General features: G+C 42.7%; 2 protein-coding genes and 1 pseudogene across 9 annotated transcripts; 2 read left to right on the plus strand and 1 right to left on the minus strand.

The window, feature by feature from the left end:
- Window positions 1–2,601: 2,601 nt before the first annotated feature.
- ZC3H12B (zinc finger CCCH-type containing 12B) lies at window positions 2,602–85,683 on the plus strand. Of its 6 annotated transcripts, none has more exons than XM_053917529.2 (11): window positions 2,602–3,061; window positions 25,698–25,894; window positions 30,383–30,668; window positions 32,872–33,046; window positions 48,989–49,206; window positions 58,476–58,665; window positions 71,815–72,580; window positions 77,847–77,986; window positions 79,675–79,909; window positions 80,762–80,868; window positions 82,039–85,683. In XM_053917529.2, exons 7-11 carry the CDS (start codon window positions 71,970–71,972, stop codon window positions 83,457–83,459), a joined length of 2,514 nt encoding a protein of 837 aa, XP_053773504.1. In that variant the 5' UTR covers window positions 2,602–3,061; window positions 25,698–25,894; window positions 30,383–30,668; window positions 32,872–33,046; window positions 48,989–49,206; window positions 58,476–58,665; window positions 71,815–71,969; the 3' UTR covers window positions 83,460–85,683. The 6 variants fall into 6 exon arrangements, with proteins under 6 accessions (XP_053773504.1, XP_053773507.1, XP_053773505.1 ...); XM_053917532.2 differs by having other exon boundaries at window positions 49,082–49,206; XM_053917530.2 differs by having other exon boundaries at window positions 30,536–30,668.
- On the plus strand, window positions 43,151–44,741 carry LOC112300036 (lipid scramblase CLPTM1L pseudogene; annotated as a pseudogene).
- A 6,820-nt stretch (window positions 85,684–92,503) lies between the features above and the next one.
- On the minus strand, window positions 92,504–112,746 carry LAS1L (LAS1 like ribosome biogenesis factor). 3 transcript variants are annotated; one of them, XM_024555321.4, is made up of 14 exons: window positions 112,417–112,654; window positions 111,406–111,531; window positions 110,335–110,404; window positions 109,350–109,431; window positions 107,744–108,025; window positions 107,424–107,470; window positions 106,484–106,593; window positions 104,641–104,726; window positions 104,247–104,297; window positions 103,709–103,915; window positions 103,202–103,349; window positions 97,594–98,099; window positions 94,410–94,560; window positions 92,504–92,800 (listed from the first exon to the last, which is right to left on the minus strand). In XM_024555321.4, the coding sequence occupies exons 1-14, from the start codon at window positions 112,605–112,607 to the stop codon at window positions 92,677–92,679; spliced, it is 2,181 nt and encodes a 726-aa protein (XP_024411089.2). In that variant the 5' UTR covers window positions 112,608–112,654; the 3' UTR covers window positions 92,504–92,676. The 3 variants fall into 3 exon arrangements, with proteins under 3 accessions (XP_024411089.2, XP_024411086.2, XP_053773259.1); XM_024555318.3 differs by lacking the exon at window positions 104,247–104,297 and having other exon boundaries at window positions 112,417–112,746; XM_053917284.2 differs by lacking the exons at window positions 92,504–92,800; window positions 94,410–94,560; window positions 97,594–98,099 and adding an exon at window positions 100,212–100,386.
- Between the last annotated feature and the right edge of the window lie 31,433 nt (window positions 112,747–144,179).

A 144,179-nucleotide genomic window follows, 5' to 3' on the forward strand; every position in this document is an offset into this window, starting at 1 on the left:
GTTGGAGAGGAAGCAGGGCCTTGCAGGGGACTACGCTTGGCGTTCAGAGGGTCTTGGGCAGACCAGATGACAATAAGCGTGCACACGCTCGGGGACTCAGGATGGCAGCTAGAGAGGGGTGGTTTATTCTTTTGGAGAAAGTCAATTAACTAAACAAGTAGCCACCTCGATTCCCAAGTGCACTTTGACTTTGCTTTACTATATAACTTGCGTGGAATTTTATCCTGACTTTGCAGTCTGAGGGCTACCTATATGCATGTACTGTGTTGCGCTTACTCCATAATAAATGTTTTATTTCATTCCATATTGATGTGGATAGATCTCTCTTTGCTGATAGGGGTTTTTGCTTCACCAACACAGAGGCAGATAGGCTGATGTGTGCAAAAAGGGTCACATCTTATATTAAAACCCCATGAAAAATATTGAGGGAGTTTAAGTGCAGCAGTGACTAACAAAATTTAAATATTTATTCCTTTGTTTCACTGCAGACATAATAAATATCCACTGTAGAATGTAATAAGTTCAATCAATGTAGACTGTAGATCTTATATAATAACTAGATACAGATTTTAGAAGACCTAAGCAAATTCTGCTAGAGGTCTGTCCCTGTAGTCCTTGATGGTCCTTGAAAAAGGTTGAACACTAAGGAATATTCTTCCTTTGAACCCGAAAGGCATGTCTGAATCATACGGAAGAAAAGGTATAGTGCATGAGAATTGTATTCAAGCTCACTGCCATATTCACAGTTGTAATACATATTCCCTATGTTATGATCCTCTCTGTTGATTACAGTTTGTTGATTATTTCCATCTGGTACTTCTATTTAATTAGTCTTAGAGTGATTCATTCTTTTTCACCCTCTCAATTGTTCTTCACTTTTTTCAGTATTTTCTGGCTGTCTAGTCTTCATAAAATTTCATTTTAGTCTTATATTCCATTTGAGCTCACCACTAAATTTTCATTAGCAATTCTTCTTTGGCCTCTCAGACTTCTTACACATGGTACAGCTATTTCTACACTTCCTAAAATGTTTCAATCTTTTATTAACTAAACATCTAGCAGGGCACACGATGTTTGTAAATATGTTTATACATTGTATTAAGTTCAAAATTGTTGTCATGTTTTTATCATTACACATTGCAGAAACTGTAAGCATAACTTCAAAAAAGATCAAGTAAATGAGCCCCATAAAATCACACAATTTTTTAAAAATTTATTTATTTATTTTTAGAGAGAGGGGAAGGGAGGGTGAAAGAAATGAAGAGAAACATCCAATGTATGAGAGATACAGCGACCAGTGGCCTCTTGCATGCCCCCAACTGGGGACCCGACCCACAACCCAGGCATGTGTCCTGATTGGGAACCGGTGTCCAGCACTCAGTGCACTGAGCCACACCAGCCAGGGCAAAACCACACAATTTTTATAAGCCATTACTACCTACATGTCATTTCTCAGTGTCAATATTTTAAAATTAACATGTGTAGCTTGGGAAGGATCATTGGATACTTACATGCTCATTCATTGGAGAGTTTACACTGATTTGCTCCCCAGATGGACCTTGGGGAAATATATCTAAGTACTTTATAGATATAGATGCAGTTCAAAGACTGCAAGGACTGGTCTGTAGCTGGGTGCCCAAGGGGGAGTGGAAAGGAGTGAGGGCTAATTAAACAGAGGCAAGATCTTGAAGAATCTCTAATACTAAGCTCGGAAGTTTGTACTTCATCCTTTATTATAAGCAATAAGATTTATTGAAAAACAGCTGTAATTTTTTACTGAGTGCTTACTTTGTGCCAGAGTAAGTTATGTATGTTAAGTGCACTCTCTCATTTAATCCTCATAACTATTCTATGGATACTATAATTATTCCCATTTTACAGATGAAACAGATTAATGGAGGTTAAGCATCCTAGCTCAAGGAAACATCCTAGCTCAAGGAAATCGTCCCTTGGTGGGTGGAGCAGACATTCAAATTTGGCTGTAATTCAAAAGCCCATTCTCTAAACCAGAGGGAGATAAGAAGGAGATTTATGTTTCACAAAGATCACTCTGGTAGAAGTATGACAACAGATTGCATTGAGACAAGTCTAAAAGCAGGGAGACTATCGAGGATGCTGTTGTAGTAGTCAAGAACTGTTAGACCCTATTCAGTGGGTCTGTCCCTTGAATGTAGAACTTATGCAAATGAATAATATGGTCAGAGAAGTTATTTAGAACAGTTTTCTGCAAGCCCTTCTGAATGATGGATTGTAGTGGAGTAGGAGAAACTAAACAATATGTTGAGATTGTTGGGACTGTCACTCTCCACCACTGAGGTGCTGGTCGAGGGGTCAGGAGAAGGTCCCTAAGCCCTACGTCCTCTTCCGATGTACGAAGCATACTGTAGCTCTTCCCATGTCACCCTTAACTTAAGGATGTTTCAACCAGGCTGTAGGAAGGGGGCTTTTATGCACTTTCATAGGTAGAGGACTGAGCTCCCACAGCGGCGCCAGCGGTGGCGGCGGTCGCCAGCGGGGGTGGGGCGCATGCGCGCGGTTGCTAGGCGACGGCAGTCAGGGCGCCGCGGCTCTTTTGGCTCTAAAGGCGCCGGGGCTGTGTGTGTAGGCAGCGGCGCCAGAGGAGGAGGAGCACGAGGATGCAGCTGCGACCGCGGCCCAAGAGGGAGCCGCCGCTGCTCTGTGGCTGTGGGGGGCTGAGGGACGGGAATCAGGCCTGGGGGTCGCGTCGCTGAGGGGACCGGGGGCGGCGGTCCCACCGGAGCTGTGGCCTAGTATACCGGGAGGGTCCGTGCCGCTGGGCGAGGGCCTCCCCTCCATTACCTCCCCTCGCCCTTCCACGTCGATGGTGGTGAAGTTGGCGGCGCCAGGGAGCGCAGGGCACCAGATTGCCTCCCTTGCACCCAGCTCCTCTTGGGGCGCTTCACTGGCCCGCGCTCACGGACACCTGCGCCGCCGCCTCCTCTCGCCCGCTGAGACCACCCCTGGCGGCGGGCGGGGGAGGGGCTGCCCCTGCAGGGGCTGAGTCGAGGAGGGCCACGACGGGGACCATAGGAGAGTAGGGGTGAGTAGTGGCACCGCACTCGCCCGGTGCTGGAGCACGTTTCCGACCTCCGGGGCCCTGGGAGGCGACCGAAGCGCTGCTTTTTCCTGCAGAAGCTTCTGACGCCTCTCCTACATCTATCTGTTCGCTGCTCCCCATTCCAATTTGAGGTAGTGTTCCTTCTCAAAACCACTGCTCTCTGGTCTCAACCCTGGAGTCCAGCAATACGGGGTCCGTGCTTAAGGCCTGGCTCTGTTTGTTGGATGCTGTAGATGCTGATTATTCTACGTACAATCCTGTACCTGGTCCCTGATTCTGGGAAAGACTTTCCCAGTGCCGAGCTCGCCCCTTCTCCCTCCTCTTGCTCTCAGGAGGCTCAGTCTCACTACAGGCTTCTCAAGAGTAGATTCTCAGGCTGCTGTTGCTCCATGCCTCAAGGCTTGAACCGGCAGCTGGAGAGGCCCCTTACTTTCAGTTTTCCTGCTACTTGTGTGCTGAGAGCTTCTGAAAGCCATGTGCCTGGCTTCTGACTCCTGACATAGGAGTTAGGAAGACTACTTACATTAAATAATAACAATAACAACAAAACAATAATAATAAAACAAACTAGCAAATACTCCATCTGACTTCCAATGTGGCATCAAACTTGAAGTAGACAAAGACTGGCTGATTGGTGGTGACAAGGGAAACAGATTTTACCAATTAATTACTCTTCACCCAGAATGACACCTCTTTTTAAATAAATATGATGAAACCTAAAATGTTCCCACTAAAAGCCAGGATGTGTTATAATCTATCTGTTCTTCCTGAGATAGCCTGCAGTTGACAGTAGTTGCTTCCACAAAAACATTGGCATGAGGGACCTGAAGTTATATTATGGACCCGATGATTAGATGCAGATCTAAAGTTGTAAGGCGCTTTTTGAAAATTAGCAACATTATCTTTGAGGAGTAAAGCTGTTTCATTAAAACCAAATGCTTGCAAAACTTATAGTTCACAGTTGAGCCCCTTCAAAATTGGACTGAATTTGGATTAATTAGTAATTTGGGTTGCAAGGTAGTTCCGTGCACAGACCATGCAAGATGGGTTTCTTTTATTTGACTTTCTTTGCTTCATACTGATTTTTAAGCCATTTCAGTTTTTTTTTTTTCAAAAAAAAAAGTGGAAAAGAAGTTCAATATCGGAAAAGCTAAATTTAGTTTTGGGTAAATGCTTTTAAGCTAAAGATTTTTTAAAAAGGATATAGATGTTATTTGTGGTTAGATAACTTTATCTAGTGAGTAAGTCAAGACTGACAACTCCCTGATTGTTTTGAATAAAATGCTTTGCTTTGGCAGTTTTCATGATGTTTGATGTACTCCTCGGTTTAAAGCACAATGTAATTCTGGTATCACTTGCAAAATAATCTTGCACGTCAGCAAGTATTGTTTTGTGAACTGGCAAACTTACATGCTTCTAGTTGTTGGATTTCCAAAGTTAACGATTGTTTTGTTTTGTTTTGGAAAAGCTCTTGATGAATTCAAGTCTGAGTTATTTGAAATAGTAATGCACTATGTGGTACTCGCTGTTTATCTTCACATACTTTTAGAAGCAGGAAGTAATTTGGATCCAGTTTAGAATTCTGTTGTAATGACTATGGCTATGAAGGTGCCACATACTTAAGAGCATTTACCTAAATTGTCATAACCACATTATAAGACAGTTAATTTTGCAAGTGAAATCAAGGCACTTGACCAGTAAACTCTGGGATAAATTAGTTTTTCTTTTTTAAAATTGATTTCAACATGCTTTTATTTTCTGTCTTCACCAAGTGCCCATTACTATGCTAGGTAGGTACTGTGGAGAATAGAACAGAGCAGGAGCTGTTTAACTTCCCAGCAGTTAAATTGCTTACCCACTGGAGTAAGAAAATGCATATATGCAACATCATGGTCAACAATTGGAACAAGAGTAGTAAAGAATTAGAGGTAAAATAATTAAAAGATCTTTGAAGGCTGGTGTTCATTTGAAAACTTTATAGAGAAAGTTAGAGACTTGGTTTAGTTTTTGATAGAAATATAGACCTTGGTGGATGACAGGAGTTCAACTAAAGCAGTTGATTTTCTAATCTTTGTGAGTATTACTATCCTGGATAAACCTAAGAGGAAGGGGACTGTCAGTGGCAATGAACTCCTTTGCAGTGGGCATAGTTTTCTTTTAATGATAAATTATATATTAAACTAATAAATTCAATAGAAATAACTTTTCAAATGTACATATTATGGAAGTCAGAATTAAAATAATCATCCTGTTTCCTGAGGCAAGTGAGAATATTTTCTAAGCAGGTATAAAGTATTAAGTTCACATATTTCTACAACCTGTTCATTTTTTTACTGTTTCCTGAGATAGTTATAGTCTAAATGTTTTGTACAAGACTGATCTGTTTAGTACCACTTTAGACTATTAATATACTTTAAAGATTATTTCTTCACAAAGTACATTTGGGAAATGCTATGAGCAACATGAACTTTGGTCCATTAAAGTATATAACTTAGTTTTAGTACTACTAATTAGTACTACTATTTCTAATATTTTCTAAAAACAAAGGCATATATCAGAGTCCTGTAATTGATGTCTATCAAAGTTTTAATAATATTAGTAATAATGCATATACTATTAATTGACAACTAACATTAGTGTTTAATTTGTAATTACAAATCTCTGCAAAACTGATTTTCCTGCTCTTCTAATAGCTTTTTGCTGTCTTGACAATTAGTTACATGACCAATAAGTCTTCTGGGTTTTAGTCAACCATTGTAAGTTGATGTTTGTGCACAGAAAAAGAATAAGAAAATATACTATAATTATTACATCAAAAGAGGGGCATGCCCCCCCAATAGAAATTCACATATTGGAATTACAAATACTACATAAAGAAATCTTGATTTAATTCATAGACTTACACTAAGGGACAATATACCCAGATTTGAAATTTTTTGAGTGTTCTATATACCATCTTATACCTCTCGTTTGATATCTTTCGCTGCAAGCAATACTCTTGATTATAGTTACTACTAATAAACTTTAATTAACAGTAGGTAGTAGTTTCAACAAATAATTGTTCTTTTGAACATACTGTACTTAAGATATAAGCTGTGAGTTAAATAAAGAAGTTATTAGTTAGAGAACAGAATGGTCCACACAGATACAGTCAATGAATATTTGATCATTGTTGGACATTAACCAGCTAACTGAAAGCAAAATATATTCCAAAGGCATTGGGATTAGTCTCCTTTAGTAAGCAAGTATTGCACATTTCTGTTCTTAGCTGCTTCTGCTGGTATCAAAAGGGAAGATGTTTGGGAAAAGTTCTGGTGAATTCAAATAATGGGCAAACTGCTGAGAAAATTAAAATTACCTTATGTCAATGTCTAAATACTATGGTTGTTTAAGGCAAGTACAGACCTTAGGTAAATTGATAAATTTCAGTGGTGGCAGCATGTGAAATAGGGTAAGGGGTTATCAGTTTCTGTTACTATATAACAGATAATTCTAAGTATTTTTTACCATATTACTGAGTCTGGAGTTAGAACAGCATTACGCTGAATTCCAGTGATGTATCCATAAGTCATAATTTTCCTATTTTTTGATTTTTAATTTTAATTGAATTTATTGGATGACATTGGTTTGAAAACCATACAGGTCATGTGTACACTCAGTTATACATCATCTGCATCGTGTGCCCATTGCCCCAAGCAAAGTCTCTTTCTGTTCCCACCCCCTATGTTTTGCTTACCTTCACCTACCCCGACTTCCCTTTCCCTCTGGTTAGACTCTGTTGTCTACGTTTGTGTTATATATATATATTTGGGGGGGTGCTCAATACCTTCTCCTTCTTTCATCCAGTCCCCCAAACCCTCTCCCCAACACGTTAAAAACTATGTATAACTTTCTTTAAATATGTAATTTTAAAAGTGTTATCATATTCTTAAGTGTCATCTTTATTATGTGAGTGGATTGAAAAATATCCCAGCTGAGCACATCTCTAAATTTTATTATGGAAGCTTACGGGAAAAATGTCTTTGATCCAACAATTTTTGGAGTGTATTTTCCTGGAACATAACTTTTCATTAAGTGAAAAATACCCACAGCCAATTCCATGAAGGAATAAAAGTGGAGAGGAGAAACTCTTAAAGTTTAGTACCTACAAATGAAATAAAGTAAAACAAAACCTTCGTATATAAGTTGTAAACTAATATTCATAAGAACAATCTCACACATAGCTATCATTCTCTTAATATCGTCTTAGAGTATAAATTGTTAACTGTCTTTGGACTCTTAGCCCCCAAAAGTTTCCCTGTGATCTGATTCTTTCCCATTTTCCTAATAACATATGCACTTCAGGGATTTGGTGGTGAGATATTGTTTCTGAAATAGAAGCTTTTGGTAGCAATTTTTAACATGCAATAAATATTAACTGAAAACTTGCAATTGAATTTTGACATGATTAATAATGAGGAAAATGGTTGTTTTCTGACAGGCTTCATTAAAACTATTGTACATTAAGCAGTACTATCTATAACCTTTTGCAGCCCTGAATTACATAGCCCCTCATTATTATGTTCAATTTCTGTACCTCATTTCCACTTTTCCTAAGCACCGTGGATACTGGTTTGTTCTTACTGCCACTTCTGAGATACTTCTTGTGGCCCGTAAATGAGTTTTACAAAATAGATTTATATTTTTAAAAAGTTACTCAGGAAATATTTTCTGTCATAGTCTAACAAGCTGAATCCATATCAAATAAGCTGCATTTGAAACTGGGTGATTTGACTGGAAGTAGCAACACGAAGAAGACTAACCCAGGTTCTCTAACTCAGGCAATTTTTGAATCACTACATTTTTTACTTGAAAAATAATTATTTTCTTTATTGTAGGAAATATAATGTCAAAACTTAGGTACTTTTTGAATAAAAGTAGGGATCCTTTCATTCAGAGCAATTCACAGTTCTTCATTACGTTCTACCATATAAACCTTAAATATTTATACTTACTTTTAAAATTTTGGTTGTAATTTTGGTGTGCTTATGCAAGGAGGCGAGCCATTCTTAACTACACCTTCTTCTCGACCTGAAGTCCTCTTAAATTTTAGAGTAAAAAAGGTGTATCTTCTCTATTTTTCCATTCTGCCTTATTGCTCCATTTTATGTTTATACAACATCTTTCAACTGAGGAATTCAAAGTGTTCTTTTTACCTTCTGTGATATTTCCTATCATCTACCTGGAACTACGTTTATCTTTCAAATTGAAAACTAGTTGACATATGAGGTGTGACCTAAGTAAAAAATTTGATTCCACTGGTCATACATAAGCTGGTCTCATTACTTATTAGTTGTTCCTTGCTCTTTGTAGGGTCAGGCGTATATTATATACTAATTCATTTAATTGTTCTTGCTGAGTTTTAGTTTAATCTCTCAATGTGCTCACAGATGCTTATCTTGTTTCTTGTCCTGTGTACTTTCAAGGCTATCATTAACTGGGTTATTTTTGCTCATCATCAGTAGATTTAATGTATTGTATTACTGCCAAATTGGTACGCATTCCTGTGATTCTGTAGAAGATGAGAAAAAGTAGGGGTATAAGAAAAATAGGTGTTAGATCCTATACGTTTCAGTATTTTCTTTTTTAAATTATATTTTATTGATTATGCTATTACAGTTTTCCTGATTTTTCCCCTTGGTCCCTCTCCACTTAGCGCCCGCTACTCCCTCAGGCAATCCCCCCAGCTTTGTTCATGTCCATGGGCCATGTGTGTAAGTTCTTTGGCTACTCCCTTTCCTACACTGTACTTTACATCCCCATGGCTATTTTGTAACTACCTATGTTTACTTCTTTTTAAAAAAGATTTTACTTATTTATTTTTAGAGAGAGGGGAAGGGAGGGAGAGAAACATCAATGTGTGGTTGCCTCTCAAGTGCCTGCCACTGGAGACCCAGCCTGCAACCCAGGCATGTACCCTGACTGGGAATCAAACTGGCGACCCTTTGGTTCGCAGGCCTGTGCTTAATCCACTGAGTGACACCAGCCAGGGCTCCTATATTTACTTCTTAATCCCCTCACCTCTCACCCATTCTCCCATGCCCCCCTCCTCTCTCTTTATCTTTAACCGTTGGCATTTTATTATGTTTGGGGGTGAGCCTCTTTGCTCCATCTTGTTTGGGACTCTCTGTGCTTCCTGGACTTGCCTGTCTATTTCCTTCGTCAAATTAGGGAAGTTTTCTTTCATGATTTTTTCAAATAGATTTCCAATTTCTTGCTCTTTCTCTTCTCCTTCTCGCACCCCTATGATGTGAATGTTGGAACACTTGAAGTTGTCCCAAAGGCTGCTTACTCTATCCTTGTTTTTTTCGGATTCTCTTTTCTTATTCTGATTGGTTGTTTTTTGCTTCCCTATGTGCCAAATCACTGATTTGATTCTTGGTTTCATCCACTCTGTTGTTTCCCTATAAATTGTTCCTGTATTTCAATTAGTGTATCCTTCATTTCTGACTGGATGTTTTTTATGCTGCTGATGTCCTCATTAAGTCCCTTGAGCATCCTTACAACCAGTGTTTTGAGCTCGCATCTGATAGATGGCTTATCTCCATATTGTTTAATTCTTTTTCTGGATTTTTAAAAATCTGTTCTTTCAGTTGGGCCATGTTTCTTTGTGTCTTCATTTTGGCAGCCTCCGTGTGTTTGTTTCTATGAATAGACACAGGTGTTTTGACTCCGTGTTTTGGTAGTGTGGCCTAATGTAGTAGGTGTCCTGTAGGGTCCAGTGGTACAGCCATCCCTATCCGTAAAGCTGGGTACTCGAGGTGTGCCTTTCATGTGGGCTGAGTACACCCTCCTCATCAGTAATCAAGTTGAGCCTTGATTACCGTTGGCAGATCAATGGGAGGGATTTACCTAGGCCAGTCAGCTGCAAGGACTGGCTGTGACCACTGACCACCACCCTCCCCCTCCGTGGAGGATCAGCTGTGCAGGGGCAGGGTGGTGGTGCCCCAACGTGGTCTGTAGCTGTCCACTGGGTGCACTGGCACTGGGGTTTCTTGGGTGGTGCAGGCCAAGGTCAGCCCCCACTTTGCCCAGGGCCACCCTGCCTGAGCTATAAAGCAGTCTGAGATGGCTGCTACTTGTACTGGGCTTGGAGATTCCCAGGCGAAGCCAAGCTGTGAATCTAGGCTGGCTTCTGCTAGTGCTGGGCCTGTGGCCCCTTAGCAAGAGGTATGAGGTCTGGGGCTTCACTGAGGCTGGCTGTTACTTGTTTGAGAGGATGTAGGAAGTTGTGAAACATGAACCAAGACCATACATTCATGTGGAAAAGCAGCTTTGGTGGGCCAGTAAGCTGGGTGGGACCGAGTCTCTGGGGATCTCCAGGGCAGGGCAAACAGTGTTAGCCAGGTTGATGGAGTCTCAGATATGGCACCAGTCTGCTGGCTCTGTGGGGGGAAGGCCCAGAAGACGGACAATGGCCTCTGCTTGCCTTGATGCCAGTCACCTCAACGTCCCTCTGCATGCCACTGGTGCCCCTCAAGCCACCTCCCCGGCACTGGAGTCCAGAGGGGGTGAGTCTATGTGTGGGTTCTTTAAGAGGAACTGCTTGGGACTCTAGAAGTTTTTTCCACCGACTCAATCCCGGCTGTTTTTTGCAGCCAGAAGTTATGGGGGCTTATCTTCCTGGCACTGGAACCCTGGGCTGGGATTCTTTGCTCCCGAGATATCCCTCCTCAGTTTTTATCCACAACACATGGATGTGGGGCCAGTCTGTACCGTGACTGCACCCCTCCTACCAGTCTGGATGGATGTGGTTTCTTTAATTCCGTAGTTGTCTGACTTCCATTCAACCTGATTTCTGTCAATTCTAAGCGATGGTGGTTCTATAATTTAGTTGTAATTTTTGTTGTGGTTGTGCAAGAGGCGAGCCATGTCTGCCTGTGTTGCCATCTTGTCCAGAAATGAGTTTTTTCTTAATTTATAATAACTTTGGTAGAATAGTTCTAGAATGGTTAAAGTTTTCAACTTTAGAATAGTATTTTATGAACTGCAGTTTTCATGGCTTCCTTGTACATGCAGTAACTAGATCTAGGCAAACAAAATATTTCCCTTCAGGATCTTGGTTTAATAAATAAATGAAAATGATATGTAGTTAGTATATCAATGAACATATGTAAAAAGATCTAATGTATTTAAATGTGCTTGGAAGCATTTTTTCTTTTAAGTACTTTCAATATTTTCTGTACTATCTTGTTTACACTATTAATTTGCTTAGCAAACTTTTTTTTCCTAAATAATACTAAGGTCAATTTAATCTCAGCCCCTTTCTGAATTATCACATATTCTGAATCAGTGGTGCCCAAATTATAGTACAATAAAATGTCTTTAATTCAAACCCCACTAATCAAAAATTTATCACAGCCTGGATGTAGTATTTATGCCAAAAATACCTTCAGTAGGATGTCTAACCCATGCTGCTGATAGATTATACTGTACGAGAGGAGCAACCAGAGCCCTGCCAGAGGTTAGGGACATCAGAGCTTCTTTACTGGCTGTAAAAGCATTGATACTGAATTAAAATAAGTGCTAGGAGGGAAGAAAGTAGGAACCATCTAGGTGTTTAAAATGTCTTCTAAGTGCTCTGTTGAGTATATGAGAATTAAGATATTAAGTGCATTGGGCTGTTTACAAGAAAAGAGATTTGAACATCAGTTAAGAGTTTAAGCAAAATTGGGGCACTCGTTATGGTGTACTACTTTCAGATGTTTTTACAACTGCAGTAGTCATATTATTTGCGTGTAAATTCTGTACACTTACAAATTCTTCTTATCAGTTCATCAGAGTAAGAAAGTAAAATGTGCATTAAAAGTTATGCCTAGGACTCCTAATATGTTGATGATGTTGCAACAGCTCTGAAGCTAATAAAAGTTCAGGATGTCTGTCCCTCTTCTCCAGTTCTGAATTAATAATCATGTAATGCATGCATGCATGTTGCTACAGATTCATTCTACTTATATGATGCAGTAAGCTCTGAAAGCCAGCATTTCTGGTGTTTTGGAATGAAATTCTTCTAACAAACTGGAATGAATGTCAAAGTAAACCAGGATAGTGCACAACTACACCTAGTAACAGTGTTGCTAGAAGCTTCTTATTTACCTTTTGGGAGGGGAGAAAGGCTAGTTCTTTGTTTTATGCCTTCTATAGTAAAGATAATTTCCCTCTACTGTGTTAACTCATTGCTCTTTACTTATAGAACTTAGATTTTGGGAGTAAGAGCAGAGATCATGGGATCAACTAGAATAAAATTTTAGCCTTCTGGAATTTTTTTAACTAATTAGAACTCTCCATCTCCTACCCCTTTACCATTATGGGTGAGAGGAATAGAAACTAAGAATTTGTGTGACACTTTTCTTACCACTAAACATCTAGTGCAGCTTAGGAATTAGTGAAATCTATTTAATTTTTAGTAGTCTTCTCTAACAGAGGCAGGCAGAAGCTTAGGAAAAAAGTTTTTAATCACTTGATTTTGGAAGGGAATTTGTGTATTTTATTTGAAAATGAATGTTTCTAATCTTAGTCTCAGAGACTTAGTTAACTAAAGGCTATTGAATAAAATATCTTGGTTAATGATTTTTCTACTTAACTAAGGATCAATCTACGTATGTAGTGAAACTGGGTGAGGATGCTTTGCATAAGATGTCTAGGCAGGGGTGTCCAACCTGCAGCTCGCGAGCCGCATGCAGCCCAGGATGGCTGTGAATGCAGCCCAACACAAAATCATAAATTTACATAAAACATTATGAGATTGTTTTTTGTGATTACGTGTCCCTGTATAGTTAATGTGGGGCCCAAGACAACTGTTCTTCTTCCACTGTGGCCCAGAGACACCAAAAGGCTGGACACCCCTGGCTCTAGAGAATTAATTTGTGCATAATTTTCTTTGTTGACCACTGACCCATTTGTGTCTTTCTTGATTAAGGATTTTTGGTTGCAAATAATAAAGGTCTACTTCAAAGTAAATGGAAAAGAAAAGAATTTATGTTAAGGGTACAAGCAGTTCTTGTGGATCTCAAGGGCAGAAAGTACAGTGTAGGCACATGAGAAACTATAACTAGGAATCAAAGGCTGTCAATGGCTAAAGGAGGCTTTCCTTCTCCTTTATCTTCCTCCACCCCCAATCCCCAGGGTCAGAGAGTCTCCTGTTTATCTCTGTTCCTTTCAACTTGTGTGCTTTGTTCTTCTCGCTCCCTCAGCACAGAGCCAAACATGGCTTATCTTAGGGCTCCCAAGTTTACATATTGTAAATTTAGGCAATCAGCAGATAAACTAGCATTTCTGAATCCCAATTCCTGATTCTCATTGACTTAGTTTGGATCAGATATCAATCTAGTATCTGAGTATCTATGGCTGGGAAAGCAAGATCATTTGGCATAAATACGGCTATTAGGCCCCAGCCCTAAGTGTGGGGACATACAGTTCCTACAGAAAGGGAGGTGTAGGATGCATGGAATCTCAGATGGTATCTATCTACCATGGAGTATAATCAGAAATAGATCATATTTGCTTATTTTCATTCATAGAACAAGAATAAACATTAGCTATCATATTATGTAGTCTCCTTATATTAAAGAGAAATCTGAAGCCCAGAGATGACTTAAAAAATTATCTAAGGTCACATGAAAAGCTATAACTGCAATCCTAACCTTGTGGTTTCTAGTTTTTCCTAAATGCTGGCAGCCAAGTAACCCAAGTATCTATTAAAATGTTAACACATTTAAAAAAAACTTTTATTTATTCATTTTTAGAGAGAGAGTAAGGGAGGAAGAGAGGGAAAGAAACATCAATGTGTGGTTGCCTCTAGTGCATCCCCCCACCGGGGACCTGGCCCACAACCCAGGCATGCGCCCTGACTGAGAATCGAACTGGTGTCCCTTTGGTTTGCAGCCTGGCACTCAATCCACTGAGCCATACCAGCCAGGGCTGTTAACACACTTTAAAAGAGATCTTTAAAATATAAATTAATTTTTGAGGAATTTTTTTGTCTAAGCAAAGTATATATAGAAGAAAAGCAAAATTGCTCTCCCATATTAATACAATGAAGCAGAAAACATCAGAAGTCCATGTTTTCAAAGGTAACTTTAAAGAAGAAATATAAAGACAGAGGGTGATTTTGAAGAGCAGACAAATAATTGGACTATATGATTTAGTGTTGCTAGGCTTAAAGAAGGAATCCTATAAATATGACATTTTGACTACTGGGAAACCTAGATTATAAACCAAATCTGTTTTCTACCTTTTTAAAAATGATTTTATTTCTTTTTAGACAGGGGAAGGGAGGGAGAAAGAGAGAGAAACATCAATGTGTGGCTGCCTCCCATGCACCCTGCACCAGGGAACCTGGCCTGCAACCCAGGCATGTGCCCTAACTGGGAATCGAACCAGCAACCCTTTGGTTTACAGGCCGGCACTCAGTCCACTGAGCCACACCAGCCAGGGCTGTTTGCTCCCTTTTGTCCTATGCTTTCATTTACGACTAACATTTATTCATTGAGTGCTATGCACCCAGCCCTGCTTTAGGCACTGGGTATACAGTGGTGAACAGAACACAGTTCCTGCACTCATGGAGTTTGCATTTGAGAGGATTATTCAGGCAGGGAATAAACAAATAATGTATGATATATATTGCCAGATATTGATAAGGGATATGAAGCTGGTAAGCCAGAGAGAGGGTAAAGAATAACAAGTGGTGGTATTTTCTATTGCGGTGGTCAAGGAAGTTGTCTCTGATGAAATAACACTGAGCAGAGACCTGAATGAAGCAAGAGAGTGGGATGTATGAATTGTCCTGCTCTCTTGCGGGAAAGAGAAAGAGCATTTCAGGTTGAGAGAAGAGGATGTACAAAGGCCCTGAGGTGTGAAACCTGCTTGGTGTGTTCAAAAACAGCAAGGAGGCCAATGTAACTATAGAATGTAGAGAAGGAGGAAGACAGAAAGTGTCAAGAATTTATTCAGAGGCCAAATCATGTAGGACTTCTAGGACAAAATAGGAGTTTTGGGTTTTAATCTGTGTGATGAAAAGACACTGGGAGGATGGGAGAAAGGAACTTGACTTGATTTACATGTAAAGAGAATATTCTGGTTGCTGTGTGGAGAATAAACGTCAAGAGGGAAAGAGAAGAAGCAGGAAGACCAGTTAGGAGGATGTTACAGTAATCTAGGTGAGAGAAAAATGGATTAGAGTCATAGTAGTGGCGGAAATGAAAAGTAGATTCTGAATAGATAGAGAGATGGATAGATAGATGGATAGATCTGAAGTATATTCATATACATAAGTACATATACCTCATACATATATATATATAATTTTTGATTCATAGGAAGTTGTTATAAATATACAGGGAGATCATGTGTACCTTTCATCTGGTCTTCCCCAATATTATGGTGCATTACTGAAGTACAATATCAAAATCTGGAGAATTGATATGGATCTTATTCAGATTTCCCCACTTATATAAGCACTTGTGTGTGTAGCTTCATGTAATCACCACATCAAGATACTTAACTGTATCAATCACACGGCTCTCTCATTGTAACCCTTTATTATGCCATACTTACCGCCTTTGTCTCCTTCCCGAGCCCCTGACCTCTAATCTCTTCTCTGTTTTTATAATATATAATTTCATGAGTGTCGTATAACAGACCTCTTTATCCCTAGTCATTTTCTTTTCTCTGAAGTGTACTTTGTGTGAAAGTGGTTTTTTAAACATTCATTTTTCAATGTTAAATCTTTTTTCCCCATCCATTTATTTACTGGTACTTTCAATCTACACGTTTTTATGTTTGAAGTAAAATTTTTGTAGACAGCATATACTACACCATGTTTTTTAAAAATTTTAAGAGAGAGTGGCAAGATTTATTAGACTGAAAAGAGATAGTACACCCTCAGAAAGGCAGAGAGCCCACGCGCTGTAGTAGTGGCTGGGTGGACTCAGGAAAGGAAGTTAACATGGGCAAAAGGGAGAGTCCCCTGCTGCTGCTCACTGCTCCCCTGGTTATAATTCTCGTCGGGACCCTTAGAGTTTAGGAGAAAAGAGGGCAAAAAAGAACATGCCGGAGAGAGGATCAGGAGCATGCTCCAAGGAGGGTGAGCCTAAACCATGTGCTTTTAATCCATTCTGCCAAAGTCTGTATGTTAATTGGTGCATTTAGACTACTTATATATTAAAACAATGATTAATAGGTCAGGACTACACCTTCCATTTTTTACTATGGTAAAAAACCCATGTAACATGAGATCTAACCCCTTAAATTTTTAAGTGTTCTGTTCAGTAAAGCATTGTACAGCAAATCTCTAGAACTTTTTCATCTTGTATGACTGAAACTGTATACTCATTGAACAGCAGCTCCCCATTTCCCCTCCCCCCAGCCCTTGGCAACCACCATTATGCTTTATGCTTCTATGAGTTTGACTATTTTTAAAAATTTTATTCATTACTATTTTTTTAAAGAGAGGGGAAGGAAGGGAGAAAGAGAGGGAGAGAAACATTGACCTCATAGAGAAACATCGATCAGTTGCCTCTTGTACGTGCCCACAACCTAGGCATGACCAGGAATTGAACCAGCGACTATATGCTTTGTGGGATGGTGCTCCAACCAACTGAGCCACACCAGTCAGGGCATTTTTGACTACTTTAGATTCCTCATTTAAGTGGAATCATATAATATCTGTTGTCTGTGGCTGGCTCATTTCACTTAGCACAATGTCCTCAAAGTTTATTCATGTTGTAGCATGTAACAGGATTTCCTTCTGTTTTTTAAGACTGAATAATATTCTGTTGTATGTATCTACCACATTTTCCTTACCTACTCATCTTTCAATGTACATTTAGGTTGTTCCCTCCTCTTAGCTATTGTAAATAATGCTGCAATATACACGTGAGTGCAAATAATTCTTAGAGATCTTATTTTCAGTACTTTTCGATAAACACCCAGAACTGGTATTGATGGTATGTTTTTAAAAATGGTAGTTGAAATTTTTTTTTTGAGGAACCTCCATTCTGTTTTCCATAGCACCTGCACCATTTTACATTCACCAAACATGGCACAAGGTTTGTAGTTTCTGAATATTCCCACCAACATTTCTTTTCTGTTTGTTTTTTCTGTTTGTAATGGCCATCCTAACAGGTGTGAGGTAATATGTATTTGGTTTGGGATTACATTTCCCTGATAATTAGTAATGTTGAATATCTTTTCATATACTTGTTGGCCATTTGTATGTCTGGTTTGGAAAACTGTTTATGCAAGTTGTTTCCTTATTGTTGTTTTTTTAATCCAAACCCGACATGCTTATTGATTTCAGAGAGAGGGGAAGGGAGGGAGGGAGACAGAGGGAGAGAAATATGAATTAGTTGCCTCTCATATGCACCCTACGGGGCGTTGAACCCACAACCTAGGTATGTACCTTCACTGGGAATTGAACCCTCGACCTTTCAGTGTACAGGACAACACTCCAGCCAACTGAACCACAACAGCCAGGGCCGTTTTCTTGTTTTTTAATTGGGTTATTATTAGTACAGTATTATTATTTTTCAGTATTGAGTTGTAGGAATTGCTTAAATATTTTAGAAATCAATCCCTTGTCAGAAACATGATTTGCAAATAGTGTCTCCCATTTCATATGATGCCTTTTTAATCTGTTGGTGATCTATTTTGCCACGTAGATGCTTTTTCGATTGATAGACTCCTATTTGTCTATTTTTGTTTTTGTTGCCTATACTTTTGGTGTCATGTCCCAGAAATCATTGCCAAGACCAATGTTATGAAGCTTTCCTTCTGTGTTTTCTTCTAAGGAGTTTTATGATTTCAGGTCTTAACATTTAACTTTTTAATCAATTTTGAGAGGGATTTTATGTATCATGTTAAGGTTGAATTTTATTTTCTTATTAGTGGATATGCAATTTTCCAATCCCATTTATTGAAGAGTCTGTCCTTTTCCCCATTGTGTATTCTTGGCACCCTGTCAAAGATCAGTTAACCATATATGCATGGGTTTATTTCTGGGCTCTCTATTCTGTTCCATAGGTCTATATGTCTGTCTTTATGCTAGTACCATGCTGTTTTTTAAAAAATATTTTATTTATTTATTTTTAGAGAGAGGGGAAGGGAGGGAGGAGAAGGAAAGAAGCATCAATGAGAGAGAGAAATATTGATGGATTGCCTCTCATATGCACCCCTACCAGGGACTGAACATGCAACCCAGGTATGTGCCCTGGCCAGGAATTGAACCAGCGACCTTTGCTTTGCAATATGACAACCAACCAACTGAGCCACACGCTGGTCAGCACTAGTACCATGCTGTTTTAATTACTGTGGTTTTCTAATATGTTTTGAAAACAGGAAGTGTGAGGACTCCAGCATTGTTCTTTTTGCTTAACATGTAGGGTCCTTTGTGGTTCCATTTGAATGTTAGGGTTTTTTAATTTTGTGTAAAAAATGCCATTGGGATTTTGATAGGGATTGCATTGAATCTATAGATTGCTCTGGGTAGTAGAGACATTTTAACAGTATTAAGTTTCCCAATACATGAACATGGGATGTCTTTCCAATTATTTGTGTCATCTTAAATTTCTTCCAAAATTGTTTTGTAGTTTTCAGTGTACAAGTCTTTAGCCTCTTTAAGTTTATTCCTAATTATTTTAATTTTGATGCTATTGTAATTGTGATTGTGTTCATAATTTTCTATGAAATTATTCATTCTTGTGTATGGAAATACAACTGCTTTTTATATATTGATTTTTTTATCCTGAACTGTACTGAATTTATTCTAAAAGGTATTTGTGTGTGTTTGCGTGACACGTGTGTGTGTGTGTGATCTTAGGATTTTCTATATATAAGATCATGCCATTTGTGAACAGATAATTTTACTTCTTTTGTTCTGACAATGGCTTTTTAATTTTCTTTACTTGCCTAATTGCTCTAGCTAGCAATAATCTTCAGTAGTTGAATGGCAGTGGTGAGAGTGGGCATCCTTGCCTTGTTTCTCATCTTTGAGTAAAAGCTTTCAGTTTGGTCATGATCTATAATCCTTCTGATATGTTGTTGAGATCAGTTTCTTAAATTTTGTTGAGAATTTTTGTGTTTATATTACCAGAGACATTGATCTATATGTTTTATTCTTGTAGAGTCCTAATCTGTCCTTGGTAATAAATTTGTAAGTCCTGGCTGGTGTGGCTCAGTGGATCGAGTGCTGGTCTGAAAACCAAAGGGTTGCCAGTTCAATTCCCAGTCAGGGCCCTTGCCTGGGTTGCAGACCTGGTCCCTGGTGGGGGGCGCGTGAGAGGCAACCACACATAGATGTTTTTCTCCCTCTCTTTCTCCCTCCCTTCCCCTCTGTCTAAAAATAAATAAATAAAAATCTTTAACAAAAGTAAAAAAAAATTTGTAACTGTTCCCTTCTCTCCAGTTTTTTGGAATTGTTTGAGAAGGATTGGTATTAATTCTTCTCTAAATATTAAGTAAAATTCACCAGTGAAGCCATCTGTCCCTGTGCTTTTTTGTATAGAGATTTTTAAAATTATTTTTTATTTAAATATAGTTGGTATATTGTCTTATATTGCTTATATTAGTTTCAAGTGTACAATATAGTGATTTGACATTTTCATACCTTATGATGTGCTCACCCCACTAACTCTAGTAGTCACCTGTCACCGCGTAAACTTATCTCAATCTCTCCTTCTTCATTATTTGTTTGTTAACATTTTCTTCCTGAATCAGTCTTGGTAGGTTGTACACTTCCAGGAATTTATCTGTTTCTTCTAAGATTATCCAATTTGTTGGCATATTTTGTTCACAGTAGTCTCTTATATGCTTATTTATTTTTGTGTTATTAGTTATAATGTCTTCTCTTTGATTTCTGATTTTATTTATTTGAGTCTTCCCTCTTTTTTTTTTCTTTTTAGTTAGCCTTGCTAGTTTGTCAGTTTTATCTTTTTGAAAAGCCAGCTCTTAGTTTTGTTGATTTATTTCTGTTGTTTTTCTGGTTTCTATTTGATTTATTTCTGCTCTGATTTTTCTTAGTTCCTTCTGCTTTGGGCTTAGTTTCTTCTTTTTCTAGTTTCTTGAGGTATAAAGTTAGGTTGTGTATTTGGGATATTTCTATTTTCTTAATGTAGGCATTTCTCACTAAAAATTTACCTTTCAAAACATTTTGCAGCATCACTTGGGTTTGGTGTGTTGTGTTTTCACTTTAATTTTTCAAAACATTTTTAAATTTTAAATTTTTGTTTTCGATTTTAGAGAGAGGGGAAGGGAGGGTGAAAGAGAGGGGGAATAAGCATCAATGTAAGAGAGAAACATTGACTGGTTGCCTTCTGTACATGCCCCAACATTGAACCAGTGACCTTTGAACCAGTGACCTGATCATTGAACCAGTGACCTTTCGGTTTGCACACAGGGCCCAACCCACTGAGCCTCACCTGCCGGGGCTCATTTTAATATGTTTTGAGATCTTTTTTAACTATTGATTTCTTTTTTGACCCATTGATTGTTCAGATGTGTGTTTAATTTATACATATTTATATATTCCCCAGCTTCTCTCTCATTGATTTCTAGTTTTATACTACTGTGGTCAGATAAGATACTTGGTTTGAATCTTCTTAAATTTTCTGAGATTTGTTTTGTGTCCTATCATATGGTTATCATAGGTAATGCCTGTATGCTCTTAAGAAAAACACATATTCTACTCCTGTTGGATGCAGTGTTCTATAAATGTCTATTAGGGCCATTTAGTCTAATGTATAGGTCAAGTTTATTGTTTCCTTGTTGATTTTTTATCTGGATGATCTGTTGATTGCTCACAGTGGGCTCCTGAAGTCCCCTACTGTTATTGCATTGTTTTCTACTTTTCCCTTTATATCTGGTAATACTTGCCTAATGTATTTAGGTGCTCCAATGTTGTGTGCACGTCCATTTACAATTGTTACATATTATTGATGAGTTGACCCATTTATCATTATATAATGACTCTTTGTGTCCCCTGTTACTGTTTTTGCCTTAAAGTCTATTTTGTCAGATGTAAGTGTAGCTGCCTCTACTTTCTTTTGGTTTCCACTTGCATGGAATATCTTTTTCAACCCCTTCATTTTAAGCCTTTCTGTGTCATTGAAGCTAAAATGAGTCTCTTCCTGTTAGCATATAGTTTTTTTAATTCATCCAGCCACTGTATACCTTTTCATTGATTAATTCAATCTACTTACATTTTGATTTATTGATATGCGAGAACTTATACTTTCATTTGTCAAGTGTTTTCTGGTTGTTTCATATTTCCATTGATTCTTTTTCAAGCTGGGTGGGACTGAGTCTCTGGGGATCTCCATGGCAGGGCAAACAGTGTTACCTAGGTTGATGGAGTCTCAGATACCTCACCAGCCTGCCAGCTCTGTGGCTCTGTGGCTCTGTGAGGGGAGAGTTCAGAAGAGGGACAATGGCCTGTCTTTCTTACTGGGAGAAGGATTTCCCCCAGCTCTACCCTTGATGCCAGACACTTCAGTTCCTCCCAGTATGCCACTGGTACCTTTCAAGCTGCTACCCCAGTGCTAGACCTCAGAGGGAGTGAATCTGACTAAGTTCATGTGTGTGTTCTTCCCAGGGAACTGCTTGGGACTCCAGAAGTTTCTTCCACTGACTCGATCCCTGCTGGTTTTTTGCAGCCAGAAGTTATGGGGGCTTGTCTTTCTGGCACTGGAACCTTGGGCTGGAGGGCCTGATATGGGGCTGGGACTCCTCACTACCAAGATATCCCTCCTGAATTTTTATCCATGACGCATACTTGTGGGGCCAGCCTGTTTCACGTCTATGCCCCTCCTACCAGTCTAGATGGATGTGTTTTTTTTTAATTCTGTAGTTGTCAGACTTCCATTCAACTCGATTTCTGATGGTTCTTAGTGATGGTTGTTCTATAGTTTAGTTGGAATTTTGATTTGATTGTGTAAAGTTGAGCCATGTTTACCTATGCCTCCATCTTGACTGGAAATACTATAATTATTTTTAATGCTCTTTTCAGTTTGACCTTTATACTATAAACACACCATCCTATTACACATTTACAGTTTTATAGTTTGGACCTCTACTAGTGTGTGTTATACTTTTGTATGTCTACATGCCACTAGTTAGTATTTTTTGTTTTAGCTTGAACAACTTCTTTCAGCACTTGTGGTCTAGCAGTGATAAACTCTTTGAACTTTGTCTGTGAAAGTACTACACTTCATATTGGAAAAATAACTTTTCTGAATACAGTATTATTGGCTGGCAATTTTCACCTTTCAACACTTTGAATATGACATTCCATTCTCATCTGGGCTGAAGATTTCTGCTGGAAATCCCCCAATACCCTAGTGGGGATTCCTTTTTGTGTTACCATCTTTTTTTAAATTAACTGTTTTTAGAATCATTTCTTTAACTTTTATTTTCCAGGTTGATTATAATGTGTTAGAGGGGCGGATTTTTTGCATTGAGTTAGTAGGGAGAGAACTGGTCCAGGCTTGTGAAGTTCTCAATTGTCATCTCCGTTCTCCCTCTCTTCTTAGGATTCCTGATTTTTATTAATATTTGTTTTTTAGTATGAATCCTTCATAAATATATACTATTTAGGCTTTCTTTGCTCCTTTTCATTCTTTTTTCTTTGTTACCTTTAACTGGGTTATTTCAAAATTTAAGACAGGACATTGTGGACATCACTTATTCATGGTGTCCCCAGGAGTCAGAGATGTTTCAATGGCCAATAGTATAGACAACTCATACATTCTATCTTCCATTTGCTCTACTTTACTGCAGATCCCCTCTGTTACATTTTTAATTTCATTCATTGTATTCTTCAGCTCCAGAATTTGTGGATTTTTTTTTATGGTTTCTGCCTCTTTGGTAAACATTTCATTTTGATCAAATGTTTCTTTCAAGATTTCATTGAATTGTTGTTGTGAATTTTCTTGTAGCTTATGGAGTTCCTTCAAAACAGAAATTTTAACTTCTTTATCAGTGAGATCACAAAATTCTCTGCCTTTGAGCTCAGTTATTATGGAATTATTATTTTGTTTTTTAAGATGGCATATTTTGTTGATTTTTTACATTCCTTGTCATTTTGTGTTGTTGCTTTTGTATTTGAGTTAGCATGTCCTTAAATCTTTGCTAGTTATTTTCAGATGGAGTATTCTGTTTGATGGTGTTATTATCTGGAGTTTTCTCTGTCTTTGTAGTATAGTAGTACATCTGCTGCACTGTCCTTGCTTTCTCTTGTGGCAGAATTCTTAAGCTTTTATGTCTTGTCCGGTTCTTACAACTTACCAGGTTGGCTACTGGGATCCTCTCTTTGTTTTTTAGAAGGTGATGCTATAGCTCAAGTTTGTACTTTCTACCTTGCTCATACACTGAGGCCTCTCTGTCTACTGGAGGTCCTTATCATGCACTGCACACAGAGGTCCAAACAGGGGACCAGTCTCAGAGTGGAAAGAAGTTTGGGTTTATTACTTAGTGTGTTGAGATTGCCTGTGGACCTAGCAGAGAGACCCCTGAGTGTGGCACTCACAGAGGTTCATGGATGGACTTCCTGCTGAGTGCAACCCCTTTATTACCCTTTGAAATTCTTTCTTTCGCCCTGACTGGTGTGGCTCAATTGGTTGAGCATTGTTCCAGAGGGCAAAAGGCCACTGGTTCGATTCCCAGTCATGGCACGTACATGGGTTGTGGGCCAGGTCCCCCGTTGGGGTGCTTACAAGAGGCAACTGATCGATGCTTCTGTCTCACATCCATGTTTCTCTCCCTCTCTTTGTCCCTCCCTTCCCTTCTCTAAAAATAAATAAAATCTTTAAAAAAATAAAGTCTTTCAATCTCAGAGGTCTATTTATTTTTATTTTTTAATAAATTTATTTGGGGTAACATTCATTAATAAAATTATATATGTTTCAAGTGTACAGTTCTATTCTTATTTGCCTCTTTCCAAATAACCTGTCTCCCTCCAGTCATGGAGGTCTCACCTTAGTACTCTTGGTGCTCCTGAGGTAAAAGAGGTTTCACCAGATGCATGCTGTATCACTAGGTTAACTAGGCTCTCTCTCAGCACTCTCTCCCCAGAGGGAGAAGTCACTGCCGTCCAATAGGTCAGCCCTCTCTACTATATCGTTGGGGGTGGGTGGTGCTGGGAAAATTTCTTACTGCTGCCTCTGCTGCAACCAAACTTATATTTTTTTCCATTACCATACTGGAATCTCCCTAAAGAAAGATGGATTTCTGCAAATTCTGCCTCATGTGTGGAAATCTGCCAAGGTCAGCATTATCCAGGATTTTTCCTGATTGGTCTGAGCAGGTTTGCTAGCTCTATAGTTTCCAAAGCTGAGATCTGTACTGAGATCTGTCTCCTTATTATTGTCAGATGCACTGGTGGCCAAGACTTCTCTTGGGTCCCTTGATGTAGGTGCTAGGTTTTACAGTGGTTCTTTTGTTCATGGATGGATGTCTAATTCATTGTTCAAAAAGGAGGACAAAAAGGAGGAATGTCTTATGCTACTGTGATTCTCTTATATCCCTTTTGGTTGACATGTTGGTTTTTCAAGGATGTGTTGTTTCATGTCCGCATATGTGAGAATATTCTAACTTTCATTTTGCTATTCATCTCTAATTTCAGTGCATCGAGATCAGAGTAGATACTTATGCTTTCAGTCTTCTTAATTCTTAAATTTCTTAAGACTTGTTTTGTGATGTAAAGTGATTTATCCCAGGGAATATTCTATCTGTACTTATGAAGAATAAATACTCTACTGTCATTGGGTTTTACCCCCCCCACACACACACACACAGTTGTGAGTATACAAAAACAAAGTTTATTCTTGTATTATTATTTATTAATTATTATGTCACTTTCCACGTGAACAACTGTAAACCTCCTTTTGCCCCACCCTGTGCGTGTGTGCATCTGTCAGGTCCGTGGTGTTCCGAGTGGTTTACAGCGTGCAGGTTCTCTGTTTTCTTATGGATATTCTGTAGTCTGTACGGGTGTTCCATCCATGATTGAATCTGAGGTACTGAAATCTCCTACTATTGTTGTGCTGCTCTCTACTTCTCCCTTTAGTGTTCTCAATGTTTGACTCATATATTTGGAGTTTCTGATGTTGATGGCATATATATTTATAATTGTTATACATACTTGTTGAACTAACTTTTACCATTATAAATATCTTTCTTTGTTTCTGTGACAGTTTTTGACTTAAAGTCTATTTAGTTTAATGTAAATATGGCCACCTATTCTTTTCATTACCATTTCCATAGAATATTTTATTCCATCCTTTCACTTTTGGCCTATATATGGCCTTAAATCTAAAATGAGTTCTTTGTAGGCAGCATATAGTGAGATTTTTAAAAATTCATCCAGCCACTCTATGTATTTTCATTAGAGTAAAATCTATTTACATTTCAAGTCATTGTTGACAGGGAAGGACTTAAAACTGCAATTCTGTTGTTTTCTGTCTATTTTGTAGTTTTTGTCCCTCTTACCTCTTTTGATGTTTTCCTTGATGTTTCCTTCATAGTTTTCTTTTTTTTGTAGTAACATGCTTTCATTTTTTTCTCATGTTCTCTTGTGTATCTTTTATAGGTATTTTTTGTGATTGCCATGAAGATTACATAAAACATCTTACAGTTATAACAACCTCTTTTAAGCCAGTAACAAATTAATTTTAATTGCATACAAAGAAAGGAGAAATGGAAAAGAAGAAAATAAAATAAATAGAAAAAAGAAGCCAAAAATTTAAAAATTTTAAAAAGAGAAAAATGGAATTCTTCTCTGCAGAGGTTGGTGCCTTCTGCAATCTCCCTTTGAATATACTGTTTTCGAAGTTTGTTGGATCTTGCTCTGTGGTTGTCTGACGCTGGCCACTTGGCATGTTGGTTCTGGGCCCCTAGGATGGGACTCCAGCTCTGGCCAATGTCAGAAGTGCTGTCGGTGCCTTGCCCTCGGCAACCTGTCGAAGCTACAAGGGGTCCACAGTTTGTGTCTGGCCCTGCTGTACCTGGCTACACCTGAGAAGAACCAAGCTGCTCTTCAAGGCACCCAATCCAGGGGCAGGCTAGCAAATGACCCAGGGCATCCCAGATTCTGCCCCTGTCTGCCTCTGTTGGCCTGCCAGCTGCCTGCTAGGCTTAGTCACTGAGAGAGCCTCTGGCAGAATCCAGAGAATGGAATTTATGGGTCTCCAGTGAGGGGGAGGTGCCCTTCAGGCTTCAGGGAAGGTGGTGGGTATGGTTGCCCCACAGTCACTGAGTCTGTCCTGGATTTTGCCCTGACTTCGTGGGGCAGAGCCAATAGTATTCAGGTGGGTGGGGCCTCAGGAGCCCAGATATTGGGTCTGTGGTCAGGAGGGTGTTTCTATCCAGTCTCCTGTGAGCAGAGTAGCGTGAGGCAACAGACATTTTTAAGAATGGGGTGCAAGGAATTCTGAAGGGTGGGGTAATGGGTAATCGCCTTCCTCCAGACTGACACTGCTCATAGGGGATTGATTGGCCCAGAAAAGTTGTCTACTAACGGTATCTGAGATTGACTCAACACCGGGATCCTGGCACCTGTTCCCCCACATGTCTCCCCAGAGTCACAAGCTCCAGATTCTCCTCAGGACGCTGCAGTCCTCACCACCCTCTCTCTGTGGGAGCCCAGGGTGAGTGGCTGCCAACACAATTTTGTGCATTGTCCCTTTAAGAGGGTGCCTGTGCCTCCAGTGGGCTCCACCTCTCCTTGGTGAACAGGTACCCCCTTGCTTTTCACTACTCGATGCTACTATCTCTGTAAGCATCTCTTCCCAGTTAATATCGAAACTTTATAAAGAATACACATAATTCAATACCAAAAACCAAACATTCCAATTAAAAAATGGGCAGAGGACCTGAATAGACACTTCTCCAAAGAGGACATACAGATGGCCCATGGTCATATGAAAAGATGCTGAACGCCACTAATCATCAGAGAGATGCAAATTAAAACCAAAGTGAGATATCATCTCATGCCTGTCAGAACAGCCATTAAACCAAATCAACAAACAGCAAGTGTTGGTGAGGATGTGGAGAAAAGGGAACCCTAGTGCACCACACCGTTGGTGGGAATGCAGACTCATGCAGCCACTGTGGAAAACAGTATGGATGTTCCTCAAGAAATTAAAAATGGAACTGCTTTATGACACAGCAGTTCCATTTCTGGGTATATATTCAAAGAACACTAAAACACAGATTGGAAAGAATATGTTCATTGTGATGTTATTTACAATGGCCAAGACATGGAAGCAACCCAAGTGTCCGACAATAGACAAGTGGATAAAAAAGCTGTGGTACATTTACACAATGGGATATTACTCAGCCATAAAAAAGAATGAAATCTTACCATTTGTGACAGCATGGATTGACCTAGAGGGTATTATGCTAAATTAAATAAGCCAGTCAGAGAAAGACAAATATCATATGATTTCACTTATTTGTGGAATCTAAATAACAAAATAAATGAACAAACAAAATTGAAACAGCCTCATAGATACAGAGGACAGACTGATGGTTGCCAGAGGTGAGGCGGGTTTGGGGAACTGGGTGAAGAAGATGAAGGGGTAAAGAAGTACAGATTGGTAGTTACAAAGTAGTCGTGGGGATATAAAGTACACCATAGGAAATATAGTCAATAATATTGTAGTATATGTATGGTGGCAGGTAGGTACTGGAAATATTGGGGGGGAACACTTTGTAAAGTATATGACTGTTTAACCACTATACTGCACACCTGAAAGTAATACAATATAATATTGAGTGTAAACTAATTGAAAAATAAATTTTAAAAAAGATTTTATTTATTTATTTTTAGAGAGAGGGGAAGGGAGGGAGGCAGAGAGGGAGAGAAACATCAATTGGTTGCCTCTCGAAATGCTCCCAACCAGGGACTTGGCCTGCAACCCAGGCATGTGCCCTGATTGGGAATTGAACCCGCAACCTTTCAGTTGCAGGCTGGTGCTCAGTCTACTGAGCCACACCAACTGGGGAGAAAAATAAAGAAGTTTTTAAAAGACATTGTCAAGGGATTGGAAAGACAAGCCACAGCTAGGGGGAGAATATTTACAAATCACATATCTGATAAAGAACTTGAATATGAAATATATAAAGAATTATCAAAACCCCCCATCCCTCTGGCAACCATCAGTCTGTTTTCTATATCTATGAATCTGTTTCTGTTTTGTTTTTTCATTTATATTTGTCTTTAGATTCCACATATAAGTGTCAGAGAAAGACAAATACCATATGAACATATCTGTTTTTAGATATAAGCCAAAAGCTGTTTTGTTAACATAGAGTTTTTGTTTTTGTTTTAAGACATTTGTTTTGCTTTTATTGTTATGATCATTTGACTGCATTGTCTACAAGTTGAGATTCTCATGCATAGTTGCTATTATCTATACGTAGTAGTGTTAGATTCATAGTTCACTAGTTGGTAAAATCTGTGGACCAAAGTATGATTTATTCTTTCCCTAAAATAAATAAAAATATAAGCTCACTAATATGAAAAAACACCTAATTTTTTTAAAAAGGCAAAATATTTGAATAGTCACTTCCAACCACAAAAGAGATAGCAATTGCAAATAAGCACAGGAAAATATTAAATATAAGTAATCACTAGAGAAATGCTAATTAAAAGCACCACAAGTTACCACTGCATACCTATTAGAATGAGTAAATTTTTTTTTAAAAACCCGACCATACAAAATGTTAGTAAGGATGTAGAGAAACTAGAACTCATACAGCCACTGCTGGTGAGAATGTAAATTGATGCAACTGCTTTGGAAAACAGTTTGGTAGCTCCTTAAAAAGTTAAGTGTATAACTACATATGAACCAGTCTTTCCACTCATAGTTATTTGACCAAGGGAAATGAAAGCATATGTTCATACACAGATTTGTACATAATATTTATAGCAGTTTTAGTTGTAAAACTGGGAATAACCCAAAGGTTCACCAACAGGTGAATGAATAAACAAATGGTGGTATATATGTACAGTGGGGTGCTACTCAGCAGTGGTCTGGGAGGTGGAAGAAAAAATGTACTAGGTGTCAGAAGACTGGCCTTCCAGTTCTGCCTCCACCAGTGTAGATTTTTATGACATGTGATAAATCACATAACATTTCAGGGCCTCAGTTTCCTCATTTAGATAACAACAAAATCATCTTTACCTTGTTTATTTCATATGTTGATTCTAAAATTCAAATGGGGTAAATATATGGACTTGTTTGGTAAACCATCATTTGCGTGACATTTTTGTTGGCCTTTAAATTTCTTTTTCCAGTTGAAGCTATGAAAATATATTTTCTGAAATTTGAATTTTTCTTTTAATGTTTTCTCATATTAAAGAAGGCTATAGCCTGAGAGCTCCTTTAAGTCCTAAGTAATACTTGATACACTTTGACATCCTTAGAAAGTTGATTTGTGTATAATAAGAGGTAGCAAGAATACTATCATGACTGTTCCCTTCTTAGCACATCAACAATATTTATGCCCTGTCCTTGACTTCTATTGCTTGGCTTCTGGATTACAATAAGAGATTCGGGCACTAATATATCCAGTCCATCTGTTACCCTGACATGGCCAACTCACATAGTCTTCAGTTCGGGGCATATCTTGATTGTGAGAAAACTTCCACATGTAAATTCGGATCAGCAATTGTACAGATTTCTCCTTTCTGTTTGGTTTAGTGACCTTCTTGAAGTAATATTTGTGTGAGAACATAAAACTGTGTGAAGGTATTTCCACCGAAGAAAATATACAAAACTAAGTCAATCATCTAGTACACAGCATTAGACTACTTAATAGTCTCAATTTGAATCTGTTTGGGTCTTATTTGCTTAACCTGTATTAATGAATTACTACATATTAACTGTCTATTGTAGTAATGTATTTCTTGGTGTCTATATATGTACATACATAAGTACATATATGTATGCAAGAGAAAGGGTATTTTTCTCATTGGTCAAAAAAATGGTTTCTGATTTACCAGTTATACAAAGGTGAATGATTCTTTTTTAAAAGTGGTAGAAATAGGAAACAAGTTTATGGATTTGGTTTCTTCTAATAGACTTGTTTCTTCTAGTGATAGTCATCTGCCCTGCTGGTAGCCCTTTAGCTTGCTCATGAAATTTCAGAAATTTCTTGGGATCCTGTTGTGTATGTATTTGTTCTTTGCTATTGCGAGGTCACGTTTATTTTAATTTTCTCTCTTTCTCTCTCTCTCTCCTCTCCTCTCTCTCTCTTTCTGCCAGCCAGACCGTTGTGAAGATTAGATGTCTGGAAAGCTACTGAAGAATGATACACTTTCTTAACTCTCTTCACTACCTTCTGTATTCTAGCAAGATTTCACTCTGTGAGAGACATACAGTTAACAGTCACTGATTGTGCTTCTTCTTGCCCCTTTACAAGGAAGTAGCCTAAATTGCCAAGTTGCAAGGTACCACAGCTTCTTTTAAGGACCATGCATTTCATAGGTGGCACTTGGAAAGAAAGATAATGACCACCTGTTTCCTTCATCCTGGACACATGAGAAAGTGTGTAGGTGAGTAGTAGCTCCTCCAAGCCATATATTCCACATTTGCACTATTGTTTGAATAAATTTATCTGGTACTTTAAAACATTGCTTCCTATCCTGCTTGCCTATAAGATGACAGTCAACTCTAGAAAATAGCTGCTACTCAGTAATAAAGATAAGAAGAACAACTTGGAAGGTCAGGAATATGTTTTTCCCCCCAAGGATATTATAAGCTATTTAACATATATTTGTGGAGCATCTACTATATATATGTGAAACTTAGCATAGGGGAGTTAGGGATGAGTAAGACTCATCCCATCTTCAAGTAGCTTAGTTTACTCCTGGCTGGTGTAGCACAGTGGATTGACCACCAGCCTGCAAACCAAAGAGTTGCTGGTTCAATTCCCAGTCAGGACCCATGCCTGGGTTGCGGGGCTAGGTCCCCAGTTTGGGGACACATGAGAGGCAACCACACATTGATGTTTTTCTCCCTGTCTTCCTCCCTTCCCCTGTCTAAAAAATGAATAAATAAAATCTTTTAGAAAGAAGCTTAGTTTAGCAAAATGAAAACTATTGAGAACGTTCTTCTTAGTCTCCTTCTAGACTTCAGAGACATATTGTAAGCTTTTTCTTGGCTGCCCAAAAATGTTGTATTATTGCATCTATAAATCATTAAAACAATAGGATCAAGAGGGGATGTGTGTAAACAAGGTTGACCTGCTCATGATGATACCTGTGGCAACAAGGAGTTACAACTAACAACATATTTGCCGGTATCGCCAGCTCAGATGCCAGTGCCTCATGGGAATATATTTCCCTACAGATGCCAGCTTCAGCAGTAAGCCTAATATTCTGATAATATATACATGGGGTATCAACTCTAGAATAGCATCTCACTCTTGAACCTGTTTCACATATAATAGAAGGTCATAGGCATATTTGCATAAAGCTACATGCCCTTCTCTTGAAATTTATATATGTCTGCATGAACTATGAAATATATTTTCTGATGATTTCAGGTTACATACTATTGCCAGTTTTTCCTGCATTGATTTTTAATTGATTTTGTTCACCTATCCAGTGTCATTGACTCAATGTCCTAGTCATGCCGTAACCAAATTTTTTAAGACATTCTTAATTTCAAACGTTCTCTTCTATTATCCTTCCAAACCATCAGTGTTCAGAAGTTCTATTTTTTTTTTCAGTATCCAAGGTATCTCTCCTGGATTGTATCTGGCTCTTAAGAATCAGCACAAAAATCTCATTTATCAGATCTTATCAGATAATTTGGAGTTTGGAAAATAAAGTTACCACATTAGTAACAGTAGTGTTCGGGGAATGGGAAAATGCCCAAAGTTAGGGAGTGGGGATAATGATAAGGGCCTGTGCAAAACTTTTGTTAAGCCATACTTTGCTCCTGGACCATGATTTAATGTTTTGACTTCTAGGTGGGAAACATGTTTTGAATCACCTCAGAATAGAAAATGGTCATCAGTTATTAGCTAATGGTTTAGCATTTTAAGTGTTCCTAAAAGATCGTTCATTCATTTATTTTGGAGTGATATAGAAGAGAATGGGTAAAATGTTCAAAGCTAGTCTTATCTGTTTTTCTTGTTTCTGTCAACTTTGTAAACTGTGTGTGACTTTGTAGTTAATTGGACCATGAGGGAACTGAAGGACAGAAAAGTCTCCTCAAGGGGAAATTTAATACATTTCAAGTCATTAGGAAATTAATGTTTATTCGGAATTGTGTTCTTTTAAGATTGTGATCTTATTTTTTTGCATAGAAGATCAACAAGAAGAAATAGTCATAACTAATCTGCAAATTTCACGTAGGATTCATCTGGAAACATTCTGCTACTTAATGAAAAGCCTAGATAAAGTAGTTCTTAAATTAACTGTTCATCTGTGTTTTTCTTTTTTGAAAAAATGCGTGTGCTTGCATGCACACACACATAATTTAACCACTGTTCTTTTAGACTGAGGCTTTTCCACTATTACAATGTAAGTTCTGTTAGGCCTATGGAAAATTCTGAGTGTCAGTATATATAGAAGACTAGAACAGTGCTACAGCTCAGATTAGCACAGTTATTGAAGGGAACTGTCAACCGTTGAGATCCAAAGCCCTTGCTGCCCTGGCTGTAGTACCGAACTGTAAATGGGTAGTACATGTTTTAGAGGAAGGGTTGCCTCTGCTCATGCAACTCTATTGGAATTTCCCTTTCCCCAGGCTTAGGATTCTTGGACATTCTGCCTCAACAACAAAGGATAAAAGCCATGATGTGATGGATAAGCTGCACAAGTAAGAAATACAGATGTGGACTGCAGGCCTTCAAAAAATAATTGAGCTTGCTGAAGATCAGTGCCAGAAGTTGGAAAGTTGGAAATGTTGGAGATGTTAAGAGGTGAGTTCTTTGGCAGTTATTTTTATTAAGGAGTAAGCGTATCTGTATGTGTGTGAGAGAGAGAATAGATTTCAGTGAGAAGATTATCATGAGCTGTATAATATAAAGAGCTGAGGCTACTTTTACAAGAAAGTTAAGCTTTCAGAAAAGTTGAGCTATCAAAGCAATTGTGAAAACCTGAAGTACACAGCTAATAAAATTATCTTCTTAGGTTAAAAGATGTGTAGGCTTTCTAGCTGTGGTACGTTTATACAATGGAATACTATTCAGCTATAAAAAAGAAGGAAATCTTGCCCTTTGCAACAGCATCGATAGACCTGGAGAAGGTTATGCTAAGTGAAATAAGCCAGTCAGAGAAAGACAAATACCATACGATCTCACTTATGTGTGGAATTTAATGAACAAAATAAACTGATGAACAAAATAGAAACATACTCACAGATAGAAAACAGACTGATTGCTGTCAGAGGGGAGGTGGTTTGGGGGGCTGGGTGAAAAAGGTGAAGGGATTAAGAAAAAAAAACCTCATAGACACAGACAACAGCAGGGTGGTTACCAGAAGGAAAGGGGTGGGGGAGGTAGGAGAGGGTAAAGGGGGATAAATGGTGATGGAAGGGGACCTGACTTGAAGGGTGAACACACCATACAATATACAGATGGTATATTATAGAATTGTATACTTGAAACCCATATAATTTTTATTAACCAATGTCAACCCAATACATTTAATAATAATTTTTAAAAGTATATATAGGTGTTTGTAACAGGAAACCAGCCTAGGAGGGAGTGAGAGAAAAGAAAGTAATGCCTTTTGAGCTTTACTAATCATGTTCCAACTGCTTTACATTTGTTATTGTCTTTAATCCTCATAACAATTCAGTGGGGTATACACTATCATCCTTTCTGGTTTACACAGAGAAACAGTCTTGAATGAGTTACTTCACTTGCCTAAGGTCATGTAACTGTTAAGTTCCGGGTTGTGTTTTAGATCCAGGTCTCTCCTACACCTAGTGCTGTACTTAGAAAGGACTAAATATCTAAGAGAAAACTATGACTATATCATTTCATGGTTTCCTTATGAAGAATTGTACCTGTACTTCATTTTAGTTTTCCTAGGGAAGTTTTTCACACAGTATATTCAGAAAATGCTTCAGCAACCCCAATATATGCAACTGAAGAAACATCAGCACTACAGAGACAAGAAACCATTCTCAAGCAGTGAAATAGCTGTGGTTCTGACTTTTTTCCTTTTTCCTTTTTCTTCTTCATTTTTCCATATATTATGTGAATGAAAACCAAGTTTTCCAGAGCATTTATACCCTTTGTAAGTATAGGAATGAAGGCTTCTGTTTTGTTATATGTTTAATTAATGCAGCTAAAGCAGCAATGTTCTTTCTGACTCATTCTAGACCCTTGTCGCATACTTTTGGACCCTTGATCAGCCTAAGGAATTTAAGCTTCTTTTATGTTTAGAATTTAGAATCATTTAGGTAGTTTCAAAGTTGGAAATATTAGTCTATTTTTATTAAGTTACAGCCTTAAAACTTATTCTATATGACATTTTATTAACTTTTGATTACATCTTTACCAATATTTTCCAGAATTCATTAAGTATGTCACAATTATATGCAACTGTGGTATAGTGGCGAGATCCCTTTATTCGATTTAGAGAATCTGAGTTGAAATGTTAGCTGTGTCTCTTATTTACTACATAAATTTTGATACGTAATCTCTCTAATCCTCAGTTTTTTTAATCTGTGATATGGGGATAATAATCCCTGCCTCATATAGCTGCTGTGAGAATAAGTTCAGACAATAAATATGAATGTACTTTGTGAGCAATAAAATTCTATCGCAATGTAAGGGGAAAGGGAATCAAATGAACACCAAGGTCTGAGTATTTCTGATGAGTCACTTTTCCTGACTCTGCTACCGATTGCCCCAGGAGCCATGCAGTAGTTCACAAGATACTGGCAGGAAGGTAAAAATGCATGGAAGAGCTGCCTCCTACATTATTCTCTCCATGTAAAGTGTTCTTCTCCCCTCAAGGAGAAGCTTGCTTAACAAGGCATATCAACTTTTTGGTTCAGGGCAATCAAGGGGAAGTTGGGGAAAGACAGTAGTTTCATAACAAAACCCAGAAGGACCATTGAGATGAGACATTGTGGTTGAGCAGGAAAGGCACTGAACGGGAACAAAGGACAGCAAAGCGCCAATCCTGATCTCCAGACTAATTGCGTAATCTGAGGCAAGTCCCTCTTTGCTCTCGGCCTCAGGGTTTCTTCCATCCAGTTATGTGGGATAGACTAGATTATCTTCAAGGTCTATTTCAGCATTGATCATCTGTGATCCTATTTTTAATTACAATAAAAGTATTCAAATGGTATATAGATTTTAGGGTGATGTTTTACACCCAAAAGGAAAAAGAAAAAAATTACATAAAATGTGTTCTCATTGTGTTGTCATAAACATTCACTTACACGAATAGCTTTACTGGGGTGTAGTTAACATAATTCTTTACTTTTTCAAAGTATTTTAAGATCTAGCATCTCATTTCTGTCTCAAAATAACAGCATTTCATCATTTATCTTACATAATAAATTAAGAAACCGAGGTTGAAAGGTTTGCAGTCACATAGTTAGTACATGATAGAGTCAAAAATCCAGCTCTGGTCTGTCTGTCTCTACGCTCAGTGTTTTTCCACTATACCAGGCTGCCTAGGTGATATTATCCAGGCTTAGAATAAGTGGAATTCATCTACCAAATGAATTTAAAAGAAAATTTACTGGGTTTTCATATGTTAAATGTAAAGAATTAGGGCAGCCCTGGCTGGTGTGGCTCAGTGACTTGAGTGCCAGCCTGTGATCCAAAAGGTCGCTTGTTCAATTCCTGGTCAGGGCACATGTTTGGGTTGTGGGCTGGGTCCCTGGGAGACAACAGATCCATGTGTCTCTCTCATATCGATGTTCTCTCCCCCTCTCTTTCTCCCTCCCTTTTCCCCTCTGTCTAAAAAATAAATAGAATCTTGAAAAAAAATAAAACTTATTATAAAATGTGACATGAAAAACAAGAATAGGACAGTATTATATGAGTGGATTGTGTGCATCCATTGCCTTTAGCAAAGTAGCTGTAGAATGTAGGGGGCAGGGCTCACTGGCTTGCTTCAGAAAAGCTGCAGAAAACTGTCTTGACTGGAAGTGGCCATGGGCTGCAGCGCTGCAGCAAGAGTGCCTTGTCTGTGCATGTGCTCTAGCTTGAGGCTGGCAGGAGAATGGCACAAGTGCACATGCTCTCTAGCGGGGTGGAGGGGGGTTCACAACCAGCTGCACTCACAGATGTTGGGTAGGGAGCAGGAGAATGCCACAACCCATTCACACTCACTGCCCAATCAGGAAGTAGGGCAGTGTTACAGCAGCCCACATCTCTGGCTTTAGCAAAGCTATGGGATAATGCTGTGACTGCTAGCACCTGCCTGCATTAGCACGTTATGTAGAAACTGCCATAATGGTGTTTCCGTGGAGCATTTTTTTTTCAATTTTTATTTTTTATTTTAGAGAGAGGAGAGGGGAGGGAGAAAAAGGGAAGGAAACATAGATGTGAGAGAGAAACCTTGATTGGCTGCCTTCTGTACATGCCTCGAGTGGGGACTGAACCTGTAACCCACGCATGCGTCCTGAACAGGAATCAAACCAGTGAACTTTTGGTTTGCAGGACGAGCCCAAACAGCTGAGCCACACCTGCTGGGGGCTCCAGGGAGCATTTCAACTGTCTCCCATCCATCCAGCTAATGATTTTTAGTCTAATAAATGAATGTCTTTCCCATATAGTTTGGGTACTTTTCAAACTGCTGGCCCTCCAGGTGAGTGAGACCACACCCAGGCCTTTTAAGAAAGGAGTCTCAGTTTTTATAACACATGGTATCCTTTAAACTTCATCCCCATTGATTTTCTAAGGCAGATGTTTTAGGGGCTTGTTTCTCCAGTGCAGCTACCAGGGCTCAGGATTCCAGATGTGAGGTACCAACCCCTCACTCCTCCAGGAAAAGCCCCTGTCTGGTGAGATCCCTCTCTCGTGTGTTGACATGTTTGGAGGTGGGATTTTTCTAACAAGACTGTGTCTCTGCCTCTCTTACCCATCTCGGAGTAATCCCTTTATCTTTTATTGTGGAGAGCAGTTTATCTAGTTTTCAGATCATTTTCAAAGGGAAATTATATATAGCTGTAAATTTGGTGTGTGCATGGGAAGAGGTAAATTCAGAATCTCCCTTCCCCTGCCATCTTAGGCTCCACTCTCTCCCAAACAGCCTATTTTATTTTTAATACTCCCAGTAATTGAGGGTGTCCCAAAGGGGAGCATCTCAGTCGGCATCTATATTCAGGCTGATTGGAAGCCAGACCTTCAGTCATTTGCTTTTAACAAATGCCAGCACATATAGTCCTGTAGGGCTGAAAGCATAAGCCCCACTGGCCACCAGAGCCAGGTGATATAGAGGTATCTCCTTAAAGCAGCCACAAAAATCAGGGCACCAAAGGTATAAGCCCTCTTTTCTGAAAGATACCAGCAAGTTAAAGTGAGGCAGAGGGAGAACACGAAGATTGCATCTCCTGGCCTCTGTTCCCTGAGAGCACCTCCATAGGACCCTGTAAGTGTGCCACACCAGGAGCTGCCCCTCAGGCTAAAGATTCTGACAAGCAAGCAAGTCTGTTTCACAGAGAGGCTGGGGGTGTGTTTCAGTCTGTTGTCTGTGCAGTGCCTTGGGGGTGGTAGCCTGCCAAGAACTGTCTCTCTGATTGTTACTTCCCAGGAATGCAAGCCTCCCTGGCCTTCAGAGCCATCTGATCAAGGGGTGTCCCTTGGGTGGCAGCCACAAAACCTTGGTTAGCAGACATGTGTAGAGGCTTTCGGCTGAGAGATTCTGGTGCTTTGCAGCACAGCAGAGGGCGTGAGAAGATGGCACCGACTGGCTGGAGCAAGGCAGAAGGCGAGTGCGAAGTTAGCAACTTCTTTAAAAAGTAAAGAAAACCAATACAAAGAAATGAAAAAAAAAAGATATTGCCTGGTGGCTTTAACAAAGCAGACAGAGAGTAGTAGACGGTGTCCACTAATCTCCATTCCCAGAGAGCATCCCAGCAGACCTGTGCTCTCAGACCAATGCTTTAAAATTAGCAAATGAGCCTCTTTCACATAAAGTCTGGGTGCTTTTCAAAGGGCAGTTCACGCACTGGACCCTGGGGTAGGCGAGGCTGAGTGTGAGCCCCTTAAGAACTGTTTCTCAGTGTGCCGCAGCCCTGCAGGTCTTGTGGGCATGAGCCTCATTGGTTTTTAAAGTTAAGTGTCTTGGGGATTCATCTTTCAGGTACTAATCTTAAAAGTTGGGGAGCCCTATGTGGGTATGAACCCTTCACTTGGAAGACACTCTGACTTTTGAATTCCCTCCGGATTGTGGGTTGCTCTGCCAGGGGTTGATTTTATGGAGAGATGGTGTCTCAGCCCTTCCTCCCCGCTCTAATGTGTATTTCTGTCTTTTGCTCAATGAGAAGGGGTCGCCCCACTAATTTTTATGTTTTTTCAGAGGAAGTTGTTCCATACACTGCTGTAGACTCAGCATGTCTGTAGGAGAGGGTGAGATCAGGGTATTCTTATGTCTCCATCTTGAAATGCAACTTTTGGCTTTAGTCTTTTGACCCTGATGGCGCAGATTTTCCATGCGCCCTTCCAACTTTTTCAAACTATGCCTTCCACTCTTCCCGTGAGTTCCAAGTTAGGTGAAACAGGTAGGAGCACCTTGCATCAGTCTTCCATGCAGCTCTCAGACAGGTTAGAACAGACTAACACAAGAACTTGCAAATGAGGTTTTGCCCACTCCCTCTGCAACCAGAAACCAGGGTCACGCATTGGGAGTAGGGACTGCTATCTTCAAGATCACACCTGAACTGGGAGGGGTGAAGCAAAGGTCAATAAAAACACTATAAAACATTCTTATAATTTTAAATTGGCTTTCCCTTGATTCCTCATTTGCTTGGTTGCTATAAACGTTTTACTGTTTTCCAGAGTACTGACAAAGTTCGCACTGACACTTTCTACTTGTTTTTTGATTTGTCTGTGAAAGGATAGGAATTTGGAGCTGCCTGCTCCAGCATTTTACTGATGTGACTCCATACGTAAACCGCATAATAAAGTTAATTTCTAAATTACTGACATAAAAGTAGTAGTTGGATTCCCTGGCCAGTCATCAGTCGCATTCCTCTCCCACCACCACTAAAACCTATCAATCCACCTGAGCTGATTCCCTCACTCAGAAAAATAATTGTATCTGGTATATTTCTGTACTCTCCATTCCCGGTATAGTGCCTATAATAAAGCAAGTGCTCCATAAATGCATCTTGAATACATGAATAGTACTATGAAAATCTAACCATGATAACACTGAAACGTGAAATTCCAGGAACACACAATTGTATTAGCAATCAAATATATACATACATACTTACACTTTCCAGGGCACTTCCATATTTATTTATTTCATTAGCATTTCATAACCATTCTGTGAAGTAAGAATGACAAGGGTTATTAGCCTATAAGAACCCCTATAAATCAGATAAATTAAATGGTGTTCCAAGTCATCCAACTGTAAGTGGAAATGGTAGGAATTTTACCTACGTCTGCTGTACAAAACATTTCTGCTCCTTTCATTTTTCCCATTTTCTTTCTTTTGAGACACACAATGGAATAAAACAATACTCCTTCTCAGTTGCCCATCCTGAATGGAGCAAGCATTCTGCTGTTCTGGAAGTTTTGAAGAATACCAGCTGCCAACAATCGCAAGAAAGAGACAGGGAGTGTAAGAGTTTCTACTCCTAAGCATCCCATTCACTTAGCCCTCCCAGAACAACTGAATGTGTGTGTACATGTGAATGGTGGGGCCCGAAATCTTGGAGGGATAAGTGAGCTTTATCTTCATTCCAGAGAACCAAGCAGCACCAGTGTTTGAGGAAGTTATCATAGGAGAAGGGTGAGACTGTGAAAATGATGTGGAGATCAGCCCAGGCACTGGGGACATACAGGAATGGGAGAGGAGAGACAGCTACACGGACCATAGGTCTTTCCTCTCTCTTTATCTCTGTTTGTCTCTTGTATCCCCACTAGCCCTTCTGCGTTGCCACTGAAGAATTAGAGTGTAGAGCAGGAAGGATCAGTGTAGGAAGAGGCAGGGGTGGTTCCATGCAACCATGAAACCTACAGAGTGAAGGAAGAAAGCAAGCATATTCTAAGTTACGACACACAGAGGCATTTACGGGAGTTCTTGTAGTTTCTGTAAGTGAGAGAAACTGCTAATGCTAATCAAGTTTGGATACCTGTCTTACAGGAAGCTCTACAAAGGAGTATGGCCTGCAGAGACCCAGGAGAACTTGTCTCCATATCCAGCTTCTCAGCCTGAGAATTTTTATTCCCTGTAAAGAGAGCAAAATGTCTAGAAAAATGGAGTCAGATAGACCTAAGTTAAAATCTAGCTCCACTACCAGTTAACTACCTGTGTGATATCAACACTTTAATTCAATTTTCTGAATCTTAGTTTAGTCATCCTTTAAGAAATTGTGATTATGGATGTCTCAGTATTACTGTATTACATGAAAAAACTTACTTTTTAAATGTTAGGTGCTATCACCATCTTTGTATTGCCTAAACTCCAGTTGGATAATTTTCATTTATCCTGCATCATTTGGAGTTGATAGAGTAGTTTTCAAAAGTCAACTTAAATATTAGTGTTTAAAAGTTGATCCTCAATGGAAATATTTCTAAAATATAAAAGATATATATATTGAACAAATCTATACCTGCTTAAACAGTAAACTAAAGAAAATTAAACCTCTTCTTGATTACCAGAGGTCATTATTAATGAGCATGCATATCTCACATCATTATCATATAAAACACAATGATTACCCTCAATGACTAGGAGACTGGTAGTCGTGGGAAACGGGCAGGAGTGAGACACATAAGGTTCTTAACACGTACACTCAGTAGCCTGAGAAATATATATCCATTTCTTTCTTTTTTATTTTTAATTAAATTTATTGGGGTGACATTGGTTAATAAGATGACATAGGTTTCAAGTGTCCATGTCTATTACCCATCACTTGTATGTTGCAATGTGCGCCCACCGCCCAGAGGCAGGTATCCTTCTGTCACCATGTATTGACTCTTTTACCCTTTACTCTCTCCACCCCCTTACCCTCTGGTAACCACCCTGCTGTTGTCTGTGTCTATGAGTTTATGTTTGTTTGTTTGTCCTGTTTGTTCATTTGCTGCTTTCTGTTTTATATCCCTCCTATGAGTGAAATATGGTTCTTAACTTTTTCTGTCTGACTTCTTTCTTTTTTTTTTCTATCTGACTTATTTAGATTTACATGATACTCTCAAGATCCATCCATGTTGTCACAAATGGCAGTATTTCGTCTTTTCTTATAGCTGAGTAGTTTTCTGTTGTATACATACCACGTCTTCTTTATCCAATCATCTATGCAAGGACACTTTGATTGTTTGCATGTCTTGGCCACCATGAATAATGTTGCAATGAACATAGCGGTGTCTATGTCCTTGTAAATAAATGATTTAAAATTTTTCAAGTAGATACTTAGAGGAGGGATTGCTGGGTCATATGGTAGCTCTATTCTTAATTTTTGAGGAACCTCTGTTCTGTTTTCCATAGTGGCTGTACCAGTTGACATTCCCACCAGCAGTGGATGAGGTTCCTTTTCTCCACAAGCTCTCCAACACGTGTTATTACCTGTCTTGTTGATAATAGCCGTTCTAACTGGTGTGACGTGGCATCTCTTTATAGTTTTGATTTGCATTTCTCTGATAGCTAGTGACATTGAACACCTTTTCATCTATCTGTTGGCCATTTGTATGTCGTAATTTCTTATGTCTCATTTTTATTGACTCAATTGGGGTGACATTGGTTAATAAAACTGTACAGGTTTAAAGTGTACAACTCAATAAAACATCATATGTATACTGTATTATATGCACATTACCCAAAGCAAAGTCTCTTTCCATCCCCATTTATCCCCCCTTTGTATACTTCTACCTCCCCTACTCCTTTTCTCTATGATAGCTGTCAGTCTGTTCTATGTATCTATGTTTCTGTTTCTATTTTATTTGTTAAATTATTTTGTTCATTAGACTCCACATATAAGTGGTATTTTTCTTTCTCTGACTGGCTTATTTTACCTGGCATAATAATTTCTAGTTCCATCCATGTTGCCATGAAAGATAAGACTTTCTTCTTTTTTATGGCCGAGTAGTATTCCGTTGTATAAATGTACTACTTTTTTATCCACTCTCTACTGATGGGCAGTTAGGCTGTTTCCAGCACTTGGCTATTGTAAGTAATGCTGCAATGAACATAGGGGTGCATATATTATTTTGAACTAGTGTTTTAGGAATCTTAGGATATATTCCCAGAGGTGGAATCCCTGGATCATAAGGCAGTTCCATTTTTAGTTTTCTGAGGAAACTCCATACTGTTTTCCACAGTGGCTGCACCAGTCTGCATCCCTACCAACAATGTACTAGGGTTCCCTTTTCTCCACAGCCTCTCCAACACTTGTTTGTGGATTTACTGATGGTAGTCAATCTGACAGGCCTGAGTATTTTCTTCCCCTGCATTCTCAGCCTACCAGATGTTGCCTCTTGCTGCTATTGGTATTCCTGCCTCTGACTACTCCCTTTGTAATTGTCAGCTGCTAATCTACACTTGAAAACCATATAACTAAACATGTTAAAATGATGTTTATGCAGTGGATCTTTTATTGTGGTTCTTGGACTAACATCACTGAGAAATGTGTTAGAAATACAAAATTGAGCTGCTGGTAGTCACAGGTAGGCGTGGGCGGTAGTGACAAGAGTATGTCAGGCAGCTGGCGGCTTGTGGCACTGAGCGCATTACTTCCTGTGCAGCGGTGGTGCCCTAGGGTGGCTCTTGCGTGAGTGGAAGACAGGAGCATATGGCAGGCCATCTGGTGGGAGGCTTGTGGGTCGCACAGCAGCTAGAAGGATGGGGGCAGGTGGGCGCCACACTCACCTGTGGGCAGCAGTGCCATGTGGAGTGGCAGCAGCACCTCCACCAGCCTGGTGGTGGGCATATTTGTGGTATATGTGGTACACACCTGCTTGGTCATGTTCAGCATCATGTATACGCACCCCGTGCACCAGTGACGGTAATTGCATCCAGCCCTACCTGGCACAGAGGCACAGGCTGCAGTGTGTATGCCACCACATGGCCCAACCTTGGTGCTGAGAACAATGTGGATCTTGTCTTGAACATGAAAGACTTTGATGTGTAGTCAAAATTTGAAAGGACAGTTAATGTTTCTCTACCAAAGAAAACAATAAATAATGGGACACTGTATGAGTATGTCTTCCTCCATCATGCTGGCATTCTGCCGTGGCATGATGGGAAGCAGGTTCGCCTGGTGTGTCCTCTGACCACCTACGTGGTTTCCACACTGGAAGAGGTCAATCTGCTTACTAGGGAATCTGCTGAGCAGAAGATCGAAGCTGAGAAGAAGCCGATGATTGCCCTGGACAAGCCCAATTTCTCACTGAAGACCAAGACTGACACTGAGTGTGATGGTGAATGACTTCATCTTTGACAGGTCGTCCCTGCCTGCCAATGTGCAGCCATACATGAAGGTGATCCAAGTCGGGAAGACCATACACTGCACCTCCATCCTGTTCATCGAGCTCAGCAATCGGGTGAAGGACCTCATGGCTATCAACTACTCCACCACTGAGCCGCCCCTCACTGGGTCTTACAGCAAGATCTCTCTGGAGAGGCTCCGCTTCTGGATCCACGTGCACTCCCTGCAGCAGTTCGGATTTTCAGAGAAAAATGCTGATAAAGTGAAAGGAATGTTCGTTGGTATCAACTTGTAACATTGACTTTCTTTGCCACAGTGTTTCACCCTCTGTTTGATTTCCTGCCATTTAAAAACAACATCAATTTATTGAAGAAAAAGAAGAGCATGATTGGGATGTTCACCAAAGGAGAGCTCTGGCACCGTGTCAGCACTGTAGTCATCTCTCTGTTCCTGCTGGATGAGCAGACAAGCCTGCTGGTGCTGGTCCCAGCAGGTGACAGAGCTGCCATCAAGCTGGGGAAAGTGAAAAAGGCTCTGAAAGTGATGGCTGTTTGGAGATGTCTCAGGCCCAAGTTTCAGTTTGGCACCTACAGTGAATCTGAGAGGAAAACCAAGGAGTTTGACACTCAGGCCATGAAGTACCTGGCCTACCTGCTCTACCGTCTGTGCACCAGGGAATCGCCTACTCACCGCTCAACATCTAGTTTAAGAGTTGGTATTGCTGGTTAATCAACAGCTTCATCAGTGGGGTGTATGCCTTTGGCTTTCTCTTCATGCTGCCCCAGCTCTTCGTGAACTACAAGATGAAGTCAAAGGCGCATGTGCCCTGGAAGGCCTTCACGTACAAGGCCTTCAACACCTTCATTGATGACGTCTTTGCCTTCATCATCACCATACCTACCTCCCATCTCCTCGCCTGTTTCAGGGACAATGCAGTGTTTCTTGTCTACCTGAACCAGCGACTGCCTTACCCTGTGGACAGAAGCAGAGTGAATGAATCTGGGGAGTCCTACAAGGAGAGGCCCCAGCAGAAACCCCACACACATTGAGGCCTGGCCTGGGCCACCCATGGACCACTACACAGCACCTCTTGGATGGTCAGCTGACTGAGTATTTTTGGTGAATTCATGGACACTACACCTTCTACATTGCCAAAACCCCTGAGCATTTCTCATATGTCTCCTGAGTCCCTTCCTGTGGTGTTTGAGAGGAGCTGGCTTCACTTATGGTGCCCTCAGACTGAAGACATCTGTCTTGGTCACTAAGGTGTTTGGCTCTTGTGGTCACCCTTGGCCATTGGTGGCTCTTGCCACAGGGGCATCTAACGCGAGCAGTGGCTGTGCCATCACCATGGTATCCCCCGACCTGGCAGGCTCTGGAGGCGTGGGTTTCCATGCCCAGTTGTCTGTAAGTGCTCCTTACGTGAATTCCAAATGCTTCTCAATCCATGCTATATAGACTCTGGGATCAAAGGGCTTTTTTTTCTTTTTATTTAAAACTGGTCTATTTTTAAAGCTTAATGTATATATGTTTCTATTTTAAAATAAATTTCTCTGGTTGAAAGAAAAGAAATGCAAAATCTCAGGCCCTGCTTCAGACTTACTGAATCAGAGAACTCTGGGGTAAATCGCAACAATCTGTGTTTCAGCAGGCCCTCCAAGTAACTCTGATGTGTGCTCGAGTTCACGATGCAATGCCCTGCTACACTGGAAGGCGCGCACCCCCGGATCCCACTCTGAGACATGTGATTTAGTAGGTCTAGCATAGAGCCCAGTACCCTTAATTTTTTTTACTAGCCTTATCCTTTAAACCAGTCCCCCAGATTCTAATGAAAGTAGTCACAAGAGACACTTGGAGAAACATTTCCCAAGCCAGTGCTTATCACACTTCACTGGTATTTTGTTAAAGTGCATATCCAGATTTAATAGGTCTGAGATTCAGCATTTAAATGAGCTCCCAGGTGATACCTATGCTACTGGTGGGTGGTCCATCCTTTGAGTAGTAGGGGTGTCCAACCTTTTGGCGTCTCTGGGCCACCCTGGAAGAAGTGTTGTCTTGGGCCACACATGAAATACATTGTGACATGTAATCACAAAAATAAATCTCACAATGTTTTAAGTACATTTATGATTTTGTGTTGGGCTGCATTCATAGCCATCCTGAGATGCATGTGGACCATGGGCCGCAAGGTGGACACCCCTGCTGGGAGATTCTTATATAGAAGGCTCTATGAAGACAGTGTAGAACCTTTATGTGTTTTTATTTTACTTTGTTTTTGAGTGCTTTTAACCAAGAATTTTTTCGATAAGTAAAAGCAGTATCAGTCTTCCTTGTTTTTGGCAAAACATGCAATTTTCTCCAAAATCAAATAGTTTCAGGGGTGTTCATTCATACTTTTAAAAATCATGTTTTTATTTTTGCATTAGTAAACTTGACATACAATATTATGTGATGTAAAAAAAGTGGAAGGATTAAGAAGTACAAATTAGTTGCTACAAAATAGTCATGTGAATGTAAAGTACAGCATAGGCAATATAGTCAATAATATTCTAACACATATGTATGGTGTCAGATGGGTATGACTTTTATCAGGGTGATCGCTTACTAAGTTATATACTGTCTAATCACTCAGGTGGACACCTGAAACTAATATTTATACTTTTAAATTAAAAAAAGTTGTTTTAATCACGATATGAGTCATTTGGCTTTAAGTACAAGATAGAAGAACTCTTCCTATGAGTAAAGTTAAATGAGCTTTAATTTCTAAACCAAGTGTCATCCTTTCAGGCTTCTCGGGAGCCTTTTACTGTCTCCTGGGTTTCAAGTATACCTGCAGTAGGGAAGAGGTGACAAACCTTCCCTATCACAAGGGCCAAAATTCTATAACAGATTTCATCATCCTTTCTAGAGCTAAAACAGATGCCGCCTTGTCTCTAGTCTGAAATCTAGTGTCAGCATTTATCTCCTCCCTGAAGGGTATTGACGAGCCAAGCCTTTTCCCACAGTTGAAATCATTTGTCCCCTCTAAATGAGTATCCTGAATGTTTCAGCCTTTCAAGAGGGGATGGGGCTCCAACACAGGCTTGGTGCTGATGCCTGGCTTTGGCTACCACTGGACCTCTCCTTACAGAAAGGAAATAACCTCGGTAGGGAGCCAGTCATGAAGACTCCTCACACTACACCTTGTGGGTGGCTTTACACATCCCTATCACACAGGGAGCTTGTGTTGGTTTCTCCCCACAGGCAGGAAGAACAAATCAATGGTAAATGATGTCAATCTAGAAGACTTTTTATTTTTCTTATTTCAAGTTGGATACATGACTGCAGAACATGAGTTCTAAAATGAAACCAGTACCCCCAAAAGTACTTCAGTATGGCAACTGGGCCTTCAAAGTGGGGTCTGTCGATTTTCAGAATTGACAGTGCTGCTGCTATTGTTACAGAATGGACTTAAAATTACTTTAGTTCATTTTGTAGAAGACACAACCTTAGGGTTATTTTAGGTAAGCTACAATGTCACACACTTGTTACTGCCCGCTCCCTTTTCACCTCTTTTATTTCTTCTTTTCATGCTGTCAGACTAGTATAGTGAAGCTGGTGTCAGACAGACCTGAGGTTCAGATTTAAGCATCTTCTCTTTACTAGGTGTATGGCCTTGGGCAAATGACGACCTAAGTCTTCGTTTACTCAACTGTAAAATTAACATAACACCTATATTGCACGGTTATTATGAACATTGAAGATAATATAGGTAAAGCATCTAGCAATGATGCCTGTCACATAGAGAATGCTCAATAATTAGAAGCTGTCGGTATTAATGATAACACTATTACCTGCCCTGTTCATGTCTCAGAGTTGGTAGGAGAATAAACCCTGATATGTGGAAGCTCTTTGCAAATTATAAATTACTATACTCAGGATAGTACTATACCTTATCCTTACCTAAATATTATTTTCTACTAATCTATAACACATACTGTCCATTCCAGATGGGTCTGCTGACAGTACTATCTAATACTTTTTAATGCTATTTTTATACTGCTTCCCCATTCGATTCATGTTTTTCACCCATCTCAGTGTGTCTCAAATGTGTTCAGGTGGCAGAGCACCTGAGGTCACGATTCTCTTTGTGGACTATCACAAAGTAACTGTATTAGACATAAAATAAATAAGTATGATTATGCTAAATGTATTACTCTCATTGTATATTTTAATTTAGAGAAGCTGTAGCAAGTATCAAACAATTAAAGAAATGTGTAGAAAGGAAATGTCAAATTGAGAAAATGTTATCTTAATTGCTTCAAAAATTGCGAAGAGATTACTATTATTTCATTTAAATAATGGGACACCCTGGCCCATTACACAGCATCTCAGTGCTCAGAGAGGATTTTGAGATACACTGGACTCTTCATCCAAAGGGTATCCATCCCTTAAAGCCAAACTCTAGTCATACCACCTTCTTTAGGAAGACTTCCTTAACCATTATAATCCTCTCACTGGTCTCTTTTCTGAACTTTTTCTTACATAGCATCAACACCATGAAATAGACTGAATTGTTCTCTGAGAGCTTCATGGTTACTACCATATTTTGCCGTGTATAATACGCACCCACATTTTTCTGCGCATTATACACGGGATTATTATACCCATGGCCTATAATCCTTATGCCCATGTATAATGCACAGCCTTATTTTTTCCCTCAGAAATTTGGACAAAAATAAAAGCTCATTATACACGGCAAAATACAGGAATTGCCTCACTGTAATTGTAAAAGAAAAGGAAAACAAAGAACATCTACTGAGTGGTCACTGTGTCCTAGTCAGTGTGCTGGCTCTGCTTCCTTCATGTACACGGTCTCATTGTTTTCTCATAAGAGCACTTTGATGTAAGTTGTATTATTCCCATTTACAGATGAGGAGCCTAAAGCTGCAGGTCACACAATTAGCAAGTGGTGGAGTGAAAAATTGAACCAAGGTCTATATATGATTCAGAATACATCAAGTCTGGAGTTAGGGAAAGGGAAGAATCCATGTATATGTCATTGTGTGGATTATTTTTCACCAAAGCATCTGTAGTTGTTTTTTTTTTTTTAATTTACAAATTGGGTATTACCATTTGATTGCATGCCAAAGTATGATAAGAGTAAGAAATATATTTAACTGATTAGGTTCAAGCTGCTTTCTTCCTTCATGGTGCATTTACACAGTTTTCTGTTGTCTGACTTTTCAAAGAAAATATGCTGAGCCCCAAGGTGTTTTTACTGACTACGGTTTATTTTAATGTTTTGGTTCTCCAGGAAGATAAAGGGCTTGGGGACCATGAGGTAGCTCCAGTAGGGATCATCAAGAAGCCCAGAGTATTATTTCTGACATGACACCATCTCTCACAGCTGCAACTACCTGACTGACTCTACTTTTGTATAACAAAGGAGACAAAAAAGTCTGGACTATCAATCGGGGGGAAGATGGAAAGAAATAAGAGGCAAACTCCAGGTCAGAAGTCACAGGGTCTGAGGTGAGAATATGGCGTTAAGTTTCCTAGTTTATTTTATGTGTCTGAATTCATGTTGACATCATTATTAGAATGTGGGACTCTTTGCCTCGAGGTTAAGGGTTTGTGTTCCAACTGAGGAACCTCATTTGAAGCCTGGTATGATGGAAAGAATGGGAGATTTGAGTCAGATAACCATGTAAGTCATTTTACCTCTATATTGTATATTTGATTGAATTTCTCATCTATAATGTGAAAATATTAGTATACTACTCAGATCACCTTCTAGGGTCTTATGAATATTACATAAAATAACATAGACAAAAATAACCATGTAAGTTATTTTCCCTCTATGTTGTAGATTTGAATTATAGTTTCCTCACCTGTGAAGTGAAAATACTAGTATACTTCCCATGCTCCCTTCCAGGGTTGCTGTGAAGATTACATGAGATAATATAGATAAAAATGTTTTTTAAACACTGAAGCATGCACAGTCTCATTGCTGTTTGACAGGCATTATATTCAACTACAAAGGCCACAAGCCTGAGCATCTAGACACCTGGGTTCTAATATACCTCTGCCCCTAACTAGATAACTTTGAGATTTAAGCCTGCTTTCAAGTTTTCTGCAATTCTTTTGGCATTTTTTATTATTAAAAGGAGGACAGCTCTTAACGTTCACAAACAAAATAAAATAAATTATAGGTCCAAATTATTAGCTGTAAGAGTTACCTTCTGTTACATGAAAAATATAATTTTCATTATAAGGCAAGTTGATTGGATGTAATTTGTTGTTGAGGTATAAAAGAATAGATGGTGCAGGAGTTCTGCTGGACACTTTACCATGGGCTTAAGATATCTAAGAAATCAGCCACTTTATTAAATGTAAGCAAGATTGAATATACAGGGGATCAACTTCCAAGATAACAGTACAAGGAGCTCTGCTAACCTTTCCAGTGAAACTGGTGAAAACTTTTAAAAAACAACCATTTAAAGCCTCTGGAAATGGTCCTAAGAGCAAGCAGAAAATCAAGAAACATGTATTTAAAAAAATCTATGAAAATGTATTAAGAAAAGTGAGAGTCTGTGGTATTTGAACCAAGCTGCTCTCTCACTTTCCCCTCCTGATACTCAGCAAAGGCCCACTGCCCCATGCACATAGGAGCCAATACTACGTCACCGGCTTTTGAGAAAAGAAAAAGCTTTTATTGCTAAGTCAACTGACAAAAAGATAGCCCTGGCTCATGTGGCTCATTAAATTGAACCCCAGCCTTCGAACCAAATAGCTGCCCATTTGATTCCCAGTCAGGGCACATGCGTGGGTTGCGGGCCAGCTCCCCAGTGGGGGGCACGCAAGAGGCAACCACACATTGATGTTTCTCTGCCTCTCTCCCTCCCTTCCCCTCTGAATAAAATAAATAAATAAAATCTTTAAAAAGAAAAAAAAAAGACAGGAGGCAAGAGTCAAATCTGTTTTCCCAATCCAGAGTTTAGAGCAAGTTTTAAGGACTTTGGTAGAACAGGCTGGTATACAGAAGTGCTGGAAGGGTAGTTTTGATTGGAGATATTTGGAACATGGCTATTTATGTCAAGATATGGTGAAGGGACTTCAGTACCAGAGTTTCCTGTACAACTGACCCTTTGTGTCTGGAAAGGTTCCAGTGTTCAAGGTCTGGTAATGTCCTGGTCCTTCCGTTCCATGGGGAGGGGGGTGAAACTCTGTTTCCAATTGTAACTGGAAGTCAAAGTTCTCTCCTCTGTGCATGATTGGCAGTTTTGGACTATTGTCTCTGAAAAGCAACTCAATATCTTGTTAGAAACAAGATAGGACCAGTTTGAGCTTGTTCTGTGTTTACACTCCCAGCTCAGTGAGGCAGAAACTACTCGAAACTGTAGCAACCAAGAACACAGGAATCCCTCTCCTTCATTTCCCAGCCAGACTGCTTGCTTCCTTGGAAGAGCAGGATCTCAGTGTTTCTCATACTGCCTCGCTACCTGTTGTTGATGCTAAGTCGCAGGCAGGTGAAATAGATAGGAGGGGGACTCCTGAAGTGGTGGAGACCAAGCCCCACTAAGGGAACAGGAGCCTTACTTTGGACATGGCGCACCGAGAGTACTCAGGCTCCTATAGCCCTTCCGCCAGCTCACGAGGCAGTGGTTCCACTCCAGAAGAGGCAAGCCAAGAGGACGTCAAACTACTTTCTCCCCACCAAGAACTCAGCTACTAGAGTGATAATGTCATTCAGAGAAAAGTTTCCCATTGTCCCCACCACTAGCTCGAGAGCCTTGGCACAGAGATTTTGCCATAAAACATTTGGTTCCTAACGATTTCCTAAATTTGCTACAAAGTGAGAAGTTTAAACCTCAGGGTGCTCTCAAGAAGAGTGGAGGTTAGAAAAGAGAATTGGGAGGGTATTTGTGGATCTAATGAAATACAGCTGAGACTGTAGGCCAGGACCTCACAGAAGGGAACTAGGGGTTAGACAGCTTAGAAGGGGCCTGCTATGGTGAGAACAAATATCAAGCACTGACCTCAGAAACCATTCATCAAAGGAGATAAGCTGAGGAGGAGTCTTATAACCAAGGATTTGCAGAAAAAGCCACGTCAACACTGCCCCTGCACAGCAGCTTATATGCTATGGTTGGGGTTGAGCCTCAGAGTCAGCCAGCCTGAGGGTCGATCCCATGCATGAACAGGCCAACAGCAGTCAAGACTCAATTACAACAGGAGGGCCCACATAACCCACACAAGGGTCATTCCTAGAGCATCCAGCTCAGGAGATCCAGGAGACTGCACCACTGGGTCCCAAAGGACATCTACAAATAAGGCCACCCCACAAAGACTGGGAATCATAGCAGATCTATCTAAAACATAGAAAAAATACAAAGAGACAGGCACAATGAGGAGACAAAGAAATGTGCCCCAAATGAAAGAACGGGAGAAATCTCCAGGAAAAAAGCTAAATGAAATGGAAGCAAGCAATCTATCAGATATGGAGTTCAAAGTAATGGTTATAAGGATGCTCAAGGGACTTAGTGAGAACTACAACAGCATGAAAAAGAACATAGAAACCATGAAAAAGAACCAGTCACAAAGGAAGAATGCCATATCTGACATCAAGAATAAACTGGGAGGGAAAAAAAAAGAATAAACCGGGAGGAATAAATAGTAGGTTGGATGAAGCAGAGGATCAAATCAGCAACTTGGAGGCTTAGGTAGAAAAAAAACACCCAATCAGAGCAGTAAAAAGAAAAAGGAATGAAAGGGAATTAGGGTAATTTAAGGGAACTTTGGGACAACACGAAGTGTAACATCTGCATCATAGAGGTACCAAAAGGAAAAGAGAGAGGGCAAGGGATGAAGAACATACAGTCAGTCATACCTTGGTACTCGTCAGTTTCAGAACTCATCAAACTCTGTACTCATTGCATTTTGATGAGAAAAACATGTTTCAGCACTCGGTGCTTGCTTGGGACTTGTTGCACTCACTAGAACTTATGAGATTCACAGTGCTGCCCTGCAAGAGAAAATGGTTCATCATTTGGTACTTGTCAGTTTCGGCACTCATCATGAGTTCTGAAATGAATTGATCGCTTTATTTGAAGAAATAATGACTGAAAACTTCCCTAACATGGTGAAGGAAAAAGATACTCAAGTCCAGAAAACACAGAGAGTCCCAGACAAGATGAACCCAAAGAGGCCCACACCAAGACACATCATAATTAAAACGCTGAAGGTCAAAGACAAAGAGAGAATCTTAAAAGCAGCAAGAGAAAAGTAGTTAGTTATGTACAAGGGAACAGAACAGAGAGCCCAGAAATCAACCCATGCCTATATGCTCAATTAATATTTGACAAGGGAGGCTAGAGCATACCATAAAGACAATCTCTTCAATGTATGGTGCTGGGAAAATTGGACAGGTACATGCAAAAAAATGAAAGTAGACTACTATCTTATACCATACACCAGAATAAATTTAAAGTGGATAAAAGACCTAAACGTAAGTCGCAAAAGCATAAAAATCCTACAAGAAAATATAGGCAGTAAAATTTCGGATATCCTCTCATAGCAAAAATTTTGCTGATATGTCTCTTAGGGCAAGGGAAATAAAGGAAAATATAAACATATGGGATTACATCAAACTAAAAAGCTTTGGCACAACAAAAGAAACCGTCAACAAAACAAAGAATGAACCCACTGAATGGGAAAACATATTCGCCAATGATACATCTTGGTAAGGAGTTAATTTCCAACATATACAAAGAACTTCTAAAACTCAACACCAAGAAAGCAAGCAACCCAATGAAAAAATGGGGAAAGGATCTGAATAGACGCTTCTCCAAAGAGGACATACAGATGGCCAATAGACATTTGAAAAAATGCTCAATGTCACTAATCATTAGAGAAATGCAAATTAAAACTACAATGAGGTATCACCTCACACCTGCCAGAGTGGCCATCATCAACAAATCAACAAACAACAAGTACTGGTGAGATTGTGGAGGAAAGACAACCCTAGATTGTTGCAGCTACTGTGAAAAAGAGTATGGAGTTTCCTCAAACAAATTAAAAATGGAACTGCCTTTTGACCCAGTGATTCCACTTGTGGGAATATATTCTAGGAATGCTGAAACACTAATTTGAGAGAATTTATGCACCTATATGTTCATAGCAGTGCTGTTTATAATAGCCAAAATCTGGAAACAGCCCAAGTGCCCATCAGTAGATGAATGGATAAAAAAGCTGTGGTACATTTACACAATGGAATACTATGTAGCCATAAAAAGGAAGGAAATCTTACCTTTCACAACAGCATGGATGGACCTGGAGACTATTATGCTAAGTGAGATAACCTAGTGAGAGAAAGATATAGCATATGATCTCACTCATATGTGGAATCTAATCAACAAAATAATTTAACAAACAAAATAGAAACAGAAGCACAGATACATAGAACATACTGACAGCTGTCAGAGGGGAGGGGGTTAGGGGCTGGGATCAAAAAGGTGATGGGATTAATGAAAAAATATGTATATATGACACATACACATGGACAGCAATATGGTGACAGCCATAGGGTAAGGAGGTAGAGGAGGTGGAAGTGGGCAAAGGGGGAAATGGAGAGGGAGAGAGACTTTGCTTCAGGCGATGGGTGCACAATGCAGTGTGCAGATGATGTTCTGTTGAGTTGTACACTTTAAACCTGTATGGTTTTGTTAACCAGTGTCACCCCCAAAAAATTCACTTAAAAAAAGAAAAAGAAATAGATTTTTATGAGAAAAAGGCTATGTTACTGGCAAAAGGTTGTGCATATAGATAAATGTAATAGAATTGAGTGTCCAAAAATAAGCCCATACATTTACGGCCAACTGATCTGTGACAGGGGTGCCAAGACCATTTACTGAAGAAAATTATAGTCTTGAAAAAATGGTATTGGCACAACTGCAAGAAAATTAAATTGGGCCCTTTCCTCACACCATATACAAAAATTAACTCCAAATGGTTTAAAAACATAAAGGTAAGAGTAAAACATTTAAAAATCCTTAGAAGAAAACATAAGGATAAACCTTCATGATGTAGTTTTGACAGTGACACAAAAACACAAACAAATGACAATAAATGGATTTAACTGCATCAAAATGAAAAAGTTTTGTGCTTCAGAATAATCCATCAATAAAATGAAAAGATAACCAATGCATGGAGTGGAAGAAAATATTTGAAAATCATGTACCTGACAATGAACTTTTATTTAAAATATGTAAAGAACTCCTACAAATCAATAATAAATACAACCCAATGTGAAAATGGACAATGGATCTGAATAGGTATTTCTCTAAAGAAGACATACAAATGGCCAAAAGCACATGAAAAAATGCTTGGCATCATTAGTCATCAGGGAAATGCAACTCAAAACCACAATGAGATATTACTTTATACCCACAAAGATTGGCTAAAATAAAAAAAGTCAGATAATAAACAAGTGTTGGTAAAGATGTGGAGGAATCAGAAGAACCCTCATACACTGATGGTGTGCAGCCACTTTTTAAGACAGCATGGCTGTTTCTAGTGTGATGAAACAGTTTCTAGTGTGATAGAATTGCCTCATAACTCTGCAATTCTACCCATACATTTATACCCAAGAGAAATGGGAACATGTTCACACTGACACTTAGAGGTGGATATTTATAGAAGCTTTATTTTAAATAGCCAGCAGATGGTAACAACCCATGTACATCAGTAGATGAGTGGATGTAGACCATGCAATGAAATATTATTTAACCATAAAAAGAATGAAGTAATTGATATATGCTACACCATGGATGAGTCTTGAAAGTACTGCGCTAAGTAAAAGAAGCCAGTCACAAATGACCACATACTATGATTCCATTTATTTGAAAATCCAGAAGAGGAGACAGAAAGTAAATTAGTGATTGCTTAGGGTTTGAGGTAAGGATGTGAGGATAGGTGTGTGAATGCTAAAGGTTTCAGAGTACCACTTTTTTTAGTTTTACTTGGGTTTAAAATCACATAACATAAAATGTACCATCTTAACCATTTTTTAGTTTGAACAGACTGTCTCCTCATTCTGCCATAGCAAGCCACATGCATTGGAAATTTTTATTTATTTTATAAAACACAAAGTTTATAATTTTACCCTATTTTAGATAGACAGTACAATATGGTTACCTACAAACCCATTGTTGTGCAGCAGCTCTCTAGAAGATTTTTATCTTGCAAAACTGAAGCTCTATATCCATTAAACAATAATACCGCCATCTTCCTTCCCCCAGTTCCTGGCAACTACCATCGTAGTTTTTGATTCTAAGAGTCTGTTTCCTCATAGAAGTGAATCAGACAGTATTTGTGTGTGTGTGGCTGGCTTATTTCACTTAGCATCATGTCCTTCAGGTTCATCCATGTTGTAGAAAATGTCAGAATTTTCTTCGTTTTTTTAAAAAATTATTTTATTGTTATTCAATTACAGTTGTGTGTATTTTCCCCCACCACTCCCCCCAACTCCAGCCAAAAGAATTTTCTTCCTTTTTAAGGCTGAATATTCATTGTGGTATATATACCGAAATTGTTTTATTTATCCATCCAGTGATGGACACTTGGGTTGCTTCCATGTCTTGGCTATTATATGCTGAAATGAACATAGGTGTACAAATACATCTTTGAGACCCTACTTTCAGTTCTTTGGGGTGTACCCCCAGAAGTGGAATTGATGGATCATATAGTAATTCTATTTTTTATTTTTTTAGGAGACTTCATACTGTTTTCCATGGTGGCTGCACCATTTTACAGTCCAAGCAACAGTGCACAAGGGTTCCAATTTCTCCACATCCTTGCCAGTACTTACATACTGGTTGCTTTTTATAGTGGCCATCCTAATGAGTGTGAGGTGATATCTCATTGTGGATTTAATTTGCATTTCCTTGATGATTAGTGATGTTGAGAATCTTTTCATGTGCTTATTGGTACGTTGTATGTCTTTAATGGAAAAATGTCTATTCACATCTTTTGTCCATTTTTTTAACTGTGTTGTTTTTATGATGTTTCCATAATTCTTTACATATTCTGGCTATTAAACCCTTTTCAAATATATGTTTTGCAACTATTTTCTCTGATTGTCTACATTGCCTTTTCACTCTGTTGATTGTGTCCTTTGATGCTCCGAAGTTTTTAAGTTTAATGTAGTTATCTATTTTTCACTTCTGTTGCCTGTGCTTCTGGCGTCAGGTCCAAGAAATCATTGCCAAAACCAGTGTCATGAAGCTTTCCCCCTGTTTTCTTCTAAGAAATTTATAGTGTTAGCGCTTACATTTATGTCCATTTTGAGCTCATTTTTGTATATGTCATAAACTAAGTGTTCAAATGTATTCTTTTCTGTGTGAATATCCAGTTTGCCCAATACCATTTAATGAAAAAACTGCCTTTTCCCCATTGAATGGTCTTGGCACCCTTGTGGAAAATGATTTGACCATATATATGATGGTGAACTGAAGGACTTTTTATTGTATTCCATTGCTCTGTCTGTCTGTCTTCATGTCAGTACCACACTGTTTTCATTGCTGTACCTTTGTAATAGGTTTTGAAATATGGAAGTATGAGACCTCCAAGTTTGTTTTTGGTCAAGATTACTTCGGCCATTCAGGGTACCTTGAAATTCCATATGAATTTTAAGGGATATTTTTCTATTTCTGCAAAAATCACCATTGGGATTTTAATAGGGATTGAAATAAATCTGTAGGTCATTTTGGGTAGTATTAACATCTTCACAATATTAAGTCTTTCAATCAATATACATGTGCGGTTTCCTTTTGAAGTGATGAAATGCTGTAAAATCGACTGGTGAAGGTTGCACATATCTGTAAATATACCAAAGCCTCTCTTACTGAATACTTTAAATGGATTAATTGTATAGTATGTTACTTATATCTCAATAAAGCTTTTTGTAAAAACAACCCCACCACCAACAACAATTGAATATACAGTGTCCATACCAACATCTGCACCTACTGCTTTTAGGTATGTCAAGACATGGTGACAGCCCTGGCACATGCGGCTCAGTGGTTGGGCGTTGTCCGCAAAGCAAAAGGTCGCTGGTTTGATTCTGGTCAGGGCATGTGCCTGGGTCGCAGGTTCGGTCCACAGTCTGGGCGCATGTGGGAGGCAACCGGTCAATGTTTCTTTTGCACATTGATGTTTCTTTGCCCCTCTTTCTCTCTCCCTTCCCCTCTCTCTAAAAAAATGAATAAATAAAATCTTTAAAAAAGACACGGTGACAGTTTGGTGTACTGTAGATGATCTCTGAATATTTTATTTGCTACCTAACTTTCCGAATAAAGATGGTTTTATTATTATAGTTTGTATCATCTATCCTCACAAAATATATTTTTTATAATACATTTTTTGCAAAGTATTATTTCTGCCTAACATCAGGGAACTAAAATGTAAAAAATTTGTGAGATGTTTTAAAAGAATCTTTAAAAAAAATAAGATTCTTTGGCTGAGAAGTAGCAGAGCTAAGACTTGAACATAGGTGTCTGACTACAGTGTCTGTGTTCTTTCCACTATACCACGCCACGCAGAATGGGTCATTAATTTTATAAACTGTTTGAAGTCAGGGACTATTTATATATCACTGTATCACAATCAATGCCTGGCCTATAGCAAGTACTTCATAAATATTTATTGGACTTGTAAACTGATTTGTAATTTACAAAGTACATTGCATTTATTGTCTTATTTAATCTTTATTATGACCAGAAAGTATTATCCCTACTTCACAGATGTTAAAATTGAAGTTCAGAATGATGTCACCAACCTGGCAACATAGGTAATTCCTGACTTCACTCCCCCTCACAAGAACAGCTAATATCTATTCAAGAATAAGACTCCACTGAGAGAATCCTAGAACATGGGGGTGAGGCTGAAGCACCCACCTGCACCTCTGAGACCAAGACACACTGCGTTAGAAGGGTAAGAAGCATCTACGTTTTCACGGCTTCACTCCTCCCCCAGGGCAGTGCAACACCACACATCGCCTCTGGTTCCTCCAGTGGGCAAAGAGAACCTGGGGGTGGGGGGGTGGGAGCAAGCAGTTTCCCCCAGCCTTTGTGGGTTGCTTTGTGGGAACCTCCACTCTGATCTTGCACCACGGGGATTGCAAGGGGATCTACAGGACCCAGCCACTGAGAATCTGACTTTGACAGCTTGCAACAACTAGCACGTGGATCTTGGCAATCCACGTGCTGGCTGTAGCAGTTCCACCAGCAGCTATACTCATCTACAGAACCAAAACAGTGGACGTACTCTGACCATGGAACTTGGTGGGGTGCAGATACACCTGATTTTCCATCACTGGAGACTGGTTTGGTCGTGCCCAGGCAAAGTGCTCAGTCATAGCACCACCTGCTGTAGAGAATGCTTTTCAGTCCATTTGACCAGATGTGCTGGTGACAACTAGAAGCTGTTTGGCCTAGTGGCGTTTAAGCTGAGAGGTATGTGGGCAAAACTGATTACCCAAAGCAAAGCCATCACTGGGCATGGAGGCTTCCTTGATATATACAGATAGGGTGATTAATTGATTGCCAAGGCCGAGGGTCAATCCTAGCCCCTCCCAACTGGAAAGCATGTTTGGGAAATTGAAAGTAGCCTGGAGTATCCCTCCTCCCCTTCCAGGCAAGGGGACTGAGACATAGCCCCAGCTGCTGTGAAGAGAGTCTCCTGGCCCCATCTGATAAGTGCTGGAGAGAACTCCTACGCAGCCCAGTGGCACTTGAGCCAAGAGAAGGGCAGATAGAGCATATAGAGAAGGGTTCATAGAGCAAAACCAATGGGCCTGTGTAGCCAAAGCCCAGGGAACGTGGTGTGCAGGTTGGCCTGAATTAAAACAACAAAGAGCTTTACCGGTTTTTGGAACTGCTTGTCCTGCTGTGACCAGACAGGGCAGTCTAATTAATGGCCCTTGCTCAATGCTAAATACAGTTGTCAGCCTGTCCAACCAGGGGACCTAATTAGAACACGTAGTAAGCCGTGTAGCCCACTCAACTGGTCATATGAACATAGCGCTTGAACAGAGAGCACAGCCAGTTGTTTCCCCAAACAAGAGCAACACCAGTGATCTCATCTGACCAGAGAATTCAGTGAATACTCAGGCCTGATTCAGGCCTCAAAATAACAAGCTGTCACAGTCTCTGGGCTCTGGCTGGCTGTCCTGCCAGGGCAGGGAAGTTAATTAATAGCCCCATTTATTACTGAATATAATGTCCAGTTTTGAACATCCGGTAAGCCTGACCGGAGGTGATTACATCTTATGTCTATCTTATATTTGATACAGTCTATTTTAAGCTGATAACAGGTTAACTTCAACCACATACAGAAACTGTGCACTTTTAAGTCTCCTCTCCCCACATTTTATGTTACCAATATCACATTTTACATCTTTTTACTTTGCACATCCAATTAACAAATTATTATAACTATAGTTAATTTTAACACTATTTGACTTTAAACTTTTATACTAGAAATAAAAAGTGATTTATGCACCACCATTATAGTATTAGAGTATTCTGAATTTGACTATATATTTAACTTTACTAGTAAGTTTTATACTTCTATATGTTTTCATATTGTTACTTAGTGTTCTTTCATTCCAACTTGAAGAACTCACTTTGTATTTCTTGTAAGGCAGGTCTGCCTGTGATGAGCTCCCTCAGCTTTAATCTGGGAATGTCTTCATCTCTCCTTTATTTCTGAAGGCCAGTTTTGTGGTACTGGTGGCAGAACCACAGACAGACAGGGCTTTAGCTGAGCCCACGGGGTGATGGAGCTGTTTCCAAGTTTGTAGCTGGACCATGGTTGGTGAGTCAGCCGCTTGGGGTGGACCCCAAAATGGCCCCCACTGGTCTTGGGCTCCACCGAAGTTTCACAGTCTCCTATCTGGATCCCAAAGTTCCCACAGAGCACTTTTGTTCATGAATAACTGTCAAATTATTGTTGCTAAGGGGAGATACAAGCAGAGCACCTCCTATTTTACCATATTGTTGATACCACCTGGCCCATGCCTTTTGTTTCTTTTCATAGTTTTTGTTGAAAATGGGACATTTTAAATAATACAGTGTGGCAACTCTGGAAATCAGATTCCTTCCTCTCCCCAGGGTTTATTGTAGTTAAGTTATTTAATCATTTCTTTTTGTAAGGTTTTACTTATTAATTTTTAGAGAGATGGGAAGGGAGGGAGAAAGTGGGAGATGTGTGAGAGATACCGGAACACCTACCAGTTGCCTTTCACACATCCCCAACTGGGGACCTGGCCCACAACCCAGGCATGTGCCCTGACCTTTTGGTTTGCAGGCTGGTAACTCAATCCACTGAGCCACACCATCCAGGGTGAGTTATTTAATGACTTCTGCAGTAATTCCATAAAGTCTGTATTCTTTGTGATGTGTGATCACTGAGGTGTCTGCTTGGAATAGCTAAGTTATCAGCTAATGGTTCAACAAAGAATTTCAATGGCATGAACCCATAAATTTCCGACCTTTAGCCAAGGGAGTTTGTGTGCACATTGAGACACACTTTTGACAGTGTAGAAGGCATTTGGTAACATTGCCTTAGCCTTAACTTTATGATGCATAGATCCTTAAAGTCAGCAAGGTGAAAGATTAGGGCCTTTTTAGGTCTTTACTGAGCACATACACAGCCGTGCACACGTACATGTCCTTCTAGATACCCAGGGATATTTTGGAGCTTTTCAGTGTCCCCTGTGGACATGTAGCTGCAAGCTTTTCCTTATAAGTTTTTGGTCAGCTTCTTGTTTGCCGCAAGTGTTGTTATGACCTAAGATAGCTGTTATGTTAAACAGCTGCCTCTAATTGTTTTTGATAAACATCCCTGCTTGGAGGGATCTGTTTACCATGCCCGAGCTCTAAGTCATGTCAAAGGAAGACAAGCCCTGTGATTCAAGTTTTCCAAGAAAGTGACAGACAGGTCAGATAGTGATGGGACTTTGGAGAAGCTCCAAATTCGTTCCTTTCCCTCTGTTGGCTTCTGAGTTGCTGGTTCTCGTGGCTACTGTGATTGTGAGGCTGTTGGCTTTCAGGGCTGCTGTGGAAATGGGAGGGAAGATGGGAGAAAGGGGAAATTAAAATGCACGACATTTTCTGTTCTAACCGTGGTTTGGCCAATAAAACTTGTTGGTTTTGTGTGTGTGTTTTGGTTTTTGTTTTTGTTTTAGAGTTCAACACTCCTTGGATAAGTGCAAGTCTTTGCTTAAATTCCAGAATACTACAAAAGTTGATTTTAACAATTTTTGTTATTGTTTACATTACTTTTATTAACGAGCAGATTTTTAGAGGTCTTTTCTCTACAATTTGTGTTGCCATCACTCATAGCTAGCATTGATTTAAAGTCATGTAAATATCAAAAGATTTCATGGCATAAAGGTGATTACATAAAGTTTTAGACATTTGGAGAATTATTGCTATACACGGTTTTTATTATTTTTAATCTCTACCATGAAAAAAGTACTTTCCAAAAAAACCCCAAAACTAGTATTAATGTTGACTGAAACACAAAGTCAATTATAGACAGATTTTTATAAAAATTACATCTAGATAATAAGTGACCCACAAAAAATCATTTTAACCCAATTTATCATCATTTAGGTAAAGTCAGGGCTATAATAACTGGTATAAAGTCAAATGGTTTTTATTATTTGACTATGATCAGCTAAAATTGACTGCAGGCTTCTATGACTATGTCAGAACTTACAATAGTACAGAGGATACATTTAATAAAATATTTATTAAAAACCTACCATATACATAGCTGTATGCCAAATGTTGGGATTGGGTAAAGCAGAGACACAAATGTGAATGTGGCTGGTGCTTGCCTTTAGTGGAGCTTACAGTCTGGTGGAAGAGGGAGACATACTTGTAACGACTGAGGGAAAGAACGAACTGAGAGAAGTACAGGAAAGAGAATCCTGAGCGTGGAGAGCATTACTCACTATTCTTGACCACACCGTGGCCTTTCACATGGCCTTGCCCTTTGATATGCTAATCCATCTGGTCTGCGTGTCTTCTACAACGTCCTTACCTTTTCCCTAGTAAACCCTCAAAGCCAGCTCAAATTTTATTTTCCTCACCTCAGATAACAGAATTACTTATTCCCTCCTTGGTGTTCCCTTAGCACTTACGAACAACTTTATGAGAGCATATTATATTGCTCTGTAGCTATTTTTTTACATGTTTACTTCACCTAATAGAATGTGAGCTCCTTATAGGGACTTATCATATTTGTTTTTGATCCCTCGGTACCTGGAGCAGTGCTGGGCACATAGTATGCAGAGAAGGAGTGAGACATTAGAACTTTAAAGATCCAGAATGGCACAATGATTTTATCATGTGAAACGGTGGCTTTTTGATATCCTCCTAGTGGCAATGTCTTGCTAAGTGATTGATGCAAGCCTAGGAGAAATACTACTCTGACATGTTTCAACAGTACAGTTGATGGTGAAGCCACCTACCACGTCTGGAGTATGAAAATAGGTTCAATGGGCAACTGGTAAAGAACTTCACAGCTCATCTACAGTTTTCACATGTTTTGCATTTAATGTTTACAAACCCCTATGAAATAGGTGCCATCATTGTTCTCAATTTACAGGTGAAAAAACTATGGCCCAGAAAGGTATTATAATTTGCCCCGAATCCCATAATTAGTCACAGTAGAGTTGGTACTAGCATTTAAATGTATTGATTCTCATTCTACTACAGTAGTAGCTGCTTGTTATGAAGCAGTTCATACCTCTCTCTGCAGTAACCAATAACAATATGTAATATTTATACAAATTTACAGTTGTTAACATACTTTCATCACACAGCTTCTTGTTCCTCACACCAGCTGTCTCAGCAGGCAGATAAGAATATCCTTATTTTCCAGGTAAGAAAGCAGACTCATAGGTGAGGTGCCTGCATAGTCACACAGCTTTTGTAAGTGGTAGAAGGAAGATTTGAACCCCACATCTCCTGACTCCAACTCCAAATGCAGAAAAGCTTTTCCCTATTATTTGGCTTTCTTATTCTTGTTTGGAACCTTTAAGGATCCCCAGCATGCTCATGGGGCAGCCAGGCGTAAAATGGTCGACACATTCAGTATAACACATATTGCATTATTAAACATTCCTTATTTCGAAAGCCTCTGAAATATTTTTATAACTGTTTCTTATGAACTTCACTGGCCACAGAAGTGCAGGGCTGCTGAGATAAAACAGCTTTTGAAAAAACAACAACACGTAACTGTTTGAAGTGAAAACAATGTATTGGTTTAAATAAGGAGAATTAAGACTTGGGAGAGTCTAATAACATCTGTTCCACTCCCCCTTTCCCTTCTACTTCCATTTGCCTTTCAACACATTTCAGATTTCTTCTTGAAGATCTTCAGGGATAACCAGACTCAGGCTAATGACATCACGGCTGCAGTACGGCAGCCGCCCCTCAGAACTGTCCTGATCCTCGAGTCCTTTCTCATTTTAGTCTGCTCATTTGCATATGAAGGAAAAAACAAGATATATTCTATTCTACTCATTTTTCTTAAGCATTTGAATTGGACAGAATAAATAAAAGCCCCAGTTCAGTGTTATTAACTGACAGGGATGTTCAAGATATGTTTATTCCTGTTAAGGTCATAACGCAGGCACTATTTTTACAATTGGCTGGAAGAACAGAATAGCATTGCCACATCTCCCTTCAGCCTTTGATCAAAAGAGTCTTAGGGGTGGGAGCGTGTGGCAGGGAGAGAAAGAGAGAAAGAGAGGAAGGAGAGGTAAGGGGAGAGGTAATAGAGGAGAGGAGAGAGCAAAGGAGAGATAAGGAACTTCACAAATGAGTCATGGGAGTAGGCGTGTTCTCTGGAGAAGCTACTTTAATAACAGCTCCCCAGCCTTCACTCCTGACCAGAGATCACACATTCACTGCACAGTTACTCTAACAGTGACCATTTCCTGTAGTTTCTGATGCAGCTTTCCCACTTGAATTTCAACTGATTTTTCTCCAGACCTTCTTTATACAAGCAAGAAGGAACTAGTAAGTATGTAGCCTACAGCTTTCTTGTCCTTCTGGAAGGTTGAGCACTACAGATGCTTTATGTGTGCGAGATAAAGTCCAATATGAATTAATGTTACATTTAACAATGTGGTTTTAATTAGTTTGGACAGCAGAGTGTATGTAGTGTAAGGCGTTTTAGATGGGCTGTGAACGTAAGTCCTCCCTAATGGGAATCAATGGTGGTGAAGGTAGCAGGAAAATGAGCCCTAGTTTAAAACCTAGGAGTAATGGGTCTTGAAATCAAATTATTGTGTGTCTATTATGTTTGAAACCCTAGAAGGATGAATGGATAATGAAAATCAATAGACTATTACTTACCTATCAGCATTTTGTCTAAAGCTTTGACATTTGATGTGGGGGCAGAGGACACGAATTGAGTCCATGTAATCGTGCAAAGCTATGAAATGAAATCTTAAACTTTAAATAAGCTCAGTTGTGCTTGTTCTGGTGGTGGCGATTTTTGCTGTGACATACATCATAACTCAGAATGCATTGAGGACAAAAAACATTAAAAGAAAGAAAGAAAGAAAAAGCCAGTTTTGTTTTAGAGAGTAGTGTAAAAACAGGCTAACAAGCGTGTTCGCACTGTTTGAGAGAAATCTCATTTTTACAAACTATAGAAAATATGCTATTTTTATACTTATTTCCTTGCTAAGTGCTACCTACCTATAAACCATATAAGAAGAGTGCAGGAACAGCCCTGGGTGCTGTGGCTTAGTGGATTGAGCGCTAGCCTGCGAACTGAAAGGTCTCGGGTTTGATTCCTGATCAGGGCACACGCCTGGGTTTCGAGTCCCTGGTCGGCAGCCTGTAACAGGCAACCAATCAATGTATCTCTTGCACACTGATGTTTCTCGCTTTCTGCTTCCCTTCTCCTCTCTCTAAGAGTAAGTAAATAAAATCTTTTAAAGATCAAAATAAAAAAAAAGAGTGCATGAACAAGTGTGTGTAATTGGATGTTGAGGAAGCAGTGAAGGAAGTCTTTATCTCCTTTATGATATAATTGCTGTATGTAATTGATTTAATATAAATGAAAATGGAAACACATTTAAGATGTTGGATTTTGAATTATCTCTATTAGTGTTCATGTGAACCCTTTACATTTTGTGAATCAGTAAAGGTTTCAAAGCCCTTAACCTCCCAAGCATTAAGAAAGCTTACACTTTATGTTTCTCTGGGATTTGTGTAATTTCTTTAGCTGATGTGCTTGACACAAGCAATTGAAGGTGGGCTATATAAGTCATAACAACCCAAATCTGGGTTGTGTAGGTAATGACGTGGCCCTGTTGATTGAAAGTGTGTATGTGAAAGCGCTTAGGTAACGCTAATATGCAATGCAAATGGAAACGATTGTTCATATGTTATTATTATTCCTAAAGTTTCATAATAACTTATTTTTGCCATTTTTCAAGTAAGATATGATGGCTTCATACAATACAGATTTGGATGTGCTCTCTTTTGAAGCTAATTCTGTTTTTCAAATTATACAGTTTGAAGAGTAGAAACCAAGGAAAGAGCTCAGTAGTCTTACGATGACTGAACTGTAGTCACTTCTCAATTACAGGGGCCCCACTAAAAATCCCGCTTAGTAGATGATTTGTATGTGCATATTTTCTCTGAGGGTGCCTACTGTGAAAAAAATTGCAAGGAGGGAAAGGCAGTTGTCTAACTAGGTATTCCTAAGTCTTTCTCAAAACATGCCTTCACAGAGCACAGCTTGAGACTTAATAACTCCACAAGTAATAAAGTGACTTAACCGTATGTAGATAATTTAGAATTTACTATTCTGTTCTTGACGTAGCATCTGCTGGATAGCTCTGTCAGTACGTGGCAATTGGGCTTTTTTGAACATTTCCAATGGCTCAGTATACATGGCCAGATATATCTGTCTCCATACAGGGTATATTTGGCATATTTGGGTTAAAAAAAATGAAGTGAAGTTTGTAGTAGCACCTGAATATTTGACCTTGGAAAATTGTTCTGTGAAAATGCAAAATGAACAAGTTGTATTTCATAAAAGAATGATGGGGGAGAGGTGGAGGAGGACAGTACACTGAGCACACTGGAAGACTTTGTTCTGTTTTTGGGTTTTTTTTTTAAAAGATTGTATTTATTTTATCTTTAGACGGAGGGGAAGGGAGGGAGAAATAGAGGGAGAGAAACATCAATGTGTGGCTGCCTCTCACATACCACATACTGGCATGTGCCTGACTGGGAATCCAATAGGTGACCCTTTGGTTCGCAGGCTGGCATTCTATCCACTGAGCCACACCAGCCAGGGCTCTTTTGTTTTTTCTTGGTGGCAATTTCTTGAGGTCACTCCTGTCAGCTTTTGCCTGCATAGGTTTCACTGCTTTATTTATATTCAAATACAAGTCTGCAATCAATTGCTTAATCAGATTGTTAAGCAAATTATAGGCAAGCACTGCACTTATAACCCGTGGCTTTCTGGTGACAGAGCTCTCAGCTTCTTAAATTACATCCCAGTCCTATAATTTCATCTGACTAATGTGATTTTCCATAGTATGCCAGTCTTTCGTGCATTCATTTATGATTTTTTCAATCAATGACAATGAAAGATAAAAACTCTTTTCAACACGTGTCACAAGTACATGCTAGAACATTATCTTTGAAAGTTTTCTTCCCACTCTCTTTTTGGGCAAAAGTAATTATTTTCTTTTAGCCATCCTCAATGCTTTTACTTATTACTGCTCTCACCAGTAACATTAGACATGAGATATTGACTAAGGCACAATACCATATTAATCTTCATATATCTATAATTTTAAAAACTCTTCTGTGCCCACAAAATTGTTACTGTTTCCTTTAAGACTCAACTCATACCTCCTATACTTTTTAAAATGAAAGTATAGTTGACATACAATATTACATTAATTTCAAGTGTACAACATAGTGATTAGACATTTATATACTTTATTATGTTATCATTGCATTAAGTGTAGTAACCATCTGTCACCCAGGAAAGTTATCATGGTATTACTGACTTTTTACCTTTATTATATTCCTTTTTACCTTTTTTATCCATCCACCCATCTCCCCCTCCTCTGGCAATCATCAGTTTGTCCTCAGTTTCTTTCTTTTTTAAAAAAAAGATTTTATCTATTTATTCTTAGAGGGACGGGGAAGGAGGGAGAAAGAGAAGGCGAGAAACATCAGTGTGTAGTTGCCTCTTGCAGGCCCCCAGCTGCGGACCTGGCGGGCAACCCAGACATGTGCCCTGAGGAGAATTGAACTGGTGACCTTTTGTTTCACAGGCCAGAGCTCAGTCCACTGAGCCACACCAGCCAGGGCTTGTTCTTAGTTTCCATGACTCTGTTTTTGTTTTGTTTGTTAATTTGTTTTGTGGGTTTTTAGAGATTTTACATACAAGTGAAATGCGCTTTTTGTCTTTCTCTGTCCCTTAATCACTTGTCATAGTTTTTAATTGTGAATTACATAATCATTTTAATATTGTCCATCTTCACTCCCCATCACCATCACTAAAAGCACATTGAAATTAGGGACTATGTCTGTTTTTATATCCTCTGCCCCTAATATGTTTCCTGGTACTTAATTAAGTCAAAAAATGACATCTTTTTTGACAGCCAAGTAGTATTCCATTGTGTAAATGGACCACAGCTTTTTGATCCACTTGTCTACTGATGGGCACTTGGGATATTTCCAAATCTTTCCTATTGTAACTAACACTGCTATGAACATAGGGGTGCATATATTCTTTTGAATTACTGTTTCAGGTTTCTTCAGATATAGGTCCAGCAGTGGAATTACTGGGCCAAAAGGCAGTTCCATCTTTAGTTTTCTGAGGAAACTCCATACTGTTTTCCACAGTGGCCTCACCAGTCTGCATTCCCACCAACAGTGCACTAGGGTTCCCTTTCCTCCACAACCTCCCTAATACTTGTTGTTTGTTGATTTATTGATGGTGGCCATTCTGACAGGTGTGAGGTGATATTTCATTGGGGTTTTAATTTTAATTACCCTTTGTGACAGCACGGATGGACCTGGAGAGCATTATGCTAAGTGAAATAAGCCAGTGAGAGAAAGACAAATACCATATGATTTCACTCATATGTGGAATTTAATGAACAAAATGAACTAACAAGCAAAATAGAGACAGACTCAGAGAGAGCAGGCTGACAGCTGTTGGGGGGTGCTAAGTGGGGTGGGGTGAGGAATTGAGCCAAAAAGAAAAAAAGAGAAAATAATTCTTAGCCATGGACAACAGTGTGGTGACTGCTGGGGGAGGTGGGGGGAGGTGGAGGAGGGTCTGGGGGGATGAATGGAGATGGACAGAGACGTGACTTGGGGTGGTGAACACCCAGTACATGTGCAGATGATGTGTTGTAGAACTGGGCACCTGAAACCTGTACATTTTGTTAACCAGTGTCACCCCAATAAATTCAGTAAAAAGGGGGGAATGACTTCAAGTATTATATCATTCTTGAAGTCCTTCCTAATCCCCACAACCACCACTCCCATCTCCAACGTCACTGACAGAACTGAACATTTCCTCTTCTGTATGTCAATGGAAATTTTCAAGTAACTTGAAGGACCAACCAGGCATTAGGTTTGCCTATTGTTCTGACATAATAATTAATAATCCTCCTTTCGTTCTCAAAAGTGTCCCATGTTGGACTATAATTGAAATGGTCACCCTGTACAGAATTGTGTTTCAGCACTATATAGGGCCCCGTCTAGTCTTTTTTTTTTTTTTTTTTTTTTTTTTTTTTTTTTTTTTTTTTTTAGCTTGTGAGTTGTTTGAGGACAAGGATCAGTTCTGGTTTCTTTTCCTAGACCCAGGCTTATCATAGTGTCTGGTACTCAGTGGCTGTTCTTTTGAGAAAAAAGACATTCCTGCTATCGTTGCCTCAAGGGGTTTCTGTTGTCAAATGATACAAAACAAACACAAAAAGTACATGATACCGCATACCTATATAGGTTCTAGGACAGATGGAAAACAGTGTTTATAAAATTGTGTTGCTGAAGGCTTTGAACGGTAAATCCATGTTTATGTCTGCTAAGTCATTTATTTCTCTTTTACTTTAGGTTATTGAGTAGGAAAATTTCACAATAACAACTAGGCACTTCAGCGAGGATTTTCTTTGTTGTGGGATTTTCCCCGAGTGTAAATTTGCTACTGTGTGTCTGTCTATGTGAACATGGTAAAGGTGCTCACCCCAGTGTCAGTTTGGAGAAAAACATTCTGTGTCCCACTAAGAGCGGCCAAACGTGTCTTTTACATTAGCCAAGAAAATATATATGTAGTCTTATAAACGGTTGTTTTTAAGTGACTTTGGAATTTTGAATACATGTGGGGACAGGAATCTTAATGCCCTAGACATTATTTTGAAGAGAATAAAATGTAAATCAGTTGTAAATGTGGAACTTACAGAGGGAATAGTCTTTACAGTTTCAATAACAAAGTTGAATGGAGAAGTAAAAGTGAAATCAGTATCTATGTGTTAGCTAATTAATTAATGGAAATATTGAAGTTATAAGTGGTTGTATAATCATTAGAGGAGTTATTATATGCTGTCTGAATGTCAGTTCTCCTGTCAATTCTGTGAGCATATAATGTTTCCAAATGTGACTCTTTTAAGTAAGCACGCAGTTGTGCATATTATTCTTAGATAGAGCTATCAGTAGCTTTTCTTCTTGTTTGTAAAAATAGGATTGAAGTATAACTGGAAAACTCTAGTACACTGATTACATAGATAGTCTGGTTTTAGATTAGTGAGCACAGCTACTATCTGAAGAGCTTGTCAGTATTCACACGTCTACAACCTTCCCTCATGGTCAGTCTCCTTTGTTTCTTTTTTTTGAAAAGATTTTATTTATTTATGTTAGACAAAGGGGAAGGGAGGGAGAAAGAGAGGGAGAGAAACATCAATGAATGGTTGCCTCTCGTGCTCCCCCTACTGGGGATCCGGCCCACAACCCAGGCATGTGCCCTCACTGGGAATTGAACCCACAACCCTTTGGTTTGCAGGCCAGCACTCAATCCACTGAGCCACACCAGCCAAGGCTCTTCTTTTTTAAACCAAACCTCTAGTGGTGTCTGTTGCACCCTTTACATATATCGAGAACTTACTATGTTCTGTTCACTTAACTAATCACTTTTCTTTTTCATCGTATGTAATCATTACCCTGTGAGGTAACTACCAATATCCTCACTTTACATAGGAGGAAGTGAGGCTCAAATTGAAGGAAACACTTTGGGCAAGTTAGAACTAAACGGGCCAGGACAGATGAACTTAGGTGAGAAAAGTTTAGAAATAAAATTGCCCCTGATTCTTTTCTGTAACTTTACTCTTTTAAATGTCCTGGTTTCTCATGCAAGTTGAGGCGATTTTCTTTCTTTTCCAATATACTAAAGACAATTACAATAAATATAAGAGGCTGCAGATACAGTTCATGAGTGTGTGCAGACCTCTTTCCCTATCTTGAGCACACCTCTCTATTTGTTACCCTTCTGGCCTGCTGCAGTCACTTAAAAGCAAATTTAATGGTTTTAAACTTCCCCAGCAGATGAGTTCCCTGATATTTTGCAGAAAGTAGTGCTGGAGAGGCTATGGTCTTCAGGAGTGCAGCTCAGCTCTAGCAGGAAGGATCTGGTGTGGGATCTAGACAACTTACACGGCATAAAGGAAGAGAGAGAGAGTCCTTTCAAGGATATTTATATTATTGTATCCTGTTGAAATGCCATGTTTCTCTTTCTCAAAGTTGTGATAAGCAGTTAACTTTAGCTGTGATTTGTGTGTGTGTTGGGGGGGGATTATAGCATTATTTTCACCACTGAAAGACTTATATCTAGAATTATTAGAGAATTAAAAACTTTCTATATTTTTTCTGTATTTTTAATATAAGGTGAGGCCAACCATTTTAAGCAAAAAAAAAAAAAGTGTCAGACAACAAATAGTTTCTTAGGAAGAAACTGCTACATTCTAAAATGCTTTACCAGAATTTTGCTAAATATGACTGCGGTATGTGTGTTCATTTGTAGGGACTAGTAACATCTGAACATACCCAACCAAACAGATAAACTCTTGCACCATCACTACCACCACATTTTACCACAAAGAAATGCCACCGTACGTGGATTCCAAGTAGGCTTAGAAAGAAAACAACGTTGATCAGATCTCAGACCCACTGAACGGGATGACGGCCACAGCTACAGTGGAGACAACAAAAATGAAGAAGAGTGCCTCCAAGGAAGAGAAGCAGCAGCCTAAGCAAGACAGCGCAGAGCAGGGCAATGCTGATTCTGAAGACTGGATGAGCTCCGAGAGTGACCCTGAACAGATGAGCCTTAAGAGCGGCAACAACAATGACAATAGCGGCAAACCTGGGGCTGTTCAGTTGAAGAAAAAGGAGATTCCCTCCAAACCACACCGCCAACTCTGTAGATCACCCTGCCTGGATCGTCCGAGCTTCTCCCAGAGCAGCATTCTGCAGGATGGGAAGGTTGACTTGGAAAAGGAATACCAAGCCAAGATGGATTTTGCTCTAAAGCTGGGCTATGCAGAGGAACAGATTCAATCAGTGCTGAACAAGCTGGGCCCGGAATCACTTATTAATGATGTATTGGCAGAGCTTGTCAGACTTGGGACCAAAGGTGATTCAGAAGGGCAAGTGAACCTGAGTCTGTTCGTGCCCCGGGGGCCCAGCTCCAGAGAGATTGCAAGCCCTGAACTGTCTCTTGATGATGAAATAGACAGCAGTGACAATTTGAGGCCAGTTGTCATCGATGGAAGTAATGTGGCAATGAGGTAAGACTGGTATATGTTCTCTCTCTTTCCTTAAAACTGCTACGAGCTCATAGAAATTGTCTTCCTTTACCAAAAACTAGGGTATGCCCTTTGTTGTCTGTAGCTTGTGCTCCTCTAGGTGGACAGAGGCTAAAATGATTCTGCCCTAGCCTTTTTCTCTCTACTTGGAAATTGTTGCTGGTTTGTCTTCAGGGGTTCTGAAAGCAGCTTAGATATCAGTGATACTTCAGAGAAGGCATAACCATTCAGCCTTTGTCTTTCTTGGAGTTCTCCCTCCTACCTATACTTGGCTAGACCAATCATCCTGAAAATGTTGCTTTTATTTATTTTGATTTTTTAAAAGATTTTATTTATTTTTAGAGAGGAGAAGGAAGGGAGAAAGAGAGGGAGGGAAACATCAATGTGTGGTTGCCCCTCACATGCCCCTTACCAGGGAGCTGGCCTGCAACCCAGGCATGTGCCCTGACTGGGAATTGAACCAGTGACCCTTTGGTTCGCTGGCTGGCACTCAATCCACTGAGCTACACCAGCCAGGGCTTGGCTTGACTATTCCATTGTTTTTGAGGGTAGGGACCTTCTTTTGCATCCGTTGTTTTCCCCACAGTACATAGCACAATGTTGGATGCTCCCACAGAGAAACAAGGCAGCAGGAATAAGGGTAAGTCTTATGAACCATACCATTGCTGTGTTCAGGACTTGCTTTGCAGACTGCCTGCAGATACACTTTAATATATTTAATCCTCACAGCAACTTTACAGATGACAAAACTAGAGCTCAGCAAAGTTAAGTGACCTCCTTGACTTGACTAGCTAGTAAGTAGCAAAGCAAGCATTTAAACTTAAGTCTCTGGCTTCAAATGAATGAAATTCAACTAACATTTATAGGTATATATTCTGTGCCAGGTCCTTTAGCATATGTAATATAATCCTCACTAAAAACCCTGTATGAATGGACTAATTCAGTTCATTTTTGCAGGTGAAGAGACTCGGGTTCATAGAGGTTGAGTAACTGCCTAATGTTGCACAAGTAATAAATGACAAAGCTTTTATCAAAACCCGAATCTGATGCCAATGCCCCTTCAACCATATCATGCAACACTGTGTGGCTATTAGCGTCGTTGAGAATACTTTGGCCCTGGCCAGGTGGCTCAGCTGGTTAGAGCATCATCACCATATGCCAAGGTTTGGGCTTGATCTCTGGTCAGGGCATATACTGGAATCAACCAATGAATGCATAAATAAATGGAACAAGAAATCAGTGGCTCTCTCTCTCCCTCAAATCAATAAAAAAATAAAAAAGAATACTTGGCATTCTTCCTAGGAGAAGATAATACATTTACAGACTTCCTTTTTCAAATCTTTTAAATCATGACAGCATCAAGGCAAGGTGGGTAGAGCAGGCTAGACATTGTCCCTTTTTTAATGAAGGGAGACTAGAAGCATAGTAACAAGGAAGTTAATGATCTGTGTACAAAACAGTAATGATTCAGTGGGCCAGTGGAAAGCAGAGGGTGATTTCTTTGTTCAAAGGGCCAAAGGTAACTCTGCTCCCCTCCTAATAGGCATAAACTAGAGTGATTCTTCAGAGGAAGTAGTATGGGATCTGCCACACTCAATCTCTTCTCAGATCAGACAGCCCAGAACACCTAGACTGGACGTAGGGTTTTGCATTTTAGAGGTAGGGATGAGAAGAACCCAGAACTTCTTTGAGGACCTTAAGATGGTGATAGACAATCTTCCTTGCCTTTGGAATTCTATTCGAGGATTGATAGTTAGGAAGTATACTACATGGTTCTTTTGCTTTGAAAGGAATAATGGAGAATTAATTACCAAGGTAATTAGTTTTAACATTTCTAGTCTGCGCCAGTAGCAAACTGTCATACTGACAGGAAGATGAACTGTTGTCTTTTGTAGGAGTTGCTTTACTAAATTAAAGACATCTTATACAATTTAAAGAAAGAAAAAAAATAACACTGAACCTTATTTTTAGGAGTATATTAAAAGGGTGCGTGGTGGATCACATGATTTTGCTTTAATTGCCAGCTTTGTTGTTGTTAACATCTCTTCCCTTATTTGACTAGGTAAGCCACTGATGAGTCCATTATTCTGCAGTCACATTTTACATGGTCAAAGTTCAGTGCCACAGTCAGCTTATGAATTTGTTAGTGCCATTAATCTAAAAATGGTTTGTTTTTCCCATTAGTTTGCTATAAATTTGTCATGATTGGTACTTTTCACACAAACTATGTAATGTAATAACATCTGTTCATCCTCAGCGTGTTGGATGATGAGCCTGCATTGACATTGTAATTCTCTGTTTGTCAACGACGGCATGTGTTTAATAGCTGCAGTAGGGATGTACCTGTGATTCACATACTAATATATGCTAAGATACTAAAGGATATGATAATTCTTTGACCTGTCTCCTTTGGGAAGAAAAATCCATTTCAGGGAAATGAAGGCTTCCAAATGCAAATGCTACCATGTTGTTTGTTAAGTCTGGGAGAGGCCCAAATATTTCAACCTTACTTTTACAAAAGCTCAGAGGGAGAGGCCAGTGACCCATCTGCTAGGCAGAATTTGGTTTGAACCCTGGATCATGGTATGTATCTAAGCCAGTTATTGGGACAAAGTGAGCTGTAGTGTCACCAAGATACTCTGACTTGTGGGTCCCGTAGGCTCTTCACTGCTTTTTAGATAGGCTTATAGGTCCTAGCTTTTTAAAATCGCAACAAGACTTTTTCTGAGTTTTCACTAAAACAAGTCATCCTGGCAAGCATTATTTTAGCTTTCACTTTTCAAATTTATTCCTTCCTTAAACATTTATTGAGCACTACACTTTGCATATTGAGTCCTTATGTAGGACTTCATTACCGCCTCAATGTATGTTCAAAGTGAATTCTTTTTTTTTCTTTAAAGATAATTTTTATAAAAATTGTATTTATTTATTTTTTTAGAGAGGAGGAGGGAAGGAGAAAGAGGGAGAAAAGCATCAATGTGTGGTTGCCTCTCACACATTCCCTACTGGGGACCTGGCCCACAGCTCAGGCATGTGCCCTCACTTGGGAATCGAACCAGTGACCCTTTGGTTCGCACGCCCATGCTCAATTAAACTGAGCCACATCAGTCAGGGCTGAAAGTGAATTCTGATTCCTATTGGGCATTGATGTACTTCATGGAATGCTTCCATAGCATGGTTTTAATATATTATCAATGGAATGCTATACGTATTTTACATTTGCCTTAACATGATAATTCCTGGTATGCTAAAAAAAGTGATATCAGAATACAGATGCATCAAAATATTGAGAAGTGCTTGCCTCTGGGTGGTTGTAAAACAGATTCTGCAGGGCTTTTTAAAAAATATTTTATGTATTTTCCACATTTTCTACCATAAGTATATATGACTTTTATAATGATGAAAACTAATTTTAAAGAAATAATTTGGTAGTATGAAATATAAAGTTGATGTATCCAACAGCAAATGTTACTCTTGTATTTATTCCTAGTTTTAGACGGTTTTCGAAACAACACACTTTATTACTACCACTAGAACCCAGTGAAATGAAATCCCATCCTATTTCTCCAAATTTCTTCTCTAATAGAAATTCTGATGATTTCCAGAGTTCAGGTTATTCGTACAATTACCACTATTATATCTGTGGGGAAAAAAGCACAGCTGGACATCTCCCCCCTCCCACCAAAAAGCCAGCTTCATGCTGGGTTAATCCCATATTAACCCTTTAAGAACCACAGACTTGTCCAATATACTCACAGTTCACCTTTCCAGAAGCAATCAGTGGTAGCTATCTCTAAGGCTACCTTGTAGTCTGCTGGCAGTTAGGTATATTTTCATTTCTTTTTTCTTAAGTGCTTTGACTTTTAGTAGAGTGGTATAATTGCTTTATGATACTCACTGGAGACTTTTAAACATGCTGAACATGTTTGGAAATGTTAACAAGGGCATTTAATAAATTTTTGTCATGTACCTCAAGAGTGATAAGACTGTGGGAAGTCTTACAGTACATGTATTAATGGGGCCCCTGAGATTATGTATGAATTTACCCAAAGGGAACAATATAACTGGAGCTAATTTCTCGTGTAGTTGAGTGATTATCAGTGAGAAATTGAGGAATCTAAAGAGAGAGCCTCCTTCACATTGTCTTTCCTTCTAATCAGTCTTGTTTGACAGGTAATATCCAGTGATTGCAATGGAATTGCTACATGTAAGCCAATTTGTTTTACCATCCAAGCTGTTTAAATTTACTGTGACTTAGTGTGGTTTATGTAATATGTCAGGGCACCAGATTTGATGCTAAGTGGTCAGAATTTTCACAGTCAAACTAGCACAGCATTTGTGAGCTTTTTGGATGATGACAATAAATATATCTTTTCCCAGTTCATCTGCTAATCTTCCTTCTTCCAATTTCCAATCAAATGCATTGTTTTTACAGTGTTTATTCTACAAGTAATTGTGATAGAACGTCTTCTCTTTGTATATCATGTCCTAATTATAAAAGGAATACTTAATTTTTTGAAGGAATTTTGGAATTAAAGAAAATAAATCACTTATAACCCTCTCACACATAATAACAATTTTTATTAATATTTTGAGGTATCTTTCTAGTATTTTATAGGCTTATGCATAGACTGTTTTCTACAACATTGAGAATTATATTATATATACTAGTATGTACCCTTTCTTTTCTCTTTTAGTATTATAAACATTTCTGACATCTTAAAATTTTCAATAATGTGATTTTAGTTGGTATATTATATTTAATTAAATGTGATAACTATTTTCAGTCAGTTTTTATGTGTGTGTCTTCTTTGCTGCCATTGTTATTTTTAAAATTTAATATATGTACATAAGACTCATCTGTAACTATTCCTCCATATAAACTTTATTTAAACCTCTGGTGACATCTCTTCTTTCTTATCTGTTGAAAATATCTGAGTCTCTGAAAAGAAGGTGATGGTAGAGACAGAAAGAGAAAAAATGGAAGTAGTGGTAGGAAATAACCTATCACTGTAAATTGGAGTTGTTTTCAATCATCTGTGACCTTGAATGAAGGTATAATAATAATGGCAATATTTGTAATGATTAAATAAAAAAGAATTTGATTTGCTCTTTTAAAAAATATTTACATTTTTGGCATTATCAAGAAAGAAAACGTCTGTTAATGTCTTACTACTAAGAAAAAGCCTCTTTAGAGTATTTGCTACCTCTTATCAGTCCTCTCCTCTCACTCTCTGTCTTTTGAAAGCCATGGGAATAAAGAAGAATTCTCCTGCAGAGGAATACAGCTGGCTGTGGACTGGTTCCTCGATAAAGGCCATAAAGATATTACTGTATTTGTGCCTGCATGGAGAAAGGAGCAATCTCGACCTGATACACCCATTACAGGTATGATTTTAACGAAGACTTTTTCTGTTTCTCATCCAGAAGCAGAGCTAGCAAGATAGTTTGGGGAGAGGTTGATGGTCTCAATTTAGATAATTATTTTTCTAAGTTTCTTAAGTATACTTAAAATGTATTTTATTGAGTGTATTTTAAGCATATTTTTCCAGTTAAAACCATCATTCTGTTGTGATGGTTCAATAGAGACAACTGCAATTCAGCAAAGAAGAAAGCACACGGTTGCAAAAAGTGTGCTTTTCTGTTTTACCACAGACTTCAGACTAGAGGGGAATGAATCTGGTGATGAATATGACTGTTTTCCAAAAGACTGAAGAAACTATGGCAGAAAACAAATCTCATTCTGTACCAGAAAAGTGACTGTGGGCTTTGCAAACTAGGGAATAGAACAGAGAGAAAAGTCCCATGTTAGTCAGAGCCAATTTATCCATGAGACATAGGAGTCCTGGGAGGAGAAATTAAATATAAAAACAATGAATGTATAATAACGTGTCTGACTAGATTAGTTGTCTTTATACCAATGCAGATTTAAAGTATAATTTTTAATATTTCTTTGTGGAAGAAGGGGCCCACGAAGGCAAAAGTCCCTAAGGTCCACAAAAATGATATGCAGCCCCAAGAGCAGTAGGACCGCTGCATTCACTAACAACTGTATGTGAAGCTAGCTCTTTTTAAAAAAGATTTTATTTATTTAGGTTTAGAGAGAGAGGAACGCAGGGAGAAAGAGAGGGAAACATCAATGTGTGGTTGCTTCTCGAGTGTCCCTGCAACCCAGCCATGGGCCGTGACTGGGAATGGAACCGGTAACCCTTTGGTTCTCAGGCCTGCACTCCGTCCACTGAGCCACAGAAGCCAGTGCTGAAGCTGGCTCTTTTCAACATTTGAGAACATACAGACCCCAGTCCTCTGAGTATCAGCGGTTGCCTGATGTGGCAAATGAGAAAGTCCCGTGCATGGCTGTTGGAGCTGTGTCATGGAGCAGCAGTCTGAGAGCGGACCCTGGCCCTGCTTGAGCACAGCCTTTGTCTCCTCAGCCATTAAGAGGCCAAATGGAAAGAGGGTCAGGACTGACATGCTCCAGCTTGATGTTTTCCCTTAGTTGTGGCCTTCCTCTAGGCCAGGGATGTCAAACTCATTGTCACCCGGGGCCACATCAGCCCCATGGTTGCCTTCAAAGGGCCGAATGTAACTTTAGGACTGTATAAATGTAACCACTCCTTAACAGTTAAGTGAGAGCTCGGTGGCAGCTGGATAAAACAAGGTGGAGGGCTGGATTCGGCCCGCGAGCCTTGTGTTTGCCACCTGTGCTCTAGGCAGAATGCAAAAAAAACCCCAAGTCCTTAGGAGTGATGCTTTGCTCTCCTTGTGACAGCCCCACCCTGAGCATATTGCCCTATTTTCTTCAGCAGCCAAAACTGGTGCTTCAGACAAACAGGAAAGTAAGCATGAAGAATTCTAGAATATCAGTGTTATTTCTCACTCTTCATGGTAGGTTTAAAACTCAGTTGTCATTGAATCCAGCTCTTTCCTGTTATCAAAAAGAAAACTGAACTCACCTTTCCCTGTGGGAAAATAATGTATTCATCTAGTACCGACTTATATATTCATAATGTGGGGATAGTGTTAATTTCCAAAGGTAAATTGTACTCTGAAGCATATAATCTGTATTTTGACAGATCAAGATATCCTACGAAAACTAGAGAAGGAAAAGATTCTCGTCTTCACACCATCCCGAAGGGTCCAAGGCAGGAGAGTTGTCTGCTACGATGACCGGTTCATAGTCAAACTGGCTTTTGATTCCGACGGCATCATTGTGTCCAATGATAACTACCGAGACCTTCAAGTGGAAAAACCAGAATGGAAGAAGTTTATAGAAGAGCGATTGCTGATGTATTCTTTCGTGAATGACAAGTACGTTTCTTTCCAGTAGACTCCGAATAGCCTAAATCCAAGTTACCCGTAGGAAGAGATTTTCTTTCACGGCAATAAACATTTGCTGAGCGCTTACTGGGTACCGTGCATCGCGCTGGGGATAAAATGCTGGATCAGAAACAAGAGTTTCCCCTTGGAAGAGACAACCACAATGTGCTGTGATAATTGCTATGGTTACAATTTTTAAAACTGCTTTGTCTGTGTGAAACGATGGGAACAGGCCTCACAGAGGAGATGACATTTGAGATGAAGTTGACAGATAGAGGAAAGTGGGCAGCTGGGCATTACGGGCAAAGGGAACATCGTGAATAAAGCTGTAAAGGTGTGAAAGTGAGTTGCATGTTGGGAAGCCAGCGAGCATGCCAGTATGGCTGGAACATACAGTCCATGAAAGAATTATGCACAGGAAAAAAACATCCTTTTTTTGTGATCAAGTGGTAATACAGAGAAAAATTGCTGCCTTAGCAAAAGATAGACTTGAGGCAGGAAGGGCAATGACAAGGCTGTGACAATAGTATAGGCGAGAGGTAATGAAGGTCTGAACTTCTTTTTTTTAAGATTTTATTTATTTATTTTTAGAGAGGGGGGAAGGGAGGGAGAGAGAGAGAGGGACAGAAACATCAGTGTGTGGCTGCCTCTCACGTGCCCCCTGGGGGACCTGGCCTGCAACCCAGGCATGTGCCCCGACTAGGAATCGAACCAGTGACCCTTGGTTCTCAGGCTGATGCTCAGTCCGTTGAGCCACACCAGCCAAGGTGAAGGTCTGACCTTCTGACAAGGCGGAGTGGGAAGAGAAGGGAAGACATTTACCTCTTGCTTGCTTGCTTTCAGATTTATGCCTCCAGATGATCCTTTAGGACGCCATGGGCCAAGCCTTGAAAATTTCTTAAGAAAGAGACCTGTTGTTCCCGAGCACAAGAAGCAGCCATGTCCCTATGGTGAGTACCTATGTACTAAATTGAGTTCTGTACTAAGGAAAACATAAAGACTCTGAATGCTTTTCTCTTCAACGTTTCCCTTTCTAGTGGAGAATTCTGGCTTTTCCACTCTCTGTGAGTTAAAGCCTGTGTGTTCGTGTAGTTGCATTTAGGCATTTTAGGAAACATCCTAGAAGTTGCATGAGAAAAAGGTAACTGGAATTGAAGAGAAGATTACTTGTCACTTGTTAAAATGATGCACGCGTTCTAGCTGCCTGTGTCCCTGTGCCCCAGAAAAGCGCAGAACCCCACAGGGCCTACAGAAGCAGAAAGTGCAACGCCAAACTGGGTTTGGCCCCAAGAAACACATGTCTGTCAGGCACGTGATTGCACCCCCTGTCAACTAGCAAACACCCTTTTCTTTGGATCTGTAGTTTTCCGTTTGCTTCTGAACTTTCTTTTCATTTACTTTTTAAAAATACAGTTTTGTAGAGTACTTTCATGGTTTTACCCAAGTCCCTCTGTTACAAAGTTTGTGAGCCCAACAGTGCAACGTAGGCCGCCTGGTCTGAGGCGAGTTTGGATGTCCGCTCTTTTGGGGTCATTGGTTTCTGGGACGTCTTAGTTTTTGTTCTCTCTGAACATTTATTGAAGTCAGAGAGTATTTTCATGTTCATCGTCTTCATTTCATCTTCACAAAGGCCCTATAATATAGGCATCGTTGCAAACCTTGTTTAAAGAAGAGGAAACTGAGGCTCAACAAGCAAAGTCACTTTCCAAGGTCACATGGCTAGTCAGTGACAGAGCTGGAATTGAAACTTAGGTCTGCCTGGCCTCCAAGTCCGTGCTCTTTGCATTGCACCGTGCTGCCTGCTGCTGCTCTCCGCCATCTCAGTGCACAGGTCATAGCCAGGCAAAGTTGTGAATTAAGGCAAATGAAGGCTCTTCAACTGCTTAGCTCCTAGCTTTGACACTGCAGTTTCCTCCCTGCTTCTTTCTTCTCTCTCCCCTCACAGTGCGTGATGGCTTCCTTGGTGTTGTGTGTCTCCCATGTTTATGGAAAGTTACTTTTTGGCTTTAACCACTAACAGTAAAACTCTAATGTGAGTGACCAGATTGTTACAACAGTTTCTATCAAACAGAGTTGCACTGCTATGAGAGAGGTCTCACCCCAAGGCATTATTGTTTCAGGTAAAAAATGCACGTACGGCCACAAGTGCAAATACTACCATCCGGAGCGGGCCAACCAGCCTCAGCGTTCAGTGGCTGATGAGCTCCGCATCAGTGCCAAACTGTCCACCGTGAAAACCATGAGCGAAGGTACCCTGGCCAAGTGTGGCGCGGGGCTGTCAAATGCCAAAGGTGAGATAACCTCAGAAGTCAAGCGTGTGGCCCCGAAGCGCCAATCAGATCCCAGTATCCGGTCCGTGGCTGTGGAGCCTGAGGAATGGGTGTCCATTTCCCGTAAGCCTGAGGCCAGCTCTGTCCCCTCACTTGTGACTGCCCTCAGTGTCCCCACGATTCCACCTCCCAAAAGCCATGCAGTGGGTGCACTCAACACCCGTTCAGCCAGCAGCCCAGTGCCAGGATCCTCTCATTTCCCCCACCAGAAATCCTCATTGGAGCACATGGCCAGCATGCAGTACCCTCCCATCCTGGTTACCAACAGCCACGGGACCCCTATTAGCTATGCTGAGCAATACCCAAAGTTTGAGTCCTTGGGGGACCACGGCTACTATTCAATGTTAGGCGACTTCTCCAAAATGAACATCAACAGCATGCATAACCGAGAGTACTACATGGCTGAGGCAGACCGGGGGATGTATGCCAGGAATCCCAGCCTCTGTCCTGACAGCCATATGAGCCATACCAGGAATGACAACTATTCCTCTTACAACAACCTGTACTTGGCTGTAGCTGATGCCCATCCTGAAGGCAGTTTGAAGCTGCATCGCTCAGCATCTCAAAACCGTCTTCAACCTTTTCCTCATGGTTACCATGAAGCCTTAACGCGAGTACAGAGCTATGGCCCAGAGGATTCTAAGCAAGCCTCCCACAAGCAGTCAGTCCCCCACTTAGTGCTGCATGCCCAGCACCCAGCAGTTGGAGCACGCGCCAGCTGTCCTGGAGACTACCCCATGCCTCCCAATATCCATCCTGGGGCAAACCCCCAGTCAGGACGTGCTCTGGTGATGACTCGGATGGACAGCATTTCTGACTCACGCCTCTATGAGAGCAACCCCATGAGGCAAAGACGACCTCCTCTCTGCCGGGAACAACACGCCAGCTGGGATCCGCTGCCTTGTGCAACCGATTCCTATGGCTACCACTCCTATCCCCTGAGCAACAGCCTCATGCAACCATGCTATGAGCCAGTCATGGTACGCAGCGTGCCTGAAAAGATGGAGCAGCTTTGGAGGAATCCTTGGGTTGGAATGTGCAATGATTCCAGGGAGCATATGATCCCAGAACACCAGTATCAGACCTACAAGAACCTCTGCAATATTTTCCCTTCCAACATCGTTCTCTCAGTGATGGAGAAGAATCCCCACACAGCAGATGCGCAGCAGCTGGCAGCCTTGATTGTTTCTAAGCTTAGGGCTGCACGTTGATGTGACATAAGACCTGTTCCTTTATACAAATATGAATATTAATGCTAATAATGCACTAATACGATCATAACAGTAACTAATAATTGTGTGTTGTGCTTTACGAGTTACAGAGTGTTTATGTCTTTGAAGCACATAACAACCCTGTGAGGTAAGTTGTACTAATACCTTGTTTTCGAGACAAGGAAACTGAAGCTCAGTGAGATTAAGCGATTTGCCAAGGTCATACTGCTAGCAAATCAGGACCAAGTCAGGACTCAACCCCAGTCCTGTGACTCCAAGGCTCATGCCCTTCTGCACTGCACCAGGCAGATCATGAAGGACAAAACCCTGGCGGGGAACTAAATGCAAAGAACCCCGAGGGATTCCATTCTAAACGTTGTCATAATTACATGTTTTATATTACAAAGTGTTGATCATATATCTAATTTAGACAACCTTGGGATTAGGTAATATGTGGAATTAACCTTTTAGAATTTTTAATGGGAATATTTAAAGGTATTTCAAAGCAAATGCATATTTTATTGCATGGATATCTAACCATTTACTATCTTTATTAACCAAGCTATAGGGTCACACTGAAGCTTCTAGAGTTATATTTCAAACCTATTGCTAGGAATTAGACTGCATGTATGAGTGTACGTATTTAGTTTGAGATGTGCGTGTATCTCTGTATAACTTTTTACACGGTGATGATGATAAGATAGGCTCTACACAGACCTTAGTCTACAGCTAAATAGATCACAAATCTGACTTGATGATTTTATGTCACATTTCATAGTTTCAACTAGTTTTGAAAGTGAAATCACATACCAGTATTGGAGCATTGCTTTCTTAAACTCCAGAGCAAACTAGCTCTATTTCCTTTGCACTTTTCTACTTGTCAACATTTATTGACAGTTCTTAGCGTTTAAGTCTCTTCACCTCAACCCATTAGGGGTCAGATTGCAGCCTTTTTCTGCAGAGTCGCTGATGGATCAGCTCAACTCCCAAGCATTGTAGATGTGCGCTGCAGAAGCACAGAAGAGTTTGACCGGCACCAGGGATTTCACTACCAGAGAGATGGCCAAACTCATGCGGCATCCCATGGTGAACACCAAAGCTGCACTCGAGGAGGGCCTCACGGATGAGCTTTGGACTTCTGATCTATGCAGTATTCAACATCACAGGATGAAATGTCATGGAGGACAGTGCACAGCCATGCAATCCTCTTTCTCCTGCTGGCCAGTCTCTGGGCAATGAAGTCAATGAGTGGTGGAGCAGAATTTCTTTAGGAAACAAAACCAGGGAATTTTCTAGATAGGGAAAGGTAGCTCCCACAAGGAGATGCTATATCTTTTCTAATAGCTGGCTCAGTTATGCACTTCAAATACACACTCCAAGAGCGTGAACTTGCCCTTAGATAATTCTTAAATGCATTACTAAAGAAGGCAGGACTTGGGGTTGGATGGTATCATTTGCACAACTTGTAACTTGCTCAGGGTGGGAACCTTTGTAGTTAAATGCCTCTAGAAAAGGCATTTTTTGTTTTTTTTTTTTAAAGCTGCACTAAATGAACCCCCTTTTTGGATCCATTGTATAGTTCAGCATTTAGAACCATGACCAGCTCACTATGTATTGAGCTGGCACTTGCTAATTTCTATGATAGTTTTTTCATGAAAGTTGAGAAGGCCCGGCCTTGGCCTTTCGTTTCTTCATGAGAAGGTGTGACACTGCCTATAAATGTTTCTTACTCTGAAACACTCTGAATGTGAGGCTGTAGTCAGGGTTGTTTCTGGTGGTTTGATCATGGCGTGCATGCTGCTTTCTGGCTTTCTGTCTCTGTCCTGGTTGATCAAAACTGCACCTCACCCAACGTTTCTCTCCCATCCACCACAGCTTCACATTCATGTCCTATGCTCTGATCTTCCCGCGCCCCGGCATACTGAGGTGTAAAAGTATTTCATGTCGTGTAGGTCCATAGACAGGAGCAGTTCCCACTGAAGTGCTTGCTATTCCACACACACACCATTTCATTGTTTCAATCTCTTGGATCTTCTCAATCTGTCCTATTGTGTGATTCAGGGTATTTGACAATCTTAGGGAACTCTGCTGACTCTGTGCCAGTTAGTTCCTCTTCCTCCCCAAGTCATCAACGGCATCACAGTCTCTGCTACCTGCACAATTTACCAGGAAGCACAAGATTAATCTTGTCAGCCGCAGTTCATCTTGACCACATTCATGTTTAGTGCTCACAAAATTGTAAGCTCCTCCCGATGCAGGAAATCTTTTTTTTAAGGCAGAATATGTAGTTCTTATTTCCTAAAGAACAATTGTCATTCCCCTCTCATAAAATGTGTATGACCCCAAAGCTGCTGGGAGCAATGCCTCAAATAACCAGAAATGACCTTTTGTTGATACAAATTGTATCTCTTTTTTTTCCTGACTGTACAGTAACAAATGTACAAAACTCATCTCAAACTAGGTTTGGTACTGACTTTCCCCATGATGTCTGTGGCACTGTGTGCCACAGGGAAGTAGCCCAGGGGTCGTGAGAGAGCTTTAATTTCCAAAGGGTGGTAGTAGTTCATAGACAAAGACAGTTTTTCAAGGCCTCTTTATTACGATGTGCACAGCTATTGTGTATACAGTTTCAAGCATTATATTGCATTAAGTTCTCTTTAGCCTATTCAATTGAATATGTCCTTGCAAAAGGGATTTTGTATAAAAAGTGTCAGTGTTAGTGAATCATCTGCAAGAATCTATAAATGGAGCCGTACACTTATGAATGCATAAATCCAGCTTGGTTCTTAGTGAAGTTTTTAGAGACACATTTTCCTTATATTGAGGTCTGCACAGCTCTTGACTTTTCCATTTTGTCTGTAATTATAAAACAGCAAATACAAAGAAGCACGGGGACCCCCTCGCTTCCTTGATAATGAAATCAAGCTTCCTTCCTGGGACTAAGTGGGTGTCCTTCCGGATACTTACCTCAGAGCACTCAGCAGCGGACTGCACAGTGTTTCGTGAGGTTTCCAAGCGGCAGTACATTTTGCAAGAGGTGCTTTGCGATTTTAATTCTTTCACTGAATTTCTGAACTCATGGGAAGTCTCTGCTGGTTCAGACCTTAGATTTTGTAGATTTTGTGACTCTGTTGTTGTTGTTTTATTTCGACCTGAGGAAGTGTGACTCTGCAGTGGCGTGTTCAATCCAATGAGCCTTTTCAAAGGCAACATATAGCCATTGCACTCTCTTAAGGTGCAAGGTATGGAAGGGAGAATGACAGAGATGCCTTATGGAAATGGTCTCTGAAACTTTTCTTCAAAATAATATTTTCTCTCTCTCTCTCTGTCTCTCTCTCTCTCTCCTCTCTCTCTCTCTTTCTCTCTCTGTCCCACACATACTCACTCCCCTCTCTGCTAGTTTCCAGGAGAATACTTTTAAATCCCATTTTTTCTATTGTAGAATAAAAGATCTTTATACAGTATTCAAACATGGATATCCATTAACCTCTAGCACTGGATTTTCTTCTAACATAAAAGAATTCATTTTGAGAGGCACGAGTTACCATTCTATCTATGCTGTACAAGTGCCCGTTTTGAGGGCCAAGGATTTTAATACTTAGTTTTACTCTGGGAACCAGGTCTGGAACTGCACAGGGAAAGTAATGTGAAGCTGTCCAAAGAGTCCTGCTCAGGTCGCCCCCTAACCCTTCTCTCCCTCCCCCTCGTTTGCTTCTCCTCAGGCCTGACACTGAGGAGTGCAGTCTTCAAATACAGTCTCGATACAGTTAGTTCTCATTGGAAACCAAACCAGTATATTTTGGGAAAACTTGCCGGTCTAAAGTAGTCAATGCCTTTGAAAAGGCTCAGAATATTCAATATCTATCATATTGTAGCTAGCTACATACATAGGCAGATTGACTATTTTTAATCCTGGTTTGTGAATCAAGAAGCTATAGTAGTTTGCTTTATCTACTTGTGGGATTAAACAATACTGTTTAATGGTTGTAAACTTTTATAAAACCTCTTTGGGTTTTTTGTTTGACCCAAACATAATGTAAGTCTCAATGACAAAATATACGAAGCCAACCAGAGGTGAGTGAAAACATATTCTGTCCCCAATTTTGTCTGCCCCTATAGTGCACGTGTAATGCTTTGCAATTTGTTCTTACTAGCATGAGTGTGCTCTGACTACTTCTTAAGGTTTTGATTTGCTTCACCTATTATAGTGATGGAAACACTGTACCATTGACAACAATGAACTGTAATCACACTTATCTACTGAATAAACTATTTGTCTACTAACTACAAATGGCTATGCTTCTTTAAGAGCAACACCACCAAACACCATAGCACACCTACACACATACGCCAGTGGGCTCCTGAAAAAAAGTACATTTCTGTACCTGGGACTTGCATCTTGAGATAAGCTATAGGAGGGGGACCTCCCCAAATAAGTTCACCTGAATTTTATCACGGCAGGCATATGCACTCCAGTTTTTGTACACCGCCACAGCTCTAAATGCCGGTCCACTGCTGTTTCCCACGGGCTTGCGCAGGGCCAGGCGTCCACTGGTCAGAACCAGGTGGAGAGCTCAGATCTCAGGCTTATTTCTGTGAACCTATAGTTTATCCCTTGGATAGCCTCAGACTCACAGAGGCATCATCTGGTGGGCCTTAGCCAGAATATCAGAGCTAGAAGTGGTCTGACACCTTGTACTTCACAGGGAAGTGCATCAGCTCCGTCAGGTTATAGGTGTGGGACTGAGAATCCAAAGCTGAACAGGGAGTTAGCGGCAAAGCCAGGAAGGAAACCCTGGCCTCCTTGCTCCAGGCCAGTGAGCCCTTTATGACAGTGGTGTCTGCTTTTTCCTCGGGCCTGTCTGGAGGCTCCTACTTGCCCCACCCCTGCCGCTCCAGGCCAGTCTCATTGTAAAGGCAGAGGTAGCCACAGTGGCTGTGGGGGAGCCCAGCCTTGGAACCCTTTGGGGGCTGTTCATGAATCTGAGAATCTCTCTCTTTTTAAGATTTTATTTATTTATTTTTAGAGAAGGGAGGGAGAAAGAAAGAGGGAGAGAAACACCAGTGTGTGAGAGAAACAGTGATCTGTTGCCTCTCACACACGCGGCCCACAACCCAGGCATCTGCCCTGACTGGGAATCGAACCGGCGACCTTTCAGTTCACAGGCCAGCACTCAACCCACTGAGCCACGCCAGCTGGGGCTCTTTTCTTTTTTCTTTCTTTCTTTTTTTTCCTTTCATCATCTGTCTTCAGACTAAGAGTGTTCATGTCTCCCCACCCTCTTCCTCTGTGTCTTTCCACTTGCTGCCCTCCCACACACTTCTCAGGCAATCTTCTGTCAGGTTCCTACTGAATACAAAATAGGGACTTGGCCTATACTGGCCTAGGGAAGAGACCGAAGAGGAGTTAACAGTTCCTGTCTTCTGGAATTGGCACTGTAGTGAGGGAAAGAAGTACACTTACAGAATGATTTACTAAATTAAGACTTTCCTTGGGGTGGGGGGAGGGAAGTATAAGGGGGATAAATGGTAATGGAAAAACACAAGAAAGTTAGTAAATAAAAAAATAAAAATAAAACTCTAGGTATGAGCTTAAAAAAAAAGAAGACTCTCCTGATTATAGAATTCTACACCTGAAACTTATAGAATGTTATTTATTTTCTGCACCTGAAACTTTGTTATTAACCAGTGTTATCCTAATACACAGGAGGCAAACACAAGACCCGTGGGCCGAATCCGGCCCTCCACCTTGTTTTATCCACTCGGGACCTTGTACCCGGGGCAACGCAGAGCTCTTGCTTAACTGTTCAGGAGTAGTTACATTGATACAGTCCTAAAGTTACATTCGGCCCTTTGAAGGCAACCGAGAGGCTGATGTGGCTCCCGGTGAAAATGAGTTTGACACCCCTGCTTTGATACATGTAATTCTTTTAAAAAGGAGGGCAGGGGCAGCATGAGGGTAGGGGAAGTGATAAAGAGTTCGAATTCCAAGGAGGGACAATTCAACTTTCAATGACTCTCCCTAACAGTGGGTGGAAACAACTCATCTGACCACATCCCTCTGTAGCTTGTGTTACCCTCTCTGGCCTCAGAACCTACATTTCCTTCACGTGAGCCATGTTCCAGTCATCCTGGACCCTTCCCAGGTGCCCCAACATGCCATGCTCTTTCTTATCCCCTCCAGACTTTTACCTTCCTTCTAGTCCTTGTTGTGACAAGTATTCACTCTGAAGACACATTGCTAAGGTCACCTCCTTGATTAAGCTGTCCCACCTCCTTGTCCAGACCTTGTTAGTCACCTCCCACCCAGTGGGCCTTGCAGGCATCTTGAACAATACCTCCATTTAGGTGCTTGTCACTGTTATAATTATGTTGACACAGCAGACTTCCCCACAAAGCTGGAGTTCCTTTGGGGCAGGAACCATGAAGGGGTGACTCTCAATTACTGTTGTTGAATAATAATATAATCTGTGCCCCGCCTTGCACTCCCAACCGTGTTCCCAATTTAAATGCGTGCAGCTGAAAGACTTTTTCTAATCAGTCTCTGATCTCCAGTCAGAAGGAAAAGATCCAAGGGCATTGGACTAAGGCTGCTTCCTGCATGGTCCTCCCCTGAACCCCTCCCTCATCCGAACGGCCACCCCTACACCCCGCTATCTGAAGCAACCCAGCCAGGAACCCACCCTGCAAATCCCATGTTTCAGGATGCTTCCAGGCAACAGTGACCTTTGCCTCTTACTGTCCCTGGACCTGGAGTACAAATGAGCTCAGAGAGCGTGCTCCTCATCTTTCAGTTTTTGAGGACTGAGGAAAGCCCTTCGTCCAAGGTTTATGGACACCTGAATCCTGAGAACAAGGCCAACTCTGGCAGGAATCCACATCACTCATACGTGCAAAGCACGGTAAGCTTTACAGAGCACTTTCACATGTTATTATGTTTGATGCTTCCAAGCCTGTGAAGCAAATATATCCTCCTACAAATGAAGAAACTGCCATGATTTGCCCAAGGTTGCTCTCGTTCAGTGCTGGAGCTTTCTGGGAGTAGGTCTCTGGGTAGCTTTCTCCTCTATGCCAGTGCATCTCAAACTTGACTGATGGAGGGCTTGTTAAACAATTTGCTGCCCACCCCCAACCTAACTGATTCAGGTCAGGAGTGGGGTTAGGGATTTTCAATTCTACCAAGTACCCAGGTGGTGCTGATTTTGCAAGAAATGTGGATCTACACGAAGCTATTAACTTGTTCTGTGTCCTTGGGTTAATCCCTTCCCTTTTTGTAGGCCTCAGTGTTTCGATGCCTAAAATGAGGGAGCTAGGTTAAAACTATGATTTCCAAATTTTGTAGCAGCAAAACCAACTTAGCAAGAAATTAAAAAACCCTATGTAGGATCCATACCCAACAGAGAAAATGCAGTCTGCTCTAGAGAAGTGGCGGAAGGAAACCAAGAGCTTGCAGCACCCATCTTGCCCCAGAGCAGGCGCCGAGCTATCTCCCAGAGTACTTTTGCAAATCTCTTGACTAGATGTGGCCTAGATTTTCTTTGAGGGCTCCTTTAGGTCTGACATTTCGGGACACAATAACAGCATTTGTCATTCTCGCAGGGCAGGGAAGAGTTGGACAAACACTGACTTTAATCTGTGCAGGAGACTGCTCGGCCCATGCCTGGTGCTTGCATCCACCCAGGACAGGAAATCAACCCTGCTGGGCTGCTGGGGTCCTGGCCCCCTTTCACAAGTGGATCCGATCTGTGGACCAGCTCTAAAAAAAATGATTATAGACATATACAGATATATTCAGGATATCCTTTAAAAGGTGTTGGGGACTCCCTAGAGGTCCTAACTCAAGTTAAAGCCCTTGACTTCGGGTTCTGGCATCATATTTCTACTAAATTCTTCCTTGGCATTTTCACAGCATAAGCCACAGGTGGCAAACACAAGGCTTGTGGGCCAAATCGGGCCCTCCACCTTGTTTCTACCCGGCGGCAGAACCAAGCTCTCGAGTAACTGTTAAGGAGTAGTTACAGGTATGTATACAATCCTAAAATACATTCGGCCCTTTGAAGGCAACTATGAGGCTCATGTGGCCCCTGGTGACAATGAGTTTGACTCCCCTGGCAAAAGCCCTTTCCGTCGTTCCTTGGCTCAGCCACTTCTTGGGCCAGCTTCCTGGCTGCAATGTTGCCTGGTTCTGTCCCTTGCTCCACTCCTCAGGGTCCAAACTTGGCCCCACAGAGATGCCCACTGTCATGACCAGTTTATATCTATGTGCAGAGTGGGGGCTGGGGATGCTGTACCTAGACTTGGCCTTGGTCCACCACCACCCTGGAAATACCACCCTGAGAAAAACCAAGAGCTTGTGGTAGCATACCAGAGGTTCCTTAAGACACTTATTGGTGACTTTGTCCTTTCTCACCAGACAGAGGGCTCTGAGGGGTGAGAACATGGATTATTCACCCCACCAGTGTGTGTTGGCAGCTCAGGGCTGACACAACGTAGGCGCTGTAAGTATCTAAGGGATTTGGGTGCCCGTGGAGAAGGAGCTCTGGGCCAGTCGCTAAGACAGCTCTGGCTTTAGTGCGCTCCACAGGGAAGTCCATTCTATCTTTTCTAGGCCAAAGGAGTGGGAAAGGAACGAACAAAGGATTCTCTCACTTTCAACTGCTGTCTGGTGGCCAGTGAGGGCAGGCAGGGAAATGAGTCAGAAGCCTGCTAAGCTGCATCAGAAAGGTGTGGGTATTCCCACTCTCAGGGAGGTGCCTGAGCAGATTCCCCTGCTGCTGGCTGGGCTGTGTGTCCAGCAATGCTCTCTTCTGGGGCTTCATGCTTCCCAGTGAGCTGGCCCCAAACTAATAGGTGAGGTGAGCAAATGTGGTTTGAGTCAGGAAGAAGCAATCAATGGAGCCTGGTGATGGAAACAATCAGGGGCAGTGGGCCTAAGGGGCCTCAGGACCCAGCTCCCGCTCAAGACTCCACTATGATTCCACCTTCTCTGGAGCCCCCAGAAGAAAGGGAGAACCATGTTGGTCGTGCCCCCAGCACACAGCTCCTCGTTTCAAAAACACAAAAACAATTGCCTCTTTATTGTATTTAAAACAAAAACCAAACAAAACCAATCAAAGTAACATTGGGGTGAACACAGTGAATTGATGTGGCTGACGGGCTGGCTCTGGGCAGTTCCAGGGAATATCAGATACAACAGGAGCGAGGACTAAGGAGGATATCAGAAGAGCTGCAGACCAGTTTTGAGCCCGTGCAGCTGGCCCTGGCTCCAGAGAAGGCCCTCCAGGTCGTTGCTGCCGTTGCTACAGTTGCCACTGCCAATGCCACAGGTCAGGGTCAGGGTGCTATGGAGAGGGGGGGCAGTCAGGGAAGGACGCAGGTCTAGGCTCTGGAAGGGCTAAGAGTGCTTGCCTGGGTGTCTGTGGGAAGAGCCCACCTTTCTGCTTGGCCTTACAAAGAAGAGATTAGAGCAAATCTGAGAAACTACTTCAGATGGCCTCCAGCGAGGGCTCTGCCCCCCCCTTCCTGGTGAGGAAGGGGAGAAAGAGAGCTTTTCAAGTGAAACTATGCAGAGCCCCAGTATATACACCAGATCTTGGTTGAGAGACAGAGGGGTCCTACAAGACCCCGCCCACAGGAAAACACTGAAAGTGGCTGCCTTAACAGACCTTTTTCCAAGAACCCAGAAGAACCCCAGGCTGGATCCCTCCAACTCCCAAGAGCTGGTCAAGAGGCCTGAGGCCAGGCTTGGGCGGCAGGACAAGGCTCAGCTCCTCAGCCAGGATTTCAACTTTGCTCTAGGGACATACTGTGCCCTCCGTGTCCCTGGCCCTGCTCAGAATGCTGTGGTTGCCCCCGCTTTCTGCAGGTCAAAGGACCTTCCGGGTAGATGAGGGTGACAGCTCAGAGCAAAGCCATCATCGCTCCCCTCAGGCAGGCCTATGCTTACACCACAGCTTCTGAAAAAACCTTTACAGGTGATGTAATCCCATCCCCTCCCATTACCCACCAATTTACAGCCCAGGAACCTGAGGCTCAGAGATGAAAAAGGACTTGCCCAAGGCAGAAAGCCAAGTCAGGGGTGGAGTGTGGGAGCTGGGCCAACTCAGCTTCGTTCTGGAATTAGCTCCACCAGCCCACACTTCACCCTTGATACCCTGGGGCTCATCAAGCCAGTCTTACCAAGGGGACAGGAGGTCTCTCTGGTGACGTGTGGAACCCACATACAACTACACACCACCTGGCTTCCCCAGCTGCCTCCTCCCTTCCCGTCTCTGAGAGGCCTGCTGTCTCCCAGCCTCGGACAGCCACTTCGTGGCACTGCCTTTGGCCTGGCTGGCTGCTGGCCTCTGAGTTCTATAGTCCTCTCCCCGAATGCCCAGTGCCCCTCAGCAAGGGCTGCTTGGTTCCTGCCTCCATGATGACCCCAGAGCTCCCAGGCCTGCGACACAGAGGTGAGTTTCGCAGAGAATGAAGCTGTGCGTAGGCCTTGCTACCAAGATGTCCGGACAGTGTGGGGAGGCCTACTGATGACTCTGCGCATCTTTGGACAAATCCCTTCCCCCTTGACCTTCTGGGAGTGGTGGCCCATTCAGAGAACCTGTTGAAAGCTATGGAACTCTCTCCTCCCCGAATGCGCACACACACACACACACTCACACATGGACAAACACTGGATGTGATCTGAGAAGACTGCCAAGCCAGTTCTATGTGGCTGCCTTGAGGGCTGCCCCCAGTAGGGGCTGGGGGGAGCCACTGCAAAGGCCCAGCCAGGGACTGGAACTTACACTTTACTCATTTCGGCCCTGACTGGGGAAAGCTATGTCCCCCACCCACCCTACTTTGTGTTCTGTCTGTCCTTCCCATCCATCCTCCCTCCCTCCCTCCCTCCCTCCCTCCCTCCTGCAAGAGGCAGAGAAAGGGGTGAGAAATCCTGCTGCTGTGGGCACTCACCCCATCTTGCATGTTGGAGGTTCCAGCCGCTGCTCTAGCACAGGCTGGTCCAAAAGATACATGGTCTCGTAATTCTCCACCATAAGCTCTGCTGGGTCCTCCGTCTGACCTGGCATGAGGCCTAAGGGGAAGTTGGCCCACCGCACGTCTTCTGTAGAGCAGAGGGGGCAAGAGAGGGTTGATTGCAGAGTTCTCACACCAGCGCACGGGCCTCCCTCCCCTGTCTACCCACCACGTCACTGTGCACACTCAGTACGGGCTCTGCATGCCTGGCCTCATTCCTCTCTGCGTCAGTTCTCCTGTGCTCCTCTCCCCACTTAGCACCCGCTCCACCTCTGCCACACCCCCCATACAGCCTTTAAGGCCCTTCTTCCTCTGTGTACTCTCACACACACCCCACCAACCCTTGCACCTGCACACCGTGCACAGAACTAGACACTTTTGTTCCCCTCCACTCTTCTGCCATGTCCGCACACGTGTCCCTACACCGACACAGATGATATCTTCAGACGTGGGTGTGTCACTCCATAAACCCCTCACCCTTACCGCTTTCCACACGCACATGTGTCCTGGAAAGTCTATGTGCCCTAGATTCCCACGTCACCTCCTCCCCAAACGCACAGACACCTCAGAGTATCTGTCACACCAGAGTAAATGTGTCACACCAGAGGCTTTGTTATCACGTATAATGCATTAGTGGCTGCAGGAATCTTTCCTCCAAGAGCTATGGTCAGAAGGCAAAGTGACAACACCCACGCCACTGGTCCCAGAAACCACAGCTAAGGAACCTGAGCAGTCAAGCATCTGTTTGCACAGTGAACTCCTCTCTGTAGTTAGAAAGGCTGGGATGTGCGGACAGCCACAGCCAGGTGCTGCAGCCATTGACTCCTGGGCTTCGTTGCGGCTCCACATGTAGATCTCGGTGGGTCCATCCACGTAGGTGGTAGTGGGGGTGAGCTGCGGTTCTTCCCTACTGTGGACCCTCAGATCGCCATTAGACTGGTCATCTCCACAGTTCTTATGGGATGGCGCATACAAGGACATCAAAGCAAAGACATACAGGTTCTGCATCCCACAGATGCCTGTGAAGAAGGCACTGCAGCTGTACACACGAACTCGCTGACGTGTTTGAATGCCATGCCACTTCTTAATGCCCTTGGCTTGCGAGACTCATACACCAGCTCGGGATGAACTCCCTCTCAGACACAGTATGGTCCCCCTGCCCCTAACTGCACACCCAAACAACATCCCTTCTCCAGGGAGGGGCTGTGTCACTGCACATCCCGGCCCCCACCGCCACCCAAGTAGCACAAGCATGAGGACCAAGTCCTCCGTTCAACGAACGTTCCATTTCACACCCTGCCTCCTACACGTCTCATTCACAGGCACAAAACCCAGACATCTTCACGTCACTGCATCCCCACAAGTGTAGGCGCACAGAGGAAGCAACAGCAAAGGGCAGAGGGAGAGGATTTAATGTCCTTGCCTTTCCGTGTTCCCAAACTGCAGACACTCCAGACCTGACAGCGGACTACATCAGGCAGTCCCTGCTCTTGGCTCTAGCATTTAAACACTGTCCACACAACATTATACTAAACGCCCATCCTGTCCCTACACCAGTATATCCGGCGTTTTCAAGTGAAGCCCTTCATAGTGAGCTTCTGCAAGTAGATCCGCTTTCTGGCCTCTTGCGTCTCCCTGATATCCAAAGAATTCTCCCTGTCATCATGCCCTTAACATTCTGGAGGCGCCAACCCTGCACCAGCTTTTTATGTTACCCGTACAAGCCCCTCAGGAAGGGCTGTTTCCCTGCCTGCCTACTTCCCCAGGTCTGGCTCTTTTACAGGAGGGTATCAGTGCTTCTCTTGACACCCGGCATTGCCCTGTGCGCACAAAGACACCTTTGTCCACTGGGACCCTGCCCCCAAGTCACTGACTTGACCTACCTTCCTCCCTGCCACTAACACCCGCAACCCCACCTATATCACTGCCCCATCTTCTGTAGCCTGACAGCCTTGCGCATGCTCCTTCAGGGACAGTATGGACACCCCCACCTCATCGCTATAAATGACTACATGTGCGTGTATACCCAGGTGCATGGAGAACGACTTCACGATGATCTCTTTTCACAGCCCCTTCGTCTCTCAGACACACGCACACATGGCCTGGGCCCATGGCCCTCACTCATGCCCGATATTGACAAGTACCCACAAACACAGACCTCCTTGCCCTAAGACGTTTCTCTCACTGTGTCCTGGTCTGTCTAGCACGTGCAGACACACACCCGATCACACCTCCCCAGCACTCAGAGCCTTCATGCCCCTGTCCTTCCACGCACATCCACGCAAGGGCAAAGGCTCCACCTTTCCCCTTAGTTCCTTCATCACCTCCCCTCCCTCAGGCTCCACCACACAGGCTGTGCCCCACATCGAAGTGTGGGTGCATACACACGTGCCCACACATGTGTACCAGGTCGTTTGTTCCTTTGGGGTCTCCCCGCGTTAAGGTTCCTGCTCCCCAACCTAAATGAGGGCAATCAAATGACCACCCTTGGGAGGATCAGATTCATGTTCCCCCACTTTCTTATCACACAACTGTCCTTGCTCTTTGCCAGCTTCGTCTCACTTACTCGTGTGCTCACCTCAAAAGCATGTCGCTCCTCATTCTCACTATTCTGATCTCACCTCCACTTCCTCAGACTGAATGCCCCCAGGCATTCCCTCCTTTCTCACACAGCAAAATCCTGTCTCATCACCACCCTGTGTACACATACACACGTATACACAAAAAGGACTCCTTTGTCTCTGTGCCCGGCATCACTGCACATGAGGAGCACATGCAGAATGAGACATCTACCCACCCTCTACCTCTCAATTTTCGCCTCTGCGTGGCAGCACAGGGCCCACACCCACACCATCCCCTCCAAATGTGCTGTCTGCATGAAAGAGCCAGCAGCAGGACAGCGCTCATGTCCCTGGTACTTACATGCTTTGTGCTAAGGGGCAGGGAAGCCAGCCACCAAGCACATTACTAGGCTGCCTCCAAGGCTTGCCTCACATGTGCTACCGCTTGCTACCTTGCGTTCCTTTGCTGCTTTGCATTCTTTTGTAGGATGGAGAAACGGCTCAGGAGGCAGCCTGAGAGCACAGATGGGTGGGAAGAGAGCAGGTATCAGGCTTCTTACCTGAGCTCACTTGCCACGGAGAGCCCTGCAAAGCTTCTCTTTTCTGGGCCAGGATCCTGGCACTCTCGGCACTGGGGGACGACTCCACCAGAGAGAGAATCCCCACCTCCATTCTGTCGTCGTCCTCCTCATCTTCATCGTCTTCATCATCTTCATCATCTTCATCTTCCTCTTCCTCCCACTTCCCTTGGTCAACATTCTCCTCTTCCTCCTCTTCTACGTGGTCTTCCAAGACTTCTTTCTCTTCCTTCTCATGTTCCTGGACATTGGAAAGGCTGCCCTTCTCCTCCTGCTGCTGGTCTGCTCCTGCAGGCCCGCAGACAGGGGCAGCTGGTTTGAAGCCCCAATACAGGCTATCCAGTGTGTACGCAGACTTCGCAATGGGGGAGGCCTCTGTGCCCTCCTGTGCCAGGCTGTTTTTTCCATTCTGGGTGTAGATGGAACAGATGTGCAGCAGATTCTTCTGCTCCTCATCTGGCAGGACCTGCCCCATGGCTTTGAAGATGCTGCCCCAAGGGAGGGATGGGGGAAAAAAAGATGCACAATCTCAAGTCATGACATATCCACCACTGCACACTTTGAACTTGGTCTCTGAACTTCCAGACCTGCCTCTGAAAGGCTGTGCAGCAGAGCAGACGGAACACAACAGCATAAGCATGGATCCCAAACAAGCTCTGGGATTCATCTCTGTGGCTCACTTCCATTCTCAGTAAAATGGGGACAATAATGGCACCGAACAGAATGCCTGGCACATAGTGGCCGTGCAATAAATGATAGCTCATGTTGACCTGTACTGAAACACTATGTAAGATACACAAATGAGACAATAAGTCTACAGGGCTGGACATGAGAAAGGCAGATTCTCTGGCCCAGCTAAGCAGCCTGTCCTGAGCTTCAAAGACATGCCTAGAAGCATGCTGAGCTCCTTCTGAGTGGAACACAAGTGTGATCCCTCTCTGGGAACAACTACAGCCCAGCCTGGGATGGATAAAGAGAAAAAAAAGCAGCAGTTGACAAGACAACGGAGGATGTAGGAAGGATGTCAGGTGAGCACTGAGAACCTTGGACACTACCGGAGCTGGGGGAGGAAGAAAGCACAAGGATGGTAGGAGAGATTGAGGGAGGTCTTGGTGTGGAGACAAGAGCGAGCACAACATGCTGTGAACGTGCACTGAGACAAGCCTGGCTCCAGGGGGAGGGCTGTGCTCAGGAGCTGTGGGAAGAACAGGCTGCAAAGGTTCAGTGTGTGTGTTGGGTGGAAGGGTCACCGGGTGACTGAACACAGGTACAAGGCGCACCTCTGAAGATGGCCATGGTGCCCGTGTGGAGGATGGCCATGTGCAGGGTGGCCTGGATGTGGCAGCCTGGGGGCAGGGAGACCAGGGAGAGTTGACAAGGGCCAACCTAAGGCCTGGGCAGTGGAAACGGGAGGGAGAGAAACTGTGACACAGGGCAGCGCTGGATGAGCAGAGGGCAGGGGTCCCGCAGAGTTAAAGATGAGGACACGGTGGTTCACACAAAAGACGGTGCTCGCAGCAAAACCACCAACAGATACAGACCCCCGGGAAGGGAGAGGGTGAGCACACCCTGCAGAACCTCGTGTAGAACCAGGCACCTAGCAGCCACCTGCTCACTGATGGAGGAAGAGTGGGGCAGACAGATGGACGGTTTCTTCCAGGTGTATCAACTTTGACCTGTGGGCCATTCCTGGAGGGGTCATATGTTCTGAGGGGGCTGTTTGCTCTCTGCACCCTACAGGCAGACTGGCCACATTCGAGTGACCCCTGGTCACTGGTCATGGGGAGCAGGGCTGGGGGCTAGTGACTCTACTGGCAGACTGGGGCACCTTCCCTGCAGGGCTATTTCATATGCCAACAGGACACTGGCTCGCATTGCACTGATATTGGCTGGCTGGGGGAAGCTGTTGAAAAGCTTCCAGCTTTATTAGAGGAAAAGCCAGAGAGAAACTCTCTTCCCTCTCACTGTGGTCCATTAGTATGATTGATAATAAATATTCCTAGGCACCTGATATTGGCAAGATGTGGTATCACCACTGTTTATTATTGCCCACCCTCTACCTTGAGCTGTCTAGTCTGCCCACTGAGGTGCAGGGGTGATATGAATCTTAAAATGCACCTCCGTCCTCGTGTTTGTCGGGTCACAGGTGAGGTTCATGAATAGAAGGTGCATTTTGCACTCATAAGACCTGTGCCCAAATCCCTGTCCCACCCACCACCAATCCATGTGACTTTTGGATAGCTTGCTTTGCTCTTCAGAGCCTCAATATCTTTCTTATCTGTCAAATAGGGGTATTATTCCTCTGTCTTCAAAGACGGCTGTGTCAAATGAAGTAACTTCTACTGAAAACACAGCACCACACCTGACATTTAATTGCCTGCGCTAGCTTTTATTTTTTCCTCCGGGGAAAAGAAAAGCCACATTTTGTACTTGCTACTACTAGTAACACATGCTTTTGGCAATAGTGCCATCTAGTGGAATGCTGTAGAAAGAGCACAAGAGTAAGGACAATATCTGCATTTTGACCTCAGCTCTGACTTGCTGAACTTGCTATTGACTTGAAGCACAATACATCCCGTTTCCCAATTTCTGTAATGGGGTGATTCAAACTAGAGTCACCAATCCTCTGGGAAAAGCAGGATCTGTGCACAAGAAATCGTATCCAAGTGAGCCACTGTTAATGCTGGCATGTGTCGCATCCCTCTGGTATGCTTGGGCTGGGAGATCTCTGTGCTCCAGACTTCTCCAAGACCAGCAGCTTCCACTCTGCAGGCACTCAGGATTGGAAAATACCTTGAAGGCCACCTATCCAAACCTCTCCATTCACACACTCATATGCTGCTCTTTTCACTCTCCCCCCGTAACATACACACACCGTGTTCTTCTGCCTTGGAAACATCCTTTATTCCTTGCAGAGTTCTAATTGCTGCAATGCCTCGTCTGTAATGCTTTCCTGACTCCTCCAGGCCTTTTTTTGGTTCTCCTCCCAGTTTCCCACCCATCCACATCACTTCCGGTGCAGAGCACACACGTCTGGAGATTTGGGTATTTGGTTCAGTCCCATCTCCTGCAGGGCTCGCCCTGGCTGACATTGTCTGTGAGGCTACTTTTTTCTCTAATAGCTACTACCATACCCCAAAGGCATCATGGCTCAAGAAAGACTTTCTGACTGTATGGGAGGCATCAGGGGACGAAAAGGGTCTTGGCATCCAGCCTGCCCCTTCTTTCATTTCCCAGGCACGGAGTTAGCTCCCATCAAAGACAGCACTGCTGGCAACAAGACGGCTGAGTATAGTTTAGTTCACAAACTTTCAATTAGATGTGTTCGGAGCCTGGTTGTGGGTGGTGTGCTGGGGCACAGATGGCTAATGCAGAGCCCTTGCCCTTGCAAAGCTTAGTCTGACAGAAGGAAAGAGACACTAGGGGAAGGAGGCACTGTAACGTAAGATCTCAGGTTTGGGAAGCAGTTCAGAGTCAACACAACCGGGTAGGTGGTGCCGGCACCAAGGGAGATCGGGACCCAAGCGGGAAGACCACTTAGGGCAGGGGTGTGAAACTCATTTTCACCGGGGGCCACATCAGCCTCATGGCTGCCTTCAAAGGGCCGAATGTAGAGCTACTTGGCCAAGTTAAGAAGTAGTTACATTTATAGTCCTAAAAGTACATTCGGCCCTTTGAAGGCAACCACGAGGCTGATGTGGCCCCCAGTGAAAATGAGTTCGACACCCCTGACTTAGGGGTTGGCACGGAGAGTAAGATGATCAATGCTATTTTGGACACACCGGATTCTCTGGGCCATCCAAAGGGAGACATCTGACGTGCTTTCAAATATAGGACATTGAATCTTGGGGGAAAGGTCTGGCCTAGACAAAGAGATTTGGGCCTTGGCATTTTATAGGAACTGGTAAAAAAAGCATGGGCATTTCAAGGAGAGAGCAATAAACAGCATCAATGCTGTACACACAGTGATGGACCAGGGCCCCTTGGGTTTGCTAATTAGATCCAAGAAGCTCTGGGGGTGAACGCCAAATTGTGGCAGGTTAAGGAGTAAGAGGGTAGTGAGAAAATCGAGATGGTTGAGTGCAGATTTTCTTTTTGAGATGCTCTGATGGGATAGGAAGCAGGACAAGCCGGTGCTAGCCCAACAGAGGGATGCAGGGTCAAAGCAGGTGTTGCTTGTGTTGTTGTAATTGTAGCTTTAAGATGAGAAACACTCAGGCACATTCATAGGTTGAAAAACAAGAGCCAGTGGCACCAAGGGAGAGGCCCCAGCGATGCTGGCAGAGGTGGCTGCAGAGCACAGGAGGTGGCGAGGCTCTGAGTGGGGAAAAGGCCAGCTCACCCTGAAACTGGCGAGTGGCTCAAGTGTAGCTGCAGATCAGTTCATGAGGACTGGACCTTGAGTGGAGGGGGCCCTGCTGGACGCCTCCATGTGCTTGAGGAAGCTAGGGTGAAAGGTGAAAGGGGGAGGGGCTTTAAGATGAGTGGTAAGGGTTTAGAACAGTTGGGAAACAGGAAAATGGGCAAAAAACAAGGAAAAGTTCAGATAAGCAGAACCGGGGCCTGGCCCGAGATTAGTGGCAGCCATCTGCAGGGCTCAGTGCTTTTCTTCAGCAGACTTCAGCTCCCCGCACTGAAGAGTGGGGGGAGCAGAATGGGGATCAATCCCAGCTCAGGGGTTTGCAAGTCAGATGTGCCAAAGGATGAGCAGAGCTGAGGGTACTGATGAGCAGCTAAAGCGATCAACCACAGGTGTGAGGGGAAGCAGGGCTGAGGGAGGTAGGGAGGGCAGGGATGGAGATCTGGATGTGCGCAATGAGCAGATGCCATGGGATACAAGGGTGAAGACTGGAAGGACAAGAGGTGCTGGTCACTTGAATACGATGCTGGCACGTCAGCTTTGAGAGATGGAACAGCTCTGAGTGATGGAAATGGCTCAGTGAGTGTCATGGAGAATGGAAGGTCCCTGGAGTGGAGGAGCTGCAGAGTGTCAGATGGGTCACTCCAACGAAACAGACACTGCTCCAAAAAGCAGGAAGAGAACTGGGTGCCAAAGGCTGCCATGAGCATGAGGGAAGTGGCTCAGGGTGAGGAGGTGACAAAGGAAATGGAAGGGAGACAACCACAGGTCATTACGGGAACCAGAGCAATATTCAGACCGACCAGTGCCCAGGGTGGATTGGGTAAAGGGGAATCACGTGAGGTGGGGTTACCATGTTAGGCTGGGGAGGAGTCAGAAAGATCTTTGAATAGCAGGCTAAGAAGCCCAGAGATCAGGAAGGCAATATAGAGCCACTGAAAGTTGCAGAGCATGTATGACAGGGATACTAGGGGACAGTATTGGGCTGAGAGACAGATCCCTGCGCTCAATAATCAGCAGCAGCTACCATTTACTGTGCACCTCCTCTGTACAGGGCACCGCGCTAAACACTCTAAGGGCGTTGTCTCACCCATTCTCATACTGGACTCGGTTCTCCCATCAGTTAGTAGGAGGGAGACGGGACTAGTCTAACTTTGCCACTGCAGGGCTGTGTGGCCCTAAGGCCTGCCGTGCCTCACCCTCTTAACAGAAGGAATTCAGGAGACTTACAGCTGAAGGAGATGGGGGCTGGCCCAGCAGGGTGAGGCCAAGCAGGACTCAACCAACCGGGGCCAGTCAAGGGAGGCAGAGCAGTTGAAGAGCCTCCAGCTTTTCCTTGCTTCCCACTGGACTGCAGAAAACCGGCGGGCATTCCGTCCTGAGAGAGAAGAGAGCGTCTGAGGAGAAGGAACCAGTAACCGTCGCCCGCACCCAACCTTGTACTTTGAAACACTGGACGCTGTCCCTCCCCACCCCGCCCCCAGACTCCCCACTCTATACCCCCCAATTGCTCGAAGCACTGTGGAAGCACTCTGTCTTCAGCTCAGTGTAGTCACCTCTGAGAAGAAAAAGGCAGAGGGGGATTTGCACGCTGCTGCCGCAGGGCCCCCCTCGGCAAACCTAACCCTCTAACAAGGGCTGTGTCCACCTGGTGCTATTCAGCCGCGCTGAGAACAGTGGGCAGATGCTCTCGTTTCGGCTGTGTGAGGCCCTGAGGCTAGGGCTGGTCTCCCTCACCAGCCTTGGTGTTGGCCACGATCAGTTCAACGGTCCATCTCAGGATGTAGGTGGCCCGGATCCCATTGCTCCCCAAGGCTGACAGCTCAGAGAACATCTTCTCCAGCAGGGCGTGCGTGAAGGCCTCGGAGTGCAGGCCCCTGAGCAGGGGCTGCCAGAATTGAGAGAACGGCTTTGGTACCACGATATCATCGAAGTCCATGTTTTCTGGTTGTTAAGGACCATGTGTTGAAAGAGAAAGAGCAGGTGGTGGGTTACAAAGGGAGACAGGGAAGGAGAGGACAAGTGAAGAACGGGAAGGAGGAATGGAGGGAAGAAGGGAGGAAGGAAGGGAAGGAGAGAGAGAGAAGAGGAGAGAGATGGAAAGAGAGAGAACCCACCACCAACAAAAACCAGAGTTGCCGTCAGAGAACCGGAGGAAACAGGAGAGCAGAACAACAGGAGGAGAAACAACTTAGTATCCGCCATCAAACAGTTCACTCAAAACAGTGGAAGAAGAAAAGAGCTCTGGTTCTAGCTTCAGCTCTCAATAACTCACTGTGTGACTCTGGGTCAGTACCTTCCCCTTTCTGGACCTCAGTCTGCCCATCTGTAACATGACGACATTGAACCAGATGACCTCACAAGGCCCTTCCAGTTCTGCTGTCCTAGCTCTCTAGCAAGTGGCTGAATCACAATTAGCATGGCACAGTAATAGCATTAGACTTCCCCCAACCCCACCGCAGCCCACCCAATTCCAGGCCCCCTAAGGAAAGCCCAGTAAGGGCTTATCAGTGAGGTTACCTGTTCTTCTCAGCCCAGTGGGGCTTCCAGAGGCTGTGGAATGGCAGCACACAGCCCTTCCCCCGAGCCCAGGCCCACCCAGCCCACCCCTGGTGTTCTTGCCTCCAAAACACACTGCCCTAGGCAGCAGTGAGCCCCCAAGACCCTACCTTCATACTCTATCTGCAAAGCTGCCAACTGCTCAAATGTGGGGATGAGGAAGCCATCATCCAGGAAAGCATCTAGCACAATGCCCCTGGGGAAAGACGACGCTCAATTAAACACGCTGAAGCAGGCAGGAGACCCTCTCCTACTCCCCTACCCATTCCCAAATCAGAGAATGCCTCTGGCTCAAGTGGCCAAAGCAGCGTGGCGGGGAAAGTGGACAGCCGACAGTTGGATCTCAGGCCTCAGCCTCCTGGGGAAAGGGCTGGGCCGGAGACCAGGACCAGTGGGTTCTGATAAGCACTGACCAAGCGCATGCGGACCCAGGGCCCGTAATGAGGGCAGCAGTGACTGAACAGGCCGAAAGCACAGATGGAGAAAAGTCACAGGTCCGCAGAGGAGTTAAACGTCTGGAGTCAGCGGGCTAAGGGATTTTGGACTTCAGTTCCCGCTAAGACTGTTTCTCTGGACAGTCCTCCAGTCTCCTATCCCTCCTCTTCCCCTCACTTGCTCTCTTTCAGATCCCAGAAGCAGAAGCTTTGGGGACTCAATTGCTGGACTGAATATGACCCTTGATCCTAAGGACCCGAAGAACCCAGAACTGAGTTATAGGGATTGAAAGTGTAGGCTACAGGAGTGATTCCCCACCCCCGTCTAGCTCAAACCGGAACCAGCAACAGCCAGCTCTCTCCTCCAGAGCCAGCACTTCCCCCAGAGGCTCTTGCAGCTGAAGAGGCCTAGTGGAGACACCAGTTCCCAGGATATTTCAATGCACGGGGACTTGTCATGCTCAGATCCCACTGTCCACCAGGCTACAGAGGGAAAGAAGTTGTCTATGCTTCCATCAATCTCCCCAGGATCCAGGAAGAGCACTGGAAGAAGCCAGTCAGCTGCCTGCTGAGCACGACCAGGCAGACACTACTGTACAGGGGGGCACACGAGCAGCTTTCCCCGCTGCTGAGAGGGCCACTGCCCATGCCTTTGCTGAAGGCTGCAGCCAAGAAGCCTAGTCTGGGCACACACTGAGAAAACGCCTTTGAACCTAGTGGTATCCCGGAAGTGAGGAAGATAGGCTGTCACCCAGGCCCACTCTGCCACCTACACACCACGGCCCTCCACTCTCTGCTGCGTCACAGCTCCATTCCTGTCTGTAGCTGGGAAGGCCCAGCATTGCCTCCACAGATGCTCAGTGGAATGTTCCCCAAAGTCCTTTCCTGCTGAATTTAGGTAGCAAGCCCCCAAGAGCTAGGGAGGAGAGGAATAAGACAGACCTTGTTTGTCTGCCCTGGATTGAATTGAGCACGTTTTGGTGGGGGGGGAAGAAGGGTCGTGGCCATACTGAGCGGGGAGGGACTTAAGTCTTTGGAGGAGTCAGACCCTGGGAAGGCCCCAGCCTCGATTGTCCAGGGGATGCTGATACTCTCCAACTGAATTTCAAAAGGAAAGACCAGCAGTGCCCACCAAGTACCTCTCACTTCAAACTTGAACAAGGCCCAGGCAGTGAAGGGATAAGGGTTAAGGGCTTCTCCTAGTTGCCAGAGCTCCACATACCACTGGGCAGAGAGGAGCAACTCCGGCTAGTGCACAGATGACAGCAGACACCCTGCCAGCAGACACCATTTGCATGATTCACACTACGCCAACCCCAACCTAGTAGCTGGCAGGACCCAAGGAAAAGGGTCATGCAGAATGTAGGCCCCCCCTCCCCCCCGCCCTGTGAGGGGATCAGAATCATCCCGAGATTTCCGGCAGCAGAGGCTGGTAAGCTGGGATACAGACACTGATTTCAGGGAGGTTGCCATGCTCTACCCTAGAGGGTAGGCAGCCCCTGGTGACTTAGTTACGCACCTGTTCTCCCATGTAATGCCCTTGAGGTCTGCCAGGATCCTGTTTATAGGTGGAGACAGCTGATTCCACACCTTAATGGCCTGAGGTAAATACCTAAATTTTTCCAGCACCTGCCAGCAAAAAGGGTCCCATCAGCAGGCTGGCTTGGCCAGGCAACCTGCCCCTACCCCTCCGGGATCCCTTCCCATGGGACCTCTCAGCTCCTTCCTTAAGGGGATAGAGCAGGACAAGCAGAGGAGGGCCCACCACTCCCCTCTGGGACCTGAAACTAAACATATCCTGGTCCTCAAATGCCAGATGTTCTCCTCTTCCTCCTCCTCCTCCCACCCCTGAATTCCCTGTGACTCCCAATCACCAGATACCCTAATACTGAGTTATCCACTCGGGGCATTTGGTTGAAGATGGACAGAGACCCTTGGGGCAAAGGGCGAGGGGAAGCGATAGATTATGGAAGAAAGGAAATATGGAGACTCAAGTCCTAATCCTAGTTCCACCACTAACTGCATATGTGACCCTGGGCCAGTCCACTTGCCCATGGCTTCAATTTCTTCATCTGTGAAATGGAAGGGTTGAGCTAAATCATTTCTAAGCTATCTCCCTTCCTGCTAAAAATGGAACCCCTCAAGCTCACCCGGCAAGTTCTTTGGGCGCCACCTGCTGAACAGCTGCAGTACTGCAGGACTACGCAACCACTTCTGCCCCGTTGTTCCCTACCACTGATGAGGCACAAACTTCCATCATCTGCTCCCTTCCATCAGTGTGGAGAATCAGCCAATTGGACTCAGCTCCTCTTGTCTCCTTCCTGTTGCCCTCCCTCTCTCTTAGCGAGAAGTTCCCTCAAGCTTTGCCACTTTTCTTTCAAATTCCTTCTGAGGACTTCCCTCAGGTAGCCGGCAAAAGGGAAGAAATGGCTGGGGCCAAGTCAAGGGCACTTTCTTACCTTAAACTGCTCCTCTTCATAGGATATCAGTAGTTCTCGGGCTCTTTCTGAAAACCAAAGAGGGAAACAGATAGGGCAGCCAGACTAGCCCCTTCTACTGATGGAATTCTGGGCCCCTCTCACCTCATTTCTTGAGTAACTAGAATTCTTGCCTCTCCTACTTCACATGGCTTAAGGAGATGGTTTGTGACAGTAATTCTTTTAAGTGAAGACTCACCACAACCCCAAAGGAAAGGCTGAGCAATGAAAATAAGCAGTGTCAACCCTAAGCCTGAGAGGGGCTCACAGGCCCCTCTCTGCCCACCCCCAATGACACCTACCATACAGCTCTTTATTTCTCCGAGCCGTTTCCAAAAGTGCATCCATCTCTTTGTCAGCTTGGCTGTCTCCCCCAGCCCTGAGAGCCACCTCTGCACCTTTCTCCTCATCCTCAGGCTTTGGTTTCTCGTCTGTGATGGCCTCAAGAGAGTTCTTTAATTCCTCCTGGCTGTCTTCATCTGCCTCTTCCTTGTCGTCCTCCAGGTCCCATGCCTCTCTCAGGCTGTTCTCCAGTTGGCGGCACCAGTAGGTCTTCTGGAGCCATTTCAGGACAAAATAGCAACCTAAAGGAGGGCGGGAAGGCAGGCAGTGCCACAGGGGCAGCCACAGGGGAGCAGCTCCTAGCAGGCTGCTAGCCTCATCTTGCAAGCACTATGGGAAGGCCTGAGAGAAGAGGCTTGGCTCCAAGAAGGCATAAATCTCAAATATCCAGAAGTAGCCCCCCTTGCTCGGGGTTATTTGCTTTCTCCTGCTTACTAGCACCTTTCCTAGAAAAAAACTAACACCAGACTTGCAGACGGGATGCCAAAAATGGCACAGGACTGGCAAGTGGGAGAACAGGGATAGTCCCACTAGCTGGTTACAAGGCCTTGGCCAAGTCTCTTCTCTTTTTCTAGATGTCAGTTTCCCCAGTATGAAGGGGCTAGGCTGAATCGGGGGTTCTTAGTTGGAATGGGGTGTCCACAGCACCTCTGGGTTCATGACATTCGATGACTCACACCTCTCAACCCACTCCCACTCACCTCCTCCTCAGGCACAACACTTAAGGAGATGCCCAAAAAACGCCTTAACTGAGAGCAGAACAGTGCCCTGCCAAGCCATATTGGAGTCTAAAGCAAAAGGAGAAGTTGTGGTGTTCAATAATACTAATCCTGTCTTCATTTAAAAATTTTGGGATTTTATTCATTGTGGGTTTTTCCAAATTAAAATGTTATCTACTGTGATTACTGAGCTTAAAAAAAATTATATATACATATATATACACGTATATATACATATACACACATATATACCTATATATACATATACACACATATATACCTATATATGTGTGTATATGTATGCATACACGTATATACACGTATATATACATATGTGTGTATATATGCGTATATATACGTATATGTGTGTATATATGCGTATATATACGTATATGTGTGTGTATACGTATATATACATATATATGTGTGTGTGTATATATACGTATATATATGTGTATATATATATATGTATATTTAAAGACTTTATTTACTTTTTACAGTGAGGGGAAAGGAGAGAGAGAGGGAGAGAAACATGGATGTGTGTGGTTGCCTCTCACGCCCCCCTACTAGGGACCTGGCCTGCAACCCAGGCATGTGCCCTGACTGGGAATCAAACCAGCGACTCTGGTTCGCAGGCTGGTGCTCAACCCACTGAGCCACCCCAGCCAGGGCTGATTACTGAGCTTTTGACACCCCCTTCAAGTTTGTGCCCAAGACGAGGACCTCACTTGCCTCACCATAGTCCTGGCTCTGACCCCACGTGAAGATGCTCCTCCCTCTCCCCAGGGTGTCACCGAGCCCTGGCCCCTAGGCTTAATTGTGATAGATATACACCTTGGGGACTCACCTCTACGGCAGTCATTTATATGGGGCATTTTCTTGTGGGTCAGCTGATGGCGAAGTTCAACAATCCAATCTGGAATGTTCACCTGATTGTAGAGGAGGGTGTGCGTGCCGAAATTAGAAACCAGTCAAGCTGGAGGGGAGCACAGACATGAACAAGCCTGGCCTCCCCCCATTTTACAGATGAAGAAATTGAGGTCCTGAGAGGAGGTTTTAGTCTTTGTGGCAGAGCCAAGATGAGAAACCAGGTCTCCTGATTCTTTTTACTGCTCTGAGGAGGTAATCTTGAAAATCAGCAAAGACAGTTGCCTCCCCTCGACCACCAAGCACATTCCTCCAAGAGATTCCTACAAGCGAGCATTAACAATACCAATCCCTCTCCCTGGGTACCTTGTACCCCTCCTTCCCTCCCTCCCTCCCTTCCTCCCTTCCTCCCTCATTCCTTCCCTCCCTCCCTCTCCCTCTCTCCCTCCCTTCCCTCCCTCCCTCCTTCCCTCCCTCTCCCTCCCTCCCTCTCTCCCTCCCTCCCTCCCTCTGTCCTACACTCCCTCCAGGAAGCTGTACCTGATGGCTGAGAACCCTCATGCCCTCTACACACCTCGCACACCAGGGCAGCAATGCCTGGCATTTCCATGCTGCTTGGCTGAACTTGTCTCCTCCAGCAAACTGTCAACTCCGAGAGGGCAGGCGCTGTGACTGCCACCTCTCTCCTGTCCCCACCCAGTAATGCATTCCATTTGGGTACCTTAGCTTCACTGGGCTACTTCCCAGCAAGCTGGGAAGGCCAAGCCCATTGAAGATAGCAGGCATAAACAAGGGAGGAAGTCTCCTTGCTTCAAGCTAGAGGCTGAGGCTCTGGGGTTCTCACTGGGCTTGGCTCGTAGAGATGGGATGAGGCAGCCTGGCTGGGTGCCCACATGACCCAATGCTCCATTGAGTGAGCCCTCTTGGGGAAAGAGAATTGACCATGACCACTTTGTCATACATACCTCCTGAGCCAGGCACTTGAGGGGGAGCCTGGCAGACTTTGTCTTCCTCTCTGAGATAAGATTCACAAACCTGGGGTTGGGGGAGAAATGAGTGGCACAGCCCAAGTAACTGTTTTACTCAAACCAGTGGGGCTTCAAAAGCCCTCGCTGATTTCCTGACACCTTGCATTTCCACAACCTGTCCACTGACTGTTCTGTCCCGTTCCTATGGTTAGTGTCGGCACAGCAGGGATGGCTCCATCCAGTCCAGCACTTACCGAGAGTCTGCCCTGTACTGAAGCCATACAGGTGAATAAGACACTGCTTTGGCTTTGAAGAGCTCAGTGTAGGATAAACAGTCACGACATAAAACAGCATATTATACTAGAACATAGTATGTTATAAATGCTAGAACCGAGGATGATATCACATGATATGGAGAAGGTAAGAAGAGCTAGGAAGAACCCTGAGGCAGACAAGAGACAAGGGGAATAGGATGAGATGAGCAAAATCTCTGACAGATGAGAAAACTCAGTAGCGCCCTTTTTCCCGATGTGCATGAGACAGCTAGAACCCCTCTGAGGCACTTTGTAAGCCTGGAACTCTCAGCCCATGTCTCCACTCCCACAACTCAGCCACTGTTCGGAGAAGGGGAAAAGGGTAGTGCTAGGTGTACACTGGGGTAGGGTTGGAAAATCCACATGTAATCATGGGACAGGGGCACTGGACCACTCAGAAAAGTTTCTCCGGGTGAAAGAGTTAAAGCAGGGAGAAAGAAATCAACCTGCCAAAGCTGGAAGAGACCCACAGCGATCACTTGGTGTGAACTGCCCCCCACCCCGCAGTCTAAGAAAAAGAAGGCAAGAAAAATGGAAGAGAGAAGGCTCTCAGGTGAAGAAAAAGAGGAACGTATGTTGACAGGGTATAACAAACCTGTCATGTCAAGGAATCCCAGGGTGACCCATACACAGGGACACGTAGGGCTTTTTCCTTTGGGTACCACCTGAAGCCAAGATTTGTTTATTGTATGCTACCTCTCCACCCCACCCCTCCCCCCAAACCACCCTCCGCCCGTACCCATGTAGGTCTTACCTGACCAATGCCATGCCATAGAGCAGTCTAAGTTCATCAGTGCCCAAGCCACCAGTTACATCCAAGAGCTTACAGCGTACGAGGTCAGCAGTAGAAGCCACTGCCAGGGGTAGTTCGTTGCCTAACCTAAAGGGCCACAGTCCAGCACCATCATAAAGATCCCTTACACTAGTTCACCCTCCACCTCAGAACGTGGCTTGCTTTAGGCTATTCCAAACACAGTGGTGTGAAAAGTAGGTTTATAGTTGTGAGTACACAAAACACAGTTTATTCTTGTATTATTACTTCTTAATTATTGTGTTTATTTGTATTACAACTGTATACCTACTTTTTCCAATCTCTGTATATACTGGCTCAAGTATACAGGAGTGGACACGAATCAAAGCGGTGGAAAGAGGAACGGTAACGTCCCTGGGATCCAATAGTATACAGGGAATGAGAGGTTGGCTAGGATACACAGAGGACATCTAACTGCTATTCAATCAACGAACAGTTCAGCATGGACACATCCCTTTCTTTCACCTTAAACCTTCAATTCATTTTGCTAGAGAAGACCCTTGTTCCTTCAGAATACTATCCCTTGTCTGCTCCCAAATCAATCTGACCAACCGGACTGAGGCGCTGCATTGAAACATGGCTTTGCAGGCAACCTCCTCCCGAACCTCTCTAAATTCAAATCAGGAATCCACCCTAGGATGCTAACTCCTTAAGCCCTGGCTCAGCCACACTGGTCCCTCTGACATCCTCCTCAAAATGGGAGAAGTTAAGGGTAAAAGCTTACAGATTTAACAAGAGGGTTGCTGAGGCACACCCTCTTTCTTTCCACAAACAGAATTAGGGCCAGAGCTTGGCTGCGACTTTCCCTCATAGACCTGAGAGAAGCAACGCCCAAACCACTCTGAGGGGTACCAGCGGCAATTTGGGAGCATGACTGCAGAATAAAGCCTTATAGGATTCCCAAAGGAAGGCGTGACCAGCACACAGGCAGGAGGGCTGAGCTGATTGCCTTACCTGCTCCTCCACGCTGTGATGCGGTTCAGCGCGTACCGCTGCAATTTATGGTCATCACAGAATAGGTACACCGTCACCTGATCCCACTCGGCCTTACTGAGCCAGGCGACTACGATGCGCTGGGCCCAGAGGGGCGACAGATTTTTCTCTTTGACGCCCTTCCCGCACCACGCAGTCCACACGCGATCCATCCCCCAAGAACCCAGACCTGACCTGACCCAGGAGTCCCACCACACAATCAGCTAGACACCAAGCCTGGCGTCACAGCACTCGGCAGAGGCTCCAGCTCAACGTGCTAGACTCACTCCAAACCGCCACCGCGCCAGCAGCCAATGGGAGAGTGTGACCCCGACGCAAGCCCGCCTCCCACCCTCAGCACAACAAATCGGAACTGAAGAGCTGGGGACCGTAGGAAGCACAAGTTGAAGATGTGGCTTTGTCAGCCGGAAGTGTTCTCTTCTCAAAACAACTCTACCAGCTACAAGCTTTGGGCCTCAAGGTTCCGCTAAATTCCTGATTGCTAACGAGTCTCTGTTAGGGATCTGGAGAGATATTGTCTGGAGTACAGCAGAATTTTAGCTTGCGCCCCCTGGCGGACAAGGGAGGGATTGTGGTTATCCCTCGTACTAGTAAGGCACTTAACGTTTTCCTTGCCGCCAATCAGCACCTGACCCAGTAGAACATTAAGGACACTGAAACAGGACTACAGAGCAAAATATCTAATATCTAAACATCTAAAGTTGGGTTGAGAAATCTGCTGAGCCTTCACATCTGTACAACGCAGGGCTAAGAATGGGTGATCTCTCGGTTCTCTTCCATAGCTGAAAATTATAGGGAGTTTACCCTGCCAGCTTCCCACTGCTATGTTGGCTTCACCATCCACAAAGGTACGTTTCATTTTTCTGAATAATTCATTGGAATTCTGAGGTTCTTGGAGGAAAGCAAATTTATGAACCCCTTCTGATTGTACAGGTTGGTTAAAATGTGTTCAGGACTCCACGCCAGTCCTCACAGAAGTCATTTTCCAATCTAATACTGGAGACAGAAGTGTTGCTAGCAATCTGAAGATCACCGCTGTGAGTAGGCTCTTTTTTTTTTCACTTTGCGGCAACAAATTCCAATCCATTTCCCATATATGCTTCTTTCTCCAGCCTGCTTCTCCTAAGATGTATTCTGCCCATGGTTCGTGAATGGCAGTTACTGTGTCCTGAGCAGCCATGCCAATCAGTTGGCCAGGTATCTGCTAGAAACCAGATGCCCTTTCACCTTCAGGGTCTCACAGTTCTGGAAGTCAGAAGTCCAAAATCAGTTTTATTTGGCTGAAATCAAGGTGCTGGCAGAGCTATAGTCCGTCTAGTTGCTCTAGGGGAGAATCCATTCCTTGTCTTTTCCAGCTTCTGGTAGCTACTGGAATTCCTTGGCTTATAGCTATATCACTCCAGTGTTCAAGGTCGACATCTTCAAATGTCTCTCTGTTCTGCTTTCACCTTTTGTCTGTGTTTGTAAGATTTCCCTCTGCCTCCCTCTAGTACATGTAGTCGCATTTAGGGCCCACCTGAATAATCCAGGATAATCTCCCCATTTCAAGATTGTTAATTTGGTTATGTCTGAAATTAGATGTACTATTAAATATATGTTACCTAATAAGGTAGTATTATTTTTAAAATTTATTTATTTTACCATATAAAGTAACATTCACAGGTTCTGGGGATTATGATGTGGATGCCTGATTTGGGGGTGGGAGGAGTGATTTCTTCAGCCTGCTACAGACACATGCTCAAGAATCCAAAGAATCCGTAAGCACGCGGTGCTGCAGAATACCTTCAGCTGTACCAGTGGACTTGAATTCAACAGGCACTCTCCAAGCCTAAACCATTGCCTATGAAATCTTGAAGTTGGTTACATTTGTCTTCAAGCTACTGCTTCCCCTTATTTGTTTCACCATCCGCCTCCCTCTAACTCCTCAGCCCCACTTGATGCATCCTGCTTACCTAAGGCAGTCCTGAGGCCCCTCTGCAGACATACCTAGATGTTGATGCCCTTCAAGTCTCCACCTCTGGTCCTAATCTTTGGAGCTCCACATCCATTTAATCATCTGCCTGCTGCACTCAATAGCAATCTGTTCAAAAATAAAATACTTTCCCGATAAATCTGAACCCCCTCCCATACCCTTTGACCCCAGTAGATGGCAACACTATCCACATAGTCATACAAACTTCAATCTCTGAACTCAACAGCTGGGTCTTGAATTCTGGCTTTACCACTAACTCTATGTGTAAACTTGAAAAAGTTATTTTTATCTCAAAATACAGAAAAAAGAGCGCTCACCTCACAGGACTATTGTATGGATTAAAAGAGATAAGTATAGTGTTCTTAGTACCATGTATGGCACATTATAAGCACTTGAAATATTAGCCTATATTGTTATTAATATTATCATTCTTCACTATTCTATCTCCACCTCACCTCTTGTGTCCATTTCCCACAATTACATAATCTGTCTAGTAAATTCTGCTTACTATTGTTTTAAAGGATTTTATTTTTAGATGGGAAGTGAGGGAGAAAGAGAGGGAGAGAAACATCAATGTGTGGTTGCCTCTCGAGTGCCCCCTACTGGGGACCTGGCCCACAACACAGGCATGTGCCCTCACTGGGAATCGAACTGGTGACCCTTTGCTTTGCAGCCCTGCACTCAATCCACTGAGCCACACCAGCCAGGGCTACTTAATATCTTTTTAATCAGTCTTTTCCTTGACATTCTCTTGGCCACTGCACCAGTTCTGGCCTTGGTCTGCTTTGGATCACATACTACCTGCCTAACTGGTCTCCATGCCCCCATCACTTACACAGCAGAGAAGGGGTTTCATAAACTAAAACAGCATCTTGTTAGAATCATAAATTCTTGGACTATTTTCCTGAAACAGTAGGCATTAGGTAACTTTCCAAAGGTTTTTACAATTTGGCTCAAACCCACCTCATGCCTAGTTACTCTGTACTACATTGAAGTTACAGCCAATCTCTGAATATGCAACCCTCTTATAAGCCTCTATCCAGGGGTGTCCAACTTGTGGCCCGTGAGCTGCATGCAGCTCAGGACGGCTGTGAATGCGGCCCAACACAAAATTGTAAATTTACTTAAAACATGATGAGATATTTTTATGATTATGTATTGCAATGTATTTAATGTGTGGCCCAAGACAACTCTTCTTCTTCCAGTGTGGCCCAGAGATGCCAAAAGTTTGGACACCCCTGCATGCCTTCATCTATTATGTTAGCACTATTTAGAACGCTCTCCTTTCTTTCCTCTTTCTGGCAAACCACTACTCATCTTTTAAGATGCAGGATCCTTTATGAAATCTAGTTCTCCCTGGCAGAGTAAATCTGTCAGGTGCTTCTCTGAACTCCCACATCACTTTGCACATTCTTCCATTGGAAATAATAAGGAAACGAAACAGATGCTGAATGCCTACCAAGAAAGCATTGTTGAGAAACTCCTCCACCCTTTTGTGTTCCAAAAACAGCTTATTGTAAAGGACCACATTGCCCTGGAATATTCTGAGATAAGGCCCTCCCCATACTTCCTCATTACTCCCATAAGACTTCTTGATGGCTCCTTTGTTTACCTGCCTCTATGAAACTCCAACTTTCCTTTATCCCCCTCTTTGGGCATTCTCCCTGTGGCTATAACCTGAGTAAAATCATCTTATTAATTGCCCGAAGCATTTTGTCTTTCACGTGGTCCTCACAATTCTGTGACGTTGGTTTTGTTCGAAATAGTTTACAGATGAAGAAACAGAACTCAGCTACGTGGCCTAAGATGGCACCATAAAGAAAGGACGCTCTTTCCACGACGTTCACACAGAGGCTATGATTTACCTGTTTACAGGTCTGCTTCAGACCTTGAGAGTTTCAAAAGCAGGGACATCCAGGGCCCCAGTTAACCTTAATCCCTGTTTGCTGAGTGAATTCCTGAAGAAACCACAGCGACTCCCACTAAGGTAGTATTGCAGTGTTTTTCAGACTTTCTTTTTAACCCAAGCCTCTTTTTAAGAATTAGGCAAAACAAATGTGAATGGGTAAAATTATGAACCAACAGAGATTTTACATTTTAAAACGGAGAATATAGTGCCTTATCCAAAGTAATGGGCCCTCTGAAAATTTCAGGCCTGATGGGGGAGGGGAAGGAGGAGCTAATGTCTCTTCCAACACCTCCAGCCTTCTGAAGCCCTAAAGTGGCAGGATTTTCTCAGAAAAGTAAATGGCCTGCTGGGGACTGGAATCTCTTCATTGGCCACTGTATCACATTTATTGTTCTATCCAACAATACGTCGGAATCAGGTGCTGGGAGGTGATATCCAGATAAACGCATCTCAGGTTAACTGCTTCAGTTGTAGGATTCTGTCCAGAATCATAACATTCTCCCAATGGAGGGGGCCCCTGAGGTCATGTTATCCAGTCCCCTGACTAAGTAGGTTGTATTTCAGTCAGATGGGAACCTATGCCTTCTTAAGGATTTGTTTTAGACGCTCACAGTAGGAAGTCTTTTGTGTCTAGTGTCCATCTTCTGTGCTAATGTAGCAATGTGACTTTCTTTCTGCTTTCAGTCAAAATGGTGGACAACAGCTTTATAGATTCACAAAATTCCCACTCAACCATTAATTTACCTGAACAGGACCTCTGTTCCAATTACCAGATTATGTAGTCTTCCCTAACACAGCTGGACATTCCTCTGCTAGCATGGGAGACTAGATTGGAGCGGTGCAAACTGGCAGTGAGAAGGGATCATCCCTCCTAGGAGGTCTATCAGAATTTCTCTAAGGCAGTAGATTTTGAACATGTCTGGATGCAGACCCATCATAAGAAATACATTTTATTTCAAGACTCATTTTTCACGTACAAATGTCTAACTAGAAGAAAATTTCCAGAAAACAATACTTACTACATGCCATTCAACTCTAGCTTATCTAGTTTTATTTTTTTAAATGCTGTGCATCGCTGCCATGTAAGGGGGTCATGGATATACACCACTAGGACTCGTGAAGCAAAACCTTCTACCCCCATACTTACCCTGGACATTGAAAACTGGAACCATGCCTTACAGCTACACTAATATGACATTCCCCCCCCCCCAATTTTACTGTCTTCATCAGTATGGCTTTACTTTTCCAGGACTCTCTGTCTAAGCAAATGGTTCATTACCACAACATCCCGAAAAAGCCAAGAACTAAGTCTTCAATGAAAAGCATTAACAGAGATTTTGAAATGCCCTAAGATTCTTTACACCCCTCACCTCAAAATCCTCGTCTTGCTGTTTCCACCAATCCTGGACTGCTGTATTACGATCCTTGCCTAATTCTAATGAAGTCCGCATTGAAACAGCTACTTCATACCAAATTTGCAGTTCTCAAGTTCTAACCGTGCCTTCCCTCCCTCTGAGATACCTCTGCTGAAGCTTTGCAGAGATGGTGTTCCCTTTTAGCTGGTAAGCAAGCCACTCAGCTTATTCTTACCAACAGGCTGTGTTGGTAATATTTGGGGAGCCAGCTTTCCACATGCAGCAGGGTGCAGTTACAACATGGGGTTTATAGAGGGAAAACTTACAAACAAGCCGAGAAGTAGCAGAGCACACGTAGTCTCCCGAACTCTTCTTGTTCCCTGGTGCAAGCCCGCCACAGACGTTCTGTGTGCAGTAAGGCCAAAGTCCCAGCAAAGAGGAGCTTCTTGGACAGTAGGCGGACTGTTCCACTGCTAGCACTTAAAGACAACAGGAGCTCCGCCTACACACTGGGAGAAGGGGCTAAGGCAATACTTAGTTTCTACAAGTAACAAGAAATGTATCAGTAATCCCTCAGATCAGGAACAGTGTGCATGGTCAGGGACAAGGGCTGCATAGCCAGGGCCCTGGGAAGAATTCTCCCTGTCAGAAATGCTGATATCAGGCAAAGGCTTTGTCTTTCTATAGCTGGCTCAGTACAGCACAGCCAGTTCTCAGCTAAACTACTGAAAAAGGGAATGAAACAAGGATGCAATAGTGAACAGAGCAAAGTCCTGGTCCACATGGAGTCTACTACATTCCAGTGTAAGGAAAGAGAGAACCTACATGAAAACAAATACCAAGTGATATAATTTCAGGTAATGATGAGAGGTATACTAAAAAAGAAATACCCCTGGCTGGTGTGGCTCAGTGGATTCAGTGCCAGCCTGCAGATCAAAGGGCCGCCAGTTCGATTCCCAGTCAGGGCACATGTCTGGGTTGCAGGCCAGGTCCCCAGTAGGGGATGCATGAGAGGCAACCACACATTGATGTTTCTCTTCCTCTCTTTCTCCTTCCTTTCCCTCTCTAAAGATAAATATTTTAAAAAAGAAACATTTTTCAAAAAAGCCCTGGCTGGTGTGGCTCAGTAGATTGAGTGCCGGCCTGCAAACCAAAGGGTCACGGGTTCGATTCCCAAGCACATGCCTGGGTTGCAGGCCAGGTCTGCGGTTGGAAGCATTCGAGAGGCAACTCATCAATGTTTCTCTTGCAAGTCAATGTTTCTTTCCCTCTCTCTCTCTCCCTTCCTTCCCCTCTTTCTAAAAACAAATAAAATCTTTAAAAAAGGACTATTCAAAATATCCCCAATATTTATATAGTTAGATTTACATAGTTAATGACAATTTACGCATTCTGTAAATGTAAACCTGTTTGGAAGAAAATAATTAAAGTAATATAAAGTTGGCAGGTGGTCAGATGGTAGTAGGCATGGCAATAGTATTGAGGATCCAACTAAGCTCCCACTCCCACAAGTGGAACAGTTTCTGAATCCTAGTCAGTAAGTAAAGGACCGGGATTTAACAATTCTCAGTTCCTCTGGCCTTCGGACCTGATATACAGGCCACCTGCTGAGCAACATAGGGCACAGGCAAGTCATTGAACAAATGAAAAATTAGACACAGAGGTGACCAACCAGAAACCAGCTAGGCTGTTTCAGTTCTAGTGGAAGCAGCCCAGACAGAAGAAAGCTGGGTACTTCCTAAGGGCCCCAGGCCTGTGCTGGGAGTAGACTCCTGAGCCTCAATTCCTTAGGACTTAGCTTCCCCAAACCCTGTATTTATTCCCTTCTATGAGTAGCAGTAAGGGTAGAGGTTTCACACATTTCACTTGAACTACATCTCTGTTATCTTTAGCATTTTTCCTCCAATATCCTGTAAGTACATTCATTTAGAATATTTAATCCCCCTTTCCTGTTCCTTCTCGTCTCCACTTCCAATGTTTCCACTCCCAACTCTAGATTGAGCACATTCTGTAGAGGTCTTCTCTGAACTCCTTTATGAGTTACTCTTTTATGCCTGTACTTATTTCTCTTTTTTAAAGCATGTATACAAGTATATTATTCCATTACATGTGTTTTTAAAGGATTTTATTTATTTTTAGAGAAAGAGGAAGGGAGGGAGAAACAGAGGGAAACATTAATGTGTGGTTGCCTCTCGCACGCCCCCTACTGGGGACCTGACCCGCAACCCAGGCACGTGCCCTGACTGGGAATCGAACTGGCGATCCTTTCATTCGCAGGCCAGCTCTCAATTCACTGAGCCATTCCAGCCAGGGGCAATTATTTCTTTTTTGATGGCTACATAATCTTCTGTGGTGGGACCGTACTGTAATTTTTTCAACTGTCCCATATCGCTGGGCATTCACTTTGTTCCCAATTTCTTGCCACTAAGAACTATGATGCAAGAACATTCTTGAACAGATTTGCTGGAGAGGCAGTACTGCAGTACATAACTCATACAGCTAAACCTGGTAGCCCTGCTAGGAAGGGTAAACAGACTCTTAATTTAAAAGCAAACAAACGTGATTTGTACTGTTTGCTGATTTCCACGGTTTCAATACCTTTGTCATAGCTGATTTCAAGCTATCGATGTGAAACTCCTGAACGCAGAGTTGTGAAGAGATGCAAAATTGGCTCCCGCTTGTATGAACCAGCTCCAGAGCATCACTGTGAGGACTAAGAGGAAACACTGAGTTCTTTACTTGTTTTTTGTTGACTTTTTTCATGGCAGGAAGAAAAACAGCGCCCTTACTGGAAGGTCTACACTGCACACATCTACACGGCACCATTCTCATCTCTGTCAAGAAAGTTGTACAAAGTGCAACTGCTCTCAGGTGGCCCTGAGGCAGGGTAGCAAGAAACTAAGAAAATTCCTTGGCAAGTGTAACGAGGAAACTGAGACAAATGGTTGAACAAAGGGCCAGAACGGCCGAGCAATTAACAGTCAGCTGATAAATCACTAGACCCTATCCTCCCTAGCTGAGGATGACTAAGAGCAGATGGTTTAAATCACCCAAGTCAGGGAGGGAGATAAGAAAAACCAATTAGACCCAGACTAATCTAAGATGGAAGAAAAACTGACCAGAGAACGACCCCAAAGTTCATTATACCATCATGATAATAAAATTGACACTGCAAGTAAAAGCCCACCCCCCCACCTCCAGGATTGTCAAATACCAAGACTCTCCTGGAACAAACCATATTAGGAACAAGATCCCCTCCCAACCAGAAGGTGGAGTCAGAATTTGGCGCCGAAAAGCTTAGAGACAAACCCCTGCCCCCGCCCTCTGCCAAACAAACTCGTAAGATCCCGAGAATTAACTGACCACGTGCACAACTCAGTGAGTTGTCCAATGTCCACTCGGGTGTGTACTTTTTGCTTCTTTCACAGCTGTGCCTGCACCCTGACCTCTTTCTTTTTCTCTACCTGAACCAAGCTTGCTTTGTTGTCGCCTGGACTCATGCCTTGAAATTTTTTGTGCAAGAATCAAGATCCTGGAGGTTGCCTGACCCTTGAAAGCTCCCAGACCCTGGTGCAGCAGCCGGCTGGTAACAGCCCTATTTCCTAGTGCCCATAAAGTGATACAATTTTACCTCTTTGTAAACTAACCTAAAGGTACAGGACAGGCCCTGACTGGTATGGCTCCGTGGATTGAGCACCGATCAGTGAACTGAAAGGTTGCTAGTTTGATGCCCAGTCAGGGCACAGGCCTGGGTTGAGGGCCAGGTCCCCAGTTGGGGGCACATGAGAGGCAACCACACATTGATGTTTCTCTCCTTCTCTTTCTCCCTCCCTCCCCCTCTCTCTAAAAACTGAATAAATAAAATCTTTTAAAAAAAGGTACAGGACAGAATGTTTCCAAGTTCAGCTTATAGCAGGCTCACCTGGAATGCTGGTTAAAACCAAGATTACTGGGTTTCACTCCCAGGGTCTCTGATACCGTAGGTGTAGGATGGGACCTGTGATTTTGCATTTCTAACAAGTTCCCAGATAGTGGTGACATTATTGATTTAGGGACCACCTTTTAAGAACCACTCTATATAGTAAGCTAGGTGTTTTCTCTGTGAGCAGGATATATGTAGCTGGAATACTCAATTAGACTGACTGCCTTAGGGAATAAGGGCTTAGGGTAGAGTGGGGTCCCATACTCCGATGCCTATTGGGTCTGCCAGGTAACAGAAGTATGTGTAGGGGTAGCTTGGTGTAGAAAATGTTACATTTAGGATTAATTCCTCTGCTTTGAGATTTGGTTGTGTTAAAGACAAAATTCCACTGAGTAAATTTGAAGATCTAGTTGGCTGTATTAAAAATAATTCATGAATCGAACAACAGCCCATCTAGCAGTTAGAAGGGCACTGAAGGTGTACTAAATGGAAGGTTTCTGTAGGAAGGAGCATGTGGCAGGGGAGTTCTTAGTAAAATAAAATAAAGGATTATGTTTAGACCTAGACATCACCTTTGGGGACGATCACAAGGGTTTTATTATGCAGATTGCCTTTTCTTCCTTTTGGCGGGGGGGGGGGGGGGGGGGGGGGGGGGGGGGGGCCGTAGAGAGGCCCCACATGACAGATTACCCCTTTGGTGTTGACCGGAAAATTCAAGACTGGTTGATTAATATTACATTTCTGGTTTAGGTCAAAACTGCAATTAGGTTAGGTATTAACTCTAGGTTTGCTTTAGCAGAAGTGATGCCATTTTGGGCTTGTGGTTTTCTGTTTAACAGGAGCTTTACAAAGGACAAATTGACCAAGGTCAAGGGCATTGGGGGAATAGGAGGTACACAGTGAAGCTGAGAGATGGAGTTGACATGAGGGCCATATTGTAATAGAGATGTCAAAAAGGGCAGAGGGAAGGTTTATAGCTTCCTTTCTTCTGCCCTTCCCCCACCTCCATACCCTAACATTTGCCTCAGGATCCTCAAATTCCAGGATATTAATAGAGCCTGGTGGGTGGGGGATGTTTTGGCTTGCACCCAGCACTAATGTGGAAGGGCCTGCTCAGCTTGCAAGCCTCAGATTCCAGAGACTGCAGTGACATAGGATCTACACTAGGTGGCAGCATATGCTAGTGTTTCTGTCTCTCTCAAGACAATGAGCCAGAGCCTTATCTGGATTTCTGTATCCGTAAACTGAGAACTTTGGAGCAGATTACATCAGCAGTTCACTTCTATGAGCTGCATGGTGCAAGATGTGGTCCCTCTTGAGACCTGGTTTTGGAATCAGAAGCTGGAGACATTCTCATGGATGCCAAGAGGCTGGAGGGATGGGCTTTCTGTCTACCCGTAACTGACTACTATCTTTCCGTTCTTACCTCTGCACCACCACCCTGCTCCCTGGCTGTTATTCACCTCCAGGCCCCTCAAGGGCTCCCAACCAATCACCAAACCTTTATTTTCATTATACCTCGTTGCCTGTGTGTGTGAGAGTGGGGTGGGGTAGGCTGCAGGGTATAAAGCTAAAATGGATTGAGAAACTTAACCTGAGTTTTGGAGACTCCATGTTTTTATCTCTAATATAGGCTGTGTCTTAACATGCCAGGGACGCGATACACCCAAAGGAGGTGACAAACAAAACATTTCTCAAGAGCAATGCAGTATTGTAAGAAAACAACCGGAGTCAGAGTCAACCAGTCTGGGTTTGAATCCTATCTGGGCCATTTTCTAGCTCCTTGACTTTACACTACTTATCTCTCTCAGCCTCAGTCTTCATTTGTAGCATCCACTGAGCTAATAATAACCACTAGACCTAGATTTCTCAACCTCAGCCCTGTTGACATTTGACCCAAATAATTTGTTGTTGGAGTTGTCCTGTGCATCACGGGATGTTTAGCAGCATCTTTGGTCCCTGCCCATTACATGCCAGTGGCATTCTTTTCCCCACCCCCAACAAAAAGTGCCTCCAGACATTGCCAAAGGGCCCTGCAGGTAAAATCATCTCAGTTGAGAAGCACTGAGCTAGAACACAAACTTATAGATATTAGAAGCATATTGCAATTTGTTGGACTTAGGGATATGTTACAAATTTTTAGGATTTTGATTAGAGAAATACGGAAGTTGATTGGTTTGTGAGTCAAACAGATGAGGATGTGAGACGGTTGGATTGTACCTTCATTTGGAGAGTTGAGGAGAGAGGATAGAAAATAGGGTGACCTACTGTCTGGTCTGCCAGAACTCAGGGAGTTTCCCAAGATGAGAAATTTTCAGTGCTAGAACCAGGAAAGTCGTAGGCAAAGCAGGGTGTCATCCTAGTCAGAAGAGGTGCCACCAGTAGGTACTTTATGCCAGGCATTTTTCTGGGCACTTTACACAGGCTGTTCAATCCTGGCAACAAGTCTGTGACAAAAGTAATATCCCTATTTCCTCAGGCGACTGAGAGTCAAATGCAGTTGTCCATTCCAAGGAGGTGGGATGGTTTCAGGTCTTCCAAAACCCCAGTGGGATGATTCAGACTCCCTTCCATCCCACTCTGGGGTCTTCCTGTCCCTCTGCCATGGGCCCAGGATGCAAGGAGGCCAGAATACAGCCAGTGACTTGCCGTTGACAGTGTGGACGCACAAGTCTGAACATATTATGCCCAAAGCCTTCAGCATGAAGTGGGCCTCCTCAGAATATACCAGTCTACATTGACAAAATCATCTTCAAGGGTAAGGAGATGGTGATGAGAAATGGGGGAGTCCCAGGAAGATGCATCTACAAGATTGTCCTGGTACCTTTTGGGAGCATTACTCTTGAGTAGGAGAAGGTAGGGTGGGAAAAGCGAATGGGGTGACTTGTGGCAGAAAAGAGACAGCAAATCCACCGTGCCACTCTGGCGCTCACATTTCCTCAGTGCACCGTCATTTCCCAGGAGTCCTTAACACTCTATCCAAACCCCCACCAAAAAAAACCCCCCACAAAAAACAGTTTTGTCCCTGGAGAGATAGCATAATGGTCTGGTATCACAAGCCCTTGCTAGGCCTGTTGGAAGGGAGCTGTCTTTTCTGGGATGAGGAATTTTTTTAGGGAAGTCTGGGGCTTTCTCTGCTAATTGCTAGAAAATATACTTTCTGTCTCTTATGCTCTGCTTCCTGCCTGCATTTTGATGTTCTAAACAGCTACCCCCACTCTAGTCTTAGCAATGTGAAAACAAATTTGCATTTGTTCCTGGTACCCAGTGTCATCGGTGAGCTGCTCACTGATTTCTCATGCATATATTTTGATTAATTAAAGGCCAGAATTTATTAGTGCTGCTGTTTGCCTAACAGGAACTGTTCACTCTCATCACCATATTATCTGTTCTTCCCTGAAGTCCAAGGCTGCCAGAGAATAATGTTCTTTGATTTATCCCCCTCCCACTTCCTGGATGTAATCTACTGGTCTCCAGGCCAGTCAGCGACACTGCAGGAGTGGCAATGTTAGTGTAGGTTGCTAGATATTAATAAAGGAAGGAAACAAAGGAAATCAGACATGATTAAGCATAATCAACAAGGGAGCGTGAGCCTGCTTAACCAGGAAGCTATGGCTTCATACACTCCCGGGCATAGCAGCATTGCCCTCCCATGGGGATTAACACTCCTCCCTCCCCTGTGTTGGGAGGACCGGCTTTCCAGTTTCTGCAGGGTACAAACAGTCCATCCCCCTCACACCATGGGGGAAGGTAAGCACATGTGCAGTAGAAGCCAAAATGGCAAAGGGGGAGGTACTTCTACGAGGCATGTACTATAGGAGCCAAGATGGTGACTGTAAAAGCCTGTCTGTTTAGCCTGGGAGAAGAATTGGATTGGATAAAGGAAGATCTGGGAAACAGATTGGTTAGGCAGAGGATCCAGCGCAAGCCCACCAAAGCTTGGGAAGTTGATTGGTTAGTTTAATGAAGCACCTGGTCCATCCCAAGCTTGAGATAATAGAATCAGTCTAACTCTCTCCCTCCTGTTCTGCGGTCGCCCTGTTCATTTGAGTGTTCTCCTCGTAGCAGCCTTGTGGCCCTAGCAGCCACCTGAGGCCCAGTGCCTGAGCACAGTGCCAACCAGGAGCACAGGAAGCTCACCAGATCGGGACAGAGATGTGGACTGAACCAAAGGTGCAAAATGTCCAGACACTGGTCCTATTTCTGAGCCTGATGAAGAAAAGATGGGACTTCATTCAGAGTGAAACGAACACAGATGAGACATTAGGAACCTGGGGGCAGCCCTTCTATTTCCACCCAAAAGAAATCCTATCACCAGACCTCACCCTCCCTTGTGGGTCCTCGAAAATGCTTTTTTCATTGCACTACAAGGACTCCACTTCCACCAGCACCAGTGAGAAAGCAGGCTCACACGGATCCCCTCTTATGCTTAAAATTGCTGAGGCAAACTCCCCCAGAAGCATGGACTATTGGAGCTGGAAGGACCTTCAGAAGATCAGCCAGTTTAACTTTCTAAGCTTAGAGAAGGGGAAGCAGTGATGACCAGAAAGGCCAATGTCCTAGCCCAAGATCACTCAGTGAGTCAGGCACTGAGCCTGGCACTAGAATCCACGCCTGTTGGAATCTCAATTATCATTCAAAAGACTTCTTAGTTTCTGAACATGGTCCTGGCCCCAGTGCAGATGAGGGAACTGGAAGTTCTAGCCAGGAGACTGTCTGTATGATACCTTGAGCTGAAGAGCAGCTTGCTGATTCTCCTGCTCCTTGGAAAGGTCAGTGTCCTTGGCCTTAAAGTGGGGAGGGAAGAAGCTTCCTCATCCAAGGTATTGGTGAGGTGATTGCTGTGATCCTGGATGTAACTCATTTGCCCAGCCTGGCATTATTAAGTTAAGTAATTGACTTTTCTCTATTTATGTTTTTTTGTTACTTCCGTAAATCTCAAGCCAACGGTATGTATTAAAGTGAAGGGTCTGAGCACTTTCTCTCTCTTTTTTTTTTTTGTGGAGTTGTGTGCTGTGGGTTGTGATTTTGTACATGTGTATGATTTGTTGTCTGTTGTAAAATTCTCATGGTTTTCATGAAAGAATGAAATAAAAGTCAGGAGACTAATAGATGACTTAGTTCCAGGCCCATTTGAGTTAACTTACTGGTTCTTTGTGTACACAGAATTTTCTACCTTTATTCTGAAACTTAACATGGTCAGTTTTATAGTGTGTTGTATATTTCTGTTCAGTACCCCCTTAGGAGTTGCAACTCCTGAAGAGTGGCTTTGGCTTTGGAATCTGAGACGTCTGTATTGAAATTCTGGCTTTACTACTCGTTTATTGGTTGTAATACCTTGAACAAATAGTTTAACCTCTTTTAAAAAAAATTTTATTGATTGACTTTAGAGAGAGAGCGGTACGCAGGGAGAGAGAGGAAGACATTGATTTGTTTTTCCACTCATTTATGCATTCATTGTTTGACTCTTTTATGTTTTATTTATATTTTATTTTTAAATTTAATCTTTATTATATTTTTTCCATTACCAATTAGTCCCCTTATACTCACCTCATCCCAGCAATCACCACACTGTTGTCCATGGCCATGATTGGTTGACTCTTGTATGTGACCTGACCAGGGATTGAACCTGCAACCTTGGTGTATTGGGACGATGCTTTAACCAGCTGAGCTAACTGGCCAGGTCAAGTGGCTTAACCTCTTGAGTCCAGTATCTGTATTTATAAATGGAGCATAATAGTAAAAATCTTATTTAATCCTCATGACAATTCTGTGGGGCGGTGTATAGAGTTGTTGCAAAGACTAAATAAGATAATGTGTGCAGTTTGCCCAACATAGTGCTTGGCACATATTAGATATTCAACCAATATTAGCTTATCATTTACTTAGGTTATGAAAAGTAACAACCACATTACATAAAATAGAAAATAGAGAAAAAAAGAACAATTATTCATAGTTCCACTACCTTAACATGACAATGTTTGGCCTTGTCTTCTGGGATCCTGTCTGATTTGCCTGAGTCCGCACAGCCAGTAAATAAATGGCAGTGGTAATGACAAAATGGCACCAGATGTTAGACCTCGGGCCTTGAGTTTGGCTAAAAGAATTTAGAGCCAAGGCATTCAAATACAAGCAAAAGTTTATTTAGAAAGTCACAGGGGTAGAAGTGACCTGTGGAAGAAGTGAGCCAGCTGGGCTGCACAGGTTCAGGACACAAGCTAGAGAGGCAAAAGAAGGGCCCTTGGAGCTTAGGAGAAAGGCAAAGATAATGTGCCTGAAGGAGAGGGGGTGAAGGTGCAGGTGTGTTTCAGAGAGAGTGAGAGCTGAGAGCCATGCTCATTCCTTCATCTCAAGGGATTTTACCTTTTTTCCAAAGGCAGTGATTTTAGGAGAGGTCTCAGAGGAGGATCTTAGCAGAATATTCATCAGCTTTCCAGGTGTGTCCCCTCAGGGTCATGATCACCACTGACTGGTTGGCCCCTAAGCAGGGGGTCATTAGTCATCACAGCTGGTCCTGATGTCAGCCATGACATCAACACCCCCCCCCCCCCCCCCCCCCCCCCCGCCGCATGGCCTTGCTGCTTTTCTGGGCCTGGAGCTGAAACACAACTGAGGCCTAGATGTTATCTCTAGGGCTTAATGCTTAATGGAGTGGTTGTTCAAGAGCTTGTATGTGGGTCACATGGGCTATTCTCCTGTGTCCTTGTTCGTTTACCCTCTAAGGGTGTCTAACCCGCATGACTAAGGACATGTCGTGGGGAGGAAAAGTCAGGGGAGTATCTGAACCACAGGGCCAGCAATATGAAAAGTTAGGGAAGGATCTGAATCACATGACTAGCGACAAGCTAAGGGAAGGCAGGTCACCCTGGGAGCCAGGTCCCATCCCAGTTTTGCTCATTGCTAAGTACCCAGGGCTTTCCGCCTTGGTGACCTCCAGTACCTGGCCTATTGTTCCTACCCTGCTTATGCCTGTCTAACTGCCTACTACAGTAGGACCTGGACTCTGGCCCAAGGTTTCTAACTCCTAAGCCTGGGCATTTGCCACTACCCCTAACTCCCACAGCCCGGGCCTCCCCGTGAGAAAGCCTAAATTGCCATTCCTGCTCCCAGGGGTGTAATGCTTCCAGACAAACTGCCCAACTATGCCACCTCCTTACTCTTGGCCCCTGGGATGTATGTTGGGGAATGGAGATGATGGATAGACAGACAGCTGAAACATGGAGGACAGTGGATCTGCCAGTCCAGAGGGGGCAGGGGGAAAAACTATATGCCCAGAGGGGCTTGAGGGTAGGGAGGGAGAGGAATACTTTAGAGAAGGTTCAGCTTGTCCAAGATCAGTAAGCTTTGGGAGAAAGCGAGCTCCTACTGGCGCCCCTGTCCAGCCAATTGGGAAGGGATTGTGGACCGCTTCAGGTCATCTCCATGTCCTGTGCCTGGACCAGTACTATGTTCCTGAGACAACCCTATTTCTACTCTGCCCCTGCCTTTGGTCACCCAGTCCTAGTATTTAAATCCCCACCCTAAAATGGGGCCTTCGAAACTACCCCAAGTTAAATTAACCTAGAACTCAAAGGAAGCCTCCTCTGCCCCATACAGCAACCCCAGGTTTCATCCCCCCACTTCACTGCAGGAAGCTGACTCACATACCTACGAGGCCCTCTGTAGCCTACCTTGATCCCTGAAATCTAAGTATGTTTTCACAGATTCATAAAATGTCCCTGCAGATGCTCATGGAGAAAATCGAGATGATAGAACTCCAGCAGAAGTTCAGCAAGTGTGAATAAAGCTCTACCAGAAAGTTTCTAGAGAAGGGTGATGGCAGGGGGAGTGGGATGTGTTGGGAGTAGGGGTTGGAAATTCATGGTCACATTCAGCTGCCTCCAGTCTGCTGGGCGGCATTTACCTCCCTAGGTTGCAAATGCCACCTGAGTTTGAAGAAAAGGACTCACAGAATGTTCAAATTTGGATGGGCTTCAGAGCTCTTATCCCACCTGAAACCCAGACTTTTGTTCAATGGAAGTTGATGTCAGAGCTTGGAACTGAACCTGAGGAACAATGCCAAGACAGTGCCCAGCACAGAGGAGGAACTCAGATATTCACCCCTTTCTTTCTTCCTGACTTTCTGGCCAGCGTTCTTTTTATGGTGACCAACTTGTCCTGAATCCTGAGAACCCCCATCAGTCCTGGGCAGATCAGAAGTGTTGGTTACCCTAGTTCTCTTAGTGCTTTCCTCTTACCACCCTACTTCCCTTTGGGAACTTCAGACTTGCAGGCAGAGTTGAAATTATTCCTCGAGCAAACAAAATCTGAATTTAGCATTTCATCAGCATTCTGTCTGAATTTATAAATCACTGTATGATTTTTAAAGGTGTTTATAGGCATTATGCACTTTATTCCTCCTTCTAGCTCTGGGAGGAAGATAATCATCAGCCTACTTTACAAATCAGGTATATACATGTGGCTTGCATGGGTTGGTTAGCTTGCCTAAGGTCAGGGGTGGATAATCAAACCCAGGGCTTCTGACACTAAGTTCACTGTTTCCCTGAGCACTCCCCTGCTGCCCCTAAAAATGGACTCGTGACACACCTTTGAAATAAATCGTAACCACTCTCAAGGGGGCACATAATCTTGTTAACCATTCTGTAATCCAATCCCTGCCTTGCTTTCTCCTTCATGTAATCTACTTTAGTTCCATAGTTTTTGTGTTTTTTTTAATGCATCATTCAAACTTTATTTAACAAAAGTAACAGGTATGTGCCCTGACCAAAGATTGAACTCACAACCTTGGCATATCTGGACAACACCCTAACCAGCTGAGCTACCTGGCCAGGGCTTGGTTTGGATATTTCTTATATTGACACATTCTAGTCTCTGATTTTAGCTCCTCTGGGATCTTCTCCCTTCAGAAATCATTATGATTGTTAAGAGTAATAACTGGATATTCACCAAACCAGCAGGTCAGATAAGAGCTTGTGCTGTACAGCATTTGAAATCTTGTTCCATATGTCATCAGTTTGGCTCAAATAAACTCTTATAAAATTTTTTTTAAAGAACCTTGGGCTCTGGAACCAGAGAGTCTGGACTGGAATCCAGTTCTGCCCCTTGTGTGACTTTTGGCAAGTGACTTAACCTCTCTGTCTCAATTTTTCTGATTTGTAGCTCAGGAAAAATAAGAAGTGCTGAGCACAGTACCTGGCACTTCAGAAGTTAGATATTATTATAAAAACCTACATTTATTCCTCATAACAACCCTATGAGGTAGAGACTATAATTATAACCACTTGACAAATGGGAAAAATGAGGCTAAAGCAGGTATACGACTTCTGCAAAACCACACAGCACGTGTCAGCGGTGGGCTTCAAACTCATGCAGTGTGATTCCAGAAGTTTCTCTCTTAACTACTGTGCTATGTAGTTTAAAATCACCCACTTTCCTTCTCTGTATGATAACGATAAACCGATGGGTTTATAAGCAAATCATAGTTTTCATAGTGTACACTGCTTTAGCTGTTTACAAAATACTTTCTCATGCATCTCCATCTCCACAACTCTGAGCAGCAGAGCTTCTTTCCCATTTTATAGGGGAAGAAACAGATTTGAACTCTAAGTGATCTGCCCAAGGTGAACTCACTGGGCAGATGTGTTTCCCAAACACAGGCAAATTGTCTCTTGCTCCACCATGAGAGGCATGGAGGGAGAGGGAACCAAAACTTAACTAATTTTTTGAAAATTTCCTTTATTTATTTTTAGGGAGAGGGGGAGGGAGGGAGAAAGAGGGAGAGAAACATTGATGTGAAAGAGAAACATTAATAGGTTGCTTCTAGCATGTGTCCTGACCAGGAATTGAACCGGTGACCTTTTGCTTTGTGGGACAAGGCCCACCAATGCTAGTTAACTGAGCTGCACTGGTCAGGGCTTTAAAAAAAATTATTTAACTAGTTTTGCTTTCCTAATACCAAAAGATAATTGCAATATATAATATTTTGCAGGCTTATGTGAAGATTTTAAGTTCCTCTAAGTTTTTTTAGGTACAGAGACAAAAGTGGGGCATGTTGATTCATTTAAACATTACACAAATATTTATCAATTGCCCTCTAAGTGAGAAACACCGCGTTTGGCTCTGAGGACACACAGTACAGAATAAGCAGACAAGGTCTGAGGGAGAGTTTCAGGAAGTCTCCTGTGGCAAGTCCTGGGTTTCCTTAAAACATCTTGTTTTAGCTTAAGGATTCATGAAGGATTTCTACACCAAAATATTCTGTTTAATATTAAAATAATGTTTTACAAATATCTACCATTGTGGATGAAAAAGCGGCCACATACTAAACTTGATAAGCTCAGGGGAGGCCTGCATCGCATCCTCACAAACTCAGATACCGAAAGTAACCACATAGGATTAAAATTTCCTAACTAAAAGCGATTCATGGTGGGTAGTCATGTCCTAGGCCGGTATCTTCCTTGAGAAAGGTCGATCTTTATCTTAACTAAGCCTGTCTATTGTCTTTTTGCATCTATAATAACATAGGAATGTCAGGGTTATTTCCTTTTTCCAGACCCCTCAGGACACAATCTTCCACCAGAGCAGAGACCACAGAACCTCTCATTGTTATTGTTTTTGTGTTCATTGTTAACTATCCTATATCCACCGAAGTAAAAGTTCACTTTACTGTTTTCCTAATCCCAGAGACTCCCCCGCCTGCTTTTGCTTTGCTTTCTCCCACCTCCCTATTCTATCACCAATGTATTTCATGCAATCCCCTTAACACCCCCTCCTTTGATTGTACTGTATAAATTAAAGAGCAAAACTGCCATTCTTTGGACCATTTCCTCAGTCCTTTGAGGTTTTGCTTCCTAGCAGTTGTCATCAGTTTTGCTCAAATAAGCTCATAACAATTCTTACAGGTTTGGGTGTTTCTTACGTCAATACCATGGAGGAAAATGAATTTTTCAGGAAGATGCACTGTGTTTACTGTTTGATTTCATGGAAAACTACCTGGCACACGACGTGTGAAAATAACAGCTACTCTGTGCTGGGTGATACTGGGTACCAGGCACCTTTTCAAATCTAATGCATGTGAACTTATTTAAAATTTACAGCCAGGGCACATGCCTGGGTTGTGGGCCAGGTCCCTGGTTAAGGGCGTACAAGAGGCAACCAGTTGATGTTTCTCTCCTTCTTTCTCCCTCCCTCCCTTCTCTCTAAAAGTAAATAAGTAAAATCTTTAAAATTTACAACATGTTTTGAGGTACATGTTATCGTCATATCTACTTTCCAGATAAGAGAGTAAGGGCAGTGAGAGGGCAGTTTGGATCCAAAGTCTACTCTTTAACCACTCCATTTGCTTGCCTTTGAGACCTGTGTGCCCTCATTGGGGAATACATGGTTTTTTAGATCTTCACAGTGATGCCCTGTGGCTCCCAAGGAGGCCAAGGGAGGCCTCAACCTTATCCAGGTTCTTGTCATGGAACAAGAAAAGATTCGAGAGTGTGACAGAAGGATTTAGCAAAGCACAGTAAATTTATTAAAGTGATAGTACACACTGCAGAAGTGACAGCGGGTGACCTCAGAGAACAAGACATGCTGATGGGGTCTGGGTGAAAGGTTTTCATTAAATGTGGGCAAGGGGGAGTAAGGTGGTCCTCGGCTTCTGATACTGGTCGAGTGACTGCCGACGTGGCTTGTCCTTGTCTCTCCAGATAGTGATTTCTTTTTGGTTCTCTCAATTACAGGAAATTGGGGAGGGGGAAGCGGGGGAACAGGTGGTCAGTGAAGGTTGTGTCCAGCCAAGACTGAAAAGGGGAGGGGTAGAGCTTGAGGCCTTTGTTCCCTATTCTCTTTTCTGTGTCAACAGTAGGAGCTCATGAAATGTGTATTTCCTCTTCCCCCTTCCTCTTGAGTCTAATCTTGTCTTTTATGTGACATCAGCAGCTGCTGATGGCTATAAGGGAATTTACTGTTGGGAAAGATGTCAGTCAAGACATAGGAGCTGGGGAGCCTTTGAAATCCTTTGCCTGGTGGGCCTTGGACACAGAGATCACTCTTTACTTAGCCTGAGTTTTCCTTCCCCTTTTGTTGTCAGAGATGGTAGAACAGAAGTCTCAAGACATCTTGAAGCACCTCAGATATTTGGGAAGCCTTCCTTGCTGTTGCTGCTCTCAGGTAGCCCCCTACCACCTTGTTCTTAGAGCAGGGGACCTTTAACCTTGCTACCTTCCCTTTCTGAGGGCTTTTATCTGCTGCTTTGAGCTTTAGCATCTGAAAGGGGATTTAGGGGCAGTGTCAAAGAAAGAGATACTTCTCCTCTGAGTGGACTGGATCCCAGCTTTAAGCCAACAATTTTTGAATTAAAGTGAGAAGTACTTCTTAAACACCTGCCTAGTATGTGACAGACACCTTTCTCCTAGCTGCCTGGGCTCATTCTTCATAGATCAGGCCACAGACTCCAGACCTAAGCCTCAGGCTTTGCCTGTTCCTTTGTTATGTTGTCCCTGGCAGCGGGCTTCCTTTCCTTTCTATATCCCTTTGCTTTCTCCATATTCTGCTTTGCGCCACCTTCTACCTGTTCTTTCCAATTAGTTTTTATTAGATACAGGGGTCCTTTTCCAGCAAACTCAAGCCCTCTCTGAAAGATCAAGAGAAGACAGGACTTCTGACTTCCTACGTTTCAGAGGTTTCTTGCACTGCTGACACTAGAGATCCCAGAACAAGAAGATTGCTCTGAGATAAACCCACCCACATTTGCCCTTTTCCTCACACCAAGCAATTCTACAACACCAGCCAAGTGCCCTACAATTCTACTGAATTCTGACACTATCTACCTGGAGACAACATCAGATCTCACAGATTAAGGTTTCAGACCAATGAAAGTACCCCACACCAGTTCGGAGGCCAATTGCAAGTCTAGGTAATAACCTGTGGTTCACACCTACTGGCCATAGATTGGAGGTTCCCACAACTCCCTCCTCAGTGTTGAGGTAAGAAATGTCCAAACCTGTAGAGAATTTTTGTGAGTTTACTTGAATCAAATTGACATATGCTTGAGGGCAAGATCTCAAATACTTCACAGAATAACAGTTTTGCTGCTGCTTTTATGCACTTGAAATTAAGGAGGGGACCTAAGAAAGACTGAATAAAAGTGGGAAAAATCAAAGTGGGGATTGGATTACAGGCTAGTTAATGGGAGATTATGTGCTCCCCTTGAGGTTGGTTATGGCTTATTTGAAATCTGTGTTAACCTAGATTCACAGAAACAATGGACAGGGTTTGCTTAAGGCAAAATAAGCCTTTTAGTAAAGAAGTTGTATGCCTGGGGCATGACTACCTACTGTGAACTGCCCAGTAAGGAATGTGAGGTTACTTACCATAGAAGCCCCCCTATTTTTTTGTCCACATTAGGTTCAATTTGTTGGAGCAGCTAACAGAACTCAGAGAAACATTTTACTTACCAGATTACCAGTTTATTTATAAAAGGGTATTATTCAGAAACAGCCAGATGAAAGAGATATACAGGAAAAGATTTGTGAGAAGGGGCCACAGAGCTTTCACAGAACCTTCAGGTGTTAAACTACCTGAAAGCCCTCCAAACTGCATCCTCTTGGGTTTTTATGGAAGCTTTATTACATAGGTATGATTGATTAAATGATTGGCCATTGGCCAGTCAATTTAATCTCCAGCCCTCTCCCCTCCCTTTTGGTCAGGGGAGTGGGACTGGTTGGTTCTCCTGGCAACCAGCCCCATTCTAAAGGATTTTCAGAAGTCACTTTATTAACATCAACTCTGGTGTGGTTGAAAGGTTTGTTATGAATATCAAGACATGTTTATTGCTGTTATCACTTAGTAAATTCCAGTGGTTTTAGGACCTCTGTGCCCGAAATTGAAGGGGGAGCAAACTTTTTTATTGTACTCACTTTGTTTTTCCTTTTTAAAAAAAATTTTATTGTTATTCAGTTACAGTTGTATGCCTTTTCTCCCCATCCCTCCACCCCACCCCAGCTGAACCCACCTCCCTCTCCCACCTCCACCCTCCCCCTTGATTTTGTGCATGTGTCCTTTATAGTAGTTCCTGTAATCCCCTCTCCTCACTGTTCCCTCCCCACTCCCCCCTGACCATTGTTATTTCTTATTATAAATCACAATATCACACCACCCTATATACAGGTGAGCAATACACAGCTGACTAATCAGCTGGCTGACTGAATAGCTAACTCACAATGTCACTGACTCACAACTCAACTTACTGACTGGAAGAACTCTTTGGATTGACATTCTGACTGAGTAAGCCCTCATCTTAATGGACTGATTGAATAATTAACCTTAAGAAATTCAACTGACAATTACTGACTGACTGGCTTAAACTAATTTGGATTGCTTAGTACTGATTAGGAACTGACCAATTAACTAATCCACTGATAGCACAGAGTGATGATGTATGGGAGGCACAATTTTTCCCTTCTTCTCTCTTAGGTTCTGTAACTGGTCTAATAATTAAATTGACTCAAGACAGGTTAACAAGATAAAAATAATTGAATTGTGCACATATGACAGGGCCCCCAGAGATAGAAGATCCAAAAGTCACCCAAACAGTTGAGGTTTAGAAAAAAGAATATGGGCTCAAGGCTTCAAAGAGGAAAAAGGCAATTCATAGGAAGGTGAGGGGAGAAAAGAGACCATGAACAGAGGGTGCCCTGCTGTGCAGATAAATCTGTAAGATTAAACAGTTATCTCTAGTAATGCTACAGTAGGCCATTAGTTATTAGTGGAAGAGAAGAGACGCAAACATCTAACTCGGGAAACAGCAGTTTCATAGTCACCCCAGGGAGAAACTGGCATCGCTCTGGACAACATCCTGCCTAGTGGACTACGCAGGAAAGATAGCTTTACAGAGACAGGGGGGTGGGGGGGGGGCAGCGGAAAACCTGTATTGTTCCCCAGGATTAATGGTGGGAGGGAGAAAATGGTGCAGACGGGTTCCTTTTACTAAATGAATGTGCAGTAGAAGCCAAGATAGTGCAGAGGGACTTCTTTTACTAAGCACAGGCACAGTGGAAACCAAATGATGAAGCAGAAGTATGAGCCACGCACAGTGGGAGCCAAAATGGTGACCACAAAGGGGGAGGAGACTAATCGGGGAAAATCTGAGGAAAAAATCAGATAGGATAAGGGCATGAAGCTTCAGAAGATCCATGAAAGGGACTGAATTAAGGGAGGGCACAAGCACAACCCTGGGGAGAACCAGGAAAGAGATTGGATAATTTGAAATAAAGCCTACTGTTTTGGGAACCCAAGAAAATGTATGGAGGCTTAGCAAGGACCTCAAAGCACCCCCTTCTATAGCCTGTGTGCTCTCTGCCTCTCTGAGGAGATACTATCTCTTTTTAACTCTAATAAATCTTGCCACTATTGCTTCAAATCCCCCTGTGCGTGTGTCCCTGAAATTTCTTTCCTGCAACACCACAGAAGAATCCTGTTCCCAGACTGTGCCTGGGCAGACCAGCTTTGGTCTTGGTCCTCCTCTGGTAACTGTAATAGCTCCCTTTCTGGTATAGGATCCCTTTCCGTAAATTTTCCTTATAAAAGGATAACTTCTGTTCTGTTTTTAGAGCTTTTCCTGTGTCTTCACTTTCTCAAAATAATTCTTATGATAAACAGGCATATTTTAGGATAACATTCTGTTACTTTCTAATGAGTTGGGATGTATTGTTCAATTAACTGACTGGTGTCCACCAACTAAAGCCTGACTCATTGGGCCTAATTCACTGATTAACTGAACAGTCAACACTGGCTAGTTGACTAATCATCTAACAATCTCTTTAGATAAAACAACTTTCTAATTAGCTGACTGATCTGGCCAAGGGTACAAATGACTGATTAAAACTTGCTGTGTAATTAAAGAAAGGAGACCGAGTAGGGGAAGGTTGACTGGGTGAGTGGCTAACCAGCTCTTTCTAAGACTCAGACTACTATGGAGTTTGGGGCCTTGCTCTGGCTGCCTGTGAAATAAACTAGAAAAACTAGATATAGATTTTCCCATTCTCCATGACTGAGGCTCTGCAAGGCCAAATTTCACAAAAAATGTGACTTTGGGAGAGTCTGAGTATAGGTGAGGTAGAAAAGAATGTTTCACAACAACAAAAAACTAACTTCCACCCTGGCTGGCATGGTTCAGTGGCTTGACTGCTGGCCTGCAAACGGAAAGGTCACAGGTTCAATTCCCACTCAGGGCACATGCCTGGCCTGCAGGTCAGGTGCCCAGTTAGGGAAATGTGAGAGGCAACTGATGCATGTTTCTCTACCACATTGATGTTTCTCTCCCTTTCTTTCTCCCTCCTCTTCCCCGTCTCTAAAAATAAATAAATGAAATCTTTAAAAAAACACACACACACAAACAAACAAACCCCCCTGACTTCCATGGCTTAAAGTCTTTTTATTCATTTATGTATTTTTATTTAATTTTTTATTTTTAGAAAGCCCTTTTAAAAAGAAAGGGTTTATTAAAGGCCATTTCTAGCAAAAAAAAAAAAAAAAAAAAAAAAAAAGGAGATATCTCTTAGGGTATGGAGTTTAAACCACCAGGAGCATGGCTAGGTAGGAAAGACAACACGTCCATCATCCCAGAGTCTTGCAAGCATTTTTATACATCAAGTTGGAGGGAGAAAGATGTAAGCTATTCTGAAAGGATTTACATTAGCTACAGACAATGGAGGTGGGAGAAGCTGAAGCAGAACTTGCCCCAAAACGAAACTTGCCCATGGATGGAACTGAGAATGATGACATTTACTGGGATGAGGAAAGGGACTCTTTAGAAGACACCGGTAATGTAGAAATTAAAGAAAATACTTCTGATATTTACAGTAATGAAGAGTTCTTGACCTCCTATGATGAGTAAATATCATAAATTTGTTATGTGTACGTAAATTTCTTGTACCTTGTATCTGTTCTTGTGTTTTGTAATTGTTACATAAAATTTCTTGTACCATGATATGTTCAAAAATAAATGCTAAAACTCCTTTATAACACAAAAATCAAGTATCTAAATATAAATAAATAATTGAATTTAAAAATTAAAATGAAAGGTTTTTTCCCCTGAAAGTTTTTGCCAAAAACATGGGTGCTCATTATACAGGGCAAAATACAGTATATGCATAACCCATACACACAAACAGTGTGGTGATGGCTTGAGGGGGCATAGCGGTTGGGTGCAGGTGGTAAAAGAGGTAAAAAGTGGGGACAACTGTTATAGCCTAATCAATAAAAAAAAGAAAGAAAAAAACTTAAAGACTGAGGTAGTAGTTGCCCTGGCTGGGTAACTGAGTTGGTTAGAGCATCGTTCTAATACACCAAGATTGTTTGTGGCTAGGAACATGTGGCTTTTCGCCCTGGTGACCTCTAGTACCTGGTGCATCATTCCTACTCTGCTCTTGCCTGTCTAACCGCCTACTATGACCTTGGCTAAAATAACTTTCCCTTCTAAGTGTTAGTTTCCTCACCTGTAAAATGGGGTTAGTAGAAGCTAATTCTTAGGGTGGGTGGTTTGTGAGGAAAGCTGGAAAAGAGAAAATGTGTATATGGCATCTGGTAGAAACGTAATAACTTAACATTTCCTTGCTGTTTCCATTTGCACCCTCCTCCCATCCCACTACCAACATAACGTTCAAGCCCAAGGTAGACAAGGGTATAAGGGAGATAAAGGTAATGGAAAAAATATAATAAAAAATGAAGTACTAAAATTAAAGAAACATTCAAAGCTGTAGAGAATTTTTACAAAATTTTATTTGCACCAAACTGACATGCCAGGGAGCAAGATCTCAAATGCTCCAGAGAAGAACAGTTTTGCAGTTTCTGTTAGGCATTTGATATGAAGGGGGGAATGTAAGAAGGATTACATGGAAGTAAGGAAAAACAAAATAGGGATCAGATTACATGATAGTTAACAAGATTTTGTGCTTTTTTTGATGGTGGTTATGATTAATTTAAATGGTGAGTTAACCTAGATGCATAGAAAAAATGGACAGGGCTTGCTTAAGGCAAAGATAAACCTTTTAGTAGAAGAGTTATATGCCTGGGATGTGACTACTTACCAAATTCTACCCCATTAGAAATTTATGATCTGCCCTGGCTGGTGTGGCCCAGTGGATTTTGCATGGGCCTGTGAACTAGAGGGTCGCTGGTTTGATTTCCACTCAGGGCACATGCCTGGGTTGTGGGCCAGATCCCCAGTAGGTGGCACGTGAGAGGCAACCACACATTGGTGTTTCTCTCCCTCCCTTTCTCCTTCCCTTCTGTTCTCTAAAGTGAATAAATAAAAAATTAAAAAAAAAGAAATTTGTGATCAGATGATCCTGTGAGGTTACTTTCCATAGAACCCCCTGTTTTGGTCCATATCACACTTATGGTCACTCCACTGAGATCCTGGTGTCCTTGCCAGCCCTTGGCTCATTCATCTTCATTCTCTGTCTGATTCTTTATGAACAGACGGCATAGGCCTTGGATCAGGTGCTCTAGTCTTCTGCTCTGAGAACCCTGACTTTAGCAAGGTCCAGGTACAGGCTTAGCAAGGCATCTCTGACCCAAGGGTTGTCATAGTTAGAATACCAGTGAATGTATGCTGTCTAGGAGGAGGTGGTAGGAGAACAAAGGCAGTGTACATGAAGGGTTAAAAACAGGTTTTAATCACGAACAATGAAACACCTTGTGGATAATTCACTAGTTATTAGTACATGGGTAATTGAGAGTCGGCCATGTCTTCTAAGCCTTTTTCAAGACTTATGATTTGGGTTAAATGTTCCCTGGCCCCTTATTAGCTAGCTACCTCTTGGCTCCAACTACTTCAGGACAGCAGGCTGGCCTGAGGTGCTTACATAGGCCTGACCAGGGCTTAAGACACTGGGAGGCTCAGGGCTTTGATCTTTCCCCATTCTCTTTGCCCTAACCTTTAAACAACTGATAGGCTGGGCGAACATGGGCCATGGAGGCAAATAGCCTGGGGGTGAATTCCTAGCTCTGCTCTTTCCTAGCTGTATTAGTTTGGTAGGGCTTCCATAACAAAATACCACAGGCTGTGTGGTTTCACAACTGACATTTATTTTCTCACAGATCTGAAGGCTAGAAGTTCAAGACCAAGTTGTCCTCGAATATGGTTTCTTCTGAAGTCTCTCTCCTTGGCTTTTAGATAAATGGTCACCTTCTCTTTGGGTGTTAACATGGTCTTTGCTCTGTGCACATGCATCCCTAATATCTGTGTGTCTAAATTTCTTCTTATAAGGACACCAATTAGATTGGATTAGGCCCACCCTAACAGGCTCATTTTAACTTAATCACCTCTCTAAATACACATTCTAAGGTACTGGAGATTTAAATTTTAACATATGCATTTTGGGGGGAAACAGGTCAGCCCATAACACTAGGTATGGTACCTTGCCCAAGTCATTTCACCTCTCTAAACCTTGGTTTTTCCCTAGAGTAAGTGGAGATAACCAGACATGATATTTAAAATATTTAACATTTGTCAGAAGCTCTGACCAACCTGAAACTTTGGGGGTCCTAGTTCTAGAGCAGAATTCTAGAGACCCTCTGCTCTGCCAGCCATTTACCTTTTGGTTGCTAGATTGTTTGGGGAGCTCTGAGTTGGGGGATCCCAAGGAAGGAATCAGATTGGGGGTGTTGAGAGTGAAGGATGAAAGCAATCAGTTCAGATGTTTTTCAATATTTTAACAACCTGTACAATTCTACCTGTGAGCACCACCTGGATATCAGTCCTGAGTGTATAATGCCTAACTCAATAGTCTTATTTCCCACACACAAGAGTGCTGACCTCCTCTCCAAGCATTCACCTTTGGTTTCTCTAAGGAAACCCCACAGGGCTCCATTGTAAGGTCTTAATGTTCCCTGCCACCCAAAGGCTTAAAAGCTTTTCTCTCCTCTTAAGTATAGCATGGAGCTCAGCAAGACAAAGTACCTGGCAGCTGTTTGGGCCAAACTCTCTGGGGACCCTGAAGAAGACACCCATCTATATGTCCTGGAAGGAGTGTTTTATGTCTACACCATCAGGGTGCAACAGCACATGGGTAAGATTCCAGTCTGGGCTTAACTACTTCCTTACTAACCTTCCTTCTGTCATACAAGACATTGATTGGACTAATTGTGAAAGCCTTTGGCTGGGAAGCAGAAAGGAGTTTGAACGGTAATCATTCAGTTGGAGGAGTCATCCCTCTCCCGATTTTCATCCTGGGATCTGTTCTATCCCACTTCCCTTTGTTTCCCAGAGGCCAGAGATGAATCATCTTTGCACAAGGAAGCTAGAGCAGGCTGCCTCTTCTCACTTGACTGAGGGCCAAAGCCTTGGTGGCCCCATAATTCCTGATCCCTGCCTCACCCCATCTCTGACTAGGCAGTGTGGAGGAGAGGAGGTGGTGGCAAAGTGTTTACCTGGGGTGGCAGCTCCTTCATGGAAACTCAGGCCAAGAGAGGATAATGAAGGTTTTATTAACATCAAATGGCACCAGATATTAGACCTCACTCCTTGAGTTCTGCTAAGAAAAGAATTCAGAGCCAAGGAACTCAAATAGAAGCAAAAGTTTATTTAGAAAGTCCCCAAAATCAAAGTGAGGTGTGAAAGGAGTGAGCCAGCTAGGCTGTGTGGACTCAGGAAGCAAGTTACAGAGGCAAAAAGGGGAGGGAGCTTAAAGTTTAGGAGAAAGAAAGCAAAGCTACACGCCTTGAGGGGAAAAGAGGGGAAGGAAAGTCACAGGCGAGTGAGAGAGTGAGAGGGTAGGGGAGAAGAGAAGGAGGTGGGGAAAGGCACAGGTGTATTCCAGAGGAAGAATGAGAAACAGCAAGGAGGGTGAAAGAGGGAGAAAGAGTGCTGAGTCCTTCATCTTAAGTGTTTTTATCAGTTTTCCAAATGTGGGGAACTTTAGGGGAGGTCTCAGGGGAGGATCTCAGTAGAGTTTTTTTCATCAGCTTTTCCAGGTGTGGCCTGTCAGGGTGATGGTCTCCACTCATCAGTTGAGGTCAGGATGGGGGCCATTAGTGAATGCAGCTGGTCCTGATGTTAGCCATGGCATCACTTGTCTGGTTTTGAAGCTTTTCTGGGCCTGGAGCTGAAACACAACCGAGGCCTAAATGTTATCTTTAGTTTGACCAAAACTCTGTTTCTGTGGTCAACAGGTCAGAAAGTTTTTCCTAAGATTATCTGATTTAGGTCAGTACCTCATTGTTCTGAGGGCTTAATGCTTAAGGGAGTGGTCATGCAAGGCCTTGTATGGGAGTCATCTGAGGCTATTTTCTGGCCCCCTTGTTCCTCCTCTAAGTAGGTACAAATCTCATGACTAGTGATATGCCAGGGGAGAAAAGGTCAGGGGAGGATCCAAACCTCATGACCAGCGACATGAAAGGTGCGGGGGGCTTCTAAACCACATGACTATGGATATGCCAGGGAAGGAAATCCTACAATACTTGTTTTCCCAGTTCTGCTTGTTGCTAGGCACCCAGGGCTTTAATCTTCTGTTCCTGTTCATACTCTGCTCCTGTCTTACTGCCTACTATATAATTTTCAGGGCACGCTACTGATCCCAAGCCTAAGGGCTTAGCAGGTCCTAGGTGGAGAGTGAAGTCAGCTTCAATGACTCAGCACTCCTGGGGCTGTTTAATAGCGCTCTATTGGAAAGCTGAGGTGAGAGAGTGGGGTGGGGGGAGAGAGAGAGAGAGAGACTGACTTCATCACAGTGGTAGCCAGTCAGAGATGGACCAGGAGACCCCAGAAAATTGTAGGAAATTATTTACAAATCGCTCCCAGATTGTTGAAGATAGTAATTGTGAGCAAGACTTGCTGGGATGAGGTTTGGGAGACTGGAGTCTGTCTCATCTCTTTGGTGGAATCATGAAATTTCAGCTAGACTGCCTTGAGTTGCTAGGACAGCCTGATGTTATGAAAAGAGCACTGGACTTGGAGGCAAAAGGTCTGAGCTCTAGGTCCAGTTCTGCCAGACTTGCTGTGCTACATGGGCAAGTTTCTTCCTTTCTCTGACCTCTATAACATGCAGGAGTGAACTGCATGATCTCTGAGGGTTCCCTTGCCACTCTAAATTTCTGAGTCTAGTCAGTGGGCTATGGTAGGGTATGGAAACAGAATAGTCCCTTCTAGCCTTCACCCTGCTGCTTTGCATTTTAGGGTTGAAGCCAGTAAGCCCGAGAGAGGTCATTACTCCCTTCACTTCTTCCTCCCAAGAAATGATTCACTGACCCCCATTCTCCCCATATCTCAGCCACTGCTGCTTCCTCCCACACAACCAAATATTCCTGGCTGTCTCAGGCTTTTGGGGAGTACTTCCACAAGCTCCAACCAAGGGAGCATTGCTTGAAAATCAGAACAGCTTGACATGCCGTGTTTACACTGCTGTTGAGATGCTAGGCAGCATCTTTGAAGTATTTGGGGACCACCTGGATGAGGTGAGATAACCCCTTCAGAGATCCCTTCACTATAAAGGTGGGGTCACACAGGACAAGGAGTTCAGCACACCACTGTGCATTTCTGCCACCATGGGTGAGAGTCAAGAAAAACAAGACTTC

This window comes from Desmodus rotundus, chromosome X (genome assembly GCF_022682495.2).
Source record: "Desmodus rotundus isolate HL8 chromosome X, HLdesRot8A.1, whole genome shotgun sequence".
Lineage (NCBI taxonomy): Eukaryota > Metazoa > Chordata > Mammalia > Chiroptera > Phyllostomidae > Desmodus > Desmodus rotundus.

Excerpts from the sequence above, each read along its gene's own strand:
- LAS1L (XM_024555321.4), bottom strand. The coding sequence starts at position 112,607 with ATGGATCGCGTGTGGACTGCGTGGTGCGGGAAGGGCGTCAAAGAGAAA. Across the intron at positions 110,405-111,405 it reads TATGGCATGGCATTGGTCAG|GTTTGTGAATCTTATCTCAG; the intron begins GTAAGACCTACA and ends CCCCAACCCCAG. Across the intron at positions 103,916-104,246 it reads TACTGACCCAGAGTCACACA|AAAACATGGACTTCGATGAT; the intron begins GTGAGTTATTGA and ends CTTAACAACCAG.
- ZC3H12B (XM_053917529.2), top strand. The coding sequence starts at position 71,970 with ATGACGGCCACAGCTACAGTGGAGACAACAAAAATGAAGAAGAGTGCC. Across the intron at positions 72,581-77,846 it reads GGAAGTAATGTGGCAATGAG|CCATGGGAATAAAGAAGAAT; the intron begins GTAAGACTGGTA and ends GTCTTTTGAAAG. Across the intron at positions 77,987-79,674 it reads ACCTGATACACCCATTACAG|ATCAAGATATCCTACGAAAA; the intron begins GTATGATTTTAA and ends GTATTTTGACAG.